This window comes from Ochotona princeps, chromosome 23 (assembly GCF_030435755.1).
Source record: "Ochotona princeps isolate mOchPri1 chromosome 23, mOchPri1.hap1, whole genome shotgun sequence".
NCBI lineage: Eukaryota > Metazoa > Chordata > Mammalia > Lagomorpha > Ochotonidae > Ochotona > Ochotona princeps.
This window is the reverse complement of record NC_080854.1, coordinates 31457951-31559092: the sequence shown is the minus strand read 5'-3', so window position 1 is coordinate 31559092 and position 101142 is coordinate 31457951. Positions and strand designations below refer to the sequence as shown.

The following is a 101142-nucleotide window of genomic DNA, read 5'->3' as shown; positions in this document are numbered from 1 at the left end:
TTTTGGGGCTTGGTTGCATAATGGAATGATCACATATAAAGACAATGCACTAGAAATGTACCTGGAAAAATAATTTTAATAGATTCACCATAAAAATGGTAAACATTTGAGATGTCTTTAACCAGTTCCACATCACACAATCCTACACATTTATTGAAAAACAGTAAGGTTGGCATAGGAGAAAAAAATTGCATATTAGCACACAGCTTGATTGGATGTGGAGCAGCTGGGACTTGAATTGGCACTTATAAATAGGATGCCAGAATCACAGGTGGTGGCTTAACATGCTATGTTACAATAGCAGTCCTAAGAAAAATGCATTCTTTCCCTGAACCCTGAGAGGAGAAAAAGCAACTAAAAATAAAACCCCACCTAGATCTCAATTTTTAGTGCAATAATGCTTATTTTGATCTTTGGGCTTCTAAAATTTAATATAAGAATTTATTGCTTTACACTAATTAGTCTTATAGTAGTCTTTACAGAAGAAGAAACTGCTAAATCCACCACTAGAAAGTCATAAGCCAGAAATATTTCAAAATTGACAAAAGATACTATCCAGTGTCTATGTTATAAGTAGAAATAATTATCATCTGTTGGACACCAATTCTCTTTAAAAACCTGTTTTTAAAGTTTAGCTTTTTGTTTTTAGTTTGAATATAGTTTGAATATAGTTTGAAATTCTAGATCATTGTACACATAACATCCTTTTTAACATTTTTCTGGACTCACCAATTGGTAACATTCTGCCACACTTGTTTCTTGGCATAAGACAGTCCTTGCAGTTTGTTTGCTTTATTATGAATCTATAGAAACCTCATGAGCTAATACTGGCTCATGAAAAAGCTTATAGAAACTTCTGCCTAAGAAACTTCTTAGTTATATATTTTATGCTTGCCTTTAAATGCCTCAATTTTAACTTCAAGGAAGCTCTATTCATCCATGCTGGAGTTAGTTTGTAAGTAAGACTTGAAACTCTTGGTGCCTTCCACAGCAATGGCAAATTCTCCATCATCCCTACTTATCCATATGCTCCTCCAGTGTAGGAACTAAAGGCTCAACAACCATGGTGTCTTCTTAGCAGAGGATTGGATATACTGCATATATCTATCACAACTGCTTAACAATAATGTTAGAGTTTCCAAGAAACCAGATAGAGTACAAGATAAACTACCATTGTATGCATTTCAAACGTAGATGCCAAACTCAGAAAGGCAGCATACAAAGTTACTATACACTTTCATGCATAAATCTTTGTGTGGACATTTAGTTTCTTTCTCTTAAATAGACACCTAGGAGCAATATGACTATTTCATAAGGTAAACGCATGCTTAACTTGTTACGAACTTGTTTCACAGTAGCTAAATATATCATTTTAAATTTCTGAGACACATTATAATTCAACTTCCAAAAAAATGAAGACAAAGAGAGGATCTTGAAAAGAGCAGTCAGGGAGGAAGAGCGGTGAGGGAGGACTCCCCAGTGTGCAGGGATCCTCAATCAGACCATCCACATTTCGGTAGCAACACTGGAGGCCACAGGCAGAAGACCTTAAAAAACTCATCAACATTCTAAAAGCAAGAATCTGTCTAAAATCTGTGTCTAGCAAAGGTGTCTTTTAAAAGAAATTAAAAGAACATTCCCAAACCAGACAAAAGCAGAAGCATTTCATCACCAACAGATCTGCTTTGTGAGAAACACACATGGGAGTCTGTAGGATGAGACAAGAATGTGCTAGCTAGGTAGTGGTCTGAAATGGTATGAAGAAATACAAATTCCAGAAAAGACAAATTTAGAAAGTTATAAAGCTAATATTGTTGTAACAACGGTTTGCAACTCTACTTTTTGTTGTCTACATGGCTTAAAAAAAACTAACATGGTTTTCTTAAATACGGATGCACATAGTTATTTGTTTAAAAGATAGTAATGGCCTACAATGGAATGTTGTTCAGTATTATGATGAAACAGAATCCTGACATATGCTGAAGCATGGAAAAACTTCGACGACCTTACGCTAAGTGAAATAAGTCACTTGCAGAAAAGACAAATACCATATGCATTCACTTATATAAGGTACTTAGGAGAGTCAAATTTATAGAAAAAAAGTTTGAATAGGGGATCCTAGGAACTAGGAGGATAAAAAGTTGAGGCTATTCTAAGTGAGTCTGTAATTTCACCTTTGCAAGATGAGAAAATATTTGTTGTCCCTGAGATAGATACTTCTAGAGTGGTGTAAGCTACAAAATCATGGGAATTTGCATAATACCACCGATCTAAAAATGGTTAACAGGATAAATTTTGCTATGATTTGTTTACGAATCATAAATATCATTGTGGAAAAAAGTAGCTTTCTTTAAAACTATAACTGGTTTTATTTTCTAGCTCAAGTTAAGCCGTGGCTAAAATCATGAGAACATAATCTACCACACCACAGTACAATTTTCATCATCAGAAAGTTCTCTCAAAGTAATCATTAGAAACATGCATTTTAGAAATGAAATGTACCACTTTATTTCATCTTAGAGTTTAACAGTTAACTTCTGTGAGCCATTCCTGCCTTCTACGGTTAATTTAAACTACCATAGAGTTCAAATTCTTCCCATCATACCTTCTTCCAACCTGTATACAGTAAGACAAAGGTGAACAATGTCAGTGAATATATTATTTTTTGAAAATTTCAATATATTATTTTTTGAAAAAGCAGGCTTTCAAAGAGCAGATGGTAGTCTTCTTTAGTTTTCAAATCACAATAGTGTACCAGGAATGGTTACTCTAACATCCTTGCAATAATTGACATTTAGGGTAGGTACAACAAATGATAAACTTTTGGTTAAAAAAATAATTTCAGTCATTTACTGTCTTACTCTAGATTTGGGTTTCTTCTCAAAAAAAAAAAAATGTGGGGATGAGGATAATAAAAAGGAAAGAAGGAAGAGGTGTGTTTGTACTGTTTACAAAGAAAAAAGCAGTTATATGGTTGTGTGAATGTGGGATCTTTTCACAGGATTTCAGACCTGGCAGGCCTGCTGGTGTGGCTGTCAGTGCATGCATTTGAAACAAGTAGTTACATTCTGCTATCAGCTTCTTCACCAGTCTACAACATGGAAATCTCCCCACCCCACCCCACCCCCACCCCAGTGTATCCATTGTTGATTTGGGAGAAACAGAAAAGTGAAAAGTTGCTATGTGATCTGCTTTTCATTCAACTCTTGGAGTGCTAAACTTGGTGGCAATATTTGTTTTTAAGATTTGTTTATTTTTATTGGAAAGACAGATCTAGAGAGAGAAGGAGAGACAGAAAGATCTTCCATCTGCTCATTCACATCCCAAGTGGCTGCAGTGGCTGGGACAGGGTAGATCCAAAGCCAGAAGCCACGAGATTCTTCTTGGTCTCCCACAAGGGTGCAGAGGCCCAAGGAATTGGGCCCTCCTCCTCTGCTTTCCCAGTGAATAAACTTGGAGGTGGAATTCGAGATGGAGCATCCAGGATATGAAGCAATGCCCATTTGGGATGCCACTTCTGCAGGCAAAGAACTACTGTGCTACACCACAGAACTGGCACAGTTAGTGATCTAATTTTAGAACAGCTCTTTGGCCCATTTTTCTTAAAAAAAAAAAAAAAACACCACATACAGGCTTGAATTTTGTATAGAAATCAGAGTTGCCAAGAAGCAGGAATAACAAAGGGTCAGTATTTTTAAGATGTCAATTCACTGCAAATAAATTTGATGTTTAAATGCAAGCTAAGTGAAAACCTTGGCAAATGGTTGTGTAAAGATAAAATTATAAATAAATATTTTAATTTGTGTGCAAACTCAGAAGAATTTCAACAATAAAAATCATTTTCCAAAAACCATAATTCCCCCATTACATAGTTTTAAGATAATACGACATCACACTGATCAGACAGAGCAGTATTGAGAACGAGGAGCACGTTGGGGTCAGGAATTAGCAACACCCCAATAATAACAAGCACAGCTAGGACTCACATCTTTGTTTTTAGATATTATTTTTCTAATAAATCAGGAGGGAACCTTCATAGGAGGAGTCAAATACAATGGTTGTAAAAGGTAAGGTAACAAGGTTACAATGGAAAAAATGCAATAGACACACCTTAGCCAAGTGACCGAGGTAAGCGTCAGCTGTAACACACACAGCATCTGATTCAACGCACCCAGAGCTCATCATGTCTATCACATTGTTGCCCCTAGCACTTACCCCTGCACACACACACACACCAAATCTACTCAGGAGAGAACACTGGGCAAATCCTAATTGCAGGGCATTCAGTTGGCCAACACTGTACGTGAATGTTGTGTCTTGAAAGATGAAAAGACTAAGGAAGTCTCAGAGATTGAGAGAGAACATGGAGACATGAAAGCTACATGCCACGTATAATCCTCACTGGGCCATGGACCAGAAGTAGAAAACTAATGGGAAGACAGATGAAATCCATTTAAGACTGTAGTTTACTTTAAATACTGATACTACTCATAATTAGGGCTTAGCCGCTGGCTCTTTAATAATATTCCCCAGATTACCAAAATGCAGTTAAAGAAGGAAGTTTCCATGGTGCAGTACTGTGATTACTCACTAGATGTAAGGATAAAGAATAATTAAGGATGTGTGAACAGATGCTAATAAATTAATACCTCAGAAAGTGCTGCTAATATAACTAAGCCCAAGGAGAGAAAAACATTTTCACACTTCATATTCTGTTGAACTCATCTCCATTGTGTTCTCTCTCCCGTCCCATCTGTTTTTCCTTTTTGTCTCCTCCCTCACCTTCACCCACACTTCTGCACTGTGTTCCTACACAGTATAGAAGCATATTTTTAAGTAACTGATATTGTTTTAAAGTTTCATGGCTTTTCTTTGCAGGCCTTCAAGAGTTTCTCTCTTTCAAAATAAAAGTTAACACTGTATTAAGGAGATTGTTCTTCCATGCAAGTCCTAAATTGATATAGCATGTGTGAGATGACTGGCTCTTGCTAAAAAATGCTTTTCTATCTCTGGCAAAATGCTTAAAGCTATTCAGAATGATGTCGTCAGAATATATTTCCATGAGACATTTATAAGTAGAAAAATCTCAATCGCATACAAAGATTCTTGTCCTTTAAAATGTATAGATCCTCCCAGTTTTATGTTCTTGTTTATAACCCTGCTGCAGTCACACACAATGCATAGATGACCAGCTGAAGCAACAGTGATTCCTAACATTCATGGTTCTCTGTGCATGGAAGAACTGAATTCTTATTTTCAAGAGTATTAATTACATTCTACTGCATTGCCTTCTCTGTCATCACTACTTTTTTTTTTCAGAAGAAAAATTATACTGAGTGTTGATACTGTACAAGTTAGGCAGAGGCAAGGTGCTCCCTGAGTCAGTTATCCTGTAATTTATATGAAAATTAACTTCAAGTGGGATTCAAGCACTTTGCGAATCTGACTGTCATACCAAATACATTCACTGGGAAAGTAGTAGGCTATCCGTTTTCCTTCTTCAATCTGCTGCTGATTTCCCAAGTTGAATTTTCTGTAATTGAGCGCTGAAACAATCTGATCAAGAATGATTCTAAATTTAAAGGAAGATAGAAATTTATGTTTGAATATCAAAATCAAATATAGAGTTTCTCAAGCATGTTCGTGTCAGGCTTTCTTAATATACTGATTCTTCAGCATCTTGTCCTAGACTGGAACAAATTCCAGATATAGGAAAAGAGATGGCACTCAAGGGCAGTGTGCTGGCAAGGATGTGTTGCTGGAGCCATGGTTGGAAGGTGTGTAGACTAGATGATGACACTACTTCTCCATTTAGAATAGCCAGAGGATAGGAGTGGCCAACCTCGTGCACAGCTTCCCACCACATCCTCTACTCTGGGACAGCCACAGCAGACCGTTGACGACACCTGACTTGTGAGAAAAAAGGCTCAAGAAGGCTCCAACCTATAGCAAGCAGTCATAATATTCCCAGAAAGAGCACTTGAGGAACACTTTGCTTACCGTCTCAGGAAAGCATGACAATGTGTTCATATTTATAAAATAAGAGTGAGTGGGCTCTGAAAACATACAATTATTATCACTTATATTTTTTAAAGTTTTGCATGCAAGAATGGCATTGGTGCAGTGGTTTAGCACGTTAATCCTCCACCTGTGGTGCCCCAATCTCATATGGATACTGGTTTGTGTCCCAGCTGCTCTACTTCCAATGCAACTCCCTACTTATAGCCAGGAGCCCAGAGCCTCTTCAGGGTCTCCCACATAGGTGCAGGGTCCCAAGGTTTTGGGCCATCCTCAACTGCTTTCCCAGGCCACAACCAAGGAGCTGAATGAGAAGCAGGGCCACTGCAATTAGAACCGGTGCCCGTATGGGATCCTGGCACATGCAAGGCAAGGGCTTTAGCTGCTAGTCTTCCACACAGGGCCCTGAAAAGCAATGCTGTGATCCAGAGTGGAAGATTGTTTCAACATTGGTGATTCATCTGTGAGGTGACTACAAGTTACAAGAGAAAGTCATTGAATTTCGAAAAGCAATGTAGTGAATTCCATATTGCGTTATATGTAACAGAAAACTTAGTAATGGCATAGAACATACTATAAGTATGCCAAAATGGCATATTTTCACATTTTCAAAAAGAAAGAAAGAGAGAAAGGAAGGGAGGAAGGAAGGAAGGAAGGAAGGAAGGAAGGAAGGAAGGAAGGAAGGAAGGAAGGGAAAGGAGGGAGGGAAAGGAGGGAGAGAGGGAGGGAGAAGAGGAGAGAGGCATGGAGGGAGGGAGGAAGGGAGGGAGGGAGGGAAGAAAGGAAAAGAAAGACGATCAGGATGCATGAAAAGGATGAACGGAATATAAACTAGCTCCAAATCGTGCGCGATTTCAGGCAGTTGTGAAGAAGAGACCAATCTGTTTTAGCATTCTTTTATTATTGCCTCATAGATTGTATCATTAGAATACAGTGCTAATTAATGTTATAGCGAACAATATAAAGAATGTAATTTATATGATGAGCACTATAAATATTGTCAGACAATGTAAATATTGATTTTCAATTTTTAGGAACAACCTTTGAGTTAGCTAGGAAGGCTTACTAATTGTAACAAAACAGAATGTAAATCACACCCATCTCCACTAGGAAGACGTATAACTGGGAGAAGACATGCAGAGAGTCCCACTGGGCAAACTGCATGACACAGGGGGAGCCCTGGACACACGACCTTAGGAACAGGGGATCAGTTTAATAAGAGCTTTTATTTTTTAATGTATTGATTTATCAAAAAGATTATTTATGTAAAGATTTCTTAAGATTATTTATTTATTAAGTGAGAAAGAGATCTCTTCCATCCATTAATTCACTCCTCAATGGCTGCAACGGCCACGGCTAGACTAGACTGGCACTGAGGACCCAGAGTTCCTTCCAGGTCTCATACATGGATAGCCAGGACCTTGACACTTGGGTCATCTTCCTGGCTTCATATCGGCACAGCTCTGGACATTGTGGCCACTTGGGGAGTGCACCAGTGAATGGAAGATGTTTCTGTCTTTCCTCTCTGCAAATTCTGTAAATCTGTCTTTCCAATAAAAATGAATAAATCTTTAAAAAAAAACTTGTTTGTATCCATTTGAATCTCCCAATCAGCAGTTCCAGAACTGAATTCAACACTATTTTGAACTCCTGAGGGAGTTTATAATCTGTCTGGAAGAAAGTAGCATAGCTACTCAAAATAGCTAGTATATAAGTAGAAAATGATCGTCATTTAAAAATTAAAACAAACTTCTATATTAAACCAGAAATGGAAAACAGTATTTATTTCTTGCTGGAATAAAATAAGAAGTTTGAGCAACAAGTTGATACATAAGGCTTGATACTATGTGAAAATTGAGCCAGGTAGTATTTTCCTGCAACTTAGTAAAAAAAAAAAAATGCAGTATGAATTCTAAAAGTGCTACATTTGTAGACATCATGGCCTAAGACAGAATCATGAGGTTCATCTCTGCACATAGGAGCCCAAAAGCATTCGAAAAAGAATGAACTCTGGCAGTGGGATTGGTTATCAGAGCAACAGAAGTCCTTGCAGAATTTGTTAAAAAGGATTTGCTGGTAACAAACAAATAGACCAACAGTTCTGCCTTTCACTGACTCTCAACCTGCACGTTGGAAACTCTGCTCCAGTGACAAATTAGAACAGTCACCCTGAGTGCCCACTCTATCCAGTACCTGCCAACTCACTTTACAGGTGTAACATAAATAAATATTAACAAAAACATTTAGGACTGCACTATATATTAACATGTAACAAGTATCGCTGTTGCCTCTCAATAGCATAACGTGCCTTGAAGCTGGTTAATGAGGGCTGAAATTTACCAACTACATAACCAGTTCCGTATAATCTCAGCGAAAATGCCTAATGCGCTTTTGTGCCTTGCTCTGGATGTTCAGAGAATTTCCCTCTGTCTCTCCCCCCGTTTCTCCCTCCCTCCCTGTCTCAGTGACAGTACATCTATTGAAAGTGGATCATTATCTATCATCTCAGACCTAGGTAGGCAAATCCCTCACCTCTACCCTGCAACTTAGCATTGACTCCTCGGCATAAACATGCAAGGAACTTCTGTTAAACAAGCTAAGCCCTGGAAATATGATGACTGCAAGCTCAAAGAAATGAGGTGTGTACCACAGACCACATAAAACAATGAAAACAATTTAAAGACAAAATGTACAGGGTAACAAGGAGCAGGATTGCAATATCAAAAGCATATGAGTGGCCTGCTGCTCTGGGCAATGTTGTGTAAGCCTTGGCGTACACCCAGCCTCTTTTGGGAGTCTCCCTGGATGAGAGCAGGCCTGGGGAGGTCAGCACCTCCCATCTTCTAAATAGACCTCTTTGATCGGCACTTACAGGGGTCAAGACAACCATCCAGAACCAGAACTCTCCCTTTCCTGCTGGTTCAGAAGGAGCAACAAGAGGATATTTTGCAGTTGACTCAGTGGCTGGTGAACTATTTTGCCTTAGGGTTGGGTTCCCCTTTACCCTTTGAACGAAGCACTTTATTGAACAAGAGCTCCACCTATGGGGTAAATCCAGTATACAAACTTAAACCCTTACAACCCTGAAGTCGGTTCTATTGCGGCGATGATTCTGGCCCACAGCAGACATTCAGGACACCTTGTGCATCCGTTTCGGATGGGTGGTGCACTTGGCATCTCATGCTCAAGGAGAATGATGCACCAAGGGTTCCTTATGGCAAAGAACCTCTCCTTGCGACGAAGTGGAGAAATGCTGCTTGGAAATAAGTGAACTAGTGAAATGTATGTTTAAAGCTGGGTTCTCATCCTGACACTCAGCACAATTTTCTAGCTCAATGTTTTCATATTTCTCACCTCTACTTCAAATTTCTCACCTCCCTATCTTCCCCATTCTCTGTGGATTTAGGAAACACTTTCACTTTCAGATGTGAATGATTTCATTTATTAGTTCATATTGGACTATTTAAGAATGATAAGAAAAAGAAGAGATGATATTTAAGGCAAATAAGTGAGTTGAACAGTCGAATTTTAAGTACTTACCCCTAAAGTGAGCCGATACTTTGATTTTAAGTATTATCCTCAAGGGTTGTTGTTTCCCAAATTGAATCAGTGGTGTTTAAGCCATTATATTTGATATTATGATTGTAAAAGTCTTTATGACAAGCATGCAATACTGAAAATTTTCCATCTTTCGGGATTTATTTTATTTCTATTTGAAAGATAGAATTACAGAGAGGAAGACAGAGAGGGAGAAAGAGACACAGAGATATTCCATCTGTTGATTCATACTCCAAATGGCCACAATGGCTGGAACTAAGCTTATCCAAAGCCGGAAGCTCTTTGCAGGTCTCCCAGGGTGTGCAAGGGTCCAAGGGCCTGATTCAGTCCCTGCTACTTTCCCAAGCCATGCACTTGGAGCTGGATTGCAAGTGGAGCGCCTGAGACATGAACCAATGCCCATATATTGCAGGTCTAGTCTACTGTGCAGTGGTATGAGCTCTCCTCAATATGCACGTTCCAGAAAGTCACCATTCAGTGTCACAAGTATCAGTTTAATGTGGAAAATTAATGACAAAAATTCAGTTTCAGATTTTGTTACTGTCCACTGAGAAGCATATGTACCCTTGGGATGTATAATAGAGCAGCTATTTTATTAAAATAAAACCTTGGCCCAGGATTGCTTGCCCTTTGTGATTTCATACTTGTAGGTGAGTAAAACGTTGAAGCTTTGAGCTGTTAGCCTCAGGTATCCCAGGGACCTAGTCCTGCACCTTGAAGGGGAATCTTTTTCCAGTGATAAGGCTCACTGACATCCTGAGAACTCTACTGCAGCCACTTCACTCTGAAAAGCAAAGCAGCAACTCATTTCCCTGGAAGTGAGTTCCCTGTAAGTTCATTTTTGACTGCCTATTTTTGGTAGGTAAGTATTCAATTCATCTCAATAAACAGCAAACGGCTATAGTGTGTTGTATACAGAACTAAGTTGTGGGAATGCCTAGATGAATAAGAGTGTCCCATTGCACCGACTCTTTGGGTTGGAGTATAACACATACATTCCTTGGATACAGTCCCCGTTTCCACTGTGGTATGGCAACAGAACCTAAAGGATCATGCATTTTCCAGAATTATCAGTTTATCTATTTTGTCATCAACAACATCAGAGCAGGTATTAAAATTATAAAGTCATTAAGATTGCTTCTAGGGTTAATACACAAGCTAAGATATTGAAACTATTATCATTGCAAGCAAAACATATAGTAAGAAGTATTTGAACATCCTAAAAAATTTATATTAAATGAGTAATGAGTTAATAACTTTCTTATTCAAGTACCATCAGCAAGAAATTGTACGGTTTTATGGGAAACCTTGATTTATTTATTGATATTAAAGATGGCCTCAGCACAGCCAGTTTGTCTCATAATTTGTGGGAAAGAAACAAAATTCAAACAAAATCTGAATAGAAAATATGATTCAAGAAAAATCGGCAGTTGGGCTTGTGCAATATGAATTGTAACTGAAAAGGGAGCATTGTTGCTGAATTTGGGATGTTTTCACAAACTTCGGAAATGGATAAAACTAGTGTCTTCCAAATGAGCAGACATGTGGTAACTCCATTCAGATATTTCTGTTGAGTAGTAGATACTGGAATTGTAGTCTAATCTCCCAACAAAAGAGAAAAAACTAATGCAGCTCCTACAAAGACTAAAGCTGTGGCAGGCTGCTCTTTTGCTAAGTGGGAGTTGAGGAGGTGATCAGAGGAGTATAAAGTGATGGAGTGAAAAAATGATATACAAAAATAAAATAATAAAACATCTTACTGCATGTACTAATTCCAATGATGGAAAATTTCCAGTCTGTTGAACTATTCTTTCTACCACCAAAACATAGAGAACAAAGAAAAATGTTCAGCTGTTTAAAATCATTGCTGTTAAATGCATGCAGGCTATATAAGGAATACAAACCTAGAAGTTTAGATGATAATGTTGAAATCCTTTATTATTGAGATGGAAGGTCAATGGATGTCATTAGTAATTTGCTAAGACCAAGTCTGTACTCAATAAGAAATAATGCCAACATTGACATTGTGATGCTTGGATCTGATACAAGCACAAGCGTCTGATGTGAGGAGTGGTAAAAAAACACACAGAGTATTTTCCACCTTTAAATGGAGCTTTATTTAATTAGTCTCAAGGGCAAATAACTAGTGAACAATAAAGGCTAAATCAAAATTAGTTTATCCAGAGTCTCTTCTCTACCATACTATTGAAGCAGATGAATTTTGGCCTCCAAATAGTAATACTAATCTCCATTCTCTAATAAGACTGTAATTTAGAAAGTAGTACTGAAAGGTTTTCCTGCTTAAAAGAACTATATCTTTTCTTAATTATATGTCTAATTAGCCTACTTTTAAAAATGGATTTATTTGAGAGGCTGAATTACAGAGAGGGAGAAATATAGAATGATTTTCCATCCAATGGGTCTGTCCTCAGATGGCTGTCATTGGCAGGAACTGAATCAGACAGAAAGTAAGGCGTCTGGAACTTTATCCAGATCTTCCACATGGGTGCAGGGACCTAAGGAATTGAGCTGTACTCCATTTTTTCCCCCAGACACATTATTAGGGGAATATATAGGAAATGAAAAAGCAAGGATTTGAGCTGGTGCCCATATGGGATGCTGGCATTGCAGGTAGCAGCTAAAGTTGCTGCAACACAATTCTAGGTTCAAGAATATGTTTAGTATAATTCAGTTAGAGATGTTTTTCATCTTAAATCTTTTTAAACTAGAAACTCAGAACCAAGAGTTACTTCTTGGCCCTATTCACTCATGTTTATATTTGGTACAGCAATACTCAAGGGTTAATTCTACAGTATAAAAGGCCTTTGAGCTTCTTGGAAAAATAACTCAGTGAAATGAAATTTGTTTTGTTTCGTTTTTCATATATAATTGAAGACATTCATGTAGATTTGTATCCATAAAATATTCTGCAATTAAATTGGGATGACTCTAATGAAGAAAGAACAAGAAAATGTCACCATAGTGAGGCTTTTGGAGGAATAATAGTAAGGAGTTCAATTCTAATTCTTTGTAGCTATTATTTTCTCCCTGTTGGGGAAGGACATTATGAACTTCTCTGCTGCAATGCCATCTATTTTTTATTACACCCATGAACAAGTACATCTTTCCAACCTGCCACTATTCATAGCTTCTAAATAAGAACAGATGAATAGGAAAAGATAGGAAGATTCGTTAGCCCCAGCTCTAAATACGGCAGGTGAAATCATTACTATTCACTGCGGGCTAGTACAGAGTTCAAGAACAGGGAAATAATACTCTTGAGAGTTACATTTCCGAAGAATTTGTTTCTGTTTAATAAATGCAGGATGTCCAGTCCTCCAGTCACCCATTCAACTCACTACAATTTTCTCTAGATAAAAGTTTACATTTGCTGTCCCTAAGAGGGGATCCTTTCTACACAGAGACTCTCCAAGGCAAGAGGAGTGGCAGCTTGCTATTGATGTGGCATTTTAAGTAGAGCTCTGTAGTCTGTAGAAAAGGAAAGTACACTTCCTTGTACAATGTACTTCCTTGCAGTCACATGAACCATAGAAGGCAAGAACACAGGCAGTTCTTTGGGAAAGGGTGGGATGAGGAACCATGAATTATTCTGATTGTCTGAAGGGGGAAATAACATTTATTGCTTTATTAGTTGTATAATACTCCAAAAGCATAAATGCTAGCATCTCTGCTTCTCAAATGGGTGTCAAGGACACTGCGCCTCAGGTGGATCAGTTGGTTAATGTTCAAGGATTTCAAGCAGGGGTAGGAACTGAACTGTCCCTTGAGTCCCTCCTACTAGACCCTCCTAAAGGCTGTTCAATTTCATATTCTACTCTGGACTGTCGTCTGGGTTTGCCTCCCTGCCACAAAGAGGAAGATTTAGTCCTTCATAGTTTCTTGAGTGATGTTTTTAGTGTGCCCAGATCGTACTCAAATATTAAGTTATGGCAAGGATTTTTATACTTCATTTATGACATTTGTTTCATCCTGCATTTTACTAGCCTTTGCTCTGTATATTGCCAAGAACAAAAATCATGTCATAGTTCCTGGATTGCCCAGAGCCTCTAACCCTGTTCATACTAGCTGCTCAATACATGTTAGCAATGTAGATTTACAGACAGAGCAAATTGTCAATCCATAATTCTGTTGGGTGGAATGCTCTATTCTTCCTTTTTCATTTACCTTCTATCACTTGGGTCATTTCAAAGACAACCACACTCCCTGCAGTTCACCTGGTGTGCCCTCTGCTTTGTCACTCTCCATTAACTTAATCCAATGTGCTGAGGGTCTAAGCAGAAAGACTCAGCTTAGTAGTAAACCTAGATGTTCCATGTCCTCTTCTCCTTCATCATTTGTCTTGTTGCCAGTCTAAGCGATTAAGCTCCTGGCTTAACAAAGTGGTGTTTAGAGCACACATACTACTCCTTACAAAAAATAATTTTAAAAAAATGTTTCCCACAGCCTCATTTGATTGACATGGAATCTTCTGGGGCCAGCAGTATGAACCTCATGATTTAACAAGGTAGAAAGAGAGGCAGAAAGGTAGCATAAACAATGTGCTGTGGACAAACTAGCTAGTGGTATATAGTGCATTATATCCTTTTCACAGGGTGGAACTTAACTTCAATGAATCATTTCCATTGTATTTCAATGAATACAATGGGTGTTGATAAATTTGACCATAGCTTCTAAAAGTACTCTCTGGTAGCTAGCTCTCCCTCCATACACCCAATGATAAAAGTATGTGTAGAAGCTAGTTTGCTATAATTCTCTCTTTCACACTTCAGAAGCCATAACATGCTTATCCTCTGATTCTGCAACCTCTCATCAACCTGTGACCTTGGAGAGCTTTTTCTTTGCCAGAGGAACCCTTCTGTCCTCTGCAAGCACAGGTCAACCATAGCTGGTGAAAACTTTGCATTTCTCAAAAATGATAAACACATTTTTTAAAAGTTAGGTAGGCAATTCAATTTTTTCTTTTTGTGTAGAAAGAAATAAAAGCAGACTCTTCTCTCATCCTTAATAGAAGAAGTTGCTGGGGCTGGAGCACAGCAGGCTGCTGTCTAAAGTGCACAGAAAACCCAACTGGAGATTGGCTGACCACAGAATATGGCTGGATTCACTTACTGCTCATTAGGATGAATAAAAAGTGACACAGGGAGATGTGGAGCTGGGGATTGTGGGTAGGGAAAACCACTTGATGGTAGGAAATGTGTGTTTTCCTGGTGTTTTACAAAATTACTTCCTGTAGTATCTAGTCCATTATTTATGAACCAAGAATATTTCTGATAAAAGCACATTCCTGGAAACCTAATACAAAGGCATTTTAAGAGCCCACGCTGGGAAGAATGAGCAAGTTTCGGCTCACCAGCAAAGAATGCTGCTTTTGGCCTGGGCTCTATGGAAAGACAATTTTCCTTCTATCCCAAGTGATAAAATGCTCACCACTGAATGGCACAGAATGCCGCTAAGGTTGGTGTCATTTCCAAATTGACACTTGATCATGACCTGTTTTATTTGTGCTAACTTCCTTTCTTAAAGAGAAATGGACCTGCAGGTCCCTGCAGGATGAAAGCAACTGTATGAAGGTGTATGGATGGAAGAGTTCAACTAGACACAAATCACAACCTATGTAGGGACATCGAAAAGTTCATGGAAAATTGAATTCAACAATAGGTTTACTTCAATGCCATTTTTAAAAATCCACGAATAGCATTTTTGTGTCACATATTTTACATCAAACTTTTGAAGATCCCTTACATGCAGTGATTTCAAAATTTCTATAAACTGTTTGAGGTACTCTCTTCTGACAATGTGTACTCCAAACTGCTGGAACATCCATTTATGCAAATTCTGTAGCCAGGCCTGAGTTGGGAAAGTTATTTAAATCTTAACTCTGTTTAGAGGATTGCAGTGTTCCAAAGAGAAGAGTTTTGCTGAGCGTTTCAAACAATTGATTCCAGATGGATTCTCTCTGTATCATTTCTGGAATTGTTTTCTCTCATTGTGTTCTAAAGATAGAACAAGCAAATTCATTAAAGACTGAGGCGTGCTGGAATATGAAGCAACTGAGATGGTAAGTTTTGACACTTGCAGGAATTGCTTGGGAAATGCTTTTCCTTCTCATTTTTTTCCATTTTAAATGTTTTTCTATTTTATTTTTAATTTTATGGTACAATTCCATAGGGTCGGGGATTTCCCCTCCCCTCCCCCAAAATTCCCTCCTCCCAACTGATTTCTCCCATATTATTACAATATTGTAGTCCTTCATAAGTAGTCATAAGTCCATCATTCTGTTATTTAAGAGTTGCCTGACATTGCTGGTACAGACAATGTCAGACGGTCCAGCATCCCTTCATCCAGATATATCCAACAGTTTCATTGGGGGTCTATCTTTGACTTGGAAGCAGAGATGTGCACTGCACTGCATCTTCACATCTCGATACGACAGTCTCTACTATGCTGTTACTATACATTCCCTTAAATGAGAAGCCACAAAACAAAATCAACAACAGTAATAAAGTTAAAATTTTTTTTCTTTCCTTGTGTATCTGCCAGATTAACCACTTGAATTTTATTTTAAAGTCATGTTAGTAAAGAGTCTAATGAGAAGTATAGTTTTATGCATGTGTGTATGTGTGTGTGTGTGTAAAATGGAAGCAAGAGAGGGAAGCGAGTAAGAGTGAGAGTGAGAGAAAGAAGAGGCGAGTGGTGAGGGGGGAGACAGAGGAGAGGCCAGGGGGAGGAAGAGGGAGAGAAGCTGTGTTAGAAGCCAAGGGTAGGAATGAGAGTCAGTGTCTCATCCCTACGCTTGCTCTGTTGAATCACACGCCTTCATTCTAAGTGGTTACCATGCAGCAGTCACCTTTGATGCAGGTACAGTGGGAATAACGGACCAATCAGAGTGACCTCACATGACTGAGTTTCAGCTTGACTGTAAGTGTGTGTCAGACTGAATGTAAGCCATGAACTAACATCCTGGAATCTCTGTGCCCTTATTGCATCTATGAGCAGAGTGGAAGTATCAATGATGTCTTGCTCTGTCAATGATCCAAGTTATATTGGCCACAACTGAGAAAACTTGAGATTTTCTTCTCAACTACAGATCATGTGATGTGTGTAATAACCTTTTTTTACAAGATGGTCAATTGGAAGCTACGTGTGTGTGTGTATATATATATATATATATATATATATATATATATATATATATATATTCCACTTGGCCTTATTCATATATATCAGTGCCAAAGGTCACATAGGCCATTTGGCCTGCAAGTTCATACAGTTTCTTAGTAGCAATGAGCCATGAACAAATGCTTGGGATTTTGGTATTGAGGTTCTTCACTAGGAGTAGAGAACTGATCCATTTTAGGAAAATAAACCATGGCAAGCTCCAGAAGTACTCTTGGTCCAACTGGACAGAAATTTCTAGAATCCGGTACCTAAAATACGCACCCATCCCCACCCCCAAGTCTCCTTATGCCATAAGAATAGTGCAGCTATAGGGATCAGCACAGTGGTATAGTAAGTTAATCCTCCACCTGTGGTGCCATCATCCCATATCAGTACCAGTTCATGTCTTGACTACTGTATGTTCAACACAGCTTTGTGTTTGCAGGCTGAGAAAGCAGTAGGAGATGGTTCAAGTCCTTTGGCTCTTGCACCCACATGGAAGATCTGGAAGAATCCAGACCTGGCTTGTGGACAGCTTGGTTTCCAGATGTGACAATGTACAGTGATGCAACAATGATGGAAGTTTCTCAGAGAATGAAAAATAAAACTTCTATATGATTCATCAATCTCACTCCTGTGTATATATACAAAGGGAAAAGAAATAAGTGTATCAAAGATATATATCTGTACTCTAACGTTGACTCAGAATAGCCAGGATAAGAAATTGACTGAGTTGTCCATCAAAAGATGAGAGGATAAAGTAGACATCTCTCTCTCTCTCTCTCTCTCTCTCTCTCTCTCACACACACACACACACACACACACGGAGCAGGATAATAGTCTGTCACAGAAAGATTCAAATCCTGCTGCTGTACTGTGGGAAGACATCTTAAATCTTTTGCCAGTGTAGAGCCAGAGCTAGTTGAAATTCCTCTAGGGGGATCCCAGGAGCAGTTAATATGGGAATGAATAGACAGGAAATTCTCTAATCCCGAGGTTGACAGATTCAAGGCAGGAACCTGCTGGATGAACGAATTGTGTGTTAGGGAACTGTCTCTTGCTGTTGAAATGTAAATAGCTCCAATCCCCCTCCCCTGATGCCTAGCTGACAACCTTCTTTTGAATGTTTGACGCTAGCAATAAACTTCTGCTATCTGACCACCATGGTAGTCCACACATTTTATTATCAGATCCGCACACCAAGTCCATCACTGCTAGAGAGCGAACACTGTGGCAACAAGGATGCACCTGAAGGACACTGTGCTAAACACAACAAGCCAGACACAAAAACTGAAACACTGCATGGTTTTCCTTATGTGGAGGAGCTAAGAAAACTGATTGCACAGAACTAGAGAGTAGAGGGGTGGTCCGGAATGGTTAGAAAAGCCATGGAGAAGGCAAACAGAGGTTGGAAACAATGTGTACGAAAATGCAGTTTGGATATCAGCAATAAGTTGTAGTGTTCTACAGCACAATAAGGTAACTATAATTTATCACCATATGTTTTATAACTTATAAAAACTAGAAGACAGGAGGTTGAATATTCTTAATATAAAATATGCCAAATTTGTAAGGAGATGAAATCGCCAATCACTCAGAATTGATTATTATACATTATGTACAAGTATTGAATCATCATAGCATATCCCATGAATATATACAACCACTATCTTCCAGCTGAAAATTTTGAAAACAACAGTAGTAAAGTTTTGCATTTTCAGTCTTGGTTCCTGTTGTGGTTAAGACTGTCAGCCCTGCATGAGGTCATGAGACTGGGCGAGGAGCCAGACGTGCAGAACACCTGTGAGCCCAGAGAGAATTGATGCTAAGTGGCACTAAAGGGCAAGCAGAATGGAGGTAAATTAGATCTGGCCCAGTGCTGGGGGGCACAAAGCAAGCACCAGATAGTAGGGAGTGAAACAAAGAACCTGATGATGACATTTCCAAAGATATGATCAAGGGCTGTGACCTCTCGCACGCCTGTGCCCAGCCGGGGGAGTCCAGTTTCCTACCCAAGTCCACATGCTCTTCTGATAATGAAACCAGGCAAAGGGAAATGATTGAACTGCTGCCGGGTAGGATCTTAACACTGTGTTTTGTGCAATTAATTTAAAGAACTCCATATTCTGTGTATATCTTCAAAGCAGGAGGCCACAGCATCCTCCATGTCCAACACTTGTTACGGTGGCACTGACCCTCAGTCACCAGACATACAGGTCAAAGATCCCCCAACCTTGTGTATGCTACAGACACAAGCACGCTTACTTAATTATAGTGTTCTATAATTCTAAGCACATTTTCTGCCATGTCCAGAAAACTATTATTCATGGAAGCAGTTGTTTTACTAAATTCCACCTAGATTTTTTTTTAACTTGTTGTTTTATTTCCATGAAGCAATAGATTACCAACCAAAACAGTAAGAAAAACTTGGCCATAAAATAATTTCCACAGCTTTCACTGTATTTAACTATACAAACTATCTTTTAGGAGAATAATATGTTAGGTTGTAAATACTACAATTCAGTTACTAAATTATATCTAGAAACTTTGCAAATATTTTGAAAACAAACAACATGATTCTAAATAATTCTTGGTTCAAAGAAGAAATTACAAGGAGATAAGGAAAAATATATTCAAATTTGTGAGATACAGTACTTAGAGCGAAATTCAAAATCTTAGGTGTTTGTATAAGAGAAGATAGAGAATTAAAAATCATGATCCAAACTTCTATCTTAAGAAGGTAGATAAAAGAAAAGCAAAATCTATTTAATAAAAGGATGAAATTAATGGTCATTACTTACAGATTTATCCCAATTATGTATACAGATAATATGAGAATCAATAACAAATATGAAAATCTCATAAGAATAATAAGTGAATAGAACAAGGTCTCAAGGTATCAGGACAAATAGAAAAGCAAATATTTTTACATTAGCAATAAATGACTCAAAATAAATAAACATGAAACACCATCTACAACATAAAAATACAAATTACTTAGAAATAATTTTAGCATCAGATATAAGTTGTCTTTACATCTAAAATTGGAATTGAAATGGATTAGTGAAATCTTAAGTGTTTATTTTTTACTTTTCAAAAAATTTCTAATTATGTATTTATGGAAAAGCATTATGATGTCAATTTCTCCTGATTCCATGATTTAATGTATAACTCCACGCAATTCCAAGCAAAAGCTCACTAAGTTTGTTGTTGTTGTTCTTGTGTCAAACCAGCCAGCTGAGACTCTGTAATGTGTATAGAAATACAGTGATGCCAGAATAGCTAAGCTTTATTTGAGAGGGGGAAAAAAGACAAAATTAGAGAACTCACTTATACGAAAATTTTCATCATAAGGCATAATAAACTGTAACTTGCAGATTTAGTCTAAGGTATGCATGCTCAAGAAAAAATATAAAAATATATATTCACAAAAAGACATATGCAGGAAAGTCAATAGTCATTTTCTGTCATAGCCCTAAACTGGAAACAGCCTAAGAGTCTGTCAAAATATAATGGATAAACAAATGAAGATATATTCATGTCATAGAATACTTTTGAGCAATAAAAGATAACTATCAATACAACAATCTGAATGGATCATAAAAACACTGTTAAGCGTAAAATGTGTCAGATACAAATATACGTACTGCAGTATACATGAAGTCCATACATTCCTGATTTCTATGAAACTCAAAAACCTCCTCAACTTATTTACCTCAGCAGAAATAACAGCAGACATTGATTGGAAAGGGGAAGAAAAGGACCTCTCTGGGATGATGGATAGGCTGTGTGTTTTGATTGAGATGCTTTTTGCTTGGGCATATACTTCTATCAACACTCAAGGCTGTATGTTTCATGTGCTTGCTTTTTGCAATGTATATATTAAAACCCGATAAAAATAATTTGTAAGGAAAAATCAGAATTAGTGCAGCTACTCAAGGGAGTTTTTAAGGTTTGAGAAGTAGATACATCGCATAGGTAGTCCCAAACCTGCAGCCAATTACAGGACCTGGGTGAGACCCTGAAGCTGGTGGCAGAGTGGACAATGCTAGCCAGAGTTCCATGCAGCAGGAGAGAGTGGTGGCTTGTGGTAGCACAAGAGCATACAAAGCAAGGACAAAAGCTACTGCTCAAAGAGGGGCCATTAGTTACCTGCCCCCGAGTCAGAGAGCAGTGGGCTGTTAGGAAGGGGCCATCACAGACCAGAGTCCCTCAGCATCAGTACCCACTGGGGACAGCACACAAACCTTCCACTTTTCTTTGTCCCCTCTTTGTCCCCTCCTAATCAAAGAGGAAATGCAAAAAGATGCAAATTGAAATTTTCTCTTTTTTTCAAATCTGTTACTCTAAAATACATCTTTGTTGTTGTTGTTGTTAATTTGAAAAACATGTTTTAAACCAGAAGAGATGGACTTATCTTACTTGGTAAATGTTCGGGTTTCACTCCTATGCTAGATACCATTCTCAATGAGGGGAAGGGGCCCCAGAAAAATCTGAGTTTGTAGCTATGAAAACGAATGATTCTTCTGTTGTTATTATTTTTAGACATTAAGATAATATCATATACTTTGCACCTGCAATCCATTCCTGTTTTCAGTCTTTTCTTCTGGCTACAGTAGTGTGTCCAGGAACAGCCATGGTAGGATATGAGGATGCAGCTGCTGAAAAGGGTCTTGCCTACGTGTAACACATTGATGAAACAGGATTTTGTCCTGAAGAAAAAGAGGAGGCTTTGAAATTTTCAAATGAGAGAATGACATGCTTATTTTACATGTTAGAAAAAAAAACATTCTGTTGAAAGTAGGGGCTATAATTTGGCGTGATCAAAACTAGACAGTGTAAGAGTAAATAATGGTATATTGAAAAAAAAACTGAGCAGGAAATCTAGAGGTTCTGTACTATGGCAGTAAAAAATGAAACTAGATCATACTAAAGAAATAAATCCAGGGGGAGACGGGACATAATGAAGGTGCGTATCTCTGGCTTGTAACCTGGGTAGGTGGCAATGCCGGTTCCTGGGGAACAGGAATAGAGGGAATTTGAATTTAAAGAGTTGTAGTGAGAAAGGTGGCAAGTTTAGATTCTTCCATTACTTTGAATCATCCGTGGAACTTTCAGGATACATCTGAGATGTGATTGGTTTTAAGCCTTAGAACTCAGCAGAATATTTGGTTAACGTTAAAGAAAATAGATTTACAAGAAAGATGGAAGTAATTACTTGACTCAAATTGAGAATCGATGTTGTGTTGTCATGGGAATGCTTTTTTATCCCCCTTTGGGTAAAAGCAAAGCAAAAACAAAAGCAAGAAATCTGACCACTTCAATGAAGTTTTCTCGTCCTTGTGTAACAAGAAGCTGAGGAGTGAGCAGTGGTTTACACACATGATGGTGTCAGTCTGCATGTTTGCAGTTGACGCATCCTCATGACGTCACGGTTGCTAGCCACCACAACCACTGAAAGCAGGGAGGGAAGAACAGCATCATCTTCCCGCGCCAAAAAATCAAAGATGATCCCAGAGTTGGTTGACCCGGCTTCTGCACAGAAGCTAGAGAAAAGGGACGGGGGGAGGGCAAGACAACACAGAAAGATGTCTATCTGCAGGCCACTGGAACAACTGTGTGGACACTGAGATCCACTGCAGCGGCAGATGAGGAGAGGTTCTGTCAGGACAGGGAGTCTACATGCAGCTCTGCCTTACACCAGCTGAGTCGACTTTCATGTTTCTGTTAGTCTCTTCATGCCATAGTGCCTTCATGCAGAAAATAGAAAGAACGTGGATCCCAAACAATGCCTGACAAGGCAAGGACTCGCTATGTCATCCATTATTTTGATTAAATCAAGCACTCACAGAATCTTCAAGCAAATTACACTAATTGTTATAACGGAAAATTGTGTTTAAGGTGCTATACAATTAGAACATTTTCAAACTGTACTTTCTAAAACCACTCATATCAATAATTTTCAAATTGTGATCTGAAACAATTCTGTAATTAAATATCAATATCAAATCAAAATAAAAAGGGAGATGTACAGAGCAACATGATTTGCTTGCAGGTTGATCTGACCCTTCCCCCCGTTCTGTCACCACTGACTTCCAGTAGGCTGTTTAACTCAGGAAGCACGCCCTGGAAATTCTTTTCCATGTAAGGGTAATTCAGAAACTAGACTGATTGTCCTGTGATGGGACCCAAATAGAACATGAGCAGAGCAGCAGTTTGCAGCTTACACAGCGACACTGAAACCAGCACTCACAACATTTTGCCATTGTCTTCTTTTTGTTTTACAGTACACACTCAGAGAGACAGAGGGAGAGATGAAGAGCTTCCACCTTCTGGTTCACTCTCCAGATGCCCACACCAGCTCAGAGTACACTAGGTCACAGGTAGGAAAGGGGCACTCACTCCAGTCTCCAGTGTGGGTGACTGGGATCTAGCCCCTGAGCCATCATTGCTGCATCCAAGGTCTGCAAAAAGAGAAAGCTGGATCAGATGCAGAGCTGGGATGGGAACCCAGGCAATCAAACATGGGACATGGGAATCCCAAACAGGATTTTAAATGATAGATGCCAATTCCTGCCCCGCCCCCCACACACCTTTTTTTTAAGTAAATTTTATCCTGTATTTTTAAGGTATACATCATTAAGTTATGTGATACATACATATAGAATCATTACTGCAAATTAACATATCCATGATCTCACATAGTCACCCATATCCCTCCCTATGCAAGGGAAGCTATAATCTACTCATTTAACAATAATTTTGGATACAGTACACTATTATTAAGTATAATTCTTATGTTATACAGTGGCTCTTTCAGATTGTTCATCTGACATTTGTTTTTGAATATATTCTTTGACCACCTCATTTCATCTTCAGTACTGACCTTGAAAACCACTGTTTGATTCTCCATCTCTATGTATCTCATCTTTCATTTATTCATTTTATATTCCATTTACAAGTGAGATCATGCATTGTTCTTTCTGGGCCTAGCTTGTTCCCCTTAGCATAACTCTCCCAAAGGCCACTTCTCCCCTGACGGACTGAATTGATCAGCTGGACTCTACATGCTTCTACTGAACTGTGACTAATCAGCTGACTCTAATATAATGCTGATATCTGGAAACAAACTGTATTCCTCCAGATAACTATGCATAAAAGTAGCTATGCCCAAGGCAAACTCAAAGCAGCCCTCGCCCAGATCTGATCCATGGAACCAAGCCTGAACATGAACACACACTGGAGGACACTTCCATCACCAGTGCCTAAAATGGATAAAATTCCAGTGCTGAATATCCGAGGTGGTCATTTTCCTCATGCCATCACCTGCTGTGTGGAAGGGTTCCCACGCCATCTCCCACTAGGAGACGGTCTGCCAGAGTCTCTTCCCTAAAGAAAATCCTTTGCCTGGCCTCTCTCTCTCTCTCTCTCTCTCTCTCTCTCTCTCTCTCTCTCTTCCTTTCTCTCTTTCCCTAATAATAAGCAATGGAGCATCTGCAGAAGATGATGGAGAGCCAAAAGTTGAACCATGGAATCCTTCCTCCTTGGGGTACTGTTGAACACTAAGAGTGGTGTCTTTAAATTCCAACCAATACCAACTAAAAGTGGAAAACTTCTGGCAAATTTCACCACAACCAGCCTGAGCCAGTGAGATATCAAAAACAAGCATATCTAAATTTCTAATTTAAGCACATTATGAGACTTTAAAAGAATGCTTAAGAGAAATGCATCTTAATGCTATCTCGCGTGTGCACCCACTGGCAGCGCTGCTGAGAGTCCAACAAGGTACTCCGTGAGGAAGAAATCACCAGCTAATGCATTTACAGCCAATGTGTCTACACTGCCTTTGAACCCCTCTACCTGCTTCTTTCTGGACATTCATTCTTTCCCCAAATGTGAGGTCCTCACCAATATGCAGGAAAGGGCACTTAGACATAAATTGTATTGATATTTTCACAGCCCACAAAGGAGTCTCCAGGAACCTAAAATAACGAGAAATTGATTATTCAATAGCCATTACAAAAATTCAAGATAGGCAGTGACAAAATTAATTGTAGTCCAATACATCAGACCAGGAACTTGTAGACAGCTTATCTTAAGAAGTTCCCCAAAGACTACTTCCTTCTTCCTTTTAGGAGACTTCATTCCAGGCAAAGATCCCCTTAAGTCACTTGTAATTCTCTCCCCAGGATCCCAGCTGCTGGAATAACTACTGGAAAGAAGACCAATTCAGAAAAGAGAAAATGCATTTTATGCCTCATAAAAATTAGGTTCCTTCATTGTTTCTGAAATGATGACATCTTGGAAACAGTATATCATGGTAAGGAATGAATTGAAACAGATTGAGTGTGCTGGTAAAAGCGATGTTGGCAATGAAAAGGAAGGAGAACTGGAAAACCCCAGGGTTAAAAGAATCTTGGATAATACTTGATTTCAGGAGCCATCCAATCTCCTAGAACATGGATGTTAGTGATTTATTTTGCTTAAACAGTTCTCAGCTGATTTTCTAAGCAGAAGCTGTCCAGTTAGTGGTGTGCTCAGGGGTGAATGGAGCCTCTGTCTAAACTGCTAAATCTGTTCATGCTGGATTTTAGGGCTAAATCCAGCGACAAGGATGCTCTCACGACAATCATGTAAGTCGAAGGCCTCTGACGTCAACTGTCACCTTAATGTTCCAGGAAATCCACACCTTTCTCAGTCCTCTAGCTGAACCAGTACTTGCCAGTTTATTTTTAACCTTTCCACAAGTCCCTCTTATTTCAGCTTCTTCATCTCCTATTCTTTGAGGAGTCAGACTGATTTTTCTCTTCAAAGAATATTTGTGGAAATTACACAGATCTGTGCTAGTCATTCCTGTAGGCTCCAGCGAGTGGAAGGAAATAGAATTCTGGCTCTCATGAAGTTTAAGTTCAAGTGGAAAGAAACTGTACTAAACAGATACATAACTACCCATGACTGAGACCATCCTGGTGTGGATGAGACAACGTGCCTGAAGCTTAGACCCTCAGAACGATGCGCTCAAATGCAAGCGCAGATTGACAGAAATGTCCCCGGCAGGCAGACTAGCTGACACACAGAGATCCCCATGTATATACTGAGTAGAGACAGATTTTGCCAGGAACATAGGTGGCATGGCAAAAAGGCACTGTTTGTGGGAAGTGTGAGGGGATCTCATGCCAAGAAGAAAGCAAAGTGTTGTCATGAGGACACGTAGGCAGGGGTGTTCTCTACAGAAGGAAAAGTAAGCATAAAGGCTCAGAAACAGGGATGGAACTCGTACATCTGAAAACCAGCATCAGTAAGGATGAGCAAGAGGATGGTAGGATCTGACATCAGAGGGGTGACTGGGGGCAGCTCACGGAGGGACACCAGCAGCACATTGACTTCGTTCTCAGTGAGATGGGACCTCCCAGGGGAGAAGTGTGCACTTTCCATTGTACAACAATGACACTGCTGCTTCGTGGAGCTAGAACAAGGGAGGTAAGAATATTAGATTAGTTGCATGGACTTGTCTTAACAAAATATGAATAAATGTATATCTTAAAGCCATAGAAACTTTTTCATTCTAGCTGCAGAGGGTGGAAGTCCAAAGTCAAGAGGTGAGGAGGGCCATGTTCCATAAGAAGATTCTGGAGGAGCATTTTATCTCTCCTCTTTCTAACTTCCGGGTGCAGCATTCCAGTCTCCATGCCCATTGTCATATACTGCTGTTCCCAGTATATCTATATGTGTGCATCTTCATGTGGACTTATGATGAACACTTATCCTCATCAGCCTTCATCCTAACAATTTGGCTTCCAAGACCCTTTTCCCCCAGGTTAACTAGTAAGCATGCTATTTCCCAGTAAGGTCATGGATTCTCTAGGGCACACACTTTAATCTGGAGACCCTGCCTCAGTCACCACAGGAGAGGAAGGCAGTTTAGACCAATGGTCACTGGGCAGATTGGGGAGAAATACTGGAGCGTGACCTGACTGGATTCCTGATCGATTGTGGAATATAGCAGAATGTGAGGTTTTAAGAAAGACACTGGGAATTTGTGTCTGAGCAACACACTGCAGTAATGAACTTCTGTTTCTGGTGATCATAGTGGGGTGGGTTTTCAAGAAAAGAAAAAAAAAACGGAGTTCTGGTTTAGAAGGACCGAGTTTGAGATGCCTTGTCTCTTCTTTAGAGAAAACAGGCACCTGACATAGATGTCCTAAATTTCTTCCATCAAAGTTGCACCCTCACCTCCAGCTTCCCACTCTCTTTCCTCTTTCCCCCATTGTTGAAGTTGAAATACTGTCCATAAGCCCCAAAGAGGATCCTATCCTTTTTTGCAGAAATCATCATCGCCCTCTTTACTTATCCTCTCTATCCAGAACCCCATTTCCAGCACGATTTACACATGCCAGAACATCACATATCTGAAAACAAAGAAGAGATATATGAGGAGCAACAAAGGAAGAAACTAAAGAAATGGAAATTATGCAGTGAGAAAACAGCCACTTGCTATTGCCACTGCCAGTCACAACATGTGATGGCTCTCCCATGAGCTGACCCTGTCCAGGGCGCCAATGTCCTCCCAGCTACAAAATGCCTCAGAAGCTTTCTAGTCCTGCTCCACTTTATAGGCATAGTTGATACATCAGCTTCCTCTCCCAGTTTGAACAAGCCTTTGCGCTTGGCTGCTCTGTATTTAGCTCCCTTTATTCCCCCCTTCTGCTCCCCTTCTCCCTCTGTCCTAGGGCTGATCTCATCTCTGTTCTCCTTACACACACACACACACACATGCACTCACACGCTCTCACACTCTTACACACCCCCACACACAAACACATGCACACACTCTCACACATTCATACACACTTATATGCACTCTGTCACACACACCTGGAGTTTGAACTCACATACATCTCTCTTGAGGATATGAGTATGTGGCTGTCTGAAAGGCCCCCGGAGTCAATGAATTCAGCCCTCAGCTTCCTGCCTCAGGGTTGGCACATGTTCATAACAGCCTGGAAGTGTGAGGATGAGGTCAGACAACTCTTCCATGCTGTGTCTCTCCAGTCTTACCTATGAGCCACTTAGTCCCCCATCCACCTGCTTGCGGAGTACACTGTGCACCTGCTCCCAGGTCAACCCCTGCTCTTCAGATTCTTGGCTTGCGGATTATCTTCCTTAGGAAGCTTCCCCAGTCGGAGCCTTTTCTCCGACACACGTCCTAGTGATTCCCTCGATATCACCTCACAGGAGAGCTTTTGACCTTGTTGCCACTTCTATTTGTTACCACCCTAGAGGTTGCCTCTCTGGCTCCACAATCAGTTTCTTATGAAGGGTGGTTCCCTCAGTGTTACCTGGGAGCTAACCCTCACCAAGTTGCAGAACAGGATGTGCCCAGGGTCTTCTCCTGGATAGCAACAGGTTTAACAATGGTACAAGCGGCGAAAGTCACCTGGTTTGCCAGAGCAGGAATTAATGAATAACGACAGGGCTACAGAGAACCAAGAGCGCTGAGTTCCAGGACACAGGTCCTAACTTGTTATGATATGGGAAAAGACTTTTGAAAGTCATTTTAAAAATTTCAACTCATTTTCTTACCTTAAATGTCTTTAGCATTTAAGGCAGGCGTTGTCTGAGTTCCAGCGTTCACAGTTGAACGTTAACTGCTTATATTATAATCCACAGAGCACAACATTTTAACTATTTTTAAAGCAGTGAATTCAGTTCTCTACATGCATCCCTCCTTCATCCAAGTGTTTTGTGTTTAGTTTTTTGTCATCATTTCATAGGTGCTACCTTTTTATGAGTGGAAATTCTACCAGATCGTTCTTCTAACATTGATTCAGGCTATATATGTGTGTGTGTCTGTGTTCATTTTAGGGAGTGGGGTAAACAGGGGTCAGTGCCTCTTGCACACACACACAACTATGGAGAGGATTTTCTTATCTCTGTACCTTTCTGTTTTCAAGTGAGCTGGTGTCAGCACAAAAGTATCCACTAATTCTGGTGGCAGGCTTGCTACACAACGCAGCAAGGAGTGCATCATCTGTCTAAAGGATGGGCCCAGTATTGTAACACAAACCTCTAAACAATAATGTCAGGAGTAAGCCAAGTGCTTCCCATTAAATGATGCAGTTTAGATGATGGGAGCTTCACCCAGAGTTGTGTTCACGTAACGTCAGATCAGAAGCAGCACAGTTTGAAGCAGCAAGTTTAACACACCCTCCCGTGTGTGGCACAGCTTGTAACTGGAAATACGCTGTTTCAAGGATTGGGAGAATTTCATATGGAGGAATCAGCACTCCTTGTAAATGTGAACTGCTAACTAGACAAGGCTTAGTTTCATAAAATGGAATTAAAAAGTGTTTTATTTCACGTCGTAAAGTCCCACCAATAATTATTTCCAACAGCGTGTTCAACTCAGGTTCCTGAGGAGGTGATACTTGCCCTCTTGTCTACCCTGTCCCTGTCCCCTAATGGGTGCCCAGTAGCCCCATTAGGACAGTGACAGATGGAAACAGCACATGCTGCCAGTTAGCAACTTGTGCTTGGGAAGCTGACTGCTTCATTTCTCTTTCCATTTCAAAGATACTATTTTGACCAACTGGTAATAGAGAATTCTTACTGCTGCTGAATATATTTCAAATGGCTTTGTTAGAATAACTGGGTCAGTGTTCAAAGAATTAAGCATGTAATTTTTAAAAATAAAAGTCCCATTAATACGATGATCACAGCAATGCTTATGTGAGACAGTGCTTTAGTCAGCGTTATCATAATGTGGTGCAACATCCTGGTGAGATCTGGGCTCTAAGTATTCATACATCTTACCTATAACTTCCATTCCACTCATTTTTATAAGCTTTCTGTAGGATTTCAAATGTTAGGCAGCAAGTCACAGTTCCTAGAAATTACATTCCTGGTAACAGGGTTATTTGTTATTGCTTTTCTAATCACAGCAGAAATGAGCAGTGCTCAAGTTGGCCAGCCAGCACTGGGCAGATCACTACAGAGAATCCTTGGGGTCCCACTTTCTTACACATGCAACAGGAATTTAAGAATCTACCCATTCACGGAGTCTGAAAAATTACACATGAGCAAAAGGTTTGATAAAAAATATATATTTAAAAGAAACAAGAAAAATAGTTGTAGCCTCAATGATAACTTTCATCATTCTCTTAAATTAAGTAGGTTAAATTATATGTATAATGATCTCAAGTACTAACATATAAAAGACGTGGCAAATCGAAAAACAAAGAACAAGAGAACTCCCTTTTTTCAGAAAATGTATTTGCAATTCAAATGTTCATACAAAAAGCATAAATTTTAAAAAGTTCATAGATGTGTGTTTTTAGAAGTGCTATGGTTTCGCCATTCATTGCAATTACATTCCCGAGTGTGCAGGGTGTCCCGCACTGTGTCATCATGTATTTTTGTCACACGGAAGTCACTCTCATTACAACCTCCCCCGAGCTGTTATCTTCTGACAAATCTTCATGAGGCCGCATCCGGCTGAACAGATGCAACAACATGTAGCCACACTGGAACCTTGGCGAGGTCAACTGTGTTGGGTGGACCAAGTTTCTGTTTCGCAGAGCTGTCAGTGGCAACCACAAAGTCCTACTTGTGGAAGACTCTCCCCGGCTACTTTCTTCGATGTCTGTGGCTTTGTCATAATTTAATACATCCCAGTGCAAGTTCACAGCCCGCCAGCGTTTAAACACTCTGTAAACTGCAGCTCCTTCGTGGACAATGAGTCCTAAAATTTGAGGGAAAAAAAACCATCAGTGATAATCAAAGGATGTGTTATTTTCCATATAAGCCAAGGTTTCAAGAAACAGTCAACTCTCTGTTATGCAGCATTATCATCAAAGAATATGATTTTGACAACTTAAACATTTTGGTCGCTGACAAGCTACAATCTCTATTATACAGACACAGTCAGTATTTGAAGAGTAGCAGCACAGTGAGGAGAGTTTAGCCAACGTGGAAATGAGCCACTCGCTTCTTCATGCCTCAGAACGTGCTTGGTGCACTGACACTCTTTGGAAAGTCATTAGGCTTACTTCTCGATTCAACATTTTGCCCACTGCATGCCAACAAATGTGCTAGAAGGTTGGACACAGCTGATGACATAATTTTGGAAAAAGACAAATATTAAATATGAATGACATCATTACATCCCCAGTTTCTAAAGCAATTCCTGTGCCGGGCAGACACGATGTAATCTCTTGCCATTTATATTCTCAACAAGTCAACAACAACAATCTTGAGAGTTGTGTGTGTGTCATCTCAGTTATGTCGTAGGTACTAGCATCTCTCCCATTTTCTACAAAGGAAACCAAGCCACGGGGTGCTGAGGAACTTGTTCAACGGGATACAATTAGAAGTTGGAGAGCAGGGATCTGAATTTAAGCAGCCTGGCTCTAGTGCTCGTGCAGCAGATGCCTACATGTCTCTGAAAAACTAAACCAGGTAAGCTGAGGAACTTTGCGATTATAGGCCAAACACGGTGCCATGGGACCTGGGATATCTCCACTGTCCACTCGAGAACCATTGTATACCTTGCATTACACTCCTGCCTGTGACCCAGATGCATGTGGCTTTTGCCACCTGCCCCAGTAACGTGGAGCCCTCAGGGAAGTCTTTTTCAGAGAAAGACGTAAGGAGAACACTTATCTTCCGGGTTGACCTTCCACTGCAAGTTAATGGAGAAGCCAATAAAGTGTCTTTTTTTTTTTAAGATGGAGGAGGGATTTGAAAATACAGCATGTCAGTTAGCCCAATAATTTATTTAATGTGAAAATGAAGAGATGCTTCCCAGCAGCTAGACCCTTGAGAACCTGCTTTAGGAAAGCTCACACAAGTCTGAGAATGTAAGATATTTAGATATTGTATAGTTCTTTGTATTTGAGAAAACACAAATCACAGGCAACCAAGATGCCCGTCATCCGACAAATGGGTAAAAATTTCAGAATTTGGAGTCAGTGGAATAGAAGGGAATCGATTCATATGTAGCAGCACGGATAATCTCAAAACTCTAATGAAAACCTCAAAGCCATAGCAGGAAAATTAAAATTTCAGAAAAAAATATGGTTGGTTGAAGAAATACAACACATTTTTTTGTAGCTACATGTATATGATAAACATATGAACGTGCCACAGAACACTAGTCATTGAATTCATGACGATGGGAGGGAAAGAAGGAAGTGGCTCTGGGAGGAAATTCAAAGAGGGCATTCAATTCCATCACAATGGCGGTAGTTCTAGAACTTGTGGTGGGGAAGTAAATTATTCTGCATATTTTTGTTCCTAAGTAATTAAAAATCACATATTTATATGGTGAATTGATCCGAGATGGGCTGAGGAAGTTAGGGAGACAAACGAAGCTAACGTTTGTATGAGCAGCAGTGTGGGGGAGCAAAGTCCTGAAAAACAGGCAGAAGAAGAAAAGAAGGCAAAGAGGGAAACATACAAGTACCATGTTTGAGGCTGGAGGAATGGGGGACTGAAAGTAAGGCAGGCTTTGGGTACATTTTTTACAGGATTTTTTTTGTCAGCTAAACAATACCAGGTAGATTACAGAAACAACTAGTCCCTGAAAATCACATCCATTGCTTTTAAGTTTTACATTACTCTCCTCCCAACAAAAAATACTTCTGAAATATGTGACTAAAACACAGTCCAATGATGTTAAGACAGGCCATGCAATCATGTCTACTGGCTAACAAATAAAAGTGTCTTAAGCTCAATTTTGCACAGTAACAAAACAGTTACAAATATAAATGTGTGCTCATCATTTCAAATAATTGTTCAACTGATTTTCCCAAAGGAATAATCCAAGTTCACTTATGATAAGATGTTTTTTGGGAAATTAAATTAGAAGTTTAGGACTTGAAGGTTTTATTGGTGATGCTATTATAGGTTTTCTGAACTCTCCATGGTCAATGATTGAACTTTCTGGGTTCTATTTTTCTTTCATAACATGTAATTGGAAGAATTAATCTTTACAATCATCAGGGTGGCAATGAGAAATTAAAAATTCATCAACTATACAGCATTCAGATTTTATCTGAGATGGTAATTCTATACACATATTATTATTAATTAAAAATCGGTAGTGGATCTATATGGTGAGGATTATTCATTCACACTCATCACACAGCCACTGCATGCTGATTCTGGTTCACTCTGAATCAGTACAGCCATGGATGTGGGTAGGTAATGACTTCCTCAAAGAAAATCACTCATTTCACAGGATCTTACTCTTTGAAAGGCTAGATAGAAATCAGATCATTCACTAGAGTTTAAAGTCACTTTCTGCTGATAAAGTCTTCTTTTCTAAATCTATCATTCTACCTAATGTGCAGGAATAAATTCCACAGGTCTTTAAAACACATTTTAAACTGAAGTTAAAGAGAGGAAACCGTTTGATTTCTTTGTGAAGACCAGGTCCTCTTCCTTTCTGACTACCTAGGCACTGAGTTGTGAACGCTAACTGGATTTTCTTTTCTTTTCCTGAGTGTTTGGAATTATCACTGCTCTCTAGAAGCTTAAATTTTGCTGAAGTAAAACGGACTCCTTCCCACCCCCAAGTTTGTTCTCTGTAATGAACATTTTCCTCATTCTTCTTTAAACTCCTAAAGTGCTATAATAAAAGGGGATATATAAAAACTTATAGTATACACAAATTGTATCTGATATCAAATATCAAACCACTAGTCAAAAATTGTATTTCTTATAAATCAATCTTAATTTTGTTTGGTAGGTTTGCGTGTGTGTGCATAATTTTAAGCCAAGTTGTTTCAAAAACTATGTTAAGAGCTTTCTATGTACAATTTTACTTTAATCTTGATAATAATTCTACACATACATATTATTAATGAACAGTTTTCACACTGGGGGCCTCCCGATATTTAATAACTTGTTCAATAGCATGAAGATAGGAGAAGCAGAGCTGACACTAGAGCACAACTTTATCTCCCTGAGCCAGAAAAGAGACTCTTGGCTGTTAAAAGCTCCAAGATCCTATTTTTGTCCACTACCAAGATTTCTCTTAGCTGTAACCCTCGTGTCATTCTGGGAAGCCATGTGCACTAGAAGGCAATCTGGGGACTTTGGGGCCATTTCATCTCACGCACTGGAACTACGTAATACAGTCCTACCCTGGTAGCATATTTTTGCTGATTCTTATGAGGGCCAGAGCATGGCTGCTCCAAGGAGGATTGCTGAATGAGATCATGGTCTCAGAGTTCCATTGTTGTGATCATCTTCGGCAGAATGTAATGAACCGCAGGAACCTCCTGCCACTATCTCCCAAACTATTCCAAATTCAAATGCCCAGTGTTTACTGAATGCTAGATATGAGTAGCAGGGGTAATCATTTCCCCCATCACCAAATTTTATTAATGTGAATTTTGAAGAAATAACCTTAAGTTATGGTTATTTCTATATATGTTGAATTATTTTGCTGGTCTGAACTACAAATGAAGTAGTTTGGAGTTTTCTTGTAAAAACAACACAAATAAAGATAAAACTGATAAATAACAGATAAAATTGAAGATCAAAAGAGACTATATGTCCTTGAAAGTTAACTAAACTCTCAAAACAATCATAAACTGATATTCTAAAATTCAGGTCTCTGGGAACTACCATGCCCTAATTACACGAGGATGTTTGTGGGCCCGTATCTGCAGCACCATCCCTAAAGATGATGTAAAACTGAGGCCCACATAAAACAAGCTCTGAGCCTGCTGGTGTGACGCAGTGAAGTAAGCTAAAGCTTGTAGTGACTATGTCCTGTGTCAGAAAGCCTGGGATCAAGTCACAACTGCTCTGCTTCCAACCCACTTTCCTGCTAACATGCCTGGGAAGTAGCAAATAATAGCTCCAGGGCTTGAGTTGCTGCTACCCATGCAACAGATCGGATGTAGTTCCAGGCTCCTGGATTCATCCTGTTCTGGCACTGGCTGCTGTAGGCATTTAGGATGTCAATTGGCAAATGGAAGATTTCTCTCTCTCTCTCTCTCTTTCTGGCACCTCTCTCTTTTTATGCCTTTCAAATAAATTTTTAGGTGCTAAAAATGCACTTCTGTCTACAAAGAATATGTTGATTTGTCTATTATGAATATAATTGTCACAAAACCTGATCTTAGACCTGTCTGGAAAGGAAGTGGAACTGACAGAACAAAGGCTTCAAGCATAGACCCTCTGGTTGCCACTGGCGACAAACACAATAAGGATAACAAATTATTCTGAAGCACCCTATGACGCAGAAACCCTTGACACTAGAGGCTGGCTATCTTGCAAGGATTGATAATCCAGCCCACTCTACTCCCAAGTAATGCTCTATGTACACATGAAGTCATGAATGTAAAAACAGTGAGGATTTTGGTGATGGAAGGCACCAAAGAATGACCTGCAGAGCCCAAGGGTAGCCCTTCGTGTCCTCCTCTCTGCTCCATGAAACCTACAGTCAGCAGCCTGGACACAAAGAGACATTGTGCATGGTTACAGCACTGTGACACCACCTCCCAGAAACAGGATGACATGGCAAAGCCTCATTTTGCTCTACAGAGTCTAATCTTTTGTGATGGGCCCTGAGCACAGGAGGACCTCTTCTGAAAGGCTCTGACACAGGCTTCTTTCGTCATTGCCTTGCCTTTTATATTTAGCTGAATAACCATCACCAAGTCAATTAAACCAGAAGTTTGGAAGTCACCATCTCACCTCTCTCCTCCTGCACTAAATTCTGCTAGTTTATATGTTTGAGAAGGCATATATGTGTATATACTTATATTATTTGGAAGGAAGCAAGACAGGGCAAGAATGAGATAAAGAAATATTTCAGCCATTGGTTTATTTTTGAAATAGATACAGTGGTGAGGGCTGAAGTCAGGAGAAAACCTAGAGCCTGGAACTTCCATTTGGATTTCCCAAGAGGACAGATAGCAGGTGCCCAGATACTTGAGCTATCGTCTTCTGGAGGAAGTTGGAACTGAAGCAGAGCAGAAAGGACTTGAATTGACACTCAAATATGGGATGCCTATGTCACAGGTAGCAGCTTAAGCTGATACAGCAAAACACTGACCCCTAACTCTGTCCTCTTAGCAATTTGAATTAAAATCATGAACCAAAACTTTCCGGAATGCCTACTGTCTTGTAGCGATGCAATGAATTACTCATTATTCTTCAAGATCCAGATTAGCTCACAATTTTTTCTTTGGTATACTTGAAGTCAATCACTTCTTCCCTTCCACGGCCTACCACTCTACACAGGAAATGCCTGCACTGTTTTACTTATTACTCGATTGTAGAAAATGTGTTGTATGCCCTGTTCCCTAACTGGACATGTGAAATCCGCATCAGAAGGCTTGGGCTTTCTATTCCTGTTTCAGTGCATGGTATATCATAAGAACTCAAACTTTGCTTAATAAGAAGGAGTGTAACCATCACTGAACCCAATGGGAAGGAGAGGGCTGATCTAAATCTACTAGTGATGGTGCTATTGAAACAGAAAACAAAAACCCTCAAGTTTTGCTTTTTAAAAATTGAAGTCATATTTTAAGATACCAAAGACAAAGACTTGCAGTCCAGGACTGGATGTGTAAAGGGTCTGGGGGTTGCATCTCGTGACTGTGGTGGTTTCCTTGCCCTCCCTGGAAAAGACACATAGGCAAAGCGTCCAGTAGAGGCCAAAGAACTGAAATCCATCACAAAGATTTGGTTTAGCTCAGGACACTGGAGCTGCCTCCAATCCAGCCTTGTACTGTTGGCCCAGTCATCAAATGTTCTCCCGCATCGAACATGGAAACTGCAATTACAAAATGACTGGGCCAGGGCCCAACACCCAGGGGAGAATGCATGGATCCACCTCCACCATTTTAAAGCAGAATAGACTGGCAAAGGGGAAGGTGCCCATTCGTCTGACAACTTGGTTTCTCTAAGACAGCAATTCGCTTGTCAATTATGTCACTGATTTTGAAATTACTATTCCTTCATAGATAGGAGACTCTCATGGTCTTTCAATTATTAACCTTAGAACAAAGATGTATCATTGGCAAAATCACACAATACTCCTCAAAAATTGTGTTACAGATGATGAAATATATAGCAAAAGAGGTTAATAAAATTCACTGGAGAATTACTGTATCATCCAAGTTTCTACCCAACAGGATTTGAAGAACAAAGAACAAGCCTAATCTTTTTTACAGCTATAAAGATATCCTCAAGTTCTCCTGTAACTAGGAATGGACCAAATCAGTTCAGTTCTGTCCCTCAAGTCCCAGATAGAGGAAGCACCCCACAGCATCGGAGTAGCATTATCCACCATGGGAAGCAGAATAGCATGAAAGGCTGGCCAATATGCAGATTTCAAAACTAAAACCATGCTGGGCATAGTAGGACCCAACCCTTGTGTTGTGGGTGATGAGAACTTTGAGACTCAGAGAAGAAATGTGGGGGTGAGCTGCTCCGTGATCCATTGTGAACTAGAATCCAAGCCTAGAATTAAAGCCAGACCCTCAAGGCCTGTTTCAGGGAGCCCTTTCTGCAAGAAAGCAGACCCCAGAACCCTTTTCTGGCTAAAGCTGGCCATCACTAATACTCCTTCAGTCCACTGAATGGGCAGCAACACTAACGACAAAGTAGGCAGTCACAGTGAGTGCCTAGTCATGCCTGGGCATGCCAAGCCTGAGTTTTTCTTTGTTTTTTATCCCAAAGGGCACACTGCAACATTTGGAGAGCAGACAGATTATAGCAACCTTCCCAATTAATAAAAATAAATAACTCAGCAAACTTTGAAAAGAGTATCCAGTTTTAAAAGGTTATTATTAATTACCTGCATGAGTTATCCATGTTACTTAAAGCTTTTAGAACTGGGACTAGCATTTGCAGGATTTCCATTTGTTTCCTACACTGTGACTTATGAACTAGAGCCAACATTTGAGACTATTAGCAGACATTTCCTAGTCACAAGTGAAAATATATATGCATACAACTAATTTTCTGTTTATTCCCAATGGATACAGTGTCCTCTGCCAACTCACATAGCATGATGTTAATAATCTTCAGAGTAAACCACACATGTATCAGTTGTTCTATTTTGGGGAGTGTGAATAATATTTAGATACCTCTAAATTGAAATGTCTAATTAAATCCTGTTTATCTTTGTGGTTTGTAATAGGCTACTTCATTTTTGTTGGCTTCATTTTTCACCGCTCTTAAATTGTACTGCCAGTGCAAGGTCCAAACAGAAGCTTTCTTTCATACAGGCATAATTAAAATTTCTTATCTTGCTTTCCCTATCTTGAAAGTAACAAATGTTCAGAGTTTAGTTTCCTAATAGTCAGTCTTGTGGTATATGGGAAAACACAAGGGTGACACACAGTTCTTCAAATCCTTCCAATGAAGACGCCGTTTCGCATGGCATACTGTGAAGTGGCTTTGGTATGCTGCAGCCCGTGCTTTCCAATGCTCTCCACGCATGTTTCCTTATGTTTGGGGTCCCACTGATGTATCAGAGCAAATTAGCAAAGCTAACTACATTACTTTTTATTTTAGGGAAAGAACAGAACCCCATTACTGATTTGAAATCAGCTCCCAGAGGGATATACCTTATGCTATGTCTTGGTTTTAAGACAGTAATTTGTGTAGTTTCACTTTATTGTACAACGATGCTTTGCAATTTATTCAAGCTCTGTCTCCAATTAACTCAATCACATGAGCGATCTTGTTCATCGTGCAAGGTTCTGGAAGGACAGGGCTGGCACTGCCAGTGTGGAGGTGTCAGGCCCCTGGAAGCTTCAGGTGGGGAAGCCTCCTCTTCTGCGCCTTCCCCGACACGGCCACAGGCTCCTCTGATGAGCGCCAGGCCCCATTATCACACAGCTCTTTCTCTGCTCTCTCTGCCAAGGAAAACTGCCCCATTCTCAACTCATTTTGGTCTCTCTCATGACTTCATTGGAGTGTGCCTGAGATACATGTGGGAGTCTAAAGCGCTACCTGTGCTCAGAACTCCCGCAGCCACACTCCTGAAAACAGTGAAGTACAGAAGAAATCCGAGCACACTCATACAGAACAGAGCCGCAAAGCACCACATCTGACCCTCAGCTACGCCCAGGAGCACAGATGAGCTGGCTGCTGTTCCTGGGCCCAGCCTCCCAGACCTGCACGCAGCCCGGGTGGATGACCGGGCCACAGCCTGGCACGCAGGATCCCCCACCCTGCGCTCCTCCTTCTGCACATTAGCCTCGTTGACTCTGCATCCCACTGCTGACAACACACACGCCCAGTCTTTTAAATCCAATGTACCTTCTTCCACCATTTGAAGGTTTGCAACTCAAACTCTACAGTCCTTTGGGACCCCAAAGCTTGCAGGTTGATCTCACTCCTGAGCCCTCCCCGTAGGATCATTCTGAACAGTCAGGCTTCATTTCCTCACAGATTCTCCCCAACAGGCCTCTTCCGCTCTTGCCATATCGGATTTTACATGATTACTTTAAAATATTTTACATGCCTTCATGTGCTGACAGGGGAAGTCGGGTGTCTCTCTTTCTGAATGCCATTATCACTCTGCTCTTCCTTAAAGTTTAGCTCCAAATGCCCTTCCTCCCCAAGGACCTCACTGGCTAAGCCTGCTTAACCTTCCACCCAATCAGCTCTCATGCATAAACTCTCCTGACAGTTTCCAAGTTGTATTCTAATTGCCCTCTCTCCCCCCAAGCAGGTAAACCTTTGCTGAATAAGGCCAGACAGTGAATATTTCAGGCTGCACACATCTTCCTGTCTCGGTTACCACCTGTCACAGATGGCATACAAGCACTTGGGATGGCCGAGACTTTGATGCAACTGTACTTATGTGTACTGACGTTTAAATCTGATATGATTTTCACATGTCATGAAATCATATTCTCCTCCTGATATATATATATTTTTCATTCACAGACTACAAAAACAGGCACTGAGCAAAATCCAGGCCTGGGGCTGCTGTCTGCCATCGCTGTTCTGTAGAACCTTGTCCGTGCTGCATGCCAGGTACGCAGGCTCAGGGCACTGGCTTTGTGCACAGCTAAGACCTCTGTGGTCGGACTGCCCCCAGCTGAGAGAGAGGGCAAAGCATTTCCTATGGAGAAAATGGAGTCAAAGCTAACAGCGTGTTTGGTCTGCTGGTCTGATAATTATGCTAATGTTTCTCCCAAAGAATTTGAACTTTACAAGGTCAGCTGAGAGGGAGGTGTTGGTAGGTGTTTTTCCCCTGGAAGAAGGCTGAGGAGTTAATTAGCTTCCAGAAATGGTACCCTACATGACACTGAAGGGCCAACAGCAAAAACAAGCCCTCTTCTATTCCACTTCCTGGGGTTTTAAAGGCAGCATTATCAGTAATAACCAAACTATGATCATAATCTTTAGGGAAATTGGTACACATCAGTATGATTAAGACACAGAAAAGCCTATAATTTGTACCTCCAGGGGGAAGAAATAAAAGATAATGGCCTACTTCTCAAACTTTACAAAGGGTCTGTTTTTCCTCTGAAATTTTTGAATTACAAAGGGCTCCCGCACCTCTGAGGGTCCTGTCCAGAGGTGCCCCAGTGCAGAGGGTCTGAGGCTGGGGCTGGTTGCAGCAGGGACAGGCTGATGACATCAGGCTGTACATGATGCTGCGGCAGCTCCAGAGCAGGATATGCTCGCATGGTCAGAAGTCAGGAGTAAATGGTCTGTGCTTGGAAAGGAATTCCACACGACTTAAGGAAGCATTCCAAATGAGCCAGCAGGGCATGCACGTGTGGGTCCTGGCCTCGCGGGGCACAGATGCTGCCCGTTTGGCCAAGCCTTTGGCCTCGTCCTGCACCTGGGATGCGACTGGAAGGGAAATCTCTGTGCTCACTCCAGAGAGCAGTGAGGGCAGCCTTCTGAGCAGCCACATTGTGCTGCCGAGGCGTTTCGGGCCCTGAGAACATTATGGATTAGGAGATAGTGGCATTTCCTGGAGCAGAGTGAGTTGATATGTGTTTGAGGTCTAAGGGGGAAAGTACAGTTATGTGCAGGCTCAAAAAGGAAATCCTGAGCTGATCAACTTCCCTGGCTATTCGTATGCCAAACAACGTTGCAGCTGAGCTTTTCTCAAATGTTTATGACTCATGCCGACGCAGCCACATCAGTGCTTCCTACGAAAGAGATAAATACATCAGCAGCACCTCCTACAACCCAGCTACCACTGGGCCTCACAGCGTCCACCACAGCACTGCGCAGCTCTCTGCAGCCCCTCTACCCCTAGCTCAGCGCTGCCCTCAGGTGTTCTGAGCCCAACTGCTGATTCCAGGTGTCACAGCTGGGACAAAGGGCTTGGAAGGACATTAAAGAGGGTGAAAGCCTGCATCTGGGCTCCCAGTGTTTGGTAACAGAAAAACACATCCCCCTTTTATAGACAGGAAGTATTCCTCATGACAAGTGCTAACATCTGAATGCCTGCCCTGAAAAGACACACATAAGGCATTGGTGGCTGGCAGCTGTGGTCTCCACTTTCCGTGAGAAGAGACCGTGAAAGTAAAGGTGGTCCATGTCAAACCATGCTGGATTCTGACAGCCCTGGCCTTCCCCAGGGAGGCCTAGAAAAACGCTTAGTCTGTTCAGACATCGCAGCACTCTGCGCAGGGGAGCTCCTCCCTGGTCCCCAACATTAGGGTGAACGTGGTGACTGTCCTCTGGGAAACTTGACATTCTTCACTATTTCCTAAGTTCTATCCTTACACATCCATGTCCTACAGGTTAAAGTATGTATTCATGGCCATTGCACCCCGCAAATATTACCGACAACTGTTCTTTCAAGCACACTGACCTATGGTGCCAGACCACCCGGGCCTTTCCTGTGGTCTCAAGAAGACTCAACGCTTTCCTGCTCTGTATTATGGCATATTTCAACTTCCAAAGACAATTTCTGTACAACTCTTACTTCTCAGCAAATAGGTTTTCAACTAAAATACTTTAAGCAAAAACGTCACTTATATTTTGCTTGAAATGCATTATCACTTTTTTCCTAAGCACTAGATTTACATTCCTAATTATTCTCTCATTATTCTAATTAGTTTACATCTGTGGAAAGCATGGAAGATGACTTAAAACACCATTTATGAAGGACAAGCCCAGCTGTTCCTCTCCCATGTAGGAAGCTTGTTTGTGGAGACTGAGTTTGATTTTTTCTAAAGTTCTTTGTCAAGAATCTTCTTTAATCAATATCACAGTTAGAACACACACAATTTCAGCTTCATGTCAATAAAATGATAGATCACATATTACTTTTAGCTGTTTTACTTGGGAAAAATAGCAAAGAGATCCAATAACAAACATGAGAAAGATATCACCTTGACTTTTAAAAATGTAAAAATGTAAATAGTATTTACATATTATCTGATATAATACATCAAAGACTGTTTATAATGTGTTGTATTGATGCATTATTTTGAAGTTCTATAGTGAAATGTGAATACGTTATCACCTGGGACCTGGAAATGGTTTTCTGGTATATACTCAAGCAGCTTTAGTTAGATACAGTATCAACTATGAAAAACGAATTTTAAATGGTTTAGCATAACTGTGTTGACTTTCCAATAAAAATAAAATAAATCTTTTTTTTAAAAGAATAACTGTATGAAATTACATGAAAACTGTTTCAGGTATAAATACAAAAATGCAATAATTTATGTTGCAGAGTATATAATCTCTACTAAAGGAATGTATTCCCCATATATATATATATATGTTTTTTTAAAATACATATTATGTATAAAATTGGAATAGTAAGAGTAGTTTTATCTTACCTTCATTCTAAATATAACGGGTTATTTTTTAAAAATCCCTAATCTCTGTAATTTTCAAGTGCAGGACAGCATAAACAAACACATTAAATAGTACTTCAGTATTGTAGGAGATCCCTGGGGGATGAGTATATATACATTATGTTCATGCACACATATGTGTGTGTGTGTGTGTGTGTGTGTGTGCACATGCCTCAATCCTAACCATGAGTGGTGACTGCCCACACTTTTAAAATGTGAATTAATAAAGTGATTCCGTGTGCTAACAGCCATCTTCTAGTCCCTCAAAATTGCAGTCATTAACAACGTCCCTCCTGCAGTACAACTTTGGTTGAATCACACAGCCGGTACAACTGCTGGTGTTTTGTTTTTATCAATGACCAAGGTATGGAGCACACAACCAGATCCTCTCCATAGTAAGCAGCACCTTCTGCACTTGGCTTGCCCTTGGCTTGCCCTTGGCTTTGCTCACCCTCCATTGAAACGTTCCAGTCCTCCTGGGAGAGGACTACTTGGTCACTGCCACAGCTACAACATCTCTGTGAGTGAAATCATGTATACCAGTCTTTCCGGTGTACACCCATAGTCTGAAACTTATCTGCTTAAATATTTAAGAGATTCCCAAATACAGTTGCAAAGCTATGGTTTTTTCCATACTTTGATTTCCTTCAAATATATGTGAACTGTGTAATAAATGTGGACTGAAAGCCAAAATGACTTTAGACCTACAGAATTCTTTCGAAACAGAACGAGGAAACAGGCGCCTGCCTTGCCAGCTTGCCTTGCCGTCACTGCTCTCCCCTCTACCACCGGCTCTTCACTCTCTTGAATTCATTTTCACCTTATTTTTTTCTTTCTACATAGTTTACCATTTGGGAACTAAAGCCCATTTATACAAGATATAGTGAAAGTTGCTAATCAAATCTTTATATAGTTGCCATGCCATCATGTAGAATTTGTGCTAATATAGTAGCAACTAGTCCTTTGTGGCTGTTAAAAACAAAATTTAAGCTAATCTAGATAATATTAAGTTAAAATTCAGCTTCTTATTATCACTAACCACATGTCAATTGCTCACTGAAAAAAAAATCAATCAAAACCCTAATGGGACCTTAACCCTTAGGAGGATTTAAAGCATCAACAGCAAGAAAATATCAAATACTGGAAAAGAAAATGTATTAACTAATTATTAATGAAAGTAATATATTCATTACCAGGAAGCAAGTAAACAAACTTTCTCAAGTAAAGATTTCTATAAACTAAATTTCTATTTAGCATTCTAATCTCTTCCTATGCAATATACACACTGGATCAATTACAACAATTTCTAGATTCTGGAATAACTGAATTTTTGAGTTATTTTTAAAAAGAACATTTATAAAACTGTCAAGTCTTTTCTGTCTCATTTAGATATAATCAAGTATGAAAAGCTTAGGCAGGCAGGAAGGCAGGACTCTTTCTGGCTTTGTTCAAGACCTCGTAACGGGAAGCCAATCTCACATCCTTCAACAGTGAGCCAGCCATCCATTTACTCCCTCACTCTTCATTTCCCCATGAAATCTGTGTGAAGCCTTCCTCTGCCTACATATAACACCCCAGCATTAATGTCTCCCTGTGTCATTCAAGTACTACTTCCCTAAGAGTGCACATCCCACTGTGTTCTGACAGTTACACACACCTGCCCTACTTGTCAACGAGAGAGAGAGAGAGAGAAAGAGAGAGAGAGAGAGAGAGAGAGAGAGAGAGAGAGAGAGAAAGTGTCTACCAAGATTTTTTCCTTCAGGAAGCCTCTGCATAGGAATATGGAGAGATTAGCAACCTATGGGCATTGTTAAAGGGGACTAGGGCAAGGAGGGGCTTTTGAGGCAGATGAGGAGGACAGCTGTCCAAGCACCTGTAACAGTAGTGACATCATTTCAAGACTATACTGTTGTAGACCAGATGTTCTTCAAGACAAATTTCCCTGCATAAGCTTTTGCTGGTTTTTGTGCAAGGTTGTCATTATTACAGCCTTTGTGGTGCTTCTTGTTACCAGGCACAAGTACAAGATCCTTTCCTTCACAACCTGCTGGAGTTATTTATTTCATTTCACTTTTTGTTAGAGCTTGTCAAACGTTATTCCATTTGACTCTGGCAACTCTTACACCCCCCAGACTCTGAGATCCTTGGGAAAGGAGCTCCTACTTGTATTCCCAGTGCCAACACTATGTATAAAACAAAAGAAGTCCCCAGTAAACACTTATTAACTGAAATGTGTATGCTGGACTCAAATCATAAACCTGCTCTGTCCTGTTAACTCTGACTCCGGGTCTTCCAGTCAGTAGTATTTAAGATATACACAGGTAAGATGTGTTATTATCTATATTGAATTAACAGACGCTTGAAACAAGGTGCAACATCAGCAGGAGATGTTACTGGCTATTCCAACTGACCATTAGAATGTTTTGTTTTCTTGGGGAAAATATTTGTTTTTTTCTCAAACTGAAAATAGGCTAATCAACAAGAATACCACGTGAAATATCCGATAGTTTCCAAATGTACAAAAGAGATCACTGAATGTTCAGTTTAGATTTGTTGACCCAAAGGACCAAAGTGTCTGGCAAGAAAACGGCAAGGACTTTGCTTTAGCAGAAGTTTGGTGTTAGCCTTCAAGAGAGAAACCAAGTATGTCACAGAGTCCAGAACAACTACCAGCTGATAGACCTCTGCTTTTGAAACCAGAAGTTTAATAATTCTGATTAAAATGCTGATATTAGCAAACAAAAGTTAAGAGTTAACACTGGATACAAGTAAAAAAAACTATATTCTCCTTTTTGTGCTTAGATAATACTTGGAATGACAACTGGACATTTTTTTCTCCCATGTTAGACATATCTCCTTTAAATATTAATGCACAGTGCCTTACTTTATGACATTTTATTGAAAGACAGAACATGTTTGAGTTGGTTGAGCGATTAGATATGCAAAACTAATGCTGTGTGACTTTGGTTTATAGCAATACTCTAGAGATTATGTTGGAATGGAAAGATAGAATTTCCAAACGCTGACATATGCATTATCACATTTAATAGAAATTTTTCATATACATGATTAACCCAATTATCCAGGCAACATCTGTTCAGTTCACAGATTCTACATGATATGTTCAGCCCTGCTCTTTCTCTTTCTGGCCTGAAATCTGATCAATTTCTTTTCTGTTAGTCTTGAACTAGTGACAAAAGAGGAAAGAATAACGGTAAGTAAATGTTAAGTTGATCATATTTTTAACAGTTACAATGTTCATTTTAAAAAAAAATGACCGAGAATATGAAATTGTTAGTGAAATTAAGAACCTCTGGTAAGTATCTATATCCAGTAAATGATTTTTAAATTATTTCAATGTTTCTGACTTACTGAAATACACTTAATCTGCAAGTGTTAATGAGGGATACAATTATTGTATAACCATCATTTCCTTTTACTATTTCCTTTATTTACACCTGTATGTAAATCATGGCATGAAGAAACAGGAGTGTGCAGAGCCTGGGAGGCCAGAATTAGAAACCACATCACTTCATTGCAAGCTATGTGGCCATACCTTGAGATCACGAGGGGGTCAACCCGAAAGCTGCTGACTCAGTAAGCACAGCTGCCTGTGAATGCACATTTCTGAGACAGTACTGCTGCCACTGGGGCCCAGGGACCATACTTTCAGAAGCAGGAGTCAACCAGGGCTGCTTCCTTCAGCCCCTCTGACATCCCACTAATCCATCAACGATATGAGAGCAGGGATATGTTCTGATACCAGCCAGCTGACCTTCACCCTATTGCAAACTGGCCACCAGCATGGTGCCTGTGGCTGCCTACAACTGCCACGGAAGCGCCACATGAATCAGCTTCCATTTTGTCAAGCGTTAGTGACAGGCTGATTTACAGGAGGGTTCATCTTTGCTAAAATGTTTATCCTTTTTCTCATGTAAGCCCCTGAATCTATTAAGCAGATCACTGAGACACTGCACAACAAAGAAAACTATCCCATCGTCCCAAGTCAGAAATGAGAGAATTTGTGTCACCCCCCATGTGGGACATTAAGTCCTGCAAGTGGCTCTCCTCTCCCACGTGCACAGATGCCTCCGGCCCCAACTGGCATGACCCCATACATGGAAAGGGGGGCTGATATGTTCCTATTCCTCAGAAGTAAGTGCATGCCTTTACCTTTCTCATATCGTTACAAAATATACCACGTTAAACAGGCATTATCCTGGATCTACCTTCCCGCAACCCACCCTGTCACGCTACAGGGAGTACCAATGTCATACAGTTTCAGAAAAGCAATCAAACTGCGACCTCTTCCCCCCACCCACCCCTTCCCCCAGAGAAATTGTAAACCTCCGAGGCATTCTATGTTAGATTGCATTGGTGAAAAAAAGAAATCGCTGGAAGAAATGAATTACGACAGTTGGTGAATGATCAACATGGTGGTCTTACCTATGCATACTAGATCCATAAAACCATACATTCCATAGCAGATCTGAAAAAGGAGGTCCTTCCTCTGCCACACTGCATAGGGGCTGAAGGCTGACCAGAGAAGCCAAGTCACACTCGCTATTAAGAACAGGGATCCTAGGATGACAGCAATCATTTGAACTTTCTCAACCAGTGTTATAGAAATGCTTTGCCACTAAAAGAAAAACAGAGGCAGGTAAGACAAAAGGTGCTGCGCGTAACCAGAGGAAAAACACACATTTCAGCCCCATGCTTCTCTTCTTATTGTTAAGACTCTATGCAGTCTGATTTGCCTCCCCCCAAATGAGTTTTTTCCATTTCACCCGTGCTATAAAAAAATAGACAAGCAAATAAAGATGAATGAATTGTCTTGATTCCATTACTTTCAGCAATTCAGCATTCTGCAGGTTTCATCCAGTCTCATATTCCTCTATCTGGTAATTTATTCTATTCTTAACAGATGTGGCTACTGCAAAAGTGAATTATGTCTTATTTTTGGAAAAAATGTACAAAAAAATTTCACAATAATATCAGTAAAAAAAAGTCATTTACAACAACACAGAGAATAACCATAAAGATTATAAAACAATCATCTGTTACTGGTATGTTTCATGTACTCAGATAACACTGTGAATTTTATTGCCTATGAGTAAACTAGAAGATACTCTTGTCGAGATTTAGAATTTGTACACTAGAGGAATGTTTTTGAAGACCACAAACCACACTGGCACACTACTGAAAAGGTATAAGCAATTGGCATCCTACATATCAGTATTTGAAAGGATTTATAGCACAAATGTCCACAAATCTTTCAAAGGTGCCATCAATTTCAGAGGAACTAATTGTTCAAGTCCTCAGTTTGTGTATCAAACAGAAACAGAACTAGAACTGTCCATTGTTGTGGCTTGCCAGGAAACAATGAAACTCCAAACCACCTGCACCTCAGGCCGCTCTGGCTGCTGCAACACTAGGGTCTTTGGGCAACCTTTCTCCAAAGACGCCAAGGGACTGGTGTCCACCGCCTGAACCTGAGACAGTGCTTCACTTACCTTCAGTGTGAACACCACCCATAATTCCCCTGGCTTCCTGAGTTTGACTATTCTCTCTCTCTCTCTCTCTCTCTCTCTCTCTCTCTCTCTCTCTCACACACACACACACACAGACACACACACACACACTTAAATAACAATTTACATATAATATTTAAAGAAGGAATTTGACCTTGCATATTCATGAATATTATCACCTCCTACATTCGTTAAAGATCAAATACCAACATACACTGGCAATATTTCATACTCTAAAGTTAAAATTCTGTGAGAAAGCTATTTATTCATTTTAATGTGAAGACTCAACCACTGAGGGGAAGAAAAGGCTCTCTTACAATTTGGAGTCTAAAACAATGAAGTGGTCAGCATTATTTTCTTATTACAAATGAATCAATGCTGAATTTCACACATATTTCTGAAATTGTTTCTTCCTAACTTTACAACACAATGCTAAGCACATTAATTCAAAATTACCAATAATTTGAAATTTAAACAATGTGAAACTTGGTGTCACATTAATAACTTTAAATGTGAAGTGGCAGTATCTACTGTTCTTGTGTAATTTTGATGTTTATTAAAATGTACAGCCATATGATAAGCAAAAGAGAAAATTCCTTACATCTGGCTTGCATCCTGGATCGCAGCTACCACATCTAACAAGCATTTTAACCATTTGCAATTCACTAATCACATCAAATATTGGTAACAACCTTCACTGATGGCTAGCACCCTTCTTCCAATAATCTTCATGCGGTTCCACGGATATAAATGTAAATAGTACAATACTGCATAACTCAGTGTATTTAGCTTAAACAGTTACCAGCTAATAGACCTGGGCTTATCCACATGCTACTTCAATGACAGCATGGCCATACCAGACACTGAGACTCAACGAGTGAATGTGGCTGTGGTGCTTTTGGTGTCATAGCAATGACCACACAGACTTCCCGTGGATCCTAACCGTGACCCATGCAGTAGAGCTGTTCCTTCACAGAAGGTCCAAGGTCTCATTTCCCAGGGACAAGGATTTTGTACTTGTTTGGATGACACTGAATTTAAGATGGTTTAAATTTCCAATGTCTGGCAATTGGGAATTGACGTATATAGTTATGTCAGGGAGCTGTGGAAGAAGACTCGCTGATCAAAGTGGACTGAGAAGCTTCATTGTTGTTGTTCTAAAAATTACTTTTCACTGGTGTATGCAAGAGAAACAGTTCATGATTTGGAAGCCTATTTAAAAAAAATAAAAGAAACAGATGTTCTTCATATACTGATGAACCTTAAAATTAACACAGTTCACTGAATAGCTAATGAGGACAGGCTATTATTGATATCAGAATGATTAAATCTGACTATGAACATACAGTTTCACGCTGAACACTGCTATCACCTGAGTTGGTGTGTGTGTGTGTGTTGCATGCACATGCCTTAACTCCACTTTCTTATTTCCACCTTTCTGTGGAAAGGGCAGGATTATTCTCATTCTCCCCCAAGAAGAAATGTCTGCATCCTGGCCCTGGGAAGGCAGGCAGAGAATGGCCACCAGTTCCACAGCAAGGAGCTGCTCTAATGGAACAGTAGTATACCCAAGAAAAGTAGAAGATAAGTCTCTGGGGCATCCCTCTCCACCCTGACGGCATTCAAGACCTGGACTTCAATTTGTGAAGATGTTTCCAGAACTACAACAAAAATTTGCAATCACTACACTCACTCGTCTCTTCTAAAGCCATACATTTTATTTCATTCAACTTCCTTCCCAAGTTTGGAAAGGAAAGGAAAATGGAATACAATGGTAACCAGATGGGATCTAAATTGTTATAGGGAAAGACTGCACGTGGATTTAAGTTTTTATGCCAACATGAAGTTACTTTCAGATTGCATTTTTAAACAGGCATTGTAAAATACTTGATTGTTTTACTTATATATGACTCTTCATATTTCTGAAAAGTTGTTCACTTCTGTGGGACCAATGGCCTCCCATCTTTGGGAAGTTCAGTTCCAATTAACTCCCTGAAAGAAGATTCAGAGGAAAGAGAACAAAGCAAATTGGACGAATTACCCAGTAGACAAGAATAGCAAAGATCAGGGTGAAGAGAGACATGAGGTTGACTATGTCAGCCAATGGATATTGGGAAGGTTGTCTCACCCTTAGATTGGTGAAATAGACAGTGTTTCAGAACTTTCCAAACCAGAAACCCCAGAATATGTACTACATCGGAACTCTGGGTTGATACTAGGTGGCGGTTCCCCATCCTTGGGTCCTCTATTTCTTCCTGTCACCTTTCCCCAGTGACAAGAAGAACTAGAGTACTTGGAAACAATGACTTCACCCACTTTTCCTGAACCCTCAGTCCTGCCCACCATGGTCAACCACGTAATCATCATCAAAAATAAAAATTAAAAAAAAGAAAATTCAATAATTATATACTCACATGAAACCAATATGTACACAGAATTGTTTTTAAGAGGCTTTAAGTATTAACTCATTTGCTATATGTAATAACTATCTAGGGATTATTAATATTATCCCCATTTTCTGGTAAGTAACCTGAGGCAGAGGCTAAACAATTTGCCCAAGGTTATACAATTAGTCAAAACCAGGCTGAGATGCACCCCTAAACAGTGTGAGTCCATTCACGTACGTTATCTGAGAAATGGTTATTACCACGCCCATCCCATCAATGCCTGCAGGATACAGTCCTGGTTCAGACCAGCAAGCTGAGATATGAGAACTCAGACTCAGATCTTTCAAAATTCCTGATCAAACAATCTGCTCTCTGCCTCTGATCCCTTATGTGTCTGCTTAACTGACTTGCCCTGGTTCTGTACGAAACAGCAAAACTGGGTGTGGATGGAACAAGCCACGGCATGCTCCTGGCCCCAGAGCAGAGGCCAATCTGACCTGACCTACAGCCTGTAAATGGCTCCTTGGGTCTGAAAGGGGCAACTTATTAAATGAATAATAATACTAAACCAATCATTTCAAGGAGTTACACCTTCCTCATTTTAGTGATAGTTTAAAAGGAATTAAGTAAACACATATGGCAAATTATTTAATATTCTCCGAACACTACAACTATTCATGAACACACCATCTTAAGTTCTAGCAGCCTGCATAGACACAGAACGTCTGTGGTTAGAGCTGGAGTCCTAGAACATGAAGGTCCCTGTTAGTGAGTGCTTTTCATGGGAAACCACACACGCGTCCTAATAATTTCCACAGACTGCTATTAAACTACACAAAATATAGTTCCACTATCAACCAAATCTGATTTACTAACACGGGTCTATCACTCTTCAGAGCAGAAGAGTGTGAGGAAAAGCTACACAATTTCTTTAAATGAACGACAGCATCCCAAGCTAATGCCAGACGCAGTCTCCCCCCTGTGTAAATCACCTCCAACCTCCAATGGGTAAGGAAGCACTTGAGAAAGACCTGCACTCCCTCGGGTCTCCGGAAAGCTATTTAGGAGCTGGAGTTGTCATTCCATTGTCTGAAAGGGTTAACGTACCCTCTCAATTTCCTGCCTGAAAATGCCAAGTGCTCACAGGGAACCAAGCTGCATTGAGGCAGATCTGTTCAGGGTGCACTAAATCACCCTTCTGAAATGCTGTTTCATCTTTGTTTTTACAAGGCTGGCCAGATATGAATCATAAGTTAATAGATTTGTAGACCAGTGATTTATGCTGTGTGGGATGACAGGAGAGATTACTCACCAGTGTCACAGGAGAGAACACCTGCTCTTACAAAGTGTCCTCCTCAGAAAAACGAGTTTAACTAAAACCTAATTTCCATCATCTTTAGATGGTGCTTGAACTGCCTCACCAGAGCTGAGATTCAGACATCTGAATGTGTAATCAAGTCGGTATGTGTGTACAACATGCAGTTAATAAGATGCCCATTCTTTGTTCATCTGTATTTATAGGCTGCTTATTAAAAATGAACTCACAGTTTGGTACAATTCTTTTCTGCTAGAAAAGCATTTTCATAAATCTATCAGAGCAAAGATAAAAAATGAATCTGCATGTTCTGGAAAAGATGAAATCTAAGCAATAGAAAGAAAATAATTAGAAGACTTCTTTGTGAAAAATCTATAAATATTAATCAATGGAAAGAGGGGATATAATGGCTACTCAATATGAGAGGAATAAAAAGAAAATATTACAAGTAACTTTTTGCAACTAGCTCAATAACATAGGTGGAAGGAAGTACATAGGTCCCATGAAAACGTAAGATGACAGAAATGACCCAGAAGAGATGGAGTGCAGTGGTAGTACCTGGCGTGTCTGTATTCATGATGAAATGCAGGAAACAACTTGAAAGAGACCACCACCCTTACAGCTAGGACTTCCCTTACTCCCCTCCTCCAAGCAGGAACTAAGCACAGATGCTCATCCTTACTACCGCTGTTCAGCACTGAAGTGTATGTACTAGGCAACGCCAAGAGAGCAAGGGGAAAAGAGAGGAAGCTATCAACATTGCGAAGAAGCATCAATTGTCTCTAGTTTAGGTGACATAAAATTGCAAAGAATACGTGAGGAAACATAACAGAATTAAAATTTAAGGTCAATAAACAAAATTAACTGTGTTTAAATACCAGCAAAGAATTAAAAATAAAATTGCAAAAATATCACATGAAAAACATCAAAACTCATGATAATCTTTACTAAAGAAAATTACTGAAGGTCTGAATAAATGACAGTTACAGGTTAGAAGACTCACTATTGACAATCATTCCCCCCAATTTAAACTTCTAAAGTTAAAATGAAAACTTCTAAATTAAAACTTGTAAAGTTAAAATTCTAAAGTTTTTTGCTGTAAAACAAGCGTTTTGGTGCTTTTGTTTTTATTTTCATTTCTTCCAAATAGTTCCTTTTCTCTTGTCGAATTCATCACTGCCTCAGCAATCTCACAGTGGCATCAATTTACACAAGAGGCTTTTTTGTTTTCTTTTTCATTCTTTCACCCATGTGTTGATTATTCAGTGGTACATTTTTCAACTACATGATGCTGTAAACTTTTTATTTTAACTTCATACCTGTTAATTGACTTTGTTTTGTGGCTTCTTATTTAAGGGAATGTATAGTAATGACATAATAGAGACTCTTTCCACAATTCTTTATGACAATTGGACTCAAGTGAAGTGGACCCAGGAATGGACTTCCTTCTACTGAGCTTCCCAGCCAGGAGGATAAAATCTTGAGTGAATCAGAACAAAGGTGTACCTGGTCCAACGCCATGGGCAACAGCAAAGGGCCCCCCAACATCAGACCAGAATCTCAAAACTTCAACTGCGGGGTGTGTGGGATGGGGAGGGATTGGTTAATACATGGTGAAAATTCTGCTATTAAGCAGAATAATCAAGATTAGTGAAGCCCAGGGATGCGGAGCTCTTGCTCCATGGAAGAGGCCTCGGAGAATGGACAGGATCCGGCCCACTCACTACTTGAGTGCATCATTGGCTTCCAATGACAAAAATCAAATACGTGTGGCAGGCTACTTCAGGAAGAAAAGAGGCTTACTTTGGCTCCCGGATAAGAGCACATAAGTCCTACTATCATTAGACCCTGCTGAGAATGTTGTTGTTGTTATTGGCCAGGTCCTTAGGTTGCTCTGCCCATCCCACAGCAAACGAAGGGGAACACATGTGTCCATCAGTATCTGTATGTTTCCTTACAAAGCCACCAGGATCCAACATGGACCCCACCTCAATGACATAATCCCAAAGGTTCCACCTAAGAACACCATGGCTGGAGCGAGCTTGTCTTAGTACTATTAACCTCTAGTACCATTATCACAAAACTTGGAAGACTAAATTCTCCAGTTTGGAGAGAACAAGTATTCCAGCTGCAAAAACAAGTAAGATAAGCCTTCCAAAGAAATGTCTACCCAGAAAACCCCCCTAACAAAAGCTGACCTTCAATCAGATGCCTTGTCTTTGTAAAGAAAAGATTAAATTCTCTTGATGCTCTTAGTTGGCTGTCTTCAGATTCACAACAAGGTAGATCAAAAGTAGAAGAAGTGAAATTTTGTTTTGTTTTTAACAAGGGATAGGGATGCTTAGATGGAAGGTTGTGCCTAAGAAAAATCTCTAATACTTGACTATTCACAGAAGCAAAAACAACTCACATGTAGCACTTGAGGCCCAGTGCGATGGCTCAGTCTTCACCTTCCAGGGCCAGGACTCCATAAGGACACCGGTTCACATTCCAACTGCTCCAAATTTCATCCAGCTCCCCTGCTTAAGGCCTGGGGAAGCAGTAGAGAAGGCCCCAAAGCCATGGGATCATGCACCCATGTGGGAGATGTGGAAGAAGATCCTGGCTCCTAGCTTCGGATCAGCTCAGCTCTGGCTGTTGTGGCCACTTGGGGAGCAAACCAGCAGATGTAAGACCTTTCTTTCTATCTCTCCTTCTCTCCATAAATCTGATCTGCCTTCTCACTAAAAATTTAAAAATCTTTTTTTTAAATTTAGCACTAACTTAGCAGCTACAGGGCATAGAATCCACATAGAAAATGTCAAAAATGCTTTATATCATTCCAGGAAAAGCATATTTCTCTTAAATTTTTTGATTCTTCCAAAACCATCCATACCTCATCTCTCAACTTTACTTATTGTTCAATTGTTTTTTTATACTTTTATGTTTGTCAAAGGTAATAGTCTAAATGCTCAAATACAAATACATTTTAGCTCTGGTTTTCAAGAGCTTATGCTGTCTTATTACTCTCTTTTAATTACTTCTTAAAACAAAAGCAGGTGCTATCCATTATTTCAATCAGGGAAATTTGCCCAACTGTCTAAAATGGTTTCGTCTGGGTAACTAGATTAAGCCCCATGTGAATTAAAACTGTGTGTCTGGACATAATGTATTTTTATTTCATTACTCTTCACGGTATTCAATATTAATTACATTTAAACACAGGATCGTCAGGGGAGCTCCGTCTAGGCAATTAGTGGGTGATCATAACTGGATTTACAAGTTTTCTCTACAAGGAATTGGAAGCTACCTTTGTTAAAAACAACTTATTGCAACTCTAAATGGGTTGTTGCAGTTTTCAACTTTGGGAGAATTTTCCTTGAAAGTCTTTACCTTACTACTTGAAACACTTCAAGTGGACCGAGTAGTGTGTTTTCTTGCAGTCAGACAAGCATCCTTGTTGTCTAGGGAACACTGTATGTGTTAGAGCATCTCTTCCATGGAATTCATGCAGACTCTCACAAAGTGGCTTTCTCTTGGCTGTGGGCAAGACACAGCATAATATGGCAGAATGAGCACACAGCTGTGAATTGGCTCCACCAGCAAGCAAGTAACTCTCCTAAGGACCTCAATGTTCTTCTCTGTAAGACACATCTGCTATGAGATTCCTGAGAATAACTGTGCATTAGTGCCTACATGCTGTATTTTCCCCTTTTTAATGGGGATTCTGGGGACTGAACCGAAGGCTATTGAGACCAGGGAGTGTAAGCGTCAGTAACTGGAGAGACCTAGCCCATTAATCTGAGTGCTGAATGTAAAGTTTTATTACAAGTCCCTGGGCTTCATCACAGCCGTTAGCTAGAGAAGCCACACTGTGAGGTGACACCCCAATGTGAGAGTGCACAGGAAATCCTTTACCCTTTAAGTATCTGATAATTACAAATGTTTTCACTCGCTGTGCCTTTGCTGAATACCAGACCCCATAGAAATCACTAGGCTGAAAAGAAATCTAATTTCATGAGAAGACTGCCTAAAAACACAGAGTCTAAAAATCACAACGCAGCTCTGCGTGTGGTCACAGAGAAAGGTGAGCACCGGGCTTAGGGAGTGGAGAAAGTGCTCCTGCTGCAGTCCTAGAGGCGACCTCCAGAGCAAGGCAGGGGGGTGGGCCCGGCAGCACGGGTGACAAGAGTTGGCCAAGGGCAGACAGAGCTGCAATCCTCAGAGGAGATGAAACAGGCAGTCATCGCTGTTGTTTCGTATTGTGGAAGGAGAGTGGAATCCATGTGGGCAACTTATGAGGGTTTTCCAGAATTTGGCTAGAGTTTGAAGATAGCCTGTACATGATAGGATTTCTCAGAATGGCTCACCAGCCTGGCCGTGCTGGTGCTGTCTGCATTTTCCAAAGATGTGTAACACCGTGATACATCCCGATGCAGACGCTGTGCTGCTCTGTCCTGCTTCCTGCTGCGCGGGTCTTGCCTATCTCTGCCAGACCAGGCACAGCTTCTCTGCCGCCTTTAACAGCGGATGTTTGACTGCATCTCTTCCAAGCATTAGCTTACTTTTCTCCCTCTAGAAAGTCATGAGTACAACTACCCTGGAAGTATCATGCCATGAGTAGTTCTAGAAAAGGTGCTGGAGGCTGGGACACCACATAGAGAGGTGTTGGTGCTCAGACACCACATAGAGAGGTGCTGGAGGCTGGGACACCACATAGAGAGGTGTTGGTGCTCAGACACCACATAGAGAGGTGTTGGTGCTCAGACACCACATAGAGAGGTGCTGGGGTGCTCAGACACCACATAGAGAGGTGCTGGAGGCTGGGACACCACATAGAGAGGTGTGGTGCTCAGACACCACATAGAGAGGTGTTGGTGCTCAGACACCACATAGAGAGGTGCTGGGGGCTGGGACACCACATAGAGAGGTGTTGGTGCTCAGACACCACATAGAGAGGTGTTGGTGCTCAGACACCACATAGAGAGGTGTTGGTGCTCAGACACCACATAGAGAGGTGCTGGGGGCTGGGACACCACATAGAGAGGTGTTGGTGCTCAGATACCACATAGAGAGGTGTTGGTGCTCAGACACCACATAGAGAGGTGCTGGGGCCTCAGACACCACATAGAGAGGTGTTGGTGCTCAGATACCACATAGAGAGGTGTTGGTGCTCAGACACCACATGTTAAGCACTAGCAGTGGGACAGGATGCTGACTAGGAAGTGTGTCCTCCTGTCCCAGCGCCCTCAGCAGATAGCATAGTAATCACATATAAGCTGCCCAGGGGAACTCTTTGGAGCCAAAAAAAAAGAAAGAAAAGAAAAGAAAGAAAGAAAAAACAGTGTGCACATATAAGATGGTTGCTGGAAGCTCTCAGTGTCAGGACAGTTTATTCTTTGTTTGAGGACAGATAGACTAAGATTTAGCAAAAACAGGCTTAGTTTGTCACCAACTCAGTTCCAAATTCTTCAGCCCTTCTTTTCTTCATCTGTAATACGAGGATTTCAACTAAGTCATCTCTAAAGCCTCTTCCTTCTATAAAATTCCTTGCAATATTTACTTCTCTTATTATTTCCTATTCTCTTTCCTTCCAGCTACTCCTCTTATCCTTCCACCTCCTCTCCCTAGGACCACTTAGAAATTCTGTATCAAACAGCTCTTATAAGCCTGACAGGTATTTTGAGGGCAATGGTAGCTGCAATTATCACTGCACAAGTCTAAACACTTGCTTAAACGTATTCAATTTCACACATAAAATTAGTGACTTTGAGTGTCATTAAGAAATATTGGGAAAAACATTCAAATGGCACAAATGAGTAAAATGTTTTTGGCAATTACTCATTTTTCTGTTTGTGTCCTCTTCCATTTTAAAAAGTTGCAATGCATTTGCTATTCTGAAGCTAAATATATCTTCTGGTACAAGTCAGCGGAGAGTGAACTCCTAATACTGTCTTGGTCCAGATGAAGTCTACCAGTTCTGGAAGGTTACAGGCTGGCTAAAGACTTCAAACTCTACAGTCCACGTGAATTGGGGCTCTGTCACTCTATCTCTTTGCTGTATGACTTTGAACAAGAAGAAATTTATTTTCCTCACATTTGAAATTGTATAAAAGTATTGCAAAAGGTTGTGGTGAGAATTAAATAAACACACATCGCCGCCACCACTGTGCCTAGACACAGGGCAGGCGTTACGTAGCTGTCATCTCTCTTCCAAAGGCAAGAAAACCCCGACTGAGACAGCTCACGGATCCTCAGTCAGGGCAGGGTGGCCTAGTCGTAGCCATGTCATCCTCTTACATTGAATAATTTCCTTTGGGCAACAGTCTAACAAATGCCTACTTGTTAGCTCCCTCAAAGAGGCTCTCCAGCTCCACCACAGGACAAGGCCGTCCAGCGCAGGAGGACAGGCAGGCAACAAGCGCCACGGGATGCCCCCAGCAGTGACAAGCCAACCGCGCGAAAGGAACAGCACATGAGCTCTGACCTTAACTGAACAGAGAAGAAAGCATCCATCACATCACCAGACACCTCTCCGCGTCTGTCTTCACTTCTTCACCTGCCTTCCAAGTTCTCCTCCCAAACCTAGTTTTACAAGTGAACTGCAAACAGTCAAATAGGGGATTGCTTATTAGTTCACTAATGTGAACTAATGTTTAATTCTAGCTCAGTCTTTCTCAGCGAAGGATAACTGAGCCCCCATCTACCATCGCACAGTTTTGAATATCACTGTGGAAGAAAAGTGTCACTGGTATCAAGTGGGAGGAGAGCAGAGGTGCGGTAGCCTTCCTGGAATGCACAGGACAGACCTCACAACAAAAACTACATATTCCATCAACAGTAATAAGTGTGAAAACCTCCTTGCTCCCATCTCTCCTCGGGCATTTTAAAGTAACAGTAGCTGTGTAGACAGAGTTTCAGACGACAGAGAGATGATATGTAGGCTGACAGATTAAACACCCAGGTGGAGTTATCCATAATTAAGGACACAGCAACTGTAGACTTTAACATCTATAAGGCTGTGTGCCCATCTTGCACAACCATATTAAATGAAGGCAGCTTGCTGCATCCTGATTAGCAGTTGTAAGAAAGCTATCCAGACTTGTGAGGATGGTTCTACTACTCTGATGCCAAACACTACAAGGCCAACCTCATGTCTCATGAAGGGAAGCTGTGCTTCAGACCAAGGGGTGGTGCTGTTTGGAGGAGGCCTGGTTAGCTCTGCAGACCAGAGGGAATCGGAAGCATTTTGGTTCTGACATAAGCAGGCATAGATGAAAAATGTACCCACTTGCCTCAAAACCAAAATGCTCCTGCTTTCCCTCTGCACATATACAATTTAGAACTTGTCTTCATTAAAACACAGTTGGAATGCAGCACAAAGTTCCTCAGAAGCTCTTTATTTCAAAGAAAATAAAAGTATGGCCATGCAGGGAAGTTACCATCATGATCAGCCCACCCGCTGACTAGGGGAACTGATACAGTCCACTGCAGTCACTCCAGGTATCTGCCACTATGTCTCTGAATTTACCCTGACACTGCCCTTGTACTCACTTTGGCCATGAGATCATTTCTATTTATTCTTACTTTCTCCTTGCCAACCCAAGAGATTGGACCATTTACTATGAAGTGACAGGATCTATCAACCCTGAAAATGTCACAGGTGGCTCAGTGCCACCATCTATAGCCACAGCCACAGCTGCAGAGAAGCGTCTTACAAAGCTGTGTCTGTGCTTTTTCCCCTAAAACATTCTTATTCTGACAGATGCTCCAAAGTAAGGAATAATGCTGAAGAAGTGAATAAGAAATGATCACATGACAGCCAACCCACCTATAAGGCAACTTGACTTGTAAACAGGATTTAACATGGGAAGGCAAATTTTCTAGAGATTTTCTTCTTTCAAGAGATGCTTAGAGTGAAAAAAAAATAAACTACACAATTTGAAAAGCAGATGAAAGAGCTTGAGGGAAGCATTATTGATTTTCTCTTAAAATCAGATTGCTAGATCATTGCCTTTTTGGTGGTTATATGCCTATTAAAGGATAATTTATTCTTCTACCTGCTTCTCTGACAAGAGGTTCATGACTGGAACAAGCAAAGAAGAGCTCACTTTGCAGACAGGAAAATAAGATGACTGCTGCCCTACCCAACTATGTTTTAAAAATTAACTACTTACAACATACACAAGGTGCCCCTACTAAAACCAATCAGGCGACATTGAGCCAAGAGGCAGAGAGGAAGCTCAGGCAGAGGAGTGCAGTGGCAAGCTCAGAACTGGGATGGCTACATCTGAATCTCAGCCTGAGAGAGACAGGCTGCTGGGACAGCCTGCTGGGGACAGAGCTGCTTCCAGCACCAGAGCAGCTCCACATGGACAAAAGGGATCTCAGACATGTTTAAAGTAACCAGGAGCCCCACCTGGCCTGGAGGAGAAGAGAAAGCAGCCAAGCTTTAATGAGGGCAACTAGCACCTCTGGAAGCTGCCCACACTCTTCACTTCTGTCCAGGGTGTTGGGGAGAAGCCAGCAGCAAGCAAAGCCAATACACCTGCAAGCGGAAGAATCACATGACAACACCATGCTCTGAAGGGCTTGCCTGCAATCACAGACCAGAGCCGCCTCTGAGGCACTGTAGGGATGGCCTCTGGGGAGTGTGCGTGTGCATGCATGTGTACATCTCTGTGCCCGTACACATGTGACCGTGTTTGGGTTCTCTGCTTGGTGCAGATGGAAGCTAATGTCACAAGCCTTAAGAAGTCAGACCTCAGTTTACAGAACCTTGGAACTATGCTTCATCTTCAGACCCGCAGTTTCCTCACTGTCAAAATGGGGAAAAACAACACCTATCTTGAAGGATTGTTTCAAGCAACTGTGACATAATAACGGGATTACTTGGTCTTATGCCCCCAACTCCAAGCAGATAGATCTTACAAATCTAGGAATCTCCAATGCAGTAAGTGTCTGTCTGAATATTCGTAAGATGACTGGTGGTTGGGGCTCCTGGATAGCATCATCATGAGGACCAGTTGCCAGGGAAACAGATCATGTGACCAGAGTGGAAACTTTCAGTCCCCACCGCCAATATTCAATGTTCGGCTGATTATCAGTGGCCAGCAATGTAGTCAATCAGGCTGACACGGTGAACTGTCTCTAACACCTGCAAAAGGACCAGGATGGGAGAACTTTCAGGCTCGTAAACCCAGGTGCCCAGAGAAGGCAATGGAAGCTCTTCCCTCCCCCACATCTAGTCTGTGCATCTCAGGTTGTACCATTGGTAATGGGGAGTGAGTATGCTCAGCCTGTTTCCCCAAGGTGGCAGTGCCATTCCAGCATATGACAGAATCCAACGCAGGGGTCATCAAAAATATAGGTGACCAGCTGTGGCTGTTGTCTGAAGTGGAGACAGTTTATACAACTGGGCCCTTTACCTGTGCAGCTGAATGCTGCTTCACATAGTTTATTTCAGATAGTGTCAGAAGCGTGGCAATAACACTGGTGTCTGCAAGAAATCAAGCAGAACTGCTTGGTGCAGAAAAGACCCCAAGCATCTGGCACCACAAGTGAAGGATTGTGAGCATAGAAGGAAACGAGGTTTGTTTTTCTTGACTTCAGCATGGCAGGAGACGACTTTGGTAATATACTCAGTACTGTCCCGGGAATGGAAGCACTCAATGGACGGCATCTGGCTATTAACTGGTAAGCGCACTGAGTTCCCAGAAGCTCATCAAGAGAGCGCTGATGGAAAGCAGGCCCTGAGACGTTTCTTCAAATGGGCCGCTACTGCAGCAGCCATATTTTTCCCTAGGACCATTAGCAAGATGCGTAAGTGCTGTTCCTTTTGAAAAATATATTTTTTCCTGGTACCGCAAAAAAACTTGCAAAGATTATATTTTAAGGAAGTCAGAAATTTCTATAACACAAGCAATTTCAAATGTCCACCTTTTAGAGATAGAAAAAAGTAACAATGCAAAGAGTCCCTGGTTAGGACACTGGATCTGTTTGAACAAGAGCCTTTAGACTAAGGTTAAAAATAAATGGCACTTGGAAATCAGGAAGTCCAAATTCTCATTTTGTTAACACTGAGGACAAAGGTTAGATGACCTACTCAAGGGGACATGGCTGGGTACTGGCCAACACAACAAAGGTTATAATCTTTCTGGTGTAAGTACTAAACTGGAGACTCAGAAAACAGTGTGAATTTATACTTCTAATCTTTATTCCAGCAAGTAACAGATACTGCATTCCTTGCGGTCAGACAGGAAGGTGACCCTCAACCTATCAAACTTACTGAAGAATAACATAACCAGAAAGTGGAGTTTTTATTGTATCCGTGTTAGGAATAGCTAAGTAATGGCCAACACCACTAGTATATTAAAAAAAAAAAAAAAGCAATGTCATTTTTTGAAATAAATTTGGCTCTGATAGATACATCATTTTTCCACCATCATCATTAGTAAGTAGGTAAACGGGTTTATAAAAGGACATTTACAAACTACACTGGCAATGGTGTTTTATTATTTTTTAATTTGGGCAGTGGGAAGGAGTGCGGGAGATTCCAGAGGAGGCAATCTGTATCCCATATATGGTTAACTGATTCAATTCAGCACTCACAATTAACACTGACCAAAAGAAAGTATGACTGAATCTTAGGATCATATTCCTGGGCATACTGAAGGACCTCTCTGCCACACTTTTAGAAACAAATTTTTAATAGGTAGTCTTCTAAAAGCAAACCCCCCTTGTCTAGTTAGACTAAATGAAGATGTAAGATGCTATTACTGAAGAATAACACTTAAAATCTCAACATCACACCATCTCTGAGAAACTGTTAACAATAGAATCCAGGCCTCCAGAGTTTTACATAAAAAGTGTACTTACGTTTTTAAAGGGAGGCCATTAGCTCACTCAGGCAGAGCTAGCTTATAGCATCTGAATTAAAAGTAACAAAAATCTTGGTCTTTGAGTCAAAAGCTAAAAGGAAAAGCACAGAAAGCGCCTAAAACCTGAACTCTGTGGGTGTTTGTGCAGCGATGCTTGCAGGTCCGTCATGGGTGTGCCCTGACTGACTGCTCTTCTCCTCCACCTTGTTTGCTCTGAGAAAGCAATGACAAATTCACCCCACATGGGGAAGGGCTACATGGCCCACCAGTGGGTTCAAAGGTCTGATTGACCAGTCCATCAAAGTTGGCATTCTCCGAAGTTTTACTTATGTAATCAAGAAAAAAAAAATATGACTCCCACTATTGTTAATTCCAAAATGAAATTGGGCCTGATGCCTCAGATTTCCACATGAATCTGACTGGCTTGATTATCTGGGTTGTCGTCTGAAGAATTAAAACTCGGATCCAGAAGCCAGGTCCTTTTATTCAAGCTTTCTGAACTGCTAGCGTGCAGCATTTAACTGCACACCATCTCACACGCTGTTCTGACTCTTCTGCAGTGAAAAGCCGCCTTGTGATCAGCAAGGCTCCCAAATAAGATTATGAGTCTTGACTCTGTAGTTACAGTTTTAACAGAAGTGTAGGTGGGGACTTGTAAAGGGCACTTAAGAAGAACTTGAAATGAAAATTTTAACCGGTCTACTGATTAAGCCGAAATCTGTGAGTGTGATGTAAACACTGCCTTCCCAATGCTTATGTGAGATTCATAGGCAGCTCTTTCCTGTGCATCCTGAGTCTGCTTGCTTGTGCGCCTGGTTTCCTCCACAGCTGAGCAGCACAGTCAACTGATGTTAGATTTCACAGCCTCACCAATTTGTGAGGAGAGAATGAACTCATCAATACATCTGACCCAGGACTGGTGTTTAGCACAGTAGACCAAGTTGGCGCTTCTCTTTTGGAGTGCCGGGCATGGAGTCCCGCTTCTACTTCAGGGTCCACCTTCCTGCTATTGTGTGCCCTGGGAAGATGGGGACTGAGTTCAGGCTCCTGGCTTGAGGCTGGTCCAGCCCTGGCTACCGCAAGGAGACAATCAGTTGATTGATCTATCCTTCTCTTTAACCCTGTCTGCTTTTCAAATCGAACAAACACAGTTTAAGAAAATTTTGCTCTCAAGGTTCCCAGAAGGCAGAAGAAAGGTTAGAACCACATTAAGCATGGAGAATATTTTTTCTTTATTTAGAAAGCAAAATCTTCAGAAATCCTATACGTTAGCAGATGTGTAATATTGTTTAGCAGGCTATATAGGAAGAAGGGAATAAAAAAAGATATCTACACAGAGAGAAAGATTGATTTTGCACCAGTTTAAATGGAACTTACAACTTGATTAATTTTTACCATTCTTTTTCTGGGAGAATTTCAATGAAGTCAATTTTTGCTTAGATTATTTTTGCCTGTGCTTCACTGGGAACTAAATACTCCTGAAAGCACAGGCCAGGAGGCATACTGTGGGGTTGAGAATCATTTGAAGCTGAAGGCTAGTGGCACGAGTGCAGCTGTTAGCTCTACAAGGAAAAACATCCTTTTGATGATCAAATCAATAAATGAGATTTTTTTGTAGTTTCATATCCTGCAGTATTTCAGTCATGTGTCTCCATACATGATCACAAGGTTGTGTTGAAGACCTGAGAGATTCCCTCGGATCAGCAAGAATATGGCATCAGCTAAAGTAAGCTTGTGCTCAGCTGAGAAGGACCTGAGGTCACATGACATTCCGTGCTTATGATTTCATCCAACAACTCTGACTCCCTCAGTCAGACCAGTTCAGTGTCACCCTGCCCAGACTGCGGGGAACTGTTATTACAAGCGTTTTCTAAAATAGTTTCTGTCACTATGTGTGCTTCTAAGAGAAAGCACTAATGTGCTACTGGGTTCCCTTTGTCCATGTCTAAAGAATACAAAATCCTCACAGTGACTTTAGACAAATTAATCTCAGGCTACTGCAATTAGGAAAAAAAAGAAAAAATAGCAAACCCTGTTACATGCCTATAATGCAGGGTGACATCACATCTTAGAACATTTGGAAAGAACTCAAAGGAAAAATGTTATAGCAATGAACAGCTGCACACAAATATCTAGACTTATGAGCAACTGTTAGAGAAATTGGATTTGGGAAAACATACAAAGACTGTCTGAAACAGCTCCCCCAAACCCATGTAGGCCAGACAATGGACAGTGCTAAGATTTTGTTTAAGCACAGGGATGGAAGCTTGGGATCAGCACATAAAACCACCCGGAAGAAACAACAGAAATATCTGTGAAGGAGGGAACTCAATCCTAAGATAATGCTGTTCTAGTGATTATAATTTTCAAACGATCATTTAAGTTACAAGATAGCAACAGACTGAATGAGCCCAATGGGTCAACAGTGCAGCAGCAACAGCAGCAGCAATTTCAGCACAGGGTGAGAGGAGTGGGAACAGACCCTGCCTTACAGTTGCTTTGTCTGGAAAGAGTCCCTTAACATGCAGAGAAGAGGGAGTAACCAAGCACCAAACAGCTCTGGAAATTTCTCGAATTGATCTTCTTCAATATAGAGAGATAAATAAAACATGACTGAATTGGCTGTGCTATAATACGGTTCATTTGGGAGGCTGTGAATTATTTAGTCCTAAGTATTTACCCATTGCCATGTTTATTCAACAACCTTTCAAAGCCATATGATAAAGTGGTACCAAAAACCCTTACATTGATTCACTTGGGGAGACATGCCCATGGACTAGCTTCTTTCTTTTTGCACTCCTGAACTAAACTCTATTTACACATCTGGGAGATAAAGCACAGGGGCACAGTGTTCCACAAAGCAGGGATACAGAGTCCACCCAAGAGGGTGACTCACTGCTGCAAACCCAACTGTCTTCCAGAGTTAATGAGCAAACAAAATTCATCCCAGCACTCACCACTACTGACAGAAAGCCAGGCAAGTTGCTGCTAAGATTCAGGAAGGATGCAGATGTTGCACCGGCAATGGCACAAAGGAATATGTGGCTACAAATGGTGATGACTACTTTTGGTAAAATATAGGCCACTCCGTAGAAAGAAAAGAGAGAGAACTAGGTTTGGGGGAGTGAGGGAACCCTCCTTGGTGGAAAAGGATTTTATCCAAGCAGCTATCAGTAAGAATTCACCAAGAAAAGGGGGCAGGGAACAGGTGCACCCAGCAGGGGTTGGAGGCACTGGAGCACCTGCAGCAACTGAGAGACAAAAGAACTGTCAATGACATGTGGCGGAGCGGGGGAAAGAATATGGGCTTAAGGGAGGCCTGATGAGGGTCAGGAAGAGATGTGTGTCCTGTGAAAGGACCAAAGGTTTCCTCCCATAGTGGCTGGGGAAAACAACCACCAACAGTTTTGAAACCAAAAAGTAATGGCTATATCAAAGCTTCATGGAACACAAATCTTAAGCAGAAGATAAGCAGAAAACTCAGCCAAAGGGCATCTACCTGGTCCAAATAAGAGGTGGCAAGCGTTTGGCTCAGGGAGTGACTTCAAAGGGCAATGAGCAAGAACAAAACCCACTGAGAGGGAGAACTGGCAAAGAAGGAGGCTTGGGGTCCAAGAGCAAGTGTTTGTTCTAGACCCACCACATTAGAATGCCCCATTACATTCATACATTACATACAAGAGAATATGCCAGCGAGGGTAGTGGATCTACAAACATCAAAGAATTACCACAACTGACAAAGGAGGAACCAGGGCATGAAAACAAACACAGAGATGAAACTTAGTAGTCAGAGAGATGAAGGTAGCCCAAGGGAGCAGAAACAGCAAACCAAGGAAAGAAGGAAGGACAGCCTTGCTGTGCACACGCTGAGATGTCTCAGGAGAACTCTTGCAGACCATGGGTGCATGAGCAAGAGCAGCAGCAGAAAGGCAGGGCAAGGGAGGGATGGGGAATCAAGCAGCTTAGAGGGGATTGTGGGACCCATGAGAGAGACAGGCAGAAACAGGTGTGGTCAGTACTTGATGCAGCTGGGCAAGAATTACTGCAGTAGTTGGCTTCTCAGGGTTTGGATTTTTCTGCTCTATTTCTTAGATGAAGGGGGACAAGGAGAGGCTATGTAGCTCCTCTGCAGTAGAGGAGGCACTTCAGAGTCAGAGAAGTGTTGAGTGGTCAGTGGGTGAGGCCCTGGAGCAGGAGCCAAGACACCATGCAAGGGGCTCACCCTGACATTCTTCACAGGATAACGAAGCTTTTTTTTTCAATTCACTTTCTCTATTTCCCCCACAGCCAAGATAATTGGAAGCCCTGAGGCTGTAAAATGTAAAGAATGCCTGCTCACCAGCATGAAATGTTTGGGGATCCTGAGGTCCGATCAGTCAACAAAACAACTGATTCCATGACTTGCTGACAACACATTTAGGAATCCTCAGATTCTGAGTTGATGCCACCAATTATTCCTCCAAGGCAAAAAGCTCAGGGTTCTGTGTTTTATTACTTCTATTTATAGTAATAAAAACTCAACAGCACCGATTCACATAAAATAAAGAACACAGAATGCAATCAAGTAAAATGAAGTAGCTTTAAATGCATCACTGAAAAATGGACTTTATGGCCCTGCATATGCTGCTAAGAGCCTACCTCAAGGGCATTGCCTTAACAGCGGATGCTCAAGGGCAGCAAATGGAGGCCACCTCTGCGTGGCAAGGCCAGCCACCTGATGCCAGTGGGCTCCCTGCTTTCTGCAGGTTCACCTTACAAATGTAAAATCCCAAAGACTCATTCACTCATCCCTTTAATAAACCGCAGGAAGTTTCTGCTGTGTGCCAACTCTTGTCCTAGGTAGTGAGAACCATTGTGAAAAGCAAAACAATCCTTGGCCACAAGGAGCTTTCCCCTAAAGTGGCAGAAACCACAAACACACAGTCTACACTGCTGCCACCCTAGTCCGAGTCACCTTCGTGTGTCACACAGCTAACAACCACCTACCTGGTCATTTGGCTCCCACGTCATGTCTCTACTAAACAGAACAGCTAGAGGAACATGTTTTGGGTATTCATTTATATCACACTAAGTCTGCTTCAAATATTGACCAATAGTAGGAATAAAAGGCAAGCTCACAATTACAACCTATAAGGCCCTGCTAGTCTCTAATTCATTTCCGACCCTGTCTATGGGGTGGAGCACAAAAACGGCCACAATGCTTTGCAGCCCCTCCCCTTAATGAATGGAATCAGGCCCTTAGTCCCTGAGTCTAACGTGGCAAATGTCATTTTCCAGGTGAACCAGCATGGGGATAACCTGCTGGAGGAGACAAGGCCAATGTGTACCGGAAAGCTAAGCCGCCACATTGTGATCCCCAAGATCAAGCAGCACTCAGCTTCCTGGCAGCTGCCAGGAACCATGACCGAGAGTACTCAGGACCACCAGCCAAGGGCAGCCGACTTGCTAACAAATTACTAAGCTAAACAAGTGGTGGTTGTTCCAAACCAGGATTCATGATATGGCTAAGGCAAACTGATTCATCCTGTTACCTACTTTGTTAGTACTACACCGACTTCCTTACTGGTATGGGAACATGACAAGGATACTTGTACTCTGTGGTCTTGGTACCTGCTATTCCTATTTCTCACTCAGACATCCACTGATACTTCCCCCTTCAGATTTCTGCCGAACTGTAATCCATCAGTGAGTTTTTCCCTCCCCACATTCTATGGAATTACAAACCCATCTATCACACTCTAGCCCAGCACATGTATCATTTTTTGCATAGTTAATCACCCTCTCACATGCTATATTTACTAGTTATTTAATTATTTACTTATTTCAAGCTGTTTTGCCCTTTAGAGTGTTTCCTGAGGACTGGAACTCTCCTACTGTATACCCTTATGCCTCCAGAAATTAACAGACAGTGAAACCTGCTAGGTACCACAATACATGTTGGTTCAACAAGTAAGTAAAAAGACCAATAAAACAAAACAGGAAATACAATACAATAATCACTATTTCAAGAGATTGACAATAGGCTGAAGAGGTATTATAGTGTGGGTGTCTGCTTGGTATTCAGTGGTGACAGGGAGCATCATGAAGCAGGTGACACTTGAATGGACAGTTGATTAACTTCAATGTCTAAATTTAGAAAGTCTGAGTTGCCTGTAGGTGGCCCACCATCAGTGTTGCTTTTCTCAAATGCTGCCAATTGTGTTAAATGGGAAACATCTCCAAGCCTAGAATCAAAGAGCAGCACCAAAGATCTGAAGCCCTATAAAGTCAACATCTCCATCCTGAAGCAGGCTGCCTCTGTCCCCACCATTCCATCAGTCCTACCTCATGAGCAGTGCTGGGTTTTGTGAGCACATTCACTCTGCCAGGTACTCTCCTGTGGGCTTATCATGGGTTCCAACACATTTGGTCTTATTGTTACCCTCCCTAGAAACTAGGAGATGGCAGATTTAGGTAATTTGCCCGAAGACAAAATAAACTTAAAAAAAAAATAGAATAGGCAACTATGCTTGCACACTTGTATAGGTAACACAAATTTGGCATTAACCAGGCTCAGAATGCCCACCAGCTACTGGCTACTTTCCTCCCAGCAGTGTAACACTTGCCTAGGTACAAGGCAACCTGCACTGTTGCCTACAGCTGGGAGCCGTTCGTCTTCGACAGCCCAGGGACAGCGCTGAAGCTTCATTCTCGGAAGCACAAGCACAACAGCCTTTTGAAACATGCAAGTACAAGTACAAGTATAATCCACTAGAGATAAATGATGGCAGGAAGGGATGACAGATAGAAATAAGGTATTTGCTTAATCCTGTGCTATCAGAAGTATGAACAAGTACTATAAAGAATTATGAGTAACTAAGTACATTTATAAAGTTACAGTCACAAAAGTTGTCACTGAAAAAGTCACAACATAATACAATCTTTCCACATATCTAATCAAATACATAAGTGATAAAAAATTAATAAAACAAAGGGCAACAAAACGTAATTACTGAATAGAGACTATGCACACACACACTACATAAATTTCCATTTTATCTGGAGACAGAAGCAAAGAGTAGTATCTATATGAAGCATTTAAGGGCCCAACACAATGGCTCAATGGCTAAATCCTCAGCTTGCAAGCACCAGAATCCCGTATGGGTGCCGGTTCTAATCCCGGCAGCCCACTTTCCATCCAGTTCCCTGTTTTTGGCCTGGGAAAGCAATGGAAGATGGCAAAGGCCTTGGGACCCTTGCACCTACGTGGAAGACCCAGAAGCTTCTGGCTTCAGATCAGCTCAGTGGCCATGTGGGGAGTGAACCAACAAAAGGTTCTCTCTTTCTCTTTGTCTCTGTTTCTCTCCATAAAATCTGATCTATCCTTCCGATATAAATAAATAAATATTAGAAAGAGAGAAGTGTTTAACACAATGAGACCCAGAAAATCTGAAAATAAAAAAGTTAGGTGTGAAAGAACACCAAGCAAGTACAACAAACAGTCAAGAGTCTCGATCTTAGTGGCAGACACACCAAAGCAAAGAGAACAAAACCTGTCTGAACTAAGAGCATCCAATGACCAGACACATGGCATCACCTTCACAGAACAAAGGTAGCAAGAGCAACAGTAGAAAAGAGAGACAAGTGTTGGGATTGGAGTGATCAAAGACAAAGTAAAAACAAAACCCCAGGGCTATTTAAATTGATGGATAGAATTCCATGTCTTAAAACAGAAAATCCCACTTCATCACAGAATTCCATGGAATGCTTTGAATATTTGGGTTGACCAACAGTAAAGCCTCAAAAAATTATCAACCTAGAAATTACACAGATAGCCTGTCTTCACAATGTGAGAAGATGCAACCTGAAGGCTCTCACAAGCTGGAAAACACTTAGATTCTCCAAAATAAGTAGGTGTCAGAACACGGAATCCAGACAAACAAAGAAAACAGAATAAGCAGGGCGAAAGTGAAAATGGAAATTTCTCTGTTGGACTCTCAGTACAGCTTGGAGGGACTCACAGGAAAATCCATGCCCTGGATGACTAACAGTAACAAATGAGAAACAGTGTGCCTTTACATTTTAGGAATTAAACATCCAACTCAAAGAATTTAAGACCAGTAAACCCATAACTCACCAAAATGAAGAAAAACATTCACAAAGTAGAAAAAAATCCCACAGATTATTCATGGAAAATGTGAATCATAAAACCACTTGACTCAAAAATATTAAACACGAAAACCCAGTTAAATGTATGATTGTGTACATGATGGATTACCTTAGATGAAATGGCAGTACATTTTCAGGGTAGGCATGGTGGTACAGTGGGTTAAATCACCACTGGTTATACTTGCATCCCACATCAGAGTGCTGGTTCAAGTCCTGGCTCCCCTGAATCTGCTCTGGTTTCCTGCACTGCATTCTGGGAGGCCCCTGCCAATCATGTAGGAGATCCAGATGGAGTTCCAGATGCCTGGATTTATCCTGGCCTAGTCAAAGCTGGTGTGATCATTTGAGGAATAAAACAGTGAATGAAAGACGGATTCTAACTCTCTTCTAACTTCTCTCTCTCTCTCTCTCCCTGGTTTTCAAATAAACAAACATTTTAAGTTGTTGAAGATTAACCTCTCCCCATATGAGCCAGAATAATCAGTATGTTTAAGTCCAATTCTTGATGTGATTCCATCTGCTGTATCTCAGAATAGGGTCTTCAGGAGGTTGTTAAGGATAAACATGGTCACAAGGGTATCTCCCTGCTGATGGAAGTGTTGCCTTACAAGAGAAGCATGAACGGCTCCTTTGCTGCTCCTCCTACCTCCCCTTGTCTTCCTTCCCCTCCTTTCTGCCTCCCCCACCACCATGTGAGAACACAGACAGACAGAATGTAGCCATCTGAAAACAAGCAAGGAAATCTTCAGCAGGAACTGTAGCACCAGTTAGTGCCTTCATCATAAACTTGCCAGCCTCTAGAACTGTGAAAAAACAAATGGCTGGTTTAAGCTTCTCATTTATGATATTTTATTATGGCAGTCTGGGAAGAGAAATATGGTTTTTTATGAAAGAAAATGTAGTGGTCTAAGAATAAGGGACGGATGAATCTATACTACATAAGATGACATATATATATGTTTTAAAAGGCCAGTCTGTTGATACTGGCAGAAGTGGGTGTGTAGAAAATAAGTGATGTCCCTTTTTTTCCCACATTTCTGTGCTCCATTTGTAAATGCATAAAGATGGTATGCTGTGTCTCACAGAGACAGTGTCTCCGCATTTCAATATTTACATGACCCACAGGAGTGCGCTTGTAATAGACTCACTCCCATTGCTGGATAAGTTTTGTCTGTTTATCAAGAGTGAAAAAAGAAGATAAAATGTCACCCTTTTAAGGACCAGACTTCTCAGAGGGTTCTGCATGGAAGTACTTCATGTCAGACCAAATTCAAATCCCTCCCCCAGATTCCACAGAAAGCAGAGAGACAGAGAGAGGGAGAGACACAGAGCTATCCCCTGGTCTACCGCCCAGGTACCTACAACAGCAAGGGCTGGGCCGGGCTGAACCCAGACTCCAGAACTGAACCCAAGTCTCTAATGTGAGTGGCAAGGACCACGTGTTAGAAGATTGGCCCTAACCCCCGAGGCCTGATGAACCTGGGTGCAGACTGTTTATCTAAAGGCTGATGGAATGTTTACTTCCACCTTGTAAACTTCACCAAGGAGGCTGTTCTGCACATCCGTTGCTCACCTCATCAGGGTCGCTGTGGTGCTCCACACATCTCTCCACAGGCCACTTCAGCAGAGGCTCTGTTGGCTGCTCAGAGAGAACACAGCCTGTTTCAAACCCCTGCCCTCTGCCAGGGCAGGCCCCACCCTCGCTCTCTCTTTATTTCCTCCATTCTGTCGCCCCTAAAACAAAGTGCTCGGTACTTTAACTAGCCACCTCCTCTCCTACTACAGCCCCTAAAATTCCTAAAACTTCACACAGAAACCTAACCCTGAGGACATGAGCCACCACCTGCTACCTCCCAGACAGAGCACCAGCAAGAAGCTGGAATGAGGAACTGAGCCAGTCACTGAAGCAAGATGCAGGATACAAAGCAGAGCCTCGACTGCTCTGGCAAACGGGGAGGAGACATTTCAAATCAAAGCTCGTAATAATCCTCATGGGCAGCAGGAAACAGTTCGATTTTTGAAATAATCTAAAGAAATGTGATCAACCTCCCTAGTCACCTGCGGTGAACAATCTGGCTTCTGCACATGTCACTGCTCCAATACTGAGAATCAGCGTTTCTCTTCTGTTAAAGGAGCACCTCCCTGGCTCTGGCTCTTGAAGGGTGTTTGTGTTGCAGATGCCCTCAAGTCAGAACTGCAGACTCTCCCCTGGCTCATCACCCCCGGAGCCGGAACAACACTTGTGCCTTCAGCGATTCCTGGGACTCACTCCTGTTAACTCCATGATCCTGAGGGTTTGGGATCCATGAGGTCTCCAGTACCAAAATCCAAACATTTGGATTCAAAGTCTTGATTTGGAAAGCCGCAGGAAGCAAGAGACAGTGTTTGAGCTAGAGGGTTTCTACGTTTTGACTTCAGTGGCACAATAGCTAAACTGGGAGGAGAATCAATGAATTCCACTGAGCTCAACTAGGAACAATTTCAAAGCAGGTCAGCTAGTGCAGAAGTGGATATAGAGGCTGCGGCCTGTGAGTCTTGGGAAATGCAGGTCTCAGACTACCTTCTAGTACGCTAGATATAAAGCGAAAATATATTAAGTTCTAGCCTAGAAGTCTTGTGCTAAAAATTTGGGAGAGACGGAGACTGAGAGAAGGACTGACTGAGAGTCAGAAATGGAACTGGCTGCTTTGAATAGAGATACTTCATCAGCAGTTTTCAGATCAATTTTCTCAAAATAAAGGAACATTTTAAAGGACTCTCTTCCATTTGATATCACAGTAGGTGCCACTTTTATCGGATGACTGCCTGTAAGGATAGGGTGACACCCAGCATGGGACACATTAGGACTGACCAATTTGCCAGCATTCCAGGGACACTCTGGTCCAGAATTTAGTATTTCTCTCTGTGTTCAAGCTGTAAAGCCTCTTATTTTCAAATCACTTCTAATTCCAGCTGACATTTACTGAGTGCTTTTTACCATGTGTCACTCTGCTAAATGCATTATGTGCGTCGTTTCATTTAATCTCCCCAAAACCCTATGACGCAGTTGCTATTATTATTACCCCCACTTGAAACTGGGACACTTGAAAGGCCAAAACTGGCCCAAGGTGACACAGTCAATGTAGAGTTGCCACCGTACTGTCAACTTCAGAACTACTTGTGAGAACTACCTGCGCAGGCTCTGGGTCTCCCAGTAAAGAAGCTGGGTCTAGATGACCATCCCCTAGAAATAATAGTCGGGCATCTTCCAGCTAAATCTGTTTTCAGCTATTTTAGAGCAGCCAGTCATGAATCCAGTGGAGTCGACTGCAGCTAAATAATTTGTAGTCTCTCTATCAGTTCTGGGACTCTATAGTTTAGCTTTCAGTTGCTAGGGTCCCCATTTCCAATGTCCCCCCAGAGACTCTCCTCCACACTGCCTCGCCAACACCTTCCCAGCTCAGTACATTTACCAAACATTCCCATGAACGGAATCAACTACAGAGCCCCAAAAGAGACTGCTGGTGCAGGGTTCCAGCAAACATCTCCACCACCAGTACAGCTAGCTACATGGCAAAAACAGATCATGAGGTAATTTCCATAATTACATTTTCTTAATACTCTGCTGCTTATTTTTATGTTGCACATACTAGGAAACTTCAGAGGGAGTTGCATTCCACTGCTTCCAACAGCAGATTCATGTAATAAATGATCAGAGTAGTAAGTACACAAAGAACTGAGAAATAGGTAGCAGGAACCCACTTTTATTTAAAAAAAAAACTAACTCATAGGATTAAACTTATAAAACACAAATGATGGGAAAATGTTGGCATCATAAATGTAATGCTATTTCAGGTCTCACTTTTGACTCTCCTTATGAGAGAACGAATGGCTGCCCAGAAAATAACATAATTCAGTGCTTACAGGAATTTCTCTTCCTTTTTTCCTTCTTTCTACCTGGCTTTCACAGACCCACTAATGTCTGGCAATACCCCTGATACAAGCTTTCAGTGATAATCAGGACTGGCATTTGTACAACTGTGGGTTTGGTGACAGGGGAAAAGAGTGGAGAAAAGTATCGTCCTTTCATTGCCTGTCCATGCCCTACCTATGAACCCTTCAGCTGCCAGCCTCCTGGCGGGAGCCTTCCTCACTTAGCCCAGTCAACACTGCTGCTCTCCTAAGCCTTCACCTCAGATTCCAATGCCTTCCTTTGAAATCTAAGCGAATTTTACCCCCGTAAAGTCATTAATGCGTCTTTTTTTTTTCTTTAAGACCAAGGGCCTTCCTGAAATAGACAAGAGTAACAAAAAGAGAAGGAGGCAGCCCTTTTAAACTGTGGTTACATTTCTGGTGGTTGCAATTAGAATGAAAACTAGTAAGAATTCAATATCAAGTATTTTCAAGAATATAGAGAAGGCAGGTGATAATATAAATTGGTATAAGCCCTTTGGAAAGTCTTTGGTACTACCTACTAAAGGTATGTGTGAATAGCTGCAGGCAGGAAGGAAAGGTTGGAGGGGGAGAGAGAAAGGGAGGGAAGTGAAGCTATGAGTCATGGACTAACTTCTTCATTTATCCTAATTCCATACCTTTAGTTAGTTGGGTAACTGCAGTTATTTCTACCTTCATAGAAGAAATTTCCTATCCCCTCACTTTTTTACTCAACCATGGAATTTCCTTTGATTAATTGAATACATGCAGAAGCCTGCTTGCATGTTTTGTCAGGCTGTTGTGTGCTTCAACCATCTCCTTAAGAACAGCAAGCCATGGGTAGCTCATTCAGTCGCAGAAGAAGAGGGTAGCACAGATATCCAATGAATATCATAGACATTTTTAAATTTATTGACACATCTATTTCTACACTCCAATAACAAATGGGATTAGAATATACACATAGTCAGTAATCTTCTGTTTGTGTCTCAATAATTGCATGTGGATGCTTTCCCAAGTCAATCAATTCCATTGGCTTCATAGGTACCCACTGTCCTGAGGCGCTATGGCCACTCCCTAGCCCTCATGGATGAGCATGCAGACCTTTGCCAATATCTACCTCTCACAAGTAAATCAGCATTTCCATATGCTCATCATTTCAGATGTATGAAACTATGTCCTTAGAGTATATTCTTTGAGGAATAGTTACCAAAGCTAAGAGTCCATTATTTTATAGCCAAGCATTCCTAGGACACTTTCCAGACACAGTAACAGCATTTTGGCCCAAAATCCTTTTCCCAGACCAGCCCCTGCCACATCCCACTCTTTCAAACAGATCCATTTTGCCTCCAAAGAGGAAAAAACTCCTGGCAGTGTGTATTCTTCTATTTATGTGAGGGAAGGGGTAGAGGTAATGAAACGTGATGCCCATCAAAATCCTTTCTTTTGTGTGTCCAGCTGTTGTCATGAGAATTTCCTATCTCACCCCAACACTGCCAACGAACACAGGAAAAGGAACCTGATCTACTGTTTAAATGAGAAATGCAAATAAAAGGAGTTCTTTCCATTCTACTTTGGTGCTGTCATCATTTTGGGGTGAGCATGAAATGTAACATTCTCCGTTGACACCAGCAGGGAGAGAAGGCATACACACCCACTTTTGCTGTTGTCCTCCTCCCTAGATGCATTTAGTGGGACTTCTGGAACAATTCCAAATAGTAGTGAGGACAGCCAGGATCTCACCCGTTAGACAGCAACAGCACCGAGCTGAGCTTTCCATTTTTAGTTCTACTTTACTCACACTAAACAATGAACAAATGGCTTTTACCAAATGCATTTTTCACATCTACCAAGACCAATGCGGAGTAACTGGTTTACTTACAACACGTGTTATATAAGCCAGACATTCTCTACCTTCACAAAAACTGTCTCCTAAGACCACGTTCACTCTGAGTTTCTAAGCTATGACTCAAAAATATGAGTAAAACATGTTTTGTATATATCTATGGTATAAGAATAATAACATTACTTCACATTGTTATGTGAAGATCCCTGTCACAAACCATCTCAAACTCCTATAAATACATTAATAAAACAATAAAGCAAAGCCAAATTTTGTAAGGATTCAGTCTGGGGCACAGATGCTTAATGAGACAAGCAGAGTGAGTGTGCAACAGTACAGAAAAAGATTTCTTACAAATATCTTTCACAGAAAGATCAACCCCAGCTCTAGGCAACTGCCTAGGTTGCCTCGTACCTAGGCAAGCATTACACTGCTGGGAGAAAAGTGGCCAGCAGCCAGTGGGTATTCTGGGCTTGCTTCATGTCAAATTTGTGTTAACTGTACCAATGTGCAAGCACAGTTGCCTATTTTATTTTTAAAAAATATATATATATGGGGAAGGAAAGGAGCATGGGGCCACCTTGGGCTCCAGGCAAGGGGACTGCAAATTGCCCAGAGGGGCCTAGCGATGTACTAGATGGGCACAGCTGAGGTCATGTTTGACAACGGAGAAATGCAGTCTTCTTCACACCGCAAGACACTGGTGCTCAATAAAGTGTTAACTGACTGCTACAGTGTCAGAAGATATGGCTCCCAAACTCATGCTGCTGTCTCATTCCCACAGTCATAAGTTAATGGTACTGAAAGGTATAAACTTAATTCAATTGCAGTGTTTAGACTGTGGGTCCAGCGGGAGGTTTTTAGACCATTGTCAGTATCTTCTTGGACGGCAGTTTTCCCAAGAGGATTGGTTGCAAGTGCCTGAGAGCTCAGCTTAGCTGTTCTCTTGGCTTCTCTTCCACTGCCATCCTCTGATCTCATATTAGATGAAAATAAGCCTCCTTCCTTCACAAGCAACTTCTTTTATATATTAGCTATAGCGATGAAATACTGAATACATACCCTGAGAGATCTACGTGCTGACACAATTGATTATTCTGGAGAATGCTGTTTGTTGTTCAGTATCCATGCATCCCTTTGTTAAAAATAAAAACTCCCAAAATTCAGCTGGTCCAACATAACCAGCATAAACACACTTTCTAGCCTGCCATGTAGCTAGATGTGATCACAAGAGCATGTTGTGGACCATGGGACAGAATCTGAAATATTGGGTGTAAATTTGGGAAAATATCTTATTTTAAGCATCTCTGGATTAGCATTCTTTTCCCACTTTTCCACCTTATGCATGGAATACAGGTGTGATGTGTGGATCTAAGCAGCCATTGGGGATGTGTCAAAGTGAGATTGTCACTTAGAGCTTCATACTGGGAATTTGAGAACAGAAGCCACGTGAACCAAGACACTGCCACAAGGAGCCTGGCCACTAGCCACCCAGGTTGACTTCAGAGCCCGAGAGCACCTCATCTAACACTGCATGGGACAAAGTAATTCTAAGCACCTCTGAGTGTCAGCCTGCTTGTATTTCCACCATCGGCAATCTAAGTCAAATGCCATCTGATACGATTAGGAAAGTTACACATGAGATTTCTGTTAGCTCTAGCATCAATCTGCTAGCTTTGCTTTAAGAAATCAAAGAACTTGGGCCCGGCGGCGTGGCCTAGAGGCTAAAGTCCTCGCCTTGAACGCCCCGGGATCCCATATGGGTGCCGGTTCTAATCCCGGCAGCTCCACTTCCCATCCAGCTCCCTGCTTGTGGCCTGGGAAAGCAGTTGAGGACGGCCCAAAGCTTTGGGACCCTGCACCCGCGTGGGAGACCCAGAAGAGGTTCCTGGTTCCCGGCATCGGATCGGCGCGCACCGGCCCGTTGTGGCTCACTTGGGTAATGAATCATCGGACGGAAGATCTTCCTCTCTGTCTCTCCTCCTCTGTGTATATCCGGCTTTCCAATAATAATAATAATAAAAGATTATTAAAAAAAAATCAAAGAACTCCTTAAGTGTTGAAACAAACTAGACTGGACAGTAGAGTTCAATCTGAAAAAACTTCATGCAGACCTAAAGGGGCATATTCTTTTATAAGTGCATATGCCACATCTACAGAAATTATTGTCTTTAGCAAAAACTCAAGTCTCTTCAAACACTCTAATGATTCAAGTTATATTTATTTATGTTATTTATTTAATTATTCATTTATTTGTCTATATTTGACAGCGAGACACACAGAAAACACATCCATCTACTGGTCAACAACCCAGGTTAGCCCATACCTGGACAGCAGTCTGTAAGCATCTATTCAAAGTTCAGTGGTACATATACATAGCCCAACAAATAACCCAGCATTTCCACATCAGGCTCCAAGCTACAGCAACTCACCCACTGTGTACGCAAGGTTCACTGTACCATTTTATAAGAGTGAAAAAGCAGAACCTGCCACATGATTCTCACAGGAAAACCATTAGATGATTATAGTCATTGCAGAGAATATAATGCATTGGCTTAAAGGGAGAGTGGCATGCATTGATACAAAGTGTGCAGAGTGAAGCAGGTACAAGTTTTCCATTTGAGGGAAAAGAAAATAGAAACACGCAGGCACAGATGTACATGGATTCTCTGAAAGCTTGAGAAGACCACACACCTTTTTTTCCCACAGAGGCTAATTGAGAAGAACAGATGGGAAGAAGTGCATGAGAAGCTAAAGAGATTTGTGCTCTATGGGCTTCCTATATTACCTGAATTATTTAAATCTTAACACAGATTTTAACAAGACTGGATTCTAACGAATAACCTGAACCATTAAAAACAGTTTGGCAAATTATTAGAATTACTCCAAATCCCATTAGGGTGCCATATGAATGGGGATTTGGGCTTCCTAACCAAGTGAATGGAACTATTCTCCCCACGTTCTCAAACTGACAGAAACATTTCTGAATTCAAGGTCCAGTTAAGCTTGTATATCTCAGTACAACGTAAACTGAAGCGTCACAACGAAAGCATTTCTGAAACAACAGCTTTTTCAGTGAGGCGTTCTACCAGGCAATCTGCAAGGTGCCTAACACGCCAGGACCTGTCAGTACTCGACCTGTTCCAATAACAGGACCTGTTAGTACTGTCCGTGTGCAGCTCCAGGGCAGGCATTGCACTCACTGCTGCACACACTTTATTTAAAAAATGCACCTCTCTTCTGAGCTCATTTATTGGTTCTGGTACCACCAGTGACAAAGTGAATGTAACGGGACATATACACACCATTAGCACCCCATCCAAACTACTTGCAAAAAACCATTTTAGGACATGCTTAGCCCGGAAAGGACATGTTTGAATTTTGTTAAAGTCTAAATCCACATCACCTTCACAGTCTTTTGCTAAGCAATCAACTTAGTTTTGCTCCATAAATATCTTTAAGTTTGTACATAATATTCTTTATTCTGACTTCTAGATTCACTTTGTATAAAAGACAATAACCATGCAACTCAATGGCTGTGTAACCATGTTGGTGGCACTGCTGAGTTATGATCGTGACTCTAGAAGGTATTCCATTATTAGAATCTGAAATGTCCCTGACTCCTACAGAGCTGGCACAATTCTCACTCTGTCAATAAGAAGCGCTGTTACTTTTCATATAATAAAACTGTCAGTCATCCACAGTCAGCACTGTGTTTGAAATTAGAGGCTTTACCTTCAAACCATAAAATAAAACAAAACTATATTCGACAGTGTCTAATATTCCAACAGTTCCAATGGCTAAATAGCTTTGTTCTCACACAGAACATTAAATTCAGATACCTATGAGTGTAAGTATTTCTCTCATCACTCTCAACGAGACTTTACGCTGTTTAATTGGAAGCATTCCACTTTTATAGCAACATTTTGCTGCAACATAGCTTTGAATAATTATTTTTAAATTATTACCATACAAATTAATACATTCTGCATTTTGCTAAGAGTTTAACTGCTGAAAAGATGTTATTTATCATGCAAAAGAGGTATGTGTTTATTTCATTTAATATTTTAGGGTTTAATGCTGAGAGTCAATTAATAAGTAACATAAATCATTAACAAGTACCATAAATAATTTTTACATCCCACCAAAACCTGATGTGGAATATTTTTTCACCTGTCAAAATTAAAATATACCATTTTACTGTAAATTAATCATGTGATTTATAACTATTCACATGGTTAGCTTTTTAAATGTTCTCTGAAACCTATTTTGATCTAGGCATACAGTTCAACCCTTGAAAAGGTAAAAACACTACATGTACATTTTTATATACAACACGATGTATATTTTAAGTGAAAAACTGCCAAAGAAGCAATGGCTATCATTAGATAATGAAAAGAGGGTCATGTGGTAAGATTATATAACAATTATATATGTACCCAATTATCAGAGTGCACCTAAATATATAAAGATTAAGTTCCCCTGTGGAGAGACACAGACTATAACGCAATATTAGCAGACTTCATTACCCCCAATTTTCATCAGTGAAAAGACTGTTCAGAGAGAAATCATGAAGTTTTTCAAAGAAAGAAGGAGTGAGACAGATGGATGGGGAATGCAGGCAGGAGGGAGGGTACGGGACAAGCATCACTGTGCTCCCAAACACAGACTGTGAAATACATAAAATATATTCTCTCCATACAAAGTAAATTATTTAAAAAGAGAAATTACAGTCTAAATGAAATGGATCTAAAGGAAATATATAGAACCTCCCAGTCAGTCAGAAAGAGACGAGTCACTTTCAGAGATATCTTTGCCCCCACTTTTACTCCAGCGTGACTCACATTTACCAGCCTGTGGAGACCGATCTACAGAGTAGTAAAGAAAACGTATTATGCATTTGCCATGGAACACTACTACACAGGTGTGACATTCAGGAGGGTACTGGGTAAAGGGAAGTAATCCAAGAGCAGACAAGGAAACAGTGCAGTCTCACAAATATGTGACATCTAAAAAAGCTGAACACACGGAAGCAGAACAGAATGCAAGATACCACGGTGGTGACGATAATCATATTGGATTCTTCAACACTGCTTAAAAATCATTTTCTTCTAAACACAAAGAATGATAATACATGTTGTTTAGCTGAGCTTACTAGCCTTTCCACAATACTTGAATATTCCAAAAACATGCTATTGCATATGATCAGCATATATTATTTTGTCAATTTATTAGAATAGTAAATGTTCTTTAAAAATAAAGAATATCAACACATCCTCACATTCAGCAACATTAAAATCCAATGGTCTATTCTGAAAATAAATACTATATAAAAATGAAATCAATTTAATAAACTTAACAGACACAGCATCATCTGAAAAAAGCTTAAAGTCAACCCCATAGGACCCAGACCCACCCCTAAGACATTTGAAAAACTAGAATTCAAATGATTTTCCCTGACAGAGCCTGATATTTCTCCCACATTTGCCACAGTTTCTTACATCTCTCAATAAATGAGTTCAGCAGCCAAGCAGGCGAAGACAGTGAGAGACCAAGTCCTTTAGTACTACTTGTGCATCACTCGTTTTAATAGTAACTAATGGTCATGTTTTTGGCATTAAATCAACAGCAATTTTGGTCTCACTGATCCAACATTTGCTTCTAGACAAAGAATCTGACTAATACTCACTATTAATGTTCTTAAAATGCCTCATAGATCTAAAATAAAATCATATTTTCCATCTAGAGAGCAAAATCCTCTCCTTTTTTCCTTGTGGTCTTCCTTGCACCCAGATGTTTCCAGGGTGCAGCATGAGTCCTTGGGATTCAACCTGCTGCAGACAGTGACTCCGCACACATCCTCCTACCAGAGCGTGACCCCACACTGTGTCAGTGCCTAAACAGTTACAGATAATTCACTTTCCTCTGATCTTTAAGAACCTGCTGCTCAGTGAAACAATCAGTAGTAATTAAAAGCCTCATTTCCAAATACAGTTCATAAATGTTACACCAGGAAAATTTCTTCCCTTTGAAAAAGTATTGCCATAAGCAGAAATGCCCCCTATGAAAACAAAAAACAAAAACAAAAGAAGAAAAATGCAATCATTTATCTTGGAAATAACAAAACTTCCCCAGTGAATGGTCAATAGTTGCACTGAGATGCATGAATCTAAATAAGTAAAGTACTTTAACAATTTTTTCTTGTTTGACAAAAACATCTAAATTACTTGATGGCTAATGAATATGTGACAAAACCATAGAAAAATTTTTGGACAAAATGAAAATTTAAACCCCTCCAAAGTGGAATAAAGAAAACAGAAAATGCTTCATCAAATAGAAAAGAAGACTTTGTTCAAACAATTAAATGGATAGTAAGGGATTTAAAAATAGAAAAACATATCCAACTTTAATGAAACTGTGCACCATGTGTCAAATTCCAAGAATATTAACTGTAGCTCATATCGAACACTAGAGGGCGAAGTTCCATAGTTGAGTTCTTCCAACACCTCACTGGATAAAGTAGCCAACATTTAAAATGGATGCTTACCCATGTAAGCTTTCAGACCTGTTGACTAACAGAGGATCTACACTGGCCACTGTGAAAGCAACTCACCAAACACAGCAAAGCCAGACATCAGCTCCTTGGAAAGCACTGATCCCAAAGATGATCTTTCTTCCATTGCTGAGTGTATTCATGAATATAACATCTTATCCTGAAAATTCATAATAACTCCCTCACACTAATGGCCTCCTGGAGCTGAGGGCATTACGTTACAGCAGATATTTCCTATCAAATTTTAGGGTTGGCTATCCCATTATGGTTGACTAAGCATCGTAAACTCAGAAAACCTGTCTGAATTACTAAACTGCTCTGAAGAAGAGGAATCTTCACTCTTAAAAGCTCCTTTATATTCATACTATATTTTGTCAGTGGCAGAAATTATAAAAAATATGAGCTGTCCAGCATCCTGTTGCAGTGATAAATGCAAACCATTTATTTCAAATGGATTTTGGAGCCCAGATATCAATTTGTATAGCTTCAGGTGCAACATAAAAATTCATTTCCCCTCTTTAAGTCACTGTGTGTCCTTCAGAGTGGCCCAGTCATGAACAAACCACTTCACTGTCTCCCAGCTATACTACCTAGAAAATTACACAATCAAATACTCTCCAAATGGCCAAAGTTCCAGATGACATTCAAGATGACATCGCTTCTTTTCAAAACAATACATTTCAGAAACTATGGTTTTCAACATAGGAATTGTACTTGTCCCAGGAAAACAGCAGTTCTAAAACTAATTTTTTGTTTTACTATCACTGTAGTTAGAAAAATAAATTTTAAAAATCGTGATGATCCCCAAACAAACCTACTTTCGCACATACGAATGTGTCTTTTGTCTAAGAGCCTAATCTTTTCATTATTTTGTAGAACTGAACTATGAACATGGCAGCATAAGTATTTTTAATAACTTAGGAGAAGAAAATTAAGCATCTATGTTTCTCATAACTCTGAATAGATTTTCACTAATTTTTTTCTTGTCACATCTTTCTGACTGTACTCTTTTTTTCTTGCTCTTAAAACAAAGTCTTGGATTTTCACTGTAACATACTTCACTGTCTCTGGCTGGTTGTGAATCCCAAGGACTCATTCTGCACCCTGGAAATACCTGGGTCAAGGAAACTGAATATCTATGAAGGCTTTCATGTATTAATACAAATTACAAAACTATAGGCTATAAATAATCACCTCTTCAGTTCAATCACGGAAGAGTATATCCTAGAATGAAAGTTGTTCAATAAGGAAATTCATCATGGTAAATACTCACAGCATATTTTATTTGAAGAAGGTCATATGTTTAACATTTCCAAATATCATAAAGTAATTCCTACCTATCCTGTCTATCACGTCTAAACATTTTATAATCTTCCTCATTGCCAAGGTAACACGTCCCTGTCCTTTGTTTTGAGCACAGAATTACTTTCTGACACTGTGACAAGAGATGCATCAACTTCAGTTTGCATTTGACCCATTTCTTCTAATGTAGAACAGTATTAGAAATAAAATATCTGATTCCAAGTGAACTACTTATTACCAATATCATCACCAACATGTCACCGATATATCATTACCGATATGTCACTATTACTGAACCCTCTCAACAGACAAAGCCAATAATATGCAGCTTTACAAACCCATCCAAAAGCACATTCCTATAAATATTTTCAAACATCATCATTTATAACTATACTAAGTAAACTATAACCTTATACTAATGTACCCAATTCTTTTTAAGGAGTTATCTATTTGAGGGAGGGAGGAAAAGAAAGAGAGAGAGAGATTTTTCATCTGCTGATTCACTCCACAAATTGCTGCAATGACCACAGCTGGGCTGGTCGAAGCTGCAAACCAGAAGCTTCTTTTGGGTCTCCCATGTGGGTTCAGGGGCGAAAGGCCTTGGGCTATCCTCTACTACATTTCCAGGACATTAACAAGGAGCTGGATTGGGAGTGGAGCAGCTGGGACTAGAACCTGCAACCACGTGAGTTGCCAATGCCATAGACTGAGGATTAGCATGCTAGGCCACCACACAACCCCAAGGTCATGTACCGATTTCTAATCAAGGACTGCATTGTTTACGCTAACTTGACCCTTTAAATTAACCAATGTATTAGTTAGATTTCTCCAAAGGAACAGAAACAGTAATGTGTGTAAGCAATTATAAGAAATTGAGTTCATGCAATAATGGAGACTGAGAAGCCCTAAGATCTTCTATACAGAAACCAGAGACTAGGAGAGCTGAAAATGTAGTTCTGGATCAAGTGTTAAGCCCAGAGAACCAGAAGCACTGATGGCACAGCTCTGGAAGTCCACTATCCAAGGGTACCTGGGAAGCTGCCAAGGTCAAACTCAGAAGCATTCAATAAATAACATAAAAGTTTGGTAGACTCAGACCTATGCAATTCCATTTGACTTTTTTTTTAAGATTTATTCATTTTATTACAGCCAGATATACACAGAGGAGGAGAGACAGAGAGGAAGATCTTCCGTCCGATGATTCACTCCCCAAGTGAGCCGCAACGGGCCGATGTGCGCCGATCCGAAGCCGGGAACCTGGAACCTCTTCCGGGTCTCCCACGCAGGTGCAGTGTCCCAATGCATTGGGCCGTCCTCAACTGCTTTCCCAGGCCACAAGCAGGGAGCTGGATGGGAAGTGGAGCTGCCGGGATTAGAACCGGCACCCATATGGGATCCCGGGGCTTTCAAGGCGAGGACTTTAGCCGCTAGGCCATGCCGCCGGGCCCAATTCCATTTGACTTTAAAGAGGGCCAGCTTTGGTTCTATTCAGACCTTCAACTGATGGGATGAGACCCACTCACTCTCAGGAGGTGATCTGCTTTGCTTGCTCTGATTCAAATGTCAATCTCTAGAAATAACTCCACAGAAATGGCCAAAACTTCACCAATACAATCTATAATTTTTGCATTTATTTGATGAATTATTTTTGGTTGCCCATCATCGAGAATTTAAATTTTAGAGGCAGAAGCCAAGCATGTTCCATCCAATGCCATTACCCAGAAAAAATGCCTGTTATGGAGTAAGGTTTAACTTGATGAATACATGAAAAAATATTTTTAAATTATTAATTATAGAATTATAATAGAAAATCACAAAAATTGAATATGTTAAGAGTATCAATGGAATGTGAGTAAAATCCTCTTCCATACCCAAAACAAATACATGTGAATCCATTGCTGCGCCCTGTCGTATTAGTCATCTCCATGCAGTCATCATCTCTCAACACTGAAACTGTCCCCACAGGCAGCTCATGAGCTAGCTGATGGTTTTCTTCTCCTACAGTTTACTGTGGCTGGGCTTTATCACGTCAAAAATAAAGCAATACATTTCTTCTTCATGTTTGGGGAGACAGAAGTTTGGGGAGAAAGCAGAGAAAGGGTGTCTTGTATGTTGTACAGTCTTCTGTAAGAATATAAGTCAAATTCTCTGACATTTAAAATGTGATGGTATTCTTTTTAAAAAGTCATTTAACAGATCGAATAAAGCAATGTTGGCTTGCATAGAGTTCCTGGAATTATTCCTTGTCCATTTGAGCTATTTTGTAGCTGAGACTCATGAAACAAACCAAGTAGCAGATATGACATTTGGCATAGACCATAAAGAACAAAGGAGCACCCAAAGGGTGCTGGGAATAACAGCTACTTGCTTATGGAAAGGCAGTCCTTTTCCCAAATTAAGTCCTTGGCCCTTTGCACATAATTAGCATAGAGAAGAGAGAAACCAAACTAGAAGGCACATTAAGGCAATAGAGCTCAGTTTGATCAGCATGCATTGCCCAGGGGTCATCAGTCAACATGAACAAAATTAAAGAGGTAAAAACAGGACAGATGGTAGGTTATTAGACAGGAGTTTTTCCAGCATACCACACCCCAGGCATGGATGGAATAAGTAATGGCTCTTTGATTGGGTCCCTTATTGACTTTGCCTAACAGAAACGTCTCTGTGCTGGTGTCCCATCTTCTTAAACAACAGTTTCCTTCCCCTCTCTACTTTTATCAACGTTAATATGGATCAATCCTGTCAAAAAGTTGCTGAATTGTGAGTTATCCTCACTAGAAAGATGCTGTTAAATATCCAAGCACTCAGAAAATACAAGCTACAATATTGGTTTTCTTGGCAGAGACTCCCAAGTCAGCCGTCCATTTCTTTGTCATTGCAAGCAATTATCTACTCATCAGTCAGTTCCCTGCCATTCGGAAGGCTGGCACACACTCCAAGTCATCTCATTCTGCTCTCACAACACCCCAAAACACAAGAGAGCTGAGTTTCAGGTGTTCCTATCCCTGGAGCAAAACCTAGTCATGCCACAGCAGAGACACAAACCAAAAGAAACCACATGAATGAGCAAGGGCAAAACAGCCTCTCCCCTGTTGTATCAGCGTCGCATACACTGGAACAGAAGCACTTTTGAAGCTAACGTTACACCTGTACAAACCACTCACCAAAAAAGGTGTCACCTTGTTTTCAGTCAGGTGGCAGATTTCACAGAGAATCACATCAGCAGACATCCTGAGCTGTGCATCTCTACCCAATACCACACAACAACATTTCCAACAAATGATTTAAATTCCCGTAACAAGCACTAGATGAAACCCTTCAACCAGTGGCAATCTCAAGAAAGAAAGAATGTACTACATGGGTAATTCTGCATTCACTGAGTCTTTTCTCGTGACATTTGTTTTTTGAAAAGAGCAGACATGTATCAGTGGAAGCCATTCTTATTAAATTCCAGGTTTTAAAAACCGGCTTTTCTCCTCCCTGTGATCTGAAGAACTGCATGTAATGCCCGTGACAATTCAGAACAGCTTTCTTAGAAGAGCGGGTGAAGAACATGTTTACAATTAGTAGCTAGTAGTTGGCTAACATGTGAGTAATGAATGCAGTTTGATGTCTTAAAGTCGCAATGCAGATGACGAAATACCATGAGCTCTACTATTCTGGTCAACTTATTAAATGCTCACTGATAGATTTCCATAGTATTAATTCAATCACATCACAAATACTCACCAAATGTCTACAAAGTTACCAAGATAATGTATGCACATGATACTGAGTCATGTCACACAATTTGTTTTAAAGCCTCTCATTGCTGTGCTTGCCCCATTCAGAAGGCAAGCCAAGAAGCCCCAAGAAAAGGAAAATAATCCCATTGTAAGACATTCAGAGAGGGCACCATGAAATCCACATAGCTGCAGGCAGCCAGGAAGATCTGCCTCAGAGAGCCACTAAGGATTTGCTGCAACGGCTTGGGTCCAAAAGACGACCAGCTCCAAGCACCCGGAGTCATGCATGGCTGTGGCTCCGGCCTTGGCTGCCAACTCAATTAAAGCTGCCCCAGGGAGTTCAGAAGTTGCGTTGGATACAACCAGGAAGCCATCTGGAAGAAACAACTTTAATTCTGGGTATGAAGAAGTTAATAGCATTTTGTCATCAAGCTGAACTGCCACCATAAAGTTAAGGAAAAAAAGGTTTTAAAAGCACACCACCCATTCAATGTCTGAAGAGGTCATAAAACACCTAAGTGTATATAAATATTCCATTTGTTTAAGCTACCACCAAATGCCACCAGACCAAGTCTAGCTCACCATCTGTTTTTGTGCAGCCCACCAGTTTTTTTACATTTTTAAATTGGAGAGGAAAAACATTTAAATGGAATACTATTTCTTGATATGTTACGAATATGAAATTCAAATTAGTCATCTATAAGTTAAGTTATGCTGGAACACGGCCATGCACACTCACGTATCTAGTGTCTGTGGCTGCTTTCATGCCAGCAGCGAGGATGGCCCTCCTGGCTCCACACCATCACTACCTGCCCCTTGAGAGGTAGGCTTGCTGGCATGTGATTGAAATCAAGCAAATACCAGCAAGTAAAGACACTATGGAGCTATGAGAGGCTCCTCTGCCCAACTACTACCAACTTCTCCTGCAACCCTGGCCTATCTTGATCAATAGGGCTACCTATCTCTGCCCAGGGAAAGCTATTTTATGACAAGAAATGTGTTGGAGAGGCAAACAGATCAAAGAAGAAAACTGATATCAAAAGGGAAAGATGCTTAGAAAGAGTCAGGGAATGTGGAAAGACAGAAGGGGTCTGTGATGAAGAATGCTCCACGAAGGGAAGCCACAGAGTCCACATAGTACTCCAGCCTTGTTTTATATGAGTACAAATGGCTGCCACCTCCTTCTACTCCTCTTGCCAGCACCGGCTTTGAGGTCATTGTAAAACCACCCACACCCATGCACATAGTAAATGCCATGATGATAGTTAGATAACAAAGTGTAATTCGCATATTTCATTCGGTAGAAATCATTTATGTATTCTAGTGAGTAAAATGAAGATCCATGTGCCTTGAGAATGAGTAAGCAAGTGAAATAGAAACAATTTCAGAAACAAGGAAAAGTGGCTCATAATGAAGTTTTTGGACATCTTTAATCGCTGATAAAGAATGCCAGTATGAAGTTTCCAGTTATGGAGGCATGGTTATAAAAGCTATCAATGCTAGCATTTGCTATCAAGCCTACAAAAAAAGCTTAATAGGAGAAGCAGTCAGAGAAACAGTCAAAGCAGGGCTTTCCATGTCACTAAGCTGCCTAACAGGCAGATAGTTTTAAACCATAATCTGTAAGTGATTTCATAGGAAAACATGCAATGCTGATACAGTTCATGTTTTGATATTTAAAAAAATCTTAATTTTCAGTGATTTGTTAGCTCCTCCCAGAGCATCTGCTAAATGACACTAACAGTCATCTCTGAAGATAGAAAACAATTTCTCAAGACAGAGTCAACATTTAAGAAAACGATGACCACAGTGTCCTCAAAAAGTTAAGAGTTCTATTACCATCTTACAGACAGGTGCAGACGCTGTCCCTTAGAACGTAGTTAAGACAAAACCATCTGGTGTTGAACTCCTCTTTCCAATGATTTTGTGTTGATGCTTCCCAAGACTTTAAGAATACATATTTAAAAAAAGAAATATCAAATCATCCGTATTTGTAGGAGACTTTCCAGCTTTTATTACTACTATAAGAAACCTATTGCTAACAACAAAAAATAAACCTTAAAGGAAAAGTAGTAGTGGGAAAATTAATTTAAAAGCTATTTACAAGCTAGTAAAAATGGCTAGGAGTCCAATACCTGGAAAGTTGCATGGCATACATGCTAGTCTCACTCCCTGCTTAGGCACGTACGGCCTGCAGCTCCATCACCTGCTGTGATGCTCTGTCCCCACCCCATGGGGACCTCAAGCTTCTCCCTTCCCTTAGTTGGCCACAGGTCACACACACCTTACCCAACCTGGGCCATTCCAAAGCAAATCAAGCAGGGGCTGTTTGGCCTTACTGCCCTGTGCTTTGCCATGTTTAAAACCATCGCATAACTCCAATTATCAGTAGACTCTAAAAAACGACATTAAAGAGATCCATGCTGAGGGACATCTACAGAAGAAATATGCTCATGTGCACTGGCATCGTTATATACTCTTACACCTGCTTTTAAAACTGCTCAGTCATTATTCACAATAACCAATTTGGTCAGAAATAGAGATAGTTCCAAAAGAAGCAGAAAGCAAAACTCCAGGACTGAAGAATGATGTGGATTCAAGAGGGCAAAGATGTGTAAATTACTTAGGTGTCCATCAATCAATGAATGGATTTTTAAAATGTAGAACTGCAGTGTATCCATGCAATAAAATACTATTCAACCTTTACAAAACGACAAGAGGGGCAAGTGTTGTGCTGTTACAGGTTAAACACCACTCAGGATGCCTGCATCCTTTATTGGAATGTCACTTGGAGTCCCCACTAGTGTACTTAAACCAACTTCCTACTAGAGTATCCTAGGGGAGGCAGCAAATGAGATGGCTCACTTGTCTTATCCCTGCCATCCTTGTGGGGTACCCAGATGGGTTCAGGACTCTTGGCCTCAGGCCAACTCAACCTTGGCTGTTGCAGGCGTTTGGGGAGTGGTGGAAAACATAGTGCTTCCAATCACTCACTCACATTCTCTCTCTCCCTCTCTGACTCTCCTTTCCTCTCTCCCTTTCTTTCACCCTTCAAGTAATGGAAATGAAATTAACATTTAAAAAGCCAAACAACTTTGTCATTTGCAACACAAATAAATATACATGAAGACATTATGTTGACTGAAATAAACCAAACAGAGGTGCAAAAATATGATATGATCTCATTACATGGGGAATGTGTTAAAGTGAAACTTAACACAGTGCAATGAGTTACCATGAAGTACACTGAATGATATTACAAGAAATACATAGTGGAATTATGGAAGAATAGTAGAATCCTCGGCCAACAGGTCCAGAGTTAGAGTGTTGATAAGGGAAGAATAAATTCTTGGGGCTGTATTGCACAGCTTTTGACCAAAGTTGTTGGTAATGTATTGGCTATTTCCTTAGAGCTAAAAGAGCATTTTGAAATGTTCTCACAACAAAAGCAATTGTACATACTTGAGATGGCAGATGTGGTAGTCACTTTGATTTGATTATTCTATAATGTATAGATATAACTCACATCACACTGAACTCCAAACACGTCTACAATTACTGCTTGTCCAAAAAAAGAAAATAGACCTTAAGACACAATGACAAGGAAAGAAGATGCATTAACTTCACCTTGATGACAACAGAGTGAAGGAAACAAATGAGACATGGTGGCTGGAAGCAAATCAAGGTCTCCAGACCTCATAAAACTGAACAATTAAGAATAATCAGAGTCAGAATTAAAGGGGCACCTACCATGTGCCTGGCACCATTCAAAGCACTTCACAAAGATTTATGTACCTAATCCTTAAAACAACACATGTGTAAAACTGGGATCATTATCATCTGCCTTCTACAGATCAATAGACGGGGGCACAAAGTGTAAACATTGTATCTAAGGAAACACAGTGGTTACCTTCCATTTGCATGCATTCAAACAGCACCAACTGTCTTTCACAGCAGCTTGAAAGTTTTCCACACAGTGCCTTATCTGGTAACTCAAGAAATCCATATATCTTAGAAAAGTACTTAAAGTATTCGGGAGAATCAAGATGGCAGGATAGGGTAAGGACACATTTAAACGGACAGAAAAACATTTAATCAGGATGAAGCAGAGAGGATATATTTCAGGAAATAGGAAAGGACAGAACAACAGCAGAGGGGTACCTGGAGACTGACAGACAGGAAAGCAGCGGGCACAGCAGTGTGGTGTTGAAGTGACTGATACTCCAGCGGCATTCAGCTAATGGTAATCTGAACTCCACCAGCAGCCGGAACTCCACCAGTAACCAGGTGGGAAGGGACTTCCACTGCGAGTTTGGGAGGTGAACCCAGACAAAGAACTGACCGTCCTGCTGGTCTGTTTGATTTGCCCAGGAGCAGAGACAGAGCAGCAGATTTCAGACGGACAGTGCGAGAACAGGGTGGATTTCATAGCCCAGTCAGCCCCCGAGGGCTGAATTGGGTGCCATTTTGAGTAAAGAGGAAAGGGCAAGTGAAAGGACTGAGCATGCGCTGAGGTGGGAGTGAGCTCATTTCTGACTCAGTGAACTGCACCGATGTGGCATTCTATGGATTCTACCAGGGGCAGGTCTGGGTAGCCCTCAGATTTGACAGCCAGCAGATCAAGAACTGTAGTGGTTGTATATCGGGCGCCATTTTGGGCACTGTGGCGATAGCTTTGGGACTGCAGAAGACAACAGTGAACTGCACATGTGCTGAGCTCATAAAAACTCACTGAGGTCACTGGATTGCACTGGTCCCGCAGGAAAATAATACCGACTGTGGCATCGTTCCGGTCAAAATAGGTCAATGTGGCACCCAGACCTAACGTCCCACAGGTTCCAACAAGATTAGCACTACCAACAACCTAACTATATAGGACCCCTGGTGTCTCTCTAATCCTGGGACCTGCTCCAACCGGAAGTGGGAGAAAGGTTGCAGAGACAATGGTGCAGCCTCATCACGGTATCACAGGAGGAGGAGAGTGGTGAGCCAAGAGCTGGGGCTATGGAGACCACAGTGGGAATCTAACATAACAACCCCGACCTGGAGCTTGCTGGAGCTTGTGGCACAAGTGGCTGCAAGCAAAAAGTTGTGTACCAATTGCAATAAGTAAAATCGCATTGTAGACCTGTGGGTGACACAGCTTAGAAACTTGCTCCAAGGAGAAGACTCTGCTAACCAGAAGTACAATGATCAAAAGCAAAAGAAGAGACAAAGGCACAAAATATTACTGAAAACTTCCCTGCAAAGGTGCAAAACGCTATGCCAACCTCAGAGTTAACTGAGGAAGACATCGAGAAAATGGGGGACACAGAATTCATAAGACTCATTTTTAAAGCTTCTGATTCAAAAATGAGAAGCTCATGCAAGAGTTCAAAGAATTTAAGGAAGCAAGAAAGCAAATCAAGGCTGATATATCAGCAATTAAGAACACAGTAGAGCAAATTAAAAGTACAGTGGAGAGTCTCCAAAATAGAATGAAGCAAGCAGAAGAAAGAATCTCAGAATTGGAAGATATTTCCTGTCACCAGGGGGAAACAAACAAAAAGTTGGAAGCAGAGCTGATCAGGCCAAGAAAAGTATTCAAGAATTGAAAGACACTATTAAGAGGCCAAATATAAGAATTATGCGAGTCCCAGAAGGTGCAGAAAGAGAGGCTGAGTTTGCAAATGTATTTAATGAAATAATAAAGGAAAATTTCCCTAATCTGGAGAAAGAATTGGGAAAAAATATCCAGGAGGAGCACAGAACTCCCAACAGGCTTGATCAAAAGTGATCTTCACCAAGACACATGATTATCAAGCTCTCTTCAATTGAACATAAGGAAAAGATCCTTAAATGTGCACATGAAAAAAAATCAATTGACATATAAAGGAATGCCAATTAAACTCACAGGAGACCTCTCACAGGAAGCTCTACAGGCAAGAAGAGAATGGAGTGACATATTCCAGATTCTAAAAGAACAAAATTGTCGGCCTAGGATAACATATCCAGCAAAGCTTTCTTTCGTCTTTGAAAACGAAATAAAATTCTTCCACAGCAAAGAAAAGTTAAAAGAATTTGCCTCTTCCAGACCTGCCCTACAAATGATACTTCAAGATGTTCTCTTGACAGAGAAGAGGAATAGCACCTACCAAAACCAAAGGAAAATGGGAAGAACATCCCAGTAAAAAGACAACAGAAGACTAAACTAATGAACAACCCATTCCTAAAATGACAGGACCAAAGTACCATCCATACATATTAAACTCTGAATGTAAATGGCTTAAGCTCAGTCAAACGCCATAGATTAGTAGACTGGATTAAAAAACAAAACCCATCTGTTTATTGTCTGGAGGAGACACACTTCAACAAAGATCAGCGGAAACTATATCACATGAGTTTTGTTTTCTGTTGGTTTCATCTCTTCAAAACACTTTCTTCTGATTAAATCATTTAATGACTCGTAGATCATGCAGTAGCATCATTTTCTTCAAGCAGGTTCTTGATTTTCATTTCTTCAGCTACACGTTAGTCACTTAATAGCATGTTATTTAACTTCTTGGTGTTGTTAATTTCTTTTTTCTTCCTGATGTTGATTTTGTTTTGTGGCTCTTCATTTAAGGGGATGTGTAGTAGCTGTGTAATGGAGACTGTCATAACTAGTAACATGTTATTTAACTTCAGGGAATCATAAATTTCTATTTTTCTTTCTATTGTTGATTTTGTATTATGACTTTTCATTTAAGAGGATGTACAGTAGCTGTGGAATGGAGACTAACATCCAGATGTGAGGATGCAGTGTAGTATGCATTTTTGCTTCCAAAGATGGACTTACAATGAAACTGTTTACTATACCTTGACAATAGGATGCTGGACTCTCTGCCATTGTCCATGCCCACACTGATGGACATATGACTGAGTATGAAGAACTATATGTTAGTAATGATATAGAGGAACTAGGTGGGGAGGAGGGAATTGGGGAGGGGATAATAAAATGATAATAATGATAATAATAATAAAATGTAAAAAAATAAAAAATAAAAGTACTTAAAGTATTCATAAACTGAAATATGGTAAAATTAGCTTAAAATGTTATCAGCATCTCAAAACAAATTTAATTTTACATGTTCTTATGCTTCATGAATTTTAGATCATAACATGATTCAAAACCAATTAAATTCTACTATTACAGCATCAGTAATGTGCCATCTTGGGAATATTAGTAAATAAAGTAGACCATGTAGGTAGGTAGCAAGGTACATGCATTTTAATCACTTCAAATATTTTAATTATCTTCTGCTAATGACATAGCAATTAAGATTTAAATACGTTGTAGAGGATACAACTGCTAGCTTCCTTTTAACATTCTAGAGTATCACTAACATCTAATAAGAGGGGGTAGATCTAGACTCTAATTCACAAAGAATTCTACTGTCAGTGCATAAGGTCTGAGACGTCCTGTGGAATGCTTCCCTTGGACACACCTCCTTCGTTGGTTGCCTGTCACCATCTTGTGGTGAGCACTAAGGAATGGGACAGCATGATGATTTCTTCCATCCCTCCCCAGCCTTCTTTGGTTCAGAACCCTATGGGGGAAAGTCAGGATGTATGGACACCAAGCAGGTAGAAAGAAGTATTTCAGAAGGTACCATGTGTAATGGATGGCCACACTCTTTAACAGAAGGGCCAGACTCTACAAGCAGAGTACGTTTTATAGCCCCTGGAATTTGACTTGATCCTGAGACTTGGCTTAAACAAGAGAATACAGACAAGAAACATTGGAATCTCCAAGACTAGACCTTCAAAATTGGAATTTGTAATTTAACCCCTTTCATACTCTTGGAATTAGCTACCCTAGTTGTGGAAGTACAAATCGCAGCATAGGACAACTGAGGCACCAAATGGCAGAACAAGTGGAGCATACAGTTAACATCAAGTACCAAGAACAAGTCAAACAAGCAAGCCAGCAAAGGCCCAGTCAAACCTTAGAGCAATTACAGCTTCAGACATCACCATATGCAGAGAAGCAACTGTCTCCTGAGCTCAGTCACACAGACACTTGAGAGACAATAATGATAAACGATGTTGAAAATGGTAAATACCAAGTTGTTCTTCACATAGCAATAACCATCTTAAGTGTCCCAGGATGAAACCAGTTCTTCTGGGCCTCAGTTGCATACAAGATGAGACATGACAAATTCAGAAACATCAAGATGGCTGGGGTGGGAAGAACTCCTTCCAATACGGCAGCTAAGACCAGGAACCCAGCAGCTAGACTGAGGCCATCTGAATCCTGGTTTTACCTGGTAGAAGTTACCAAACTCTTTTGTACTTTCATTTTACAGCTTTGCTATAGATTGGATACTAGTAATCACACATGCAAACAGTATTGAATAAATGTTTCCTAACTATTTATGATTCTGTTTCACATCCAAGGAACCAAGGAACTACCTGTCCCTAGCTGTGAAGTGGTGCTATACTAGGACAGAGAGATGTGGAAAATAAAAGAGATAGATATAAACATGCTTGCTCTTTGGCCCTGCACCACGGATCCCTACCAAATCCAGGAGGGCATGCACGTGATCAGTGCTAGCTCTCACTGGTCTCACTCCAGCAAGAGAGAGAACAGAACCACTACTTGGCTTGTAGGTCATCCCTAACAGAAATGCCAGGCAAACGGCCAAACTTTGATCTGAGCACAAGCTGCTCCTATGTATAAGAGTCAACATGTCCAGAACTTTCTCACTGATCTTGTTCCAATAAGAGTATCAAACTTTACATGTATCTGATGGAGTCCTGAAAAGTTACTTGGTATCTTGCATGATCAAAGGCATCATCATTTCATTCATATCATGTTGATTTCCAAATGCTATTTCCATTTTTTTTTTGCTGCAAAAATCCATTCAGGTTATGGAAAATGCCAGTATTTATGTATGCCATAATAAAAGTTATCCCAAATGCAATGATAATATGGAGTTATTTTTCTTAGTTTTTTTTTTTGTTGTTGTTGTTTTTCTCTTTTGCAGGGAGGAAGGTCATAATGGTAGTGGGCTTGCTTTTACTAACAAAATTACTGATTTTTTAAAAAAGCAAAATTCTATAGTAATCAATCATTTTTTGTCATGAGAAGTGCGGCCACTTGGGAAGTGAGCCAGCAGATGGAAGATCTTTCTCTGTCTCTCCTTCTCTCTGTAAATCTGACTTCCCAATAAAAATGAATAAAAAAGAGACTGATAGAATTATGATTCCTTATGAAGGACTACACTATTGTAACAAAATGGGAAAAAATAAGATGCGGGGGTGGGAGTCTGGGGGGAAATCCCAGCCTACACAAAAATTTTCCACACAATTCAAAATTCAAAGCAAAAATACATTTAAAAAAACGAATAAGTCTTTAAAAAAAAAAAAAGCTATGATAGGCCCATTAAGTAGAACTCCAGTAGTTCAATTAACTAGAGTTTCTGAGAAAATGTGTCAGTTTTGTGCCTATCTTCAGCATGATAACATCACTCACCATATTAGTTTTGCTTCCTCTTTCTAAATCATTTATAAGCCTCAGGTCAGCTAGAGAAAATTCACATTTCCATTTCACGCTTGCTAAGCATGCTTTAAATGGTGACTACCAGAGATGTAAATTAATTGCTAGCTCTATGAAGGTTGCACAAATTAAAAGCTATGAAATTTAAATTATTAATACAATAGTAATTCCACTGTCTTCTGAAAACACAATTTCGTCTATCATATTGCTCAATACAAATGAAATTTAGTAATTTATATACAAGAAACAGATTTTGTTAAGCCTTCTATTCCCAACTTCTCAGATTACTCTTTTCTACATTTTTGTGCCTACTTAGTTTCAGCACCATCTTACCAGTCATTCTCATCTACATACTATTCAGCTTTTCTTTAAAATGTCATTCTTAATAACTTGTATTTTACACTCTGCCAATGTAGGCAAAGAACTAGAGTCCATTCCAGCAAAAAATTTTAAAGGGCTTATTTTCTGGACTATTTGAAGGTTTGCACGTATTGTGTTATTATGTGTCTATGCACAAAAAATCATAAGAATAGATACAATCTGAGTGGCATTACTAATGATAACTGCTGGGGATACTTTCGTACCTACTGTGCAACTGAATACAGCAAAAAAGAAAAATAGCCAACATTTTACTGTGGGAGACACAAAGTCTGCATGAAAAATGAAGTTTGGTTAAACAAAGAGTATTCAGACTAGGACTAACAGTTCCAAAGTTTCCATGCTATTTGATTTGCTTGACTCGCATCTGTTTTCCATAAACAAAGTCACTCAAAGTTTAACTGCTTAAATAAAATATCACTAAAATAAACTGTGTAACATTTCTAGCCAATAAAATTGATTTGTGGAGTACGAGACATTCTATTAACTTGCTCTTTTATGACAAAAATGGGTATACCTTAACAGTAACTAGGAAGTTAATGAAGGAAAATATTCAATTTTTTTTAAAACCTTGAGTTTCTCAGAATGTCATGGCTGTCTCAGAGCACAAACCTACAAAATCTAAATCCTGGTTCTACAGCAGTTAGTACAAAATATTTATAAGTAGCAGCATAACTTATATCCTAATGGTAACTAAGCTCAAGTGTACTCATGTTACAAAAATTTATTTCTCAGGAAAAATAAACGTTTACCTGGCAAGGCTGTTTCATTTTAATGGCTATGACATGGTATCTGTAACAACAGAGTTCACAGGTCCACGACCCCCTCTCACTGATCCACTTCAGCAAACACAGCTGATGTGTGTAGCGGACTGACCCATCACATCGGCAAGGATTTAACAGCTCCCCCTAAAAAGAAAATGGCTCAGGATGAATATTTGTGTCTGTGCGCCTCTATTTTTATACTCTAATGCTTGCTTCCTTTTCTTTCAAAGCCATTTACCCAGCTCTCGTCTAGAAAGTAAAATTAAAATTTTATACCTCTGATGGGAATGAAACTAGAGTCTTAAAAACTATTTCAAAGCTATTGCTCAGAGTTATGACATAAATGTTCTACCAACATACAAAATGTCTGCAAGATACAGCTCCCAGTACCCTTGGGGGAAAGCTGTGCTATTAAATCTCTTTAATAACTTTTAAGTGGATGGTCAGATGCATTTCCTCTGCAGTTATTCTTAATCATCACTAAGGAAGAAACGCACGACATCCCAGAAAGCGGGCGGCGATAGTACGCTTTTTGTTATTGTTTTTTTTTTCTAAATGTAGCATCATAAATCCTGACTTAAGGCGGTACATTCCTGAAAGCCTGCATATTTGTATGTAATTTCCTTACTTTTAAAAATGTTAAACATAACGCGTTCACGGAGCACACATGTAAGAGGATGTGTTTCCCTTCCTTCTGCATTACTCTCCGAAGAGTCTGCATCGTCTCTAACGGTACGTGTGTTTTAGAACTGTGTTCTTAATAAAACACACAGTACACTGTTAACTAAACAGCCTTTATTTCAAGGTACATTCCTCTTCCTCCTGTAAGAACTGCAGCGCAATTTTCCGTAAGATTAAGTCACGGAAATCTGCAACAGACTCTGCCCTTTCGATTGTGACCATGATTCAACCCCCAGGTTATATACTAAGACTACATTGCATCCTACAGATGTTCTTCTATATAAAAACCAAAGCCCCGGAGCAATCTACAAGACACCGTTATCACTCAAGCACCTGAGGAACGTGAAACTGCACATCCCAGGTAGGGAAAAGAGTGGAGGACCTCTGGAAGGAACCTGCAGAAACAGCTGTCCTGAGGCCAGACCCACAAGCCCAAAACCTTGTGGGAGGCGCGCGCTGTCCCTGGTGCTGAAAGGTCGTCTGGCCAGCGCAGCCGCCAAGCTGGAGCCGGAGCCCGCGCCTGGAATCCCACGGGCCTTACCTGTTCGGCGCCCTGGAAGCAGATCTTGCAGATGGGCTGGTGGTGCTGATGCTGGTGCCCGGCGCGCTGGTCGCCGCCGCCGCTGCTGCTGCTGCGGCTGCTGCACACCGAGCGCGTCTCGGGCTGCTCCCCTGAGCCGGGCCGCTCGCCCTCCCCACCCGCGCCAGCCTGGGGTTCCTCGGGGCCGCCCTTCCCCACCGCTGCCTCGGGGACCGCCGCCTCCGGGAAGAGCTTCGGACCTTCCCTGGAGTCCCCGGCAGCTGACACCTCCCTGCCGCCGGATGACAGAGGCGACGGCGGTGGCGGCAGCTCATCCGAGCCCCTGAGCCGCGGGGCCACCTCCCCTGGCGGTTCGTCCGGCCCAGCGGCGCGCTCGGGGATCGCGGGCGGCGAGGGCAGCCGCTGCGGGTAGCGTGGGGCCGCGGGCACCGCAGCCGCCTTACCGGGCAGGGGCGGGGGTGGGGGCGGCTCAGCGTCCCCGCTATCCGCCCCGCGACAGGGACTGTTCGCCTGACTGCCCTCCAAGCTCATGATGCCTCCGCCGCCACCCTCCTGTCTGCCTGGCTAGCTGGCCAGCCTTGGACTGCAGCCGGAGGAAAGTGGAGGGGGTGGGAAGGGAGGAGGGAAGGTGCGGCGGGGACACCAGAGAGCCCGGGGCGGGGGGCGGGACGGAGAGGGGACACGGAGGGCCGGGCGGCGGTGGCAGAGGCAGCCGCTCCGCGGAGCCGCCAGCTCGGCTCTGCTGGAGGCGGTGCCGAGTTCGGCTGCGCGCGGAGCCGCGCCGCGGAGGGGCCTGGGGACGTCGGGGGGCGGGAGCGAAGAGCGGCGCAGCGGCAGCGGCGGGTGGCGCAGAGGAGGGCGGAGGGGCTGGCGCGGGCGGGGGGGCCGCCTGTCCGGGCAGGGGGACCGTGGCGAGCCGGACGCGACCCTACCCGGGGAGAAAGGGGCGGTGAGCCCGGGTCGGAATCGAGAGAACCTCCCCTTGCCGCTAGGCCGACCCCGCCCCGTGCTAGTCACGTCGGTTTCCGAGGCGGGTGACCTCTCTCCCAACGGTGCTGCGGTGCTGCTCCCGCGAGCCGGGCAGGGGCAGGGGTCGCAGGCCTCTGGAGCC

General features: G+C 41.0%; 1 protein-coding gene across 1 annotated transcript; it reads right to left on the bottom strand.

The window, feature by feature from the left end:
- Nucleotides 1–29841: 29841 nt before the first annotated feature.
- On the bottom strand, nucleotides 29842–100794 carry MARCHF11 (membrane associated ring-CH-type finger 11). The gene is made up of 4 exons (XM_004583625.4): nucleotides 100032–100794; nucleotides 98798–98953; nucleotides 47019–47211; nucleotides 29842–30496 (listed from the first exon to the last, which is right to left on the bottom strand). Exons 1-4 carry the CDS (start codon nucleotides 100560–100562, stop codon nucleotides 30174–30176), a joined length of 1203 nt encoding a protein of 400 aa, XP_004583682.2. The 5' UTR covers nucleotides 100563–100794; the 3' UTR covers nucleotides 29842–30173.
- Nucleotides 100795–101142: the final 348 nt, after the last annotated feature.

Bases quoted from the DNA above. Each gene is read 5' to 3' on its own strand.
- MARCHF11 (XM_004583625.4), bottom strand. From the start codon at position 100,562: ATGAGCTTGGAGGGCAGTCAGGCGAACAGTCCCTGTCGCGGGGCGGAT. The intron at 47,212-98,797 runs GTAAACGTTTAT...TTTTTCTTTTAG, and splicing joins AAATGAAACAGCCTTGCCAG to TGGCAAAGCATTTCTATAAC. The intron at 30,497-47,018 runs GTAAGACCACCA...CTCAAATTTTAG, and splicing joins TATGGATCTAGTATGCATAG to GACTCATTGTCCACGAAGGA.